The sequence below is a fragment of the Rhizophagus irregularis genome, chromosome 9 (assembly GCF_026210795.1).
Source record: "Rhizophagus irregularis chromosome 9, complete sequence".
NCBI lineage: Eukaryota > Fungi > Glomeromycota > Glomeromycetes > Glomerales > Glomeraceae > Rhizophagus > Rhizophagus irregularis.
Window position 1 is genome coordinate 1,400,566 of NC_089437.1, and position 138,847 is coordinate 1,539,412.

At 26.9% G+C, this 138,847-nt stretch overlaps 26 protein-coding genes across 26 annotated transcripts; 13 read left to right on the forward strand and 13 right to left on the reverse strand.

The window, feature by feature from the left end:
• Positions 1 to 11,248: 11,248 nt before the first annotated feature.
• OCT59_029350 (uncharacterized protein) lies at positions 11,249 to 11,530 on the forward strand (the record flags this gene model as incomplete). The annotated part of the gene is made up of 1 exon (XM_066143364.1): positions 11,249 to 11,530. One exon carries the CDS (start codon positions 11,249 to 11,251, stop codon positions 11,528 to 11,530), a length of 282 nt encoding a protein of 93 aa, XP_065994647.1.
• Positions 11,531 to 17,892: 6,362 nt separating this feature from the next.
• Positions 17,893 to 18,625, forward strand: OCT59_029351 (uncharacterized protein; the record flags this gene model as incomplete). The annotated part of the gene is made up of 4 exons (XM_066143372.1): positions 17,893 to 17,982; positions 18,053 to 18,251; positions 18,315 to 18,477; positions 18,559 to 18,625. The coding sequence occupies 4 exons, from the start codon at positions 17,893 to 17,895 to the stop codon at positions 18,623 to 18,625; spliced, it is 519 nt and encodes a 172-aa protein (XP_065994648.1).
• Positions 18,626 to 19,934: 1,309 nt separating this feature from the next.
• Positions 19,935 to 20,295, forward strand: OCT59_029352 (uncharacterized protein; the record flags this gene model as incomplete). Its single annotated transcript, XM_025328569.1, has 3 exons — positions 19,935 to 20,079; positions 20,143 to 20,190; positions 20,264 to 20,295. 3 exons carry the CDS (start codon positions 19,935 to 19,937, stop codon positions 20,293 to 20,295), a joined length of 225 nt encoding a protein of 74 aa, XP_025166065.1.
• Positions 20,296 to 21,030: 735 nt separating this feature from the next.
• Positions 21,031 to 23,616, reverse strand: OCT59_029353 (uncharacterized protein; the record flags this gene model as incomplete). The annotated part of the gene is made up of 2 exons (XM_025332871.2): positions 21,031 to 22,354; positions 22,427 to 23,616. 2 exons carry the CDS (start codon positions 23,614 to 23,616, stop codon positions 21,031 to 21,033), a joined length of 2,514 nt encoding a protein of 837 aa, XP_025166066.1.
• Positions 23,617 to 24,582: 966 nt separating this feature from the next.
• Positions 24,583 to 25,533, reverse strand: OCT59_029354 (uncharacterized protein; the record flags this gene model as incomplete). Its single annotated transcript, XM_025330922.2, has 4 exons — positions 24,583 to 24,748; positions 24,963 to 25,027; positions 25,159 to 25,190; positions 25,287 to 25,533. The coding sequence occupies 4 exons, from the start codon at positions 25,531 to 25,533 to the stop codon at positions 24,583 to 24,585; spliced, it is 510 nt and encodes a 169-aa protein (XP_025166067.2).
• A 3,911-nt stretch (positions 25,534 to 29,444) lies between these two features.
• On the reverse strand, positions 29,445 to 29,741 carry OCT59_029355 (uncharacterized protein; the record flags this gene model as incomplete). Its single annotated transcript, XM_066143409.1, has 1 exon — positions 29,445 to 29,741. One exon carries the CDS (start codon positions 29,739 to 29,741, stop codon positions 29,445 to 29,447), a length of 297 nt encoding a protein of 98 aa, XP_065994649.1.
• A 3,939-nt stretch (positions 29,742 to 33,680) lies between these two features.
• OCT59_029356 (uncharacterized protein) lies at positions 33,681 to 34,571 on the reverse strand (the record flags this gene model as incomplete). The annotated part of the gene is made up of 3 exons (XM_025330923.2): positions 33,681 to 34,105; positions 34,179 to 34,433; positions 34,505 to 34,571. The coding sequence occupies 3 exons, from the start codon at positions 34,569 to 34,571 to the stop codon at positions 33,681 to 33,683; spliced, it is 747 nt and encodes a 248-aa protein (XP_025166068.1).
• A 36-nt stretch (positions 34,572 to 34,607) lies between these two features.
• Positions 34,608 to 34,835, reverse strand: OCT59_029357 (uncharacterized protein; the record flags this gene model as incomplete). The annotated part of the gene is made up of 1 exon (XM_066143424.1): positions 34,608 to 34,835. One exon carries the CDS (start codon positions 34,833 to 34,835, stop codon positions 34,608 to 34,610), a length of 228 nt encoding a protein of 75 aa, XP_065994650.1.
• A 7,037-nt stretch (positions 34,836 to 41,872) lies between these two features.
• OCT59_029358 (uncharacterized protein) lies at positions 41,873 to 42,679 on the forward strand (the record flags this gene model as incomplete). Its single annotated transcript, XM_066143432.1, has 3 exons — positions 41,873 to 42,131; positions 42,240 to 42,314; positions 42,438 to 42,679. 3 exons carry the CDS (start codon positions 41,873 to 41,875, stop codon positions 42,677 to 42,679), a joined length of 576 nt encoding a protein of 191 aa, XP_065994651.1.
• An 888-nt stretch (positions 42,680 to 43,567) lies between these two features.
• Positions 43,568 to 44,746, forward strand: OCT59_029359 (uncharacterized protein; the record flags this gene model as incomplete). Its single annotated transcript, XM_066143443.1, has 4 exons — positions 43,568 to 43,593; positions 43,680 to 44,037; positions 44,114 to 44,291; positions 44,460 to 44,746. The coding sequence occupies 4 exons, from the start codon at positions 43,568 to 43,570 to the stop codon at positions 44,744 to 44,746; spliced, it is 849 nt and encodes a 282-aa protein (XP_065994652.1).
• Positions 44,747 to 48,234: 3,488 nt separating this feature from the next.
• OCT59_029360 (uncharacterized protein) lies at positions 48,235 to 49,180 on the forward strand (the record flags this gene model as incomplete). The annotated part of the gene is made up of 3 exons (XM_066143454.1): positions 48,235 to 48,319; positions 48,664 to 48,851; positions 48,920 to 49,180. The coding sequence occupies 3 exons, from the start codon at positions 48,235 to 48,237 to the stop codon at positions 49,178 to 49,180; spliced, it is 534 nt and encodes a 177-aa protein (XP_065994653.1).
• A 2,365-nt stretch (positions 49,181 to 51,545) lies between these two features.
• On the reverse strand, positions 51,546 to 51,898 carry OCT59_029361 (uncharacterized protein; the record flags this gene model as incomplete). The annotated part of the gene is made up of 2 exons (XM_066143460.1): positions 51,546 to 51,601; positions 51,679 to 51,898. The coding sequence occupies 2 exons, from the start codon at positions 51,896 to 51,898 to the stop codon at positions 51,546 to 51,548; spliced, it is 276 nt and encodes a 91-aa protein (XP_065994654.1).
• A 160-nt stretch (positions 51,899 to 52,058) lies between these two features.
• Positions 52,059 to 52,515, reverse strand: OCT59_029362 (uncharacterized protein; the record flags this gene model as incomplete). The annotated part of the gene is made up of 2 exons (XM_066143463.1): positions 52,059 to 52,412; positions 52,477 to 52,515. The coding sequence occupies 2 exons, from the start codon at positions 52,513 to 52,515 to the stop codon at positions 52,059 to 52,061; spliced, it is 393 nt and encodes a 130-aa protein (XP_065994655.1).
• Positions 52,516 to 59,827: 7,312 nt separating this feature from the next.
• On the reverse strand, positions 59,828 to 60,220 carry OCT59_029363 (uncharacterized protein; the record flags this gene model as incomplete). The annotated part of the gene is made up of 1 exon (XM_066143472.1): positions 59,828 to 60,220. The coding sequence occupies one exon, from the start codon at positions 60,218 to 60,220 to the stop codon at positions 59,828 to 59,830; it is 393 nt and encodes a 130-aa protein (XP_065994656.1).
• Positions 60,221 to 70,508: 10,288 nt separating this feature from the next.
• On the reverse strand, positions 70,509 to 73,035 carry OCT59_029364 (uncharacterized protein; the record flags this gene model as incomplete). Its single annotated transcript, XM_025323673.2, has 5 exons — positions 72,747 to 73,035; positions 72,596 to 72,668; positions 72,337 to 72,509; positions 71,910 to 72,249; positions 70,509 to 71,830 (listed from the first exon to the last, which is right to left on the reverse strand). Exons 1-5 carry the CDS (start codon positions 72,993 to 72,995, stop codon positions 70,509 to 70,511), a joined length of 2,157 nt encoding a protein of 718 aa, XP_025166073.1. The 5' UTR covers positions 72,996 to 73,035.
• Positions 73,036 to 74,117: 1,082 nt separating this feature from the next.
• On the reverse strand, positions 74,118 to 76,670 carry OCT59_029365 (uncharacterized protein; the record flags this gene model as incomplete). The annotated part of the gene is made up of 5 exons (XM_066143488.1): positions 74,118 to 74,159; positions 74,237 to 75,804; positions 75,876 to 75,925; positions 76,006 to 76,442; positions 76,536 to 76,670. The coding sequence occupies 5 exons, from the start codon at positions 76,668 to 76,670 to the stop codon at positions 74,118 to 74,120; spliced, it is 2,232 nt and encodes a 743-aa protein (XP_065994657.1).
• A 2,006-nt stretch (positions 76,671 to 78,676) lies between these two features.
• On the reverse strand, positions 78,677 to 82,389 carry OCT59_029366 (uncharacterized protein; the record flags this gene model as incomplete). The annotated part of the gene is made up of 5 exons (XM_025327774.2): positions 78,677 to 80,182; positions 80,271 to 81,694; positions 81,781 to 82,051; positions 82,134 to 82,170; positions 82,257 to 82,389. 5 exons carry the CDS (start codon positions 82,387 to 82,389, stop codon positions 78,958 to 78,960), a joined length of 3,090 nt encoding a protein of 1,029 aa, XP_025169585.1. The 3' UTR covers positions 78,677 to 78,957.
• A 1,869-nt stretch (positions 82,390 to 84,258) lies between these two features.
• Positions 84,259 to 85,757, forward strand: OCT59_029367 (uncharacterized protein; the record flags this gene model as incomplete). Its single annotated transcript, XM_066143503.1, has 3 exons — positions 84,259 to 84,512; positions 84,575 to 84,688; positions 85,181 to 85,757. The coding sequence occupies 3 exons, from the start codon at positions 84,259 to 84,261 to the stop codon at positions 85,755 to 85,757; spliced, it is 945 nt and encodes a 314-aa protein (XP_065994658.1).
• Positions 85,758 to 92,435: 6,678 nt separating this feature from the next.
• On the forward strand, positions 92,436 to 93,822 carry OCT59_029368 (uncharacterized protein; the record flags this gene model as incomplete). Its single annotated transcript, XM_025327773.2, has 3 exons — positions 92,436 to 92,766; positions 92,838 to 93,098; positions 93,173 to 93,822. The coding sequence occupies 3 exons, from the start codon at positions 92,436 to 92,438 to the stop codon at positions 93,820 to 93,822; spliced, it is 1,242 nt and encodes a 413-aa protein (XP_025169584.2).
• Positions 93,823 to 97,962: 4,140 nt separating this feature from the next.
• On the forward strand, positions 97,963 to 98,253 carry OCT59_029369 (uncharacterized protein; the record flags this gene model as incomplete). Its single annotated transcript, XM_066143519.1, has 1 exon — positions 97,963 to 98,253. The coding sequence occupies one exon, from the start codon at positions 97,963 to 97,965 to the stop codon at positions 98,251 to 98,253; it is 291 nt and encodes a 96-aa protein (XP_065994659.1).
• A 2,253-nt stretch (positions 98,254 to 100,506) lies between these two features.
• On the reverse strand, positions 100,507 to 101,230 carry OCT59_029370 (uncharacterized protein; the record flags this gene model as incomplete). The annotated part of the gene is made up of 2 exons (XM_025332628.2): positions 100,507 to 100,749; positions 101,165 to 101,230. 2 exons carry the CDS (start codon positions 101,228 to 101,230, stop codon positions 100,507 to 100,509), a joined length of 309 nt encoding a protein of 102 aa, XP_025169582.1.
• An 11,771-nt stretch (positions 101,231 to 113,001) lies between these two features.
• On the forward strand, positions 113,002 to 114,439 carry OCT59_029371 (uncharacterized protein; the record flags this gene model as incomplete). The annotated part of the gene is made up of 3 exons (XM_025308688.2): positions 113,002 to 113,332; positions 113,404 to 113,661; positions 113,736 to 114,439. The coding sequence occupies 3 exons, from the start codon at positions 113,002 to 113,004 to the stop codon at positions 114,437 to 114,439; spliced, it is 1,293 nt and encodes a 430-aa protein (XP_025169580.2).
• A 2,531-nt stretch (positions 114,440 to 116,970) lies between these two features.
• OCT59_029372 (uncharacterized protein) lies at positions 116,971 to 117,458 on the forward strand (the record flags this gene model as incomplete). Its single annotated transcript, XM_025333761.2, has 2 exons — positions 116,971 to 116,998; positions 117,070 to 117,458. The coding sequence occupies 2 exons, from the start codon at positions 116,971 to 116,973 to the stop codon at positions 117,456 to 117,458; spliced, it is 417 nt and encodes a 138-aa protein (XP_025169579.2).
• A 3,186-nt stretch (positions 117,459 to 120,644) lies between these two features.
• Positions 120,645 to 120,899, reverse strand: OCT59_029373 (uncharacterized protein; the record flags this gene model as incomplete). Its single annotated transcript, XM_025327772.2, has 1 exon — positions 120,645 to 120,899. The coding sequence occupies one exon, from the start codon at positions 120,897 to 120,899 to the stop codon at positions 120,645 to 120,647; it is 255 nt and encodes an 84-aa protein (XP_025169578.2).
• Positions 120,900 to 121,506: 607 nt separating this feature from the next.
• Positions 121,507 to 121,911, forward strand: OCT59_029374 (uncharacterized protein; the record flags this gene model as incomplete). Its single annotated transcript, XM_025332626.2, has 1 exon — positions 121,507 to 121,911. One exon carries the CDS (start codon positions 121,507 to 121,509, stop codon positions 121,909 to 121,911), a length of 405 nt encoding a protein of 134 aa, XP_025169577.2.
• Positions 121,912 to 122,743: 832 nt separating this feature from the next.
• OCT59_029375 (uncharacterized protein) lies at positions 122,744 to 124,253 on the forward strand (the record flags this gene model as incomplete). The annotated part of the gene is made up of 2 exons (XM_066143551.1): positions 122,744 to 122,994; positions 123,074 to 124,253. The coding sequence occupies 2 exons, from the start codon at positions 122,744 to 122,746 to the stop codon at positions 124,251 to 124,253; spliced, it is 1,431 nt and encodes a 476-aa protein (XP_065994660.1).
• Between the last annotated feature and the right edge of the window lie 14,594 nt (positions 124,254 to 138,847).

Below are 138,847 nucleotides of genomic sequence, written 5' to 3' on the forward strand. Positions count from 1 at the left end.
AAAACGGCAACATGTATATTGTCGTTGCAACCGAATACCTGACCAAATGGCCGGAAGCCCGCGCAATTCCCAACGCTAAGGCATCGTCGGTTGTCTCGTTTTTCTACGAAGACATTATATGCCGCCACGGATGCCCAAAAGAGCTATTAACCGACCGTGGGACACATTTCGTAAATGAAATGCTAAACTCCTTATGTGAAAATCTTGGAGTTAAGCATAAATTGTCCACGGCATATCACCCACAGACTAATGGATTGGTAGAGCGCTTCAACCGAACGTTGTGTGAAGCCCTTGCCAAATACGCCAATACAAATAAAGACGATTGGGATTTGTACCTATCGTCTGTTTTATTTGCATACAGGACGAAAAGCCATAGCACCACACGGCATGAACCTTTTTACTTGATGTATGGCCGTGATGCTGTGCTTCCAATAGAATTCGCTGTTTCCACTGCGCAAAGTAAATGCGCTGGGGAAGATTTCCAGGATGATCTTTTTAATCGTATTCACATACTTACTGGAAAGGTGATAGTTGATCGCCTTGAAACACAAGATAATATATGCAAGGCGCAACGAAAGCAAAAAGAGCAACATGATGCAGGTCTTTCCGAAGTGCATTTTAAAATCGGAGACCTTGTGTTGCTATACCAAAGTCAACTAAGAGGCAAACAGAAACTCCAAGAAAGATGGAAAGGCCCCTATTATGTGCATGAAATGTTAGGAAATGGCGCATATAAATTGCGCACAATTGAAGGAAAGATTTTAAAAGTTCCGGTAAATTCGGAACGGTTGAAATTGTATCACCAACGCATATAGACTATCATGCATGAATGCATGACTGATGACATAATGAATGCATGCATTTAATGTATGCTAAAAAAAAAAAAAAAAAAAAAAAAAAAAAATTTATTTTTTTTTATTTATATATATATATATAGTTTATTTATTATTTTTTTTATTTATTTGTTTATTTATTATTATTATTTTTATTTATTGTTTATTATTTATTATTACATTTATTGTTTATTATTATATTTATTGTTTATTTTATGATGACCGAAATAAATGCTTATCCAAGAATCCTGGAGGATTTGCGACAATTACAGCCTACCGAAATTGTGGCATATCCGCCACCCTACACGACTGCTGCAAGCTTGGAAGAAAAATTCGACTTAATCAATGCTGCTATAGAAAGGGCAAAGCGCATTGATGACCGAATATTAATGTTAGCAAATGTCTATTATTTAGGACATTTCCTAGAAGTAGAAATTCGGGATAATACAAGACGCGGTCAATTCATACAACAATTATCCATACATTTCCGGACGATTGCCATCCGAACCTATTACATATTTGAAGTCTCTGGAGTGGAACAGATTATGAGAACCACCCAAACGACCCCCACTATGATCCGGAAGCTCAATACGGCAGAATACAAGGATCTGGTTCAAAAATCCGTCGAAATTTTCAACGGGGTTGAAAATTCGGGAGGGAGTGATGTCAATCGAATAATCATGTGACCGACGATCATGTTACGAATGTTGCAAATGTTACGAATGTTTAATATGTTAAACATGTTTAACATATGCAACATATTTAACATATATAACATATGCAACATATAACACATATTTAACATATTACATTTGTTAAATATATAGCATTTATTTAATATGTTTAACATGATTAGCATAGTTATTTTTGTTATAAATACATGCGTTCTAAAATCAATGTAAAGATAGATAATTCTGTTATATTTTAATAAAGCATTTATTAAATAAATTATCTCATTGTTTATTTTTCATAGTTGTTATATTTTGTGAGTCAATATTGCGTCTGAGTGTATATGCCCGTGTGTGCAATACCGTATTCGCATTTGACTGAAATTTACATTTATTTTATTGTGTAACCTTCGTAAATCGATCGACAGTGATATATTTCTTAATAATTTCATATAATTTATTTCATTTCGCGTTCATTAACACTATTTAATATTTATTTTTATTATTAATCCTTCTGCTTACCATATACCCATACGCTTATTTTTATAAGCATACAAGAACTGGCATAACAGTAGTCATTTTTTTTTTTTTTTTATGCCATAAATAACTATTTGAATGAAATTTATATGTTAATGTGGTGTAACCGTTAATTGCTAACTAAAAATAAATAAAATTTCAGCCAAGATTTTCATTATTTTATTTACATATGCATCACGCAGACTCGCACAAAATAAATTCCTCTTTTGGATGTGAAAATATTTTTTTTTTTTTTAAAAAGTTGAAAGAAATATATTTATATATAAAGTATATTGAATTTATGCGAACCTTTTAAAAATCTACACCAACGGATATTAATTATCAGAAAAAAAAGGACACAAAAATTTAATTGTTTCGAATAGTACCCATAAACAACATTTTTCTTTTTAAGAAAACAAAAATTAGTGACTTGTACCAAAATATACAACGATAATAAAGTAAATATAACGTTATAATTTATTATATACATCTATTAAAGTTTTTTTTTTGTTACGCATAGAAAAATTTTTTCATAAAATAAATTTTTATTACAAATTTTATTTTTCCACAGCTAATTTTAATTTCACACACGTGATTAAGAATTCATGTGATCGACTGTTCTTGCCCTTTACGGAAATTTTGTGAAACTCATTCCGGAATTTAATAGACCTTTTTTCCGTTCATCCTTTCATGTTTTAAATTTTATCACAGTATTATGGCTACTATTCGAAAAGAAATAATTACAGCTACAATTAATAGAGTATATGCATTAACAGATATCCATAATAGTGTAGAAAAACAACATGAATATAGAATGCAAACAGTACTTGCTGACAAATCTCTTACAAAGGATGAAAAATCATATGCAGTAAAAGAATTAAATGTAGGGTTTGATTATATTAAAATTCTTTTAAATGAAGGCAAAAAAAGAATTTGTGAAAATTGTCAAGATGAATGCTTAGCTACATTATATTGTGAACATTGTATTCGAAATTATTTAAAAGAAAATTTTTCAAACTGGACATCTGGAAACAATGATGTTGATAATTTAATAAAAAAATGTCAAATAAAAGCACTTTGTCCATATAAGATAATAGAATGGATTCCATATAATAATTTACAAAATATTAAATATTTAACCAAAGGTGGATATTCTGAAATATATACAGCAGATTGGATTGATGGACGTTACGAAGAGTGAAATCCAAAAGAAAAACAATTTAAAAGATATAGATCGATGAGTGTAGTGCTCAAAAAATTAGAAAATGTTGAACGTGCTAATAAAAGTTGGCTTGAGGAGGTATATACAGTAATTAAAATTATTTTTTAAAAAAATTTAATTGCAATTTCTAATTTCTTTTAATTTTTGTAGGGTATATCTCATTTACACATAAGTAGCAAAGGTACCCTTATAGTGGAATGTTTTGGTTTAACTCAAAATCCATTTAATGGAAATTACATGCTTGTAATGTCTCGTATGAATATAAATCTAAGAGAATATTTGCAACAAAATCATAATAAACTTACATGGAAAGAAGGAATTCAAATTATTTCTAATATTATTAGTGCAGTTTCTTATATTCATGACGAGAATGCAATTCACAGAGATTTACATTCTGGAAATATATTATTTAGCCAAATTAATCAAAGATTTTATGTCAGTGATTTTGGATTTTGTGGACCAGCTAATATACCATTAGATAGTATATATGGTAATCTTCCATATATAGCACCTGAAGTCATTGTTAAAATGAAATATTCTTTTGCATCTGATATTTATAGTATTGGCATGCTTATGTGGGAAATCTCATCTGGACAACCACCTTTTATTAATAAACATGATTATGATCTTGCAATAAAAATAATAAATGGAATGAGACCAAAAATAATACCAGGCACTCCCTTAGAATATAAAGAATTAATGGAACAATGTTGGGATGCTGATGCAACAAAAAGGCCTGATATTTATACTTTTACTGATAAAATCATAACAGAAATCTATAAATCATATTGTCAAAATGAAAATTATGAACAGATAATTAACATTACAAATACTTATAATTCTTTATTAAATACAAAATTTAATGTAAATTCTAGCTCTACTATTAATTCTTTTTTTGAAAATTCTAGTAAAGGTTCTAGTAACTGGAATAATAGTAGAGTTTATAGTTTTGAAAATTTCCCTGAACCAAGGAATGCAACAAAAGGTAAGAATTTTTTTTTGCAGTTTTAATTTTTAAAACAATAAAAAGATATTATTGGGCGTTTTTTATAAAACTAGTAACAATTTTGTTGATCATTTGTTGATCATTTATTTTTAAATTTATTATAAATTTTGTCACGAGATTTTCTATGGAAATCATTTCTCAATTTGTTATTAAAACACCTGCTGAATTGCCTCGAAATTGAAAATCATTTCTCTTTTTATAAAAAAATTTCCTTTTTGGTAAAAAACTCTCAAATTAATCTTATATAACTTTATGTAAATGACAATGACAATGTCAATGTCAGTGACAATGTCAATGTTAATGTCAATGACAATGACAATGAAAAAAACTTCTAATGCCAACTTTTCGCAAAAACTCTTCCTGTGCCACTGAAAATACCTGTTAAATTGAGACATCATTCAATATTTGCATGTTTTCATTTGTTTGCTGATCAATTTCGCTATTATAATATTATTTACTGTTGTAGCATTTTCGCTATAATTTAAAAAATTTTTAAATAATTTTAACAAAAAACATTTTATTGTTAATTAATAAATTATAGTTTTTCAATTTAATTTTTAAAATGTTAATTTTAAAATAATACATGTATTATGACAATTTCTCTCTATAAAAAAAATAAAATAAATAAAATAAATAATAAGTAGAGGTTAGAACCATCCAAAAAAACCTTACTGGGTAGTAAATTTTATATGTATTTATTTATCCATTCCTAGGAGATTTTGCAGTGAAAATTAACTACTTTACTAAAAATGGCCAATTTTTTGAAATGATTTTGTAATAATTTTAAAATACTACAAAAATACATTTAATACATCAAAATGTTTTTATTATATTTTTGCTATTATTTTGTAATTGTATTGTATCTAGGTCTATAAAAATAACTCAAAATAATGTCACAATAATTTTTTAATGTTTTTGTTATTATTTTATTATTATAATATAATTAACTTTGATATTATTTTAATATTTTAATCTCAAAAATACCTTAAATATATCTTGATATATTTTAAAAATTTTACAAAATAATTGCACAATTGTTTTGAAAGCCATTGTATCTAGGTCTATAAAAATATTTCAAAAAATTGGCCATTTTTAGTAAAGTATTGATTATACTATAATAAACAGATTTGAAAATTTGAGTAATTCAGAAAGATTTGCATTTTTCAAATTAGAAAAACTTTTAATTTATTCATAATTTTAATATTATTTTACAATTGTAATAGCAGGAGATATAATTTGGCCTATCGGTCATATATGTAATACGTATTACCAATTTAAATATAGGATTTCCGATTTTAATATTGCAACATGTGATCATGTATTACGGTTATTAACAAAGAATTTTTTTATTTTTTCAGCTGATTATTTTTTTGTCTTTTCATTTACAAAAACCTAATAAAATAGAAGTAAAATTTTATTTTTTTTCCTTAAATATAAACACAAACATATTTAAATTAAATAACTCAGAATTTAAATATAAACAAATATTATAGTTTGTTTACACATATTTCAAATTATGGTTTGAGCATTTTGGCCAAAGTAAATCTTGCTCTTTAATTAAAAGTAGTTCAGCAAGTTTGAAGCTGTTAAGATAATAATCTACATGAAAGCACAGTTAATATTTTTGGAGTTATTTACATTTTTACATGATAGTACTAAGTTACAAATTTTTTTTACCTTCAGAGCGTATTTTGGGCAGTTTAGTCAAAGTAAATCGACTTCTTATATTAATTGAAAGTTTTTTGGCGGGTCAAAATCTGCTTGGATATTAATTTTCATGAAGGTACAGTTAATACTTGAAGGGTTATTCACGTTTTTCACAATGGAATTTTATTTTTTTTGTTTTATCACTTCAGAGCGTATTTTCGGCACTTTAGTCAAAGTAAATCGACTTCTTATATTAATTGAAAGTTGTTCAGCGAGTAATAATCTGTTCGAATATTGGTTTTCATGAAGGTACAGTTAATACTTGAAGAGTTATTCACGTTTTTCACAACGGTACTCATTCACGAATTTTATTTTTTCCGTTTTGTCACTTCAGAGCGTATTTTGAGCACTTTAGTCAAAGTAAATCGACTTCTTATATTAATTGAATGTTGTTCAGCAGGTGATAATCTACTTGGATATTAATTTTCACGAAGGTACAGTTAATACTTGAAGGGTTATTCACGTTTTTCACAACGGTACTCATTCACGAATTTTATTTTTTCCGTTTTGTCACTTCAGAGCGTATTTTGAGCACTTTAGTCAAAGTAAATCGACTTCTTATATTAATTGGAAGTTGTTCAGCGGGTCATAATCTGCCTGGATATTAATTTCCATGAAGGTACAGTTAATACTTGAAGGGTTATTCACGTTTTTCACAACGGTACTCATTCACGAATTTTATTTTTTCTGTTTTGTCACTTCAGAGCGTATTTTAGGCACTTTAGTCAAAGTAAATCGACTTCTTATATTAATTGAAAGTTGTTCAGCGAGTTATAATCTGTTCGAATATTAGTTTTCATGAAGGTACAGTTAATACTTGAAGGGTTATTCACGTTTTTCACAACGATACTCATTCCCGAATTTTATTTTTTCCGTTTTGTCACTTCAGAGCGTATTTTGAGCATTTTAGTCAAAGTAAATTGACTTCTTATATTAATTGAAAGTTTTTCAGTGGGTCATAATCTGCTTGGATATTAATTTTCATGAAGGTACAGTTAATACTTGAAGGGTTATTCACGTTTTTCACAACGGTACTCATTCATGAATTTTATTTTTTCTGTTTTGTCACTTCAGAACGTATTTTGAACATTTTGGTCAAAGGAAATCGACTTCTTTTATTAATTAAAAGTTGTTTAGCAGTCAAAATCCAATTTTCATGAAAATGCAGTGGAGTGATTTATATTTTTTATGATCATACTATACTGAATTGCAAATAAATTTACATTCTTTAATGTATTTTTAAAATTAAAATTTTTATTTAATATTACTTAATAAAGCATTATTATTTAAAATTAAATTTAATATTACAATATAAATTTTTCTTTATTTTTTACCATACAAAAAAATTGTATATGGATTATGGAATCTACATTTTTAGATTGGTAATACACTAACGATCTATGAAATCGGCTGTAAAAGTCACAAATTGGACAGATGCAGCCAAAAATTGGCTATCCGATTTTTTGCCAATTTTTACTTATTCTGATTCTTTTTTTAACGCGTTTATTTATTAAGTTCATAAATGATTACATAATTAACATACTTATTCTGATAATAGGCAGTATATATAAAGTAAATTGCATGTATACAAAAGGTTAACAATAAATGTGAATAAATGAAACTTAATAAATAAATGCAATGTATGAAACATTATAAATTAATGAAATATATTAGTATTAAAAAACAGATGCTATTCTATTATTTGAATTTAATAATAAATATATGAATTTAATTAAGTACTTTAAAATGTGGAATATTAAAAAATATGGAGATTTTATTTTTTTATAAGCATACAGTATGAATATACAGTATAAAAAAAAGATATATCATTTTATTGTTTCAAAATATAAATGGATTAATGGAGTTTTTTTCTTTATATAAATCATGTTAAAATCACATCGCAAAATATCTTTAACAAAATAAATATAATTTCGTCCATATTATGTTTCTATATTTTCATATCAATTTTTATTATTTTTTTTTTTGCCACTATTTTATTAATAGAAAATTTAAAAACAAATTTTTATAGTGATAAAAAAATTATTAAAAACACTAAATAAATAAAAGAATTACAATGATGGAAAAAAAATTGGCTTTGACTGAAAAAGGAATAATATTCATTTAAAAAAAATTTGTAATTACAAAAACTGAAAATAACTGGATAGCTGCATCATTCATTCCAAGAGGATGGGAATAGAAAAATTATTATTAATACAAACTAAGTTTTTTTGTAAAAAAAGTGATTAAAATTTCATTAACCGGAAAATTATATTAGCAATAAAGAATTGTGTATAATATGACCCGACCGCCAATCAAATAACATGGACAGATCATGTTACATACAGATGGTGGCCTAAATGATCCGGCCACTTTTCAAAATTAAAAAATTTTTATATGTTTTATAAAATGAAAATAAAAATTTAACATGTTCATTACGCCTTCCTTTATTGAATTTTACAAAAATTTAATAATTAATTCTATATCCATTCGCGAAAATAACAGCATTGACCCTCTGAGGCATACTATCAATTAATTTTCGATAATATTCAGGAGGGAGATCATCCCATGCAACCTTGACGTATACTTAACATTATCATCATATCTAATATTTTATTAAAATCAATACAAACTATTATATTTATATTTATCTTTATATTATTACCATTTAACATGTTACAGGATTAATTCATTTTGATCATTAAATATAATATTTCTTTAATAAAACTAATAAACTCAAAATAAACCATAAAATTTATTATTTGATAAATATACAAAATACAAATCAACTTTTTAATATAAACCCTATTATATTACTTAAAATATATATAAATAATTACTGAATAATGCAATAATTATATTATAACTCACTAACAATACCAAATTACCCTAGTTATACAATATAATATTAATTATTCATTTTAATTACTTAATAGAAGAACAAGATGGTAATTATTAAAATATGTTTAACTTATTAATATTGTAATTTTTTTACTATATTAACTTTATTTTTATAGCTTATCATAGTATACAATTTGATTTTGATTTACAAGATGGCATGATTATTGGTAAGATTATCAATTAATATATTATATTTTGATCTATAATTCTAATTTATATTCATTTAATTTAAAAAAGCAGAAGAAAAATCTAATAAAAGAAGTTATTTTAATGGTAATAGATCATTTTTTTTAATAATTAATTATAATACTATAAATCAAATAACCAATTTTCTTTTTTATTACTATAAAATAGATGAAAAAGATTTAACTTTTAACCCTAATAAAAAGGTCAATTCAAATATTAATGAAGGTAGTTATTACTGAAATTTTTATATTTTATTTATCATTATTTATTAATAATGTAATAAATTATAATTTTAGAAATACAATATCATGAAATTGGATACCAATATATGCAAAGAAATCATGCTACGAGTAAGATGGATCTTAACTATTTACTAAATTAAAGCAATATCATTATTTTTTTTTATAAATTAATTATTTATTTCAAATTATTTAAACACTAAGATTAGAGTAGCAATGTTTGCAATATCCTTAGTTTGTAATTTAAATAATTCATTTTATTTATTTAACTAGAAATTTAGGAAAGTATGATCAGCAGAACAAACTACAAATCCAATACTTCTAAAATAAATCTAGAAATTTAATTGGCTTTCACAGTATCTTTCGAAAGTTCAATTTTAAAGTGGGACCAGGAACGGGTCTGCATTTGTGCGACTAAATATGGTTAGTACGACAGTACAATCTGAAATCCTTCCCATTTTAGTACAATATGAATAAAGGTCGGTATACGGTAACCCGTTAAATTTAATAATTGAACTTTATCATCGTGAATGTATCAAGTGCGTTGTACGATAGTTGCACGATCGTTTATTATGGGTTTTTATAACAATCCTTAAAAAAAAAGGAAAAAAAACAATTCTAAGTATCTTATTATTTACCAAATTCGATTTCACATTAAAAATTTTAATAAATATTAAAATCATAAATAACTTTATTTAGATTTACAATATACTTTACCTTAAACTTATTCAAGAATTCATCGACATGATTTTAATATTGAACAGTAATTATAGATAACGATGATATAATGATTGACGACACAGTCGATACATATACAAACTTTTAGCGTACGTTTAACGTTCATTTTTTCTTTTTAAAAAAAAATAAATAAACAAATTCGAAACTCCTATTTACATTTTTAAAAACTTTCAAAAATGTCTAAACTTTCCGCTGATTGCCTCTTCGAAATTTTTGAATTTTTGGCAAATGACAAAGAAAGGTTTATATTCTTGCTTATTAGCAAATAAACTTTGGAGCACTATTTCCGTAAGAATTTTATGGAGATAGTACGAATTATAATTTTCAAACGCTTAAAACTTTAATAAAATGTCTCCCAAACGAATCAAAAGAAATTATTTCCAAGACTGAAATTGATTTTTCAATTTCAATTTCAAAACCTATGTTTAATTACCCATCATTTTGTAAAATTTTATTAATTTGTGAAATTCATCGTAAATTGAAAATTATACTTTAATTGAAATATATAAATTATTTATGAATATTACAGAATTAAAAATTTTTTCAAGTATTAATCCTGAAATTTTTCATCATTTAATTCAATATTGTCATAATATAAAATCACTTACTATAGAATTTTGTGATAATACTATTTCTAATGGTTTAAAAGAATTTTATTTTCTATTCAAAATAATTTAAAATATTTTAATATTATACAAGATAATCAATTCAATAATAGTCCTGATATCACAGATTTGATTTTCTCATTTACAACAAACCTCTTTATAATACTGTAAATGAATATCATTATTATGCAGATAATATCTCATTCTCATTTATCAAGAATTTCATTAATTTACAAGTACTTGAATTAGAAAATTATGATATAACAATAGATGTTTTTGAAAAATTATCAACTTTTATTTTTCCACATTTAAGAATTTTTAAAATTGATGTCAATAATGTGAATTATAATTTTGCAATAAAATTTTTAATGAACAACGGAAAGAATCTAAAAGAACTTTCTTTTTGTGAAATAATGGGAGAAAACGATAATTTTTAAATTTAGCGATAGCAAAGTTTTGTGTTAATCTTAAAGTACTTTCTATTGGGTTCTTTATGATGAATTGGAAACATTTAAAATTATTTTAAACTCTTGTAAACATTTAGAGACTATTAAAATTTGGTTGGATGAAGCTGATTTATTATATGAAAAGGTAGCTATGTAAACAATTGCAAATTATTCTCCTAAAAATATGAATAGAATAGAATTATTATACTTTCCTCGTCCTTATACGAAAAAATTACTTTCAGAAGAGTTAGATTCATTTTTTATAAATTGGTCCAAACGTGTACCATACTTTCCAATCACTATAATTATTAATAGATTTCATCATACTAAAAGTTTAGATACTGAAGAAGAAAATTTAAATATAATTGATAAATATATTAGATCAAAAGTTATTAAGAAATTTATAGTTTCAATAGAAAAGGATGAAGGTATTGTTGAGTGTTTCATTAGATCAGATGAATATTAGCTAGTGATTATAATGAATTAGATGGTAAATTATTTGTGATGGTAAATTATTTGTACTGTAAAAATAAATAACTATTATATAATAAATATTATTAATTTATATTTTTTTTTAAAACCAGAAAATGTAATAACGTGTATAAATTAAATATAAAGGTCAAAACACAAATACCTTATTCTTCTGAAAACTTTTTTGCACATAATGCTGGTCAAGGTCATCATAACGTTGATCAAAATCGATGTATTTTCAGAGGAATTAGACACCAATTATTTCACGTGACGCATAAATATCAATGATTTTCACGGCGCGTCGACTGGTAAACATGAGATAACCCAATCTCAAGTACATTTTTATTGTTGATTAATATTAAAATATATCAATGTACTTGTCACAACAAAATAATTTAAATTCAAATTCCTTCTATCATTTAACATCCAAATATTTAATTTTACTGCTTAAATTTCATATTTTCATTTGGAAAAACTAAAAAAGGTAAATGAGAGTCGGTTCAAATTGATTGAATAATCATAAGACAAGTCGTTCATTCAACTATTATTTCATAATATTTATACTTCCTTTTTATTCTTTTACCATTGGTTAGTGTGAGTCATTCTCAAATCAACTTATTGTTCAATAACATGGCGAACGAAACTTTGTAGTTGATGCTCTTAACCTACTTTGTGAGACCGAAAATAAACATTTTAGTACTATTTTTAGACTAAAATTTCACCCATGTCTAATATATTTGTTTTAAAAAATGTGTGACAAACTTATGGATTGATAGTTTGAATTTTGAAATCTCCCATGATGATCGTGTAATTATGTTTGTTTTGTTTGGATAGGATTATTTTGAGTTCGGCTGTACAAGCCATTTTCATTTCTTTATCTTTGCTGAAACTTGCGAAATCGGGACTGTGATCTATACATTTCACATCTACAGGTTCTAAAAGGAAATTAGATTTATAATTTTTGTAAAGTATAACTGAATCTCTTGAGACAGCTGTTACACTTCTTAAAATCTCGAATCAGAACAAAAATATCAGGTGAGGCATCTTAAGAAACTTAATTACAACATGATTATAATTAACACACAAGTAATTGTTATATATAGATGAAATGTTCTTATCTGAGTAAGAAATATGAAATTAGGTGAACTAATTAATAAAAAATCACCTCCAAGAATTGAACTTGGACACAGCAATTGTGGAACCAACGGTGATGGATTTTGTTGAGTTAATAAGTTATTAAGGAAAGAACTCAACAAAGGAATGAAATAAAGGGTATCACATGTGAAGAAGGAAATCACATGAGATAGATCAAATGATCACAAGAAAGGTAAATTTTACAAGACAAAGGATCTCTCTGACACCAATTAGCACAGTGCAATGCTTCATGGGCGATGCAAACGATCCCCTTATAAAATTTATCTATCTAAGAATGGTCAAATGATCAAGAAAGGGTAAATTTTTACAAGACAAAGGATCTCTCTGACACCAATCAGCGCAGTGCTATGCTTCATGGGCGATGCAAACGATCCCCTTGTAAAAATTATCTATCTAAGAATGGTCAAGTAATCCAAATTGACCAAAAGGGAAAGATTACGTCTCCATGCTATATTTGGTAAGCAATGGGCCAAGCTACGTAATATAAGATTGTTTATAAACTATTGGGAGATTAAAGGAGAATAATATTGAATAAATGGATTATCTTATAAAGTAAAGCATAAAAAAAGAGAAGAATATGAATTATAAAATTAAGAAAATAAAGAAAAGTAAGAAGAATTGATAATAATGTGGATAATATATAAAAGAGAATTGATAAAGAGATAGATAATAATAAATTTTTAAAATAGTGAAATATATTAGAGATAGAAGGAAGAGAAGGGAGAAGTTTAAGAATCAAAGTAGTTAAGAATTTCAATGAAATAAGAATTAGAACAATGATGTTGTTGAGGAAATTGGTATTTATGAGAATAATAATAAAAAGAATGTAAAAAAGTAATGGTAGATATTGAAGTAATGATAGATGGTGGCCTAAGGTTTCAGGATTATTATAACATTTGTTGACTGGAATTTCATTGAAAATAGTGGTGATAATATTTGGACAAAGTTGATAAGACATTTTGTAAATTTTGATATTTGAAAGAAATCTTGGTATTTGAAAAATAATATTTGAAATAAATTTTGGATTTGGTGCAGTTGATATTGATATTTGAAAATTTGATTTTTTCCTTGAGGAAATTTAAGGGTATATATACTTGTAAAAAATTTTTTGTATTACATAAGACACTAATTATAAAATAGATTATCAGTAACTTGTTATGATTCAAAAATAAAGATCATGTATGAGTCATATTTTGCTACAATAATAATAATATATAATTGTGGCTTATAATATAGTCAATAAGAAGCACTGATATATTCACTTATACATACTGTATATCATTTGTCTAAAAAAATTTTTCAGAAAAATTATCATTTATCAGAGTTTTTTCCAGAATTTTTTTATAGGGATCTATTTCAACAGAAATTATAGACAATTTATTGATTTTATAAAAACTATTATCTTCAGTTTTAAAATTACCTTTATCAGCAGGAACTTTAATATATGAAGTACTTTGTAAACTTTATATGATGTAAATTTACAGTAAAATTAAAATTAGGGAGTACTTACTTAGTATTATGTATAATAATATTTAGTTATTGTATTGTAGATAGAAAAATACTTATGAGTAATATTTATAAAGATGAGTCACATTTGTCATATCAATTGATTCATAAGCTAATTGATCTAAAACTAGTACTGATAAATGACTGTACATTATTTATATCAGAAAAATACATTTATTAAAGTAATATTAAAATTATTTTATCTAGAATATAAATTATTATTGCTTGTATAAATTCGATTATAAAATTATAGATTCAATATTTTGCAAATACCCATAAAAATAAAACACTGAATATAAAAAAAAGAGTATAATTTTGTGAGGGAAATTGAACATTTTTCGTTAATTAAAAAATTTTACAAAAAAAAAAGATGAGATTTGTAATCACGATTATCTTTGGAAATTGTATAACAGATACCGATTTTTTTGTAAAACTAGATTAGGTTGATGAGCGGTGACTTCATCGCCATCAGACTGGCTGAGATTTATGTTATTAGGTTTTATTATTTTAATATGAGTATTTTGTTTATTATATAAATAAATTTAAATTTTCCGATGAAATTTGAGGAGATAATATTTGTGGTAATTGTTATTTGTGAATAAGAGTTGTTTAGTTAGTTGGATTGGTTATAGAAAATGCCATTTACCTCGATGGACGTAATAATTAATTGAAATTTTAATGGTGCATTAAGGAGAATAATACTGTTTCTATTCAAAATATGAAAACATTTACGTGATACCAATTTATTTATCCATTTGGCCAAGTGCAAAGTTGGTTAATTCCGTATTAAACTGTACATTTCCAATGAAAGTAGAAAAAGTATGTTTGATCACGCAATCACTGGGCAATTGGAATCACAGCCTTCAGAAAATTTGTAAATGTTAATGCTTTAACCTTTTCTAGATAATTAAACTTGTTCCGGAACACCGGAAGATCTTTTCATGTATTCCACCTTCATTTCATTTAAAAGTACAAGCACTTGTCAACACTAACTAAAAAATATGAAATTAATAAAATTAATTGCAATTAAATTAAAAAGAGATAAATTATAACTAACCACAATTGTTTCAATAATATCTATTTTAATAAAAGAAAATTTCCAAGCATACGTGCAATATCATTTTCATTAAAGGATGTCACTATTTGAATGTAATCCTTTACATGTATTATTAAATACTTTCTACTTAAACTTCTCATAATGATGTGGTCCATTTTTTTATTAAAGTGCACAAATCACGTGATGTGAAGTGGCGTAACAAAAAGTTCCTTCACAAAGTTTTTCTTTTACTTACAAAAAACATATACAGAAATTTTTATTAAAAGTACCAATCAGATCAAAATTTTATTATTTATCTTGAAATTTTCTTTTATTGTTTTTTTTTTTCAAAATGAGAATTATCTATTACAATTATTTTTATTAGTAACTGTGTTTAATTATTAAATAAAAAAAAAACTTTGAATTTTTTGATGAAAAGCCAACAACTTTGATTTTATGAAATTCAGATCAAAAAATGGAAGGTGATTTCCATTTTCAATTTTTTTAAATTTTTTTTTATTCTCACGAAAAAAGAAAAAAAATTCAAATCAAAAAAGGAGGGTGATTTTCTTTTCATTTTGAAATTTTTTTTTTTTTTGAATTTTTCAATTTTCAACAAAAAGAGAAAAAATTTAGACCAAAAATCCAAAAATGGAAGTTTATTTCCATTGTCTTTTTGGAAATTTTTTTTTTGAATTTTTCATCATTACGAAAAGAGAAAAAATCTAGATCAAAAATGGAAGGTGATTTTCATTTTCATTTAAAGAAATTTTTTGATTAACTTCATCATTACGAAAAGGAGAAAAATTTAGATCAAAAATGGAAAGTGACTATGAAAAAAAAATTTAAAAAACATTAGCTTCACCCATATTAACAATATACTGTATAAAATTATCCCTGATTTTTTTCAGATTGACTAGCAGTAACCCGTTGCTTCGCACCGGGATTAGTAGGTTGCTTTAAATTAATGTATAGTAGTAATGAATAATGAAAAGGAAATTCTGATTTATGTTTAGAAATTTTAAGTATTATTCTTGTTCATAATTAGAAATTTAAAGGAGTGTAAATAAATAAAAATGTAAAATATTAAAAACATTACTAACAATTGAATTTTAAAACATCATACAATACAAAATATATAGTAAATTATACTTACAATATTAAATACTTTGAAAGATTTCATTATATACAATCTTTTAATTTAGTCTGAAAGTGATGCACATGCTAAAAAGTTGTTATAACCTCTTATATTTTTGTGAAATGAATTTGCATCAGAACTTGATGAAATATACAAATTTAGTAAATATGATGGTGGTTTAAGTAAAGGTGGTAAACCGATGTTGCCACCAGTACAGCATACAGCAAAAGATGGAGAGGTTTTGCAACTATCATGATCTTTTTCTTCTATTCAAAACTTGGCATCACAATGGATACAGATCTGATCCATTCTACCAAGTTCATGACGCTTTATGCAAATGATATTTTGTCTGGTTTTTTGTCTTTTTCTGTAATTGGCGGCTTGACGTTCATTATTTAATCTTCTTTTTCCGTTGTTTAGGTGTTTCACTTTAAAAAGTTCTCTGAAAAGAAGCTATATTAATTTCAGTATATATAAGTAGATGTATTATATTGATGGAAATTTGATGCAAATCTTATTATTACACGAAGGTTGTGTTGCAGTATTGTAGAATTTATGATTTATTTATGTGTTTACAAATGCATTACAAAGGCAATTTTAAATATTTTATTGATATAAAAATAAAAATATCATCATAGCGTTTTATTGTTAAAAAATTCGCAAAAAAAAACACCCGTTATAGAGATCTATCATTATTGCTAAAGATAGATAGTTAATTGCCTATCGCTTAGGCCGGGCAAAAAAAAAATTTAGATTCTCGTGACCCGGCCGGGTCAGTTTTTCGAAAAATGGGAAATTTTTTTTTTATAGTAAAAAATTTTATAACGTGATTATAAGTTATTGGCCAATGTGGCGTAAAAAAATTTTACATATAAAAAAATTTTACAAATATAAAAAAAAAATGCCGGCCGGCCGGGTCATTTTTAAAATTTTATGTCCCGAGAATCTAAAAATTTTTTTTGCCCGGCCTTATCAGTATTAGAGAAACGCCAGTTACCGATCTATTACAAAAATTTATTTATTATATAGATTATTCCTAAAATGATTTATCTATTATATAGATTATATTGATCTATTGTTATTCCTATAAAAAGTTAATTACCTATCACTTATAAATATTAGTCTCTTGCACATTAGTAATTAGAATGAATTTGCCGATCAAGTGGTCTTAACCATTAAGCATAGATCAGGCGCGAACACATTAATAGATCATATTAAATGTTATACAACATTAGTAATTAACATTGCATGTATCGGACTATAAGAAAACATAATAGTTCAGGTGCAGAGGAACAGATGAATAACATACAATTCACACAAACACCATTTTCTTTAATTATATACTAGATTTCAAAAACTAATCTATAAAAATACTAAAAATACGCCCAATTTTACAATTCAAAGTATGATTGTCAAAAAATTTAATGCATTTCAGGATACCATCAATTTGTTAAAAAATACGCATAACTGCATTTAAAGGCAGTGGAATTTATTGATTTATTTTCCAAAATCCAAAACGACTATGATTGTGACAGTTAGAGATTTACAAGAAGACTCCAAGGAAAATGTTATTAGACTACAGACGGATGCTAAAAGCGAGTTTGAAAAACAGGTTTTATAGCATCGATTGAACTTTGGCATAATTTTACATCCTTTCTTTATCAATGTATGATATATTTCAGGTAGATGAAACCAAGCAAAAGATAGCGAATTTGGATGAGGATGCTATTGACGAGTTTGTACGAAATAAATTCAAAACACTCAACAATATGTTCCTTGAAAGATCCAATCAATTGGAGAAATATGTTCTCAGCAAGAAACCCAAGAAGCCAGAGAAAAACCCTAATGAAACGAACGAGGAATACGAAAATAAATATAAAGGTAAAGTTCCTCGTTGTTGAAAACGAAATATTTGTGTGACTATTAACAATCATTTTCATTAAGAATATATGGCGGCTTATGGACTGTACCGAGAATTTATTACCTTGAGCATGTCCGTAATTAATAAGCTTATGAACTGGCTTGACGAACTATTTAATGAGATCATCCAATTCTTTAAGAACTTGTGGATATTGATTAAAGCTAAAGCTCAGGATATTGCCACGAAGTAACTAATTGTTTCTATACATAGCTTTATCCTTTTCTATCTATCAACTTAATGTAATATGTTATCTTCATTTCTTATTAGTGTACAGAACTTTGTTGCGAAAATTGCGGAAAAGTTTAATCAATTATGCAACTATCTTTTTGGATAAAAATGGAGTGTTAGACTTTTGCGTTATGTATGCTGTTCATTAATAATATAACAATATTTAGAGTAAATAATCATGTTAAAATAAAGATTTTGAGACAACGAAAAAAATCTTTGTTAAATTGATTAGTAATATTTGATTTTATGCAAACATAATTAGTAGTATTATTTCGTAAAAACAAATTGGTGAAACATGTTATTAATCGATATAACATTTCCAAGGCTGTTATTTTTAAAGCGTGTAATAGTAGTCGTGATGAAAACGAGCCTATTCTACGTTCCGAAATTCAATAGCTTGTTATTAGTCCGAAGGACTATATTATTCGTATCGGTTTCACAAATGTCCTGTTGTCGTCCGGCACGTGATGATGTACAATGATAACTGCGCTTCGGACTTTATAACGGTTTCCGTTTCCTAGTCTTAGGAATGACAGTCTTCTATAATTCAAAAAGATAGTAACTATTTGAGTGTAGAATCTTGACCGCGTATTCGAAATAAACAGATAATCTCGTACCCTGAAGACACAAAAAATTACAAATGTATGTTTGATGGTATTCTTCCGCAGATTTAGTATAATTTACTTATGTGTCAAAACAATATAACGTTCCATCGCAACAACTTAATATTGTACACATCAGGTACTGTACGTAATATAATTTTAATTTACATAATAGCTTAAAACACATTTGGAATTTGTACAACTTAGATGGTGAATTTTTAGCATTTTATGGTATAACAAGAGATCCAGAATTTATAATGATTATGGAATTTGCAGAAAAAGGAAATTTGAAATCTGTACTTTCAAATAATTTTAATGACACTTTATGGAAAGATAAAATTTTTTATCCCATCGGTATTATGTATACACTGATGGATTTTTTTGTAAATTATTCCACCGGTATGAAAAAAGTATAAAAAAGTATAAAATCCATCGGTGTATACGCCATACACAATGAGATAACAAGTATTTATTGCACCAGAAGTTTTAAATAAAGACCCATATACATTAGCATCTGACATTTATAGTTTCGGTGTAATGATGACTGAATTGTCATCCGGAAAACCTCCTTTTATATGAGAAAACATTAGCATTGGAAATATGTAATGGACTTAGACCAGAATTCGGAAAAGGAACTCCAGAAATTTATAAGGAATTGGCTTATAGATGTATGAATACTAATTCAAGTCAAAGACCAACAGCTAGTGAATTATTTGTTATTATAGATTTATAGAATATTGGAATAATTGTATTAAAAGGGAAAGTTATCAAAAAGAAGAAAATTTTGGTAATAGAGAAAAATAAGTTAGAACCATGTTTGAAGAAGCTGATAAAGAAATACCAAATATTTCAACTTTATATGAGAAAGATCCTGATGCTATATATACTAGTAGAGTTTTTGCATTTAACGATTTACAAAAACTCATTAATTCGCTAATGAAGAAGGTATTGAAGTATTGTATTTGAAATTTATAATTAAATAATAATCCTATAAGCACTAATTTTGTTACTTTATCAATAGACTGTCAAGATTCTCAATTACATGGCTTAGAAGTCACCAGGTCGTTAGGTAAATATAATTTCCCATGTTATATTTGCAACATTTATTCTTAAAATATAATAATTTATATCTTATTTAATAGATATCGACGATGAAAATGTTGCTGACTGCTAAGTAAATTAAATATTTCAATATTTCATAATTTTTTATATATACTGTAGGTTTATCTTTTTATTTTACGTTAATGTTAACTGGTTAATTAAAATATTTATAAGAAAGAAATATGCATTTTTAATTGTTTACAAAAAAATGATTATAATGCCATTTCGATTTAGTCAAAAATTACGTTAAAATAAAATAGTGTAGAAGAATTAAAAATTCTTTAAACACAAATATTTTATTAAAAATTTTATTGGAATTTTGTATTAATAAAAGTAAATTAATTTCTCCTTTAAAGAAGTTTATCAAAAAAAAAGCTATATAATGTATTTTGATGAAATCAACTGCCTGAAAATCCTTTTTGATATTATATTTCACTTGGTAAATAAAGCTATGAGCAGTTCTTTCTATATTGATATTAAATTTGTTAAATTAAATGATCGTTAAAAAACTCTTTATAGGTATAATTCACGTTGTTATTATTGTTGGTACTTTATATGATCATTGAAATACCGACGTTACTTATAGTAGAGATATAATTTATTTTTTATTTACTACAAAAAAAATGAGATATAATTTATTTTTTATTTACTACAAAAAAAATGAGATACAATTTATTTTTGTATATAAATATTAAACACACTGCTACACGAACACAGAAAAATTATCCAAGTTGATACGAATTTTATAAAAAAAATATCATTTAAATAATACATTTATATAAGATGATAGAAAAGTTACAATTTCTCCCTAATCAAGATTTATTTCAATTTTCAATTTAATACTTTCTTTTCCATTTACTACACTATTTTCCTTCAACTTAACAACCAACATTCCATTCTTCTCCTCATATTTTATATTCTCTTTCGCTATCTCGTCATCATATAATAAAGCTTTAATATCACAAATATTCTTTTTATCACAACGTAAATAAAATCCACATTCTCCATATCCAATCAATTCGACATTATATATAACTTTATTATTACTAATTTTATTTAATTCATTTGATAATATGGCTTTACTTCCATTATATTTATCGATTAATCCAATACAAGTTACTTTGAGACAATAATCGTCGATATTTAACGTATCCACAGGTACAAATAAGATGATTTCAAAAGATTGCTTTTTAATCATAACACTAATATTATCTTGTTTAAAAGGCACCAATTCCTTGTTCTTCATAAAATACATCACTAATTCCTTATTTATATCCCAACTTTCTTTATAAAACCTAAAACTATCATTAATGTTGACGTGATCAATTAAATTTTTGTCCCTACAATTCCATAATCCAAGTATATTAATTCTTCCATTCTGATTCGTAAATTTTAATAATTTATCGACTTTTGTTAAGTCTACAAATAAATCATCGACATTTCCAGCTGGAATTGCTGATTTTTCGCATCTCAATAATTGCATCGTATTTTTTGGCGTTTTAATTAAACATCTCTCTAATATATCCTTATCATGATGATTTGGAATATCAGTAAAATACATCGGACTACCACTGATTGCTCTAGCAGCTGCATGATATTCCCCGTACTTGTGATACGATTGACACATATCCCAATCAGGAATACTATATAAATGACTTGTAAATAAATTGTTCATGGCATTTGTATAAATATGCCATGTATGCGATTCTTCTATATCAGGAAAATAATCATCACTATTTCTATAAAGTGGTATATGTTCCCCATTTAAAACTTGTTTATCTAAAAGAGTATTTTGTAAAATTGAAGGACTATTAGCCATACAATAGATAAGTTTTTGATTAAAATATTTATTAATGCTGTCTCGCAACGCTTTTTGATAATCAATCCACCACCATTTATATTCACCACTTACTACATCATCAAAACACGCCTGAAAATCAACTTTAACCATATCAATTCCTTGTTCTTTCAAATACGAATAAAAATCATCGTAAAATCTGTAAATATCTTGTGGTGAAATTATATGCGCAACCAAGATTCCGTTGGGTGTGTTGTATGTCGTATTGCAGACATTATATTTATCAGAAAATTTTGATGGATCTACTCCACTCCAATATCCCCATAATGTATGCCTATATAATGAATTCAAATTAGATTAAATGTTTAAGAGCAAAATCTTAGAATCAATACGAATACATGCTTACCATACACCAAAGTGTTTAATGTATGGAAACTCTTTCTTTACTTGATCAATCAATCCTTTTAATCCACTAGGAAACTTTTCTAAATTAGCTTCAAATCCTTGCATTCGTTTATTATCATCAATTTTTTGCCACCCGTCATCTAATATAACGTATCCAACTTGAATACCAATATTATGCAAAGAATTTAATGCTTGTAATAAATCTTCTGCTCTAACTTTATCATAGAAAGCATTCCATGTGCAATATCCCAATTTATCATAATAGACGACCTCATGATTACTAACACAAACCGTATTAAATACATCTTTAGATTCATCTTGATAAACTACCTTCCTAATTGCATCCAAACAATTCTTTACTACGTCATTTAATTCTTTTCCTTTACTTACAAATAATTTAATGTCCACATCCTTATCACATTTATTGGTATTAAATGCACATTTTAATACCAAATTCCCATCATCATCTGATTTTAACGCACTAGTATATTTTTCATTAGTGAAAGGAATTAACGAGACAAAATCTCCTGATGCTTGTTGTATAACTAAATATTGAACATCTCTTGAATTAATTTTCAATTTCTCGCTTCCTGATGTTGGAATCAACCACCAATTTGTCAATCTTTCTAATCCAAAGTATCTAACTAAATTCTTAGGTACTCCTAAATTTTTATAAACGGGGTATTCTCCGATTGAAGTTACGTTCATTATCGTACACCAATTATCAACATTTTTACTTATCTGAACGGGTTCTATGCGGTTAAAAATATCTTTATTGAAAATACTCTCAACTCCTTTTTCAGATTCGGGTATTTTAGGTGGTCCAATGAAAATTTTCCCGTTTTTATTTATACCCTCACTCAACCATTTCCACTCTCCGCCATCACTCCATGCTGAACTATGTACTCTAACAGTAAATTCATACCATCCCTCTTTAGCGTTGCTACTATCAACTTCTACTTCAAAAACACGATACTTTACTTCTTTACATCCAAATAAAATAACGTCATTTTTTTCTGTAAAATTTATACCCGACCATTTATTGTCGCTTAAATTATTCCAAAGTTGTACATTTAATATATGTGATTTTGAATATTCCTCCGTGGATAATATGTAAAATTTAAATGTTAATACTTCATTACGAAAAATATATGTTGTTGATAATAATGATGGCTGCACATACGCCTCCATTATTGAAAATTAAATCTGAAAGAAATTAAGAGAAAAGTTTTTTTTTGTGATCATCAATGTTGTAATCCAAACTTATCTCTTTTTGCATAAATTAAATTTAAAATAAATCATCTATTTTTAGAAACAATCAGCAATTATATATAATCTAATGAAATCTATACTGTATAACCAAATTTTGTAACAATTTTTTTTTTAGCTCTTTTTCTCCTTATACAAGGTACTAGCTAACTCACTTATGCAACGTTAAGAATTGGAGTGTGTATTCAATTTTGAAGATATGAATCACTTAAATTTTGAGCATTTTGAGTACTAATATCACATTCAAGATGCCATAATTTGAATTTATGTGATTATAATCTCTGGAAGTTTACCGGGATCGAATAACAAATCTAAATTTTAAATTTAAGAAAAGAATCCTATCGCAAGTGTTTGGTGAAATGGCTATAGTATTTTATCTAATTATAGCAATACATATTTTTTCAAGCGAGAGACAAGTCTAACTATCCTGTATATTCCCGTATCATTAAACTCAATCCTACTCTATGTGAATATCAGCCAATTTGCTATTAACAGTAATAGATTTAGTACGACAATTTTTTACGATGATGACTCTAATCGCTCTGATTATTATGACCCTAATGGCCCTAATGGCCCTGATTTTTCTGATTCCTCTGATGATGGCTCTGATGACGATTATGATGATGATTATTCTTCAAGGAAGAGGAAGAGAAAGTAGAGTTCAGTAAAGACTGGCAGCATCAAAATAATTGCAAGAGAATTGCTATCATAGGTGATTGAATCTTTGAGAAAGTTTTTTATGACCATTATCATAGTCAAGATGTGGCTTGGAATACTTGTGATGCAAATAAGAAAAGAAAAATCAATAAAAAGAATCAGCGATTTTTTAGCTCCAGGATATTCCTTTGAGCAATATCATTGTGTAAAGTGTCATGACTATGTATCGTTTCAAGTTGCTGCACAATTGTTGCTCGGCTTGAAGAAATGGAAAGTCAAAGATATTTTGGATTTGGAATATGTCGATAATATTTCTTCTTTTTCGAAAGAGCCCACTCCCAATAATTCACCTATTGCTCTTAAAGCTAATTTTATGACATATTGTGCAGATTGTGATCTAAAATTAATGGCAAAGTCGTTGAAGCATCACATGAGTTATCTTCCTTCTTTATAAGGCTTGCTGAGTATCCCGCGCTCTATAAACATGCTCGAATACATACTAGAATCCGTTAGATTCATTTTCTTCTTTTTTGAAGAAGCATCAGTAATTAATCAATATGATGAGCATCTCAATTAAATGAATTAATTGTAACGTCAACGCTTAAGCATACCTGTCATAAATATTATTTTGCAATGTAACAATACCAAATATTACAAAGGTGAACTTGTCAAGTTTCTAAATTTGAATGAGATATTATTAGAATTAATAATTTTACAGTTAATGGATATAATCTTAAATCCTTTACATTTACCTTGTTTATTGAATTGACCGAATTATTGACCGTTAGAGGTAATCTGTAAACATACCTCAAACAGTATACAACAGTCCATCCCAATTCCTGTATAAACAATAATATCTCACATGATTTCCAGAAAGATAAGTAATTCTATTACAGAGTATCTTTTCAAGCGTAATTAAGAAGGGCATTTTTTACCAAAAATCAGAATTGCCAGAAAATTCAGAGGATTCGTAAAATATATTGCAAACCCTTTCTCAAACGTATCATACTCTTGTAGTTTAAGTTTTTCCTTTGTTTGCTTTATGTCCCGAACAATAATGTTTTCCAGAAATGATTTTAGATTATCTTCAATACTGTTTTTAGTTTCCTCATCCTTGATATCCTCATACATCTGTGCAATAACATTTTCTTCTAGTGTCCCAAAAATGTTTGTCAAAATCATTAAAATTGGATTATGTGATGATGAATGAACTAGGACATTTGGTACCTGTCCTAGCTATGAATGCATAACATTGGGATCCCCGATATATCCTTATTCTTTTGAGCCTCGAGAGAAATAAAACATTAATATATATAAAATTGAGTTTTTGCGTCGCCATTTGCACTGAGAGTATTTGCACTAGTTGCAAATATAGGAAATCTTGTCTTCTGACTTGGAAAATAAATGGCATTCTCGCACGATCTGTAGATATTTGTTGAACTTTTATTAGTTGCGACGTGACTTAATAATTTATTTATTCTTATTATTAACAAATTGCAAAACAGAAGCAGTGAAATTCGCGTCCAGCAAGTTTAACGACCAAAAGGAAGAAAATAATCATTTGATCAGTACCATTTATAAAGTAACGTGACTTGATCATCAATGATCTTTTCTTATTAATATAAAAATCCGGTTTTGTAGTTTGTCCGATTAAACTCCAAGAAGCCAGCATCTCTATAATGAAAGAAAAAAAAACGTTAGAAAATGTTTCTTAAGGATAAATAAAAGAAACACCTCCCCCCCTTTTACCATGTCAGTTCCGCAGTTTATTCAATTTCAACTCTAACTGGTTTTTCTATAATAAAAGAACAAGAAACGTTAAAACATCTTTTAAAAATAATTAAAAATAACACCCCCCTTTACCTTGTCGTATAAGTCCAATTCTTCCAAGAGTATTTATTGTGTGAAGTTCATAATAATTACATCGATTCAAATGAAATGAACAAATTAAAATAAATATGATTATAAATATTTATATCTGGTGTCTCTACAAAAAGAATAAAGAACATTAGAAACGTTTCTTAATTAACACATACCAACCACCCATTTACCAGTCCGGTTCATGCATCCTTAAAAAAAATAATAATAAAAAATAAATTTCGGTTAAAAGACTGAAAGAAAATAATAAAAATAATGGGTTGAAATCTCAAAAAGAAAAATAAAACAAATTTTGATTTAAAAAAAATTGAAAGTAGATTAAATAAATTTCAGTTAAAAAACCAAAAAAAAAAAATAGCAAAAATAAAAAAAAATCGGGTTGAAAAATTGAAAAAGAAAAAAGAAAAAATTTCAGTTAAAAAACTGAAAAAAAAAAATTAAAAAAAAAATCAGGTTGAAACCCGAGAAAAAAAAATTAAAAAAATTTGATTTGAAAAACTGAAAAATTTATTTTATTTTATTTTTATTTTTAATATATATCGACAAAGAATGCTAACCCTTAGCAAAGGGCAGACTACATCAATATATAAGTCACTAGCTAACCCCTATTCCTAGAGGAATCGTTCCGCCAATTATTGTCAAAGACTCTAAGGCGTAACAAATCTAAATCGGGACCTACCAAAACTAAAAATAAACCTATCTAAATTAAAAAAAAAAGAAGAAAAAAAATTATAATATAAAAATAAATATTCATATTCTATAAAAAATGTTATATGAGAAAATGAGAAATATAAAATGGCCATCCATCGGCATGTAAATAATAAGTTAATAACACAAGACATAAATCATCCATCTCAAAATCAGAGGTTATATTCAAAATTTGGAGGTATAGGTGCATCCGTAATAGGACGCACAGGTGGTGAATCTTGTTTTTTCTTCGCTGTTTCTTGCGAGGTTTCTGGTATTTTTTATAATATAGTTTTTTCGATCGAGTGGTAATAACAAGAGCGCGCTCCGCTCCTATTCTTTCAAGATATCATTGTGAAAATATTTACGACGAAAAAATTCTATGATCACGTGTCGCACAACTGAATCATTTGATCTCGAAGTCGCTGAGCTTTATAGGAACCAACTGATGAAGAATTAAATAAATAGAATGTGAAAGGTCATTAGATGAAATTGGCTGAAAACAATGAAGGAAACGGAAGAAATACGTCATGGACATGGGTAAGAATTAAATCTTTAAGAAAAGAAATATGGTTTTTCATGATCGAATTAGTCTATGTCAAAGTGTTGTCACAAAAGTTTGGCCAGAGACCCCTGAAATATGTCAAATCACGTAACATGCACTTGCGAGTTATGCAACACGAAGGACTTAACCGGTTTCCGTTTTAAAACAAGTTCAAAATAAATCATATTTCATATATTTTACATTTTGTAGTCACAAATTAGCACTGAAATCATATATGGATTTTTTGCAGTTGACTCACGGATCACGAATTAAAACTATACCAGGACCCGAGCAATACATAAGAAAGAGTTTGCATAGAATGGACCAAAATATGGGCAGGTACTTCCTTTTTTTTGATAATTCCAGGCGGAATTACGTAATATACTAATATTGAAAAACGCGGCAAAATTTTCATTTTAACGTGTCGAAATACCGAAAACCGTAACAAAAATCTTTTATAAACGCACATAATTCACTCACAACCTCATTTTCACCTATTATTTAAAGTGGTTTTGCTCTTCAACGCTAAATTTAATAAGGTGAAATACAGAAAACGTGGCAAAAATAATTTTATACACATCCTTTACTTCACCGGTTCACCTCATTTCACTTATTATTTAAAGTGGCTTTGCTCTTCAACAGTAAATTTTAACATGGCGCAATACAGAAAAACGTGGCAAAAATACTCTTGTACAATAAAAATATGAAAAATATAATTTAAAGTACTTTGAAATACGTACGGTTCTACCGTAAGTTTTATTATAGAAGTTTGTTTTTGATACTTTGGTTTTATTATGAAGAGAAGATTTATCTTTTTATTATTTAAACTTTTTGGGTAAACAAGAGGTCATACTTTTAAAAGATCTTTTAAGTGAAAGTTATTGTAAAAAAAAAAAAATGCTTCAATTTATAAATATACAAATTGTTGATCTCTCCTTTAACAAAAGGAGAAATATGGCATGATGGTAGATGAAGAGGAGTGATGGGATACGAAAAGGAGTGATGAGAAGATAAAGAGGCGTGATGAGAGACGAAAATAAGTGATGGGAAGATCTTACAACATTCAACAAGGTGAGAATGTACATATTTCACTTCGACTATTGGGAGGGAACTTTAACATGGATTATAATAAGTATTGATACTTACTTCCATCTTAGACGGGTGAATAACATATAGCTATATCTATTATATTCTTTTTATTTTTTTATATGTTATTATAAATTTCATTAAAATAATAAAAGAAATGCGCATTACTAATATATATATATATATAAACTTTTTAGTTTTTGATCATCACAACAAAACATTAATACATTTATTAAAAAAAAAAATAAACCATTGTGAAAAGTATGTGCTATTCCCCTAAGGAAATCTATATTAGTAGTTTTTTTGTATTTATTAAATCTAACGAAGAAATACGTAATTCCCTATTTCATATATTAAAAGATACATGTAAAAATATTTATAAAATATTTATATTTAATTTTATATATGTGTCCGTGAAACGTTTGTCGGTGAAATGATTGTCGGTGAAGTAATTGTTGGTGAGTTAAACGCGACCCGTGTCTGTCAGGATATATGTTGGATAATGTCATATCGGGAAAACTAACATGTCGGTATAATGTCCATTAGGGAAGGTGTCATGTCGGTAAAATGTTCATTCGGGAATATGTCTTGTCGGGCAATCATCGTCGGGCAAAGGGTATTTTGGGAAAAAAGGTTGTCGGGAAGTTGTCCGACATCGTTCACGTGAACGGTGACGGTTAAACATCAGTGATTCTTTTTGTAGTTTGTAGTAGTACAAGTGATTCTTTATTTTATTAAGGCAATAATCGACAAATGTAATTCGAAAACGGCGATAAAACAAATTAATTAAAAAAAAATCAATTAAATTACATTATTATCTATTTTTAAGTCAACAAATTAATTAAATTAATTAAATTACATTATTATCTACTTTAAGTCTAAAAATTAAAAATTTAATCTATCTATAATTTTTAGCTCTGTCAACTCCGTTAACTCCCTTAGTACCTTTAACTTCCTTAGTACCGTTAACTCCCTTAGTACCGTTAACTTCCTTAGTACCGTTAACTTCCTTTGTACCGTTAACTCCTTTAGTACCGTCAACTCCCTTAACACCATCAACACCGTTAACTCTCATAGCTCCCTCATAATCGTAATTTGGGTCATAATTGAAATAAGGTGAGTAATCGTAATTTTCGTCACCTTCATTGGAATCTTCAATGGAATTTACATTGGGCTCTCTAGTAGCATCTTTCATATTAACACCTTTGCAGAAACCCTATCAATATAAAAAATATGTTAGAGATATTTTTAAAATATACCAAACATATGATATTCATATTTATGTTAACTCTGTTTTAACTATATGTTGACAATATGCTGAACATATAATATAGAAATCTAATTTTTATATAATAACTATATGTTATATATATGGTAAAAATATTTTTTAAATGTGGCTATTATATGTCGAATATGTATCAAAGATATGATAAAAACATTATTTCGAAATGCCAATTTTATATGGTCATCATATGTCAAATATGTATCAATAATATAATAGATATTTAATTTTATAACGATTATACATATGAAAATATATTAAAAACAGAGTAATAATAACAAAATAGTAAAATAATCATGTGTCAATAATATAAAATAATGCAACAATTGTACTATAAAGATATTTTGATTTTTCTTGTCTTTTTCGTTAAATTAAATTTGTGCATATGATTGATTCAGGAAATTCGCGAATTCTGATAATGAATCAGAGGAGACCTACAAAGTGAAAGATGAAGTTACTGTAATTGACGACTTTTCACAAGAGTTCCGAAATAAAAAGTCCTACAAAAGAAAATAGAAAAATATTAATAAAAAGCTGTATTATAATAAAGTTTAGAAACTTTTTTTTTCGGAACTCACTTGAGAATCCAATGCCCACAACGAAGTTAGTTTCCATACAAAAAGGGGAAACCCGTTAAAAAAACCTTTTACTTTATAACATCTTTTTTCGAAACTCAAGTATCTGGGATTCTGTTTTTCCAAGTTGGATCCAATTTCCTTACAAAAAGGAAAAAAAAGCTATAAAAACTTTTTTTTATAGTTACAAATTCCTTTTCAAAAAACTCACTTGGGAAGTCACATCAGAGCTAATTCCCCTAAAAAAAAAAAGAAAATGGTAAAAAAGTCTTTTGTATGAAATTTTAAGTTCCTTTTTTTCGAAACTTACTACTAATTAGGATTCCAGTTTCCAAGCCGGAGCTGATTTCCCTTCAAAAATGGAAAAAAAAGAAAACTTTTTTAAAGTTTCAAATTTCTGTTAGTGTGATGTCCGAAGTGAAAATATAAAACTTTCAAGTCGCAGAAGGATCTGGTAACGAAAATAATCATTCCCGCTCTATTCAAAGTGTTAGATACCAACACATATCTGGTTAGTGAAGGCGTGCTTCTTTGGAACTTACCTGTTCTGTGCTGCTGCATATCCAGACTTCTCTAAAATTAGAAAACCCGAGGCTGATTTCTCACTGAAATCATATGTGTCCAAGCCATTTAAAATAAAAGAAAAAAAGAAAAAAGAAATTAGTAATCATTTTTTAAAAGACGAAATATAAAATTTTTAAAAAAAATAATACACTCACCAAACTTCCACGTTCAGAGAACCAAAAAGCTGCCTAGAGAAGAAATGAAATGAAATATCAATAATTGTTTCAAGAGGTAGGCTAAAAATATTCCTCTTTACCAAATCCTTGTCCAAGAACTTTCAAAAAATACGGAAATTTACATTTGTCTAAAAAAAAAGTGAAGGAAAGAGAAAGTACGAGAGAGAGAGATAAGGGAAAAATGAAGGAGGGGAATTACGAAAGAAAAGGAAAGGTGAAAATGAGAGTTTAAACTTTTTTTTAAACTTTTTTTATACTTTAGACTTTTTTGTTTAAAAAAGTATTAAATCACGTGATACACGTGATAATTTAATATAAATATAGTCTCATTTTTCCGATAAAAAAGTTTCTTATAAAAATTTTTTTTCATTTCTTTTTTATAATGTAGAAACCATTGTGTAGTTTATATAATTATTACAGCAATTAAATAACATTTAGTCCTTATATAAACTAATTTTATCTATCTAAAAGAAACTGGGCTATCTATGACTATGCATACGTTACTATTTAATGCATCTTCTTGTTCTTCCCCTTTCCCTGTAATTGCTTTTCTTTTTCTCCTTCTCTTCAACAATAAAATGCTTTTTACCCTCTTTTATACTTACCTTTTCCACCTCTGATATCTTTTCCTAAGTATTATTTTTTAATAAAGTTCAAGTTCTTCTTGTGAAACTTCCTTTGCTGCTAAGTATACTGGAACCTTATTATACAAAACTAAAGCCTGCATCTGATAATACCCTAAATTCTTCACTTAATTTCTTGGTATTTTGCATGTAAATAGGGAAAATTAACGTGCAAATTCATCATCTCTTTTTTTAAAAAAAAAAATTGTTTCCATATAGCTCTGTGTGAATAATTGTAATCCCCTCTTCTCCTTTAAGTCTGTACTTCTCTCTTCACTATTTCTACTTTTAAGGGTTTCTTTTTATATAGGTTCTTACTCTTTGAATTTTAAATTGCTTTTTATTCTTATACCTAATTTTTTTAACATCCTTAACAGTTATCATAATATATTAAATCACCAATTCTTCATCTTCTGGATTATTTACTTTTTTAGTTAGTACAATTACTTGAATTCTTAGACGTTGTGTTATTTTCATGTAAAAATTTTTGTTGCACCTCTCGCAGCCAACGTCAAAGGTCAGAGGTATCCTTTCCAAATTTCTTCTATATTATCTGTAGGCTATTCTCAATATTCCTCTTGCTAATACTTCTACTATTTAATCTTTTATGCTTGTTGAAACACAAATATTTTTATATTTCTGTGTTTTTCACATACCACTAGAGTAAGAAGCTTAAAATTTTGGATTTCCGATGAATATTTGCTCTTTAAATGGATCTAGATATGTAAAATTTTGGTGGTAATTGGTATATAGATCATATTCCTTATACTTGGCTGTAACTTTTCCGGGATTGTCTGTACAAGTTGGAGTCATGCAAATTAATCTCAATTGATATTATGTGATTATAAACAATAATGAAAGTATTTTTTTTTATTTTAAATTTGATGAATGTTTACTAATTGTTCATTTATTTTATTTTTTCTTTTTAGGGATTTTTTGAAGCATCTTAACTATACTTTTTATTAGTGATGCAAGAATTCTGGGTTTATTAGTATAAACAGACTTGAGGTTAAAGGTCATAAGCTATCCCACCAGCTGGCAAAGTGTATGAAATTTCTTTTAATTCACAAAGAAAGCCTTGCTAAAGTTATCTTTGGTGTAGGTCTAGTAATACATTGCCTTAATTGAGCGTGGCTACGAAGTTTATGATTCTTAAGTAAACTCCAATATATCCTATGTTTAATTACACAATTTATTTACGTTATTATACATTATTGCTATATCAATAAATTAACAGCTAAATAATGACTGAATGACTTGTTATATTATAATAATGCATTAATGTTATTATAAATGGCAAAGCCAATCAAAATTTTTACGTATTTTCAGATAGTATTTTCATTAATGGATTAATATTGTATTAACATTATTATTGCTTCTATATTGTCAAGTTGAAGTGAAAGGATAAAAAAGGATAAAATCTATAATTTAAATTTTTTTTAAAAAAAATAGTTGTATTATTTAAAATTTAAAAAAATTGTTCATATAGACAATATAAAGTAGTGATGCACTGAACTGGACAATCGAGACGAAAAAAATACCTTGATTGACCTGTTAGTCACATGATAGTCACATGCTAGAAGCGTTAAAGTCACAGTTTCAGTATATATCAACAACATATTCAAAATATATTATTCATATATTAACAACAATATTCAAAATATGTTATTAATATATCAACAGCATATTTGAAATATATTAACAATGTATTCAAATTATTCACTATATCATTAATTTAAGTACATATTCGAAAATATTGTAAATTTATTTTATTCATATTACAAAAATATTTACTACATTATATTAGTTTAAGTTTAAATTTCAACATATATTAAAAATATTATAACATTATTTTATTAATATTACAAACATATTACGTATATTAAAATATGTAGAACATATATATACCATCTGTTAGTAACATGTAGTGATTATGTATAACATATTTTGCGAAAACCAGAGGTTTCTGCAAAGACCATAATAGGGACCCGAATGATACTTTAGGTCTATATCATCAAAAGATAACGATGCAGAACAATTTGGATCTTCAGCCACACATTCCTGAAAGGCATCTGGATCTTGATCAGGATTACTTATATATAATTCTTCACCAAAATGTTTATAGGACCCAATAAGTGGAATTGCCCATGATGTAGGTAATTGAGGAACTGGATCACCATGAATTACAGTTCTTATTGCTCTTAGGTTATCATCAACATATTTAGCAAATTTTTCATCACCAACTCTTGGTTGACCAAATGTAGCAAGAAACAATTTTTCATTTTTAGCTAATTCTGGCGCTTTATGTATAAGATCTAATGCCGACAATGAAGCAAGTGCTATGATAAAAAAAAAAGACTGTTAAAAAGTTATAATTAAATATGTAATTTTTTTTTGATTTATTGAACTTACCACCACCTAAACTGTGACCCATAAATCCGATCCTGAAATCGGGCTTTTCTTGGATTAATTTTAAAAGATCATCGGTAACTTGGGGTTGAATTTGTTCCCAAGCATTAAGAAATCCATGGTGTACCGTACCAGGTGCAGGATCCCAAGTGTCGTGATAAATGACAAAGTCAGAAATGTAATTTCTAATACTTGTTGGTTCCGTTCCTCTATATGCTACGATGATTAATTGTTTTTCTGGATCCGTGGCTATGTAACCTACATATTTATTATTTTGTTAGTAAACGCAAAAAGTTAACGATGTGTGGCACAGTAATAATATAAAATACCCCTTGTGTTAAGCCGAGGGTTGCTAAAATCTTTAACCAATTGGGTACCCTTAGTTCTCTGACACATTTCTCCACAGTCCCAATTTTGAAGAGGAGCCTTAACTTAAGCAGTAGCAGCGTAATTAGCAAAGCTCTGTAAATTAGGAATTGATGTAATGGGACCAAGAGTATTAGGTACTGGAGCAGCTTCGATTAATGCTGATAAAAAGATTAAAGAAATTAAAGAAATTAACTTGAAGGATAATGTGTGTTGTAAAAGATGTGAAAAGGAGTTATGCGTGTATTTGGTAGGAGTTGCTTTGCAACTTGAAGAAATAATTTGCTGCTGCATTGCTTATTGCTTTACAGAGGAAATATTTTAGTATAATGTTTTAGTGTAAAAGAATGAAATGCTGTCAGATAAAAAAACACGTTCTTTTATACATTTTTTGGAGTTATGATCGCATCTTTATTGAAATTAAATTAATAGTAAATCATCACACTTTTTCTTTATATCGACAGATTTGATCAAATACCCTGTAAATAATTCTTAGTAATTGGACACTTTCAGTGATTGGACTCTTCATAGCGAGCTTATTGACTAAATCATTCTTTTTGAATTGTAATTAAAAATTTCCAAGACTTTTGATGATCAACTATTTGACCGTCGTTAATATTTGTCCCACATTTGACATGTTAGGATCATTTTGTTTATTATAAAGGGTTAAAATATTGAAGATCTTTTAATGTGGGACCCGATGACCGTTTCGGTATTTACGAATAAAAATACATTTCCGAAATTGCAATTAATGTGGAACAAAATAAAATATTGAATCCCGATCCCGATGGATAATTCCCGATAATCCCGACATATTAGCAGATGTAATTTTCGTCAATACTGATCCAAATCTAAAGGGGAAAAGAATGAAAAAAAAATTAGCAAAAAAAATACTAGATATGAAAAAAAAATTATTATTGAAAATGAGGATTGAAAAAAAGGTGCTTACTATAACACCGCAACATCAACCCGATTTCTGATTTAGATTTAAGTCTAAAAAAAAAAAGAATAATTTTAATAATGTACTTATTAATAGAAAAATATATAAAATTAAATGAAAAAATTATATAACAAAAATAGTATAGGTCTATTATAAAGGAAAAAAAATATAAAAAAATTGGTTTAAAAATAGAAAAGAAAATTAAAAGAAAAATTTTCAGTTTTAGAAAAATCAAACTGAAAAAGAAATTAAAAAAGAAAATCAGTTTAAAAAAAACCAAAATAAAAATTGAAAAAAAAAATTCGGTCTAAAAATAAACCGAAAAAAATAAAAAAACAAAAGAGTTACTTTGCAGGATTGTTACTACGCAGTTAAGTGATAGCCAACGATTTAGTATCCAACACGTAACGTCGTAACGACATGTATCGAGATTGTACCCCAAACAAATCTAAAAAACGTGGATTTGGATTTATTGAAACATTACACCACCTTACACCTTATTTGCGATACGGCTATTAGATGGTGGAAAGATTTAAGGCTATATATATACCAAAGATTTATGAACCTATCAAACCACTTGCGACGCTTGATGCAGATCTTGATTATAATTCCTACAATAAAATCTTGTCATGGTCACGATATGGTTTCGATTTTAAAGTTTCTGCAAAGTATTGCGTATTATATTTTTCAAGAATATGATAATGTTTTGTTGGATCTTAATAAAGTTATACAATTGGAACCATCAGGTGTCTAACATATTATCAGTTACACAATGAAAGATATTGATAATTGATTATCTGATGATATATTAGTAAAAACTCAACTATTTCATTTAGAATATTTACTGAATAAAATATTTCAGTTCTAATATTAAAGATAGCAAATTACTACCTTTAATTAGATGTGAAATAAATATATAAAATTGTACTATGAAGCAAAGCAATTGTTATACATATATACTATATCATAATAGGATTTATATTACTTCATATATCAGTCTCATATATTTATCTATGATTAAAAGAATACGTGGATTTTTGAATGTTAATGATAGTAATGATTTTTCTAAATGAATTTAGTAAACATACATGTATGTATGAAAGTAGTAATTCATGAATTTCTTAAAGTGAATAATAATTAATATATATTAATTAATAACGGATTATTTTAGAACCACAAGTTTACTTTCAATTTCAAGAAAATGATACAGATAGGTAAGTAGGTAAGTTTATATTTTGAAAAATTTAATACGTAATAAAATCATTAAATTAATCAATCCAATCTTATCAGGAAAGATGATATATTTTAAAATGAAGAACTTATTTAGACTTTCCCATACTAGTAAATGGTAATAACTAATAAGTATGATTATGTTATTTGGAAAATACTAAGTATTATCTCTTTTTTTTTACTATTAAAAAATGTTATGATTCTAATATAAATATGTGGTAAAACTTGAAGATTTAGGTTGGATTAAGTATCAAGCTTTCAATAATTACACGTGCACATAATCCTCAACTAGTAAATGTTTACTTAGGTGATTTATTACCTGATCATCACAAAATTTGTCTAAATGTTCCAAAACTTTTAAAGATAAATACTTTTCAAGAAAAGAAATGGAAAATTTGCTTGAGCTGACGATATAATTAATCACTTATAACGATATTTTTTTTCAAAATTTATTATTACTATTTATTTTTATACATATAATACTTAAATTTATCATAACTATAACTTAATAAATGTACAGTCACCACTGGTTATAACGAACCTGTTTGTACCGAAAACTTGTTGTATTGAACCAAGTTTCACAGAACCGATTTTTTTATAATTAATTGCACTGGATAAAACGAAATCACATAATAAATTACTATATACCGCATCCGAACTTATTTTAGCCAGCCCAAGTATATCAGTTACATATTTAGTATACCGAACTATCACGTGACTTTAATTAGTAATATAAAAGAATGGACTACCGGAAAAATTATTTCTGCTAGTATCAGATAAAATTTTCATTTGAATAGCTGGTAAATACTTAAAAAATTGATGAACACATAAATTTTAAATAAACATAGTGTAATCTGTTATAGTAAGTCATGTAATCATCCGAACTATAAATATTACAGTATATGCTGCTATAATTTAATTGGATAAAATTCATATACCGAACAGTTCGGTATATAATATGAATATCATATATCGAATTCACCATATACCGAACCAAAACGCTTGGAACGGCAGGTTTGTTATATCTAGTGGCGACTGTAAATTTATATTTATTCTAATTAAAGATTATAATTTATTTAAACAAAAAATATATATATATTTATTTCAATTATTTTGCAGCAATGATCCTTCCTGATCAAAAACTTAAGAGAAAAAAATAAAGAAACCACGCTTACCCATGGCCCTGCATCTCCAATCCAAACCTAAATGTTAAAGGCGCGTCATTCTTTGACATTTTTTAGGGAAAAGAGCTTAATCGATATCACATGTTTTCATAAATCAATTTTAATTCCTGAGGGCGCAGCAAGGGTATTTGATTGAAATACGGTACCCGACTACTCCAGCGTAACATGAAAAAAATGTCACAAAATGGACGGTATTACGCAACTTGACTGAAATTAAGTGTGGCGCACATGTGACGGATAGTGCGTGACGAGTAGAATTTGTTACTAAAAAAATTTCTAAGTCCCTCAGATACTTATGAAAAATGGAAACAAAGAAGGGTGTGACGCCGGTAATGAAAAATATCATGTGATTTTTTCGTGACATTTTCAGGTTACTCGGGTATTTGCCAAATTTCATAAATCCTCCGCAATAATATAAAACCAATTAAAAAAAGTTTTTAGGTTTGATAAGAATCAAAAAGTATTTGAAAAAAAAAATTCCGGAATGGCTAAAAATAAAATATGATTAATAAGATAAATAAACCTTTATTTGGTTAATAGGCACAAATATCAATATCATTTCCATATTTACACAAATTATTGTACTCGAAATTCTTTTTCTTTCATTCTGTTATAAAATTCAATATTTTGTTACTATTTTTTCTCATAATAGAACTTAATTAAACAATTTTACCATAATCCTACAGAAAAATATAAAGTGATGTTACGTAAAATGATGTTTTGATACTTAAAGGGGCAAAAATATGAATCTTGACCCGTCACATGGATTAATCTTGACCCACTGCATGCACGTTGTCGATCACATATATTTTACAATACACCATGAATATCGATAACGTGATGCAGGTGGGTCAAGTTTCACGTACGTGACGGGTCAAGATTCATATATTTGCCTTAAAGGGAGGAAAATTTAAGTAATTACAGTCAACGCTCGTTATAGTGAAGCTTGTTATAGTAAATTTGGCTTATAACTTTTTTTATTCCCCAATTCACTTACTAATAAATCTTATTCGCTATAGTAAGCTTACTAATAAAATCTCAATATTAGATATAGTAAACTTTTTAAAAATTTTATATAGAACGTATATTATAAACAAGCCGACTACTCAAAGAACGAATAATTCATTATAGCTGATATTATCGATCATATAATCAGGTTTTCAGAGGTAAACTTTTGAATAAGTTTATAAATATTTACATGAAGTTTGTAAAAAATTAGGCATTACTTTTATATAATAATTAAAATTTCTAAGAATTTAACTTTTATTACCCCATAACAAAAGTTTAATTAATTTGTATATATATCATTTTAGAAAGTACTGTCGGTCAGTAACTTAACAATGAAAATGTAACATAATTATTGATTTTAAAAGTGAATCACAAGTTTATTATAAAGTTTAAAGGTAGTATCAGATTTAAGGTCAGACCTCGATATGCCAATATTTGATATACCGATATATTGAAAATTTGATATAACGATAAAATTTTACTTCAATTATATGATATTTTTCAAAGATTTTCATATAGGTCGCAAATAGCACTTTGCGCAGCTTTAAACATGCTTTCAGCGAGCTACTCTGCCATGGTTAATATTTGAATAAAGTACTAATAAAGTTATTAAGGAAATTCCTGATGGTAAGCTCTTCATTGATTAGTTTGCTTTAAAAACCCAGTAAATAGTATTTGTATAAAATTATACTGACCAAATGGGTTCATTGGCTCAAAATTAGCTCAAATTTATGCAAAAAATAATCCAAATTTAAGCCAATCTAGAGCCAATTATACATGGATGAGCCCATTTGGTACAAATTCATACAAAAACTATTTACTGGGAAAGAAAATCTTATTTATTTTACCAATTTGTTTTTAGATGGATTTTGAATAATCATTTAACAATGTTTTTTTTCATATTTTAAATTATTATCATTTATTTATTTATTTATTATTTTATCTTGGATTATATACTAAACACTAAGACTAGATACCCAATAAATAGTTTTTGTATAAATTTATACCAAACGGGCTCATTGGCTCGAAATTAGCTCAAATTTATGCAAAAAATAATCCAAATTTAAGCTAATCTAGAGCCAATTATATATGGATGAGCCCATTTGGTACAAATTTATACAAAAACTATTTACTGGGATAGAGTAGTAAGTGTTTTACAAAATTCTTAGTTTGTAATTTAAATAATTTTAATAAATGTATTCAAATTATTAAATGACCTCATGAAAGCTGTCAAACAATAATAAAATAATTAAATAACATTTCTTTTATGTAGGGATTGGAATCGAAAATCGAATCTTTTCAAGATTTTTCTTATAGACGACAAACCTGACATTGAATCAGTTTCTAATTTCAGCAAAAATAATCAGCACTTGGCCGGCATGAAAATTACTTTGAAGTCAGGTTAACTTATATGTAAAAAATTGCTGAGAATCGATTCTCGAGAATCGATTTTAATATGTTTTGTCGATTTTCGATTAATCGATTCCAATCCCTACTTTTATGTGTATATTAATAAAATTCTATTACAATAAATAATTCACTAATAATTGTGACTATGTTATTTCACAATAAAAACTATTAAATATTAAATTAATAAAATTATGGCTAATGTTATCGATTATCAAATTACAGTAAAAAATTAAAATTCGGTGAAATGATTTTCGGTGAAACAGCAGTGAAATGAATAAATGAAATGATTTTCAGTGAAATAACCCTGTCGGTGAACCAGCCCCGTCAGTGAAATGAAATGATTTTTGGTAAGATGATTTTCGGTGAGATGACTGTCGGTAAGTTGATTGTTGGTGAAATGATGATTTTCAGTGAAATAGTATATTTAACTTATTTAAGTGTGTACTTGTAAATCCCAATTCATTCGTAGTACCAAATTTATAAAATTTTACCATTTTTTCTAAAAAAAATAGATAAATAAATAAAATTCTATGGAAAAATTCATTCATCAGAATGGTAACTCATTTGATCTGCAAAAATCAATTTCCGATTAAATAAGAAAAATTCTCATGGATATCTGTAACCTTATTGTCTTTACTAATATGTAATTAATTTTAAAGTGTTTCACAAGCAGGGATTGGAATCAATTATTGAATCTTTTTAAGATTTTTCATAGTCGGTCAACCTGACTTTAAATAAAGTTTCTATTTTTAGCGAAATGATCAGTGCTTGTAAATTGCAACTCCTATTCACAAATAATAATGTCCTCATTGTATAATCAATATTTTTCTTATTAATACGTCGCAAAAATGTTTAAGTTGATCTACGTGTCATACAGTATATTTATTTGGCATATTTCAGGGGTCATATAGGTAATGTTACATAAATCGTAATACATATTGTCTATTGTAACAAAAACAAATTTTGTTAGTTCAGTACGGTAAATACTAGTCCTTTCGCTAACTCTTCGGACAATTAAATATTTTTCTTAAAATGTAAATATTTCGCAAAAAATTAATGTTTATTAATATACTTAATAATACTTTGCAATATTTAATGAATTATTATTAATATTATTTAGTAATTAGAAGTTTTTTTGCTTTATATTAAATAAAGATTATAACTAGTTTTAACCGGGGGTGATATAACTCGGGTGATATCACCTATTAATTTTATTATAATTTAATAAATTTGATATGGGTGATTTAACTTAGGTGAAATCACCTATAATTTTATTAATAATTTCGATACGAATAAATTTAATTCAGGCGATATCACCTGATTACATTAATTTTACATGATGATATAATTGTTTACATTTGATCGTTTCCATTATTATTTATGAATGATGTAATCAAAGCCACCCGTTTTAAAAATTCTCTCCCAAACGCTACTTTTTCTGTTTTCGTTAAAAAACTTCGCTTGTTTCGCGTTTCTAAAAAATTGTTTGCGAGATAAAATTAATATCACTCGTTGCTTCTAGTGTATTACTTACATAAACTTTAATGCAAAACTTTACAATGGAAGATATTACAACCTTTCCTTATGATTCTTTATATAACGATAATTCCGACTTGTTATTCAACGCTTATTATAATTCTTCATATAATGATTCTGACCAATCATTCAATTCTTATCATAACTCTTTATACGATTCTTTTAATCTGATGCTTGATTTTTCATATGATTTTTCCGACCTATTCCTTGAAAATCATGAAAAAGATAATAGAATCCAAATAGAAAATGAATGTATGGTGAAAAATCATCAGAAAGAAAATAGTGAGTATTGTGATCAAATGAATCTGACCTTTTATTCGGATAATTCCTCTAATCTGATAGTTAATTCTCACGTGTTCTTCTAATTTATTTCTTAAAAATTATAAATAGATAGCAACGTTCAAATAGTAAATAAAAGTATGATAGATATTATAGATTATCAAAGTGATCATCAGGAAGAAAATAGTAAGTAACTGAATGTTATGATCATTTGATTCTAACCTGTTATTTGTCTCTTATTGTATAATTCCCCGATCTGATATGATTCTAACATAACCTTTTGATCTATTCTTTAAAAATCATAAACAGATAATGAAATTCAAATGGAAGTGGAAGATCATTCGGAAGATTATTGCAGCAAAGAATATGATGATGATAGCGAGTATGAAAAAGAAGAAGATGGATTATTAAAGTTAAATAAAGGAATGAAATTTGAAACATGGGAACTTGCTGAATCATACCTTGATGAATATGCGAAGCAAAATGGATTTTGCTTTCGTAAAATAAGACGTGTATTAGATCCAAATGATAATACAATTGTTAGACGCTGAACATATGAATGCACACATGGCCAAACTCATGAAGCTCAAAAGGTTATTTTAGCAGAAAATAGAAGGGATAGAGATTCTGAAATGATCGGATGTCCTTGGCACATTAATCTCGCATTTCCCAAATTTTCAAATGGAGTTCGGATTAATAGTATAATTGGTAAACATAACCATGAGATGAACCCCCATATTTCTGAAATAGCACCAAGATTTCGAAAGCTAACTGACAAAATGCTTGAAAAAGTAAAATTTTGGACAATTCAAGAAAAAATGGGCATATCAACGCAATATAACCTTTTAGTAGCCTTGTTTCCAGATAAAGTAATTAATAAAAAAGACTTAAGTAATGCTATTCAACAATTTAAAAAACAAGTAAAACCTAGTAAAAATGATGCATGTCAAATGCTTACCGAATTATATCTTAAAAAAGATGATGATCCAAGATGGATTATAAAACCGCGCTTTGATGTTGGAGAAAGAAGATTAAATTCGCTGTTTTGGATGTCTCCAGACCAAGTTAATGCTTACGGAAAATATCATGATATTGTAATTATTGATACAACATCAAGGACTAATCAATTTGATATGATATTGATGTTAGTTATAGTTGTTGACAATAATTTTAGAAATTTAATAGTAGCAGTGGCTATTTTGGAAGATGAAACAGAAGCAACTTTTTCGTGGACTCTACAAGAATTAAAAAATTCTTGTGATGTTACACCAATTACCTTGTATTCTGGTGCTGATCTGGCCTTAATATCAGCTGTGAAAAAGAACTATCCGGAAACACATCATTTTCATTGTATCTTTCATATAGAACTGAATTTAAGAAAGAAACTTAAGGGAAAATTGCAAGACCAATTTGAACCCTTTCATGCTAAATTTTTAGCAATGCGTAATTCTTTATGTCCTAAAAAGTTTGAAACAGGATGGGAAGAATTTATTAATGAATTTCCAGCTTCGAACAATATCTTACAAGAGTTTTATATCCTTGTAAAAAAAGTTGGGCGCGTTTCGCTATTAACCAAAATTTTACTGCTGGAATTCAGAGCACACAACGAGTAGAAGTAACTAATAGAATTATTAAAGAAAAATTAAATAGGTCTTCATGTTTAACAGATGTTATTGGAGAAATTCAAAGGATATTTGACCAACAATCAAAAAGAGCAATATTAAGTGAATGTAAAAATGAAATTCCAACAAGAGGAATACCTTCTATAATGGATGAATACTTTCCAAATCTTGATAAAATTTTACGTGAATACTTAACACCTCAAATTCTTCAAAAGCAACGCGATCAAATGGTTCAGTCATTATGCTATGACACTGTATTAATTAAAGATTGGCAACCGCTTTTAGAAGTAAGTTTAATAGTTAATAAGAAATGAAAGTTAAAGATAGTTATTAACAATTAAAATATTTTCTTTTTTTCTTTAGATGATGGATGATTCTTATCAACAAGAAATAGCTAGAGAGGATGACTATGACCAACCTCAATCTTTATTTTCTTTATTAGTAGAGAATATACCTTATAATAATATTCTACAAGTGTGGAAAGTAACAAGACATTGTGGACAAAATTCAGAACCACAATATATTATTCTTCTTAATGATGGTTCACATTTATGTACTTGTCTTTGGCTTATTAACAGAGGGATTATATGTAGACACTTTTTCCGTGTTATGTCTTATTCAACTAATGCGCAATTTCATATATCACTTATTCCACACCGTTGGTATAACAATAATAAGTATAATATTGAACAGCGTGAGAAAAATATAGTATTATTTCATAATGAAGAAAATATTCTAGCTGACGAGTCAGAACAACCCTCATTTCAACATCTTATGAATTTTAGGCAAACACCTAATGTTGTACAATTGCAGGATCCTAAACAAAAATATGGATTTGGCATGGGATATGCTAAAAAAGCTCTTGATTTGGCTGTTCAAACTGATAAGGTTGATGAATTTGTTGATCAAGTGAAATATTTTATTGAGAATACAAAAGCAGAATTATCCGAACAACAGGAAAATTTGACTTCTATGCATATTGGTGATCCATTATGAGTACAACATAAAGATAGACAACCTAATAGATACAAGTCATGTGGTGAACCCCAAAGAAAAAAATCAAAGTATATTCGAGACATAACTAACATTACCAATAAAAATTGTGAAAAAGTTGTAGAAAGTCAAGTTGGTAAAAGAAGAGAAAGGCATTGTAAAAAATGCAATCAACCAGGTCATTATACTCCACGATATCCAAATGCTTAATAAATTGGTAACTAAATTATGTTAGTTTTTTTTATAGCATGTACAAGCTATTTTATTAGGAAATAAACGAAATAAACTATATAATAATTGTCATATAATATAAAAAATTATGTAATAAAATTTGCCATTAAATTTATTAAAATTTTTTATACGTGTGAAATCACCTGATTTTAGCAAATTATTTATAGGTGAAATCACCTGGGTGATATTCACCTGGAGAGAAATTAGCAAGATTCTTAAATAAAAATCTAATTTTTTTCGTACAAAAGGTATACTTTTTCCTTTTATTTTGAATATCGGTAAGTTGAACTGTTGATGAAATAATTATCGGTTAAATAGACTGAACCATATAACAATCAATTGAATAAAATGAAAATAAACATGATGCTATATTGTTATCTAGTCAATTAACGTAATTTTATGGAAAAAAAAAGATAGTTTGGGCTTCCATATTTTTTTCATCGCTGCAAAATCAATTTTCTGAATAATTAATTTTTCGAATGAAAATCAATTTCCGACTCTTAGCCTTTTGTAGTTATTATAATACAAGAGTTCATGTTTAGAGAGGAGCTGGTTAGTGTAAATGCTAATGCAAGATTTAGTAAATACTACTTTTTTAATAAAAAAAACGTTGAACCCGGTGTTTTTCATTAAAAAAAATAAATAACATCAAATTTGACGTTTTTTCATTAAAAAAAAAATAAAAAAACGTCAAATCTGACATTTTTTTATTTAAAAAATAAATAAATAAATAACGTCAAAACTGATGTTTTTTCATTTAAAAAAAATAAATAACGTCAAATCTGACGTTTTTTGACTTTTTTCATTAAAAAAAAAATAATAAATGTTAAACACGACATTTTTTCATTAAAAGAAATAAAAAAAATATTTTTTAGTCAACCCCGATTTTTTTCCATTAGAAGAAATAAAAAACATTTTAAAAGATGTCAAACCAGACGTTTTTTCATTAAAAGAAATAAAAAACGTTTTTTTTAATTAAAAAGTGTCAAACTAGATGTTTTTTCATTAAAAGATATGGAAAAATAAATATTTTTTTCATTAAAAAAAAAAAATAAAAAATGTTTTTTTTTGAACTTTTTTCTTAATAATTTGAATATAAAGTTTCGGCATTTTTATATATAAAATTTCAAAAAAAAAATGCCAAAACATTTTCTTAATAACTTATGTTGGGTTATCAAATTCATGACCTACCTCTGGTCGAGGTCTTCTTGTAATATTTTTCATAATAATATATTAAAAAAATGTTTTGCACCATTTTTTTTTGATATTTTATTATGAAAGAACTTTTTCACTACATTTTTTCAAAGCAATACCATGAACACTCAGTACAAAATTAATAAGAAACAGTAAAATAATGATGTTTATTAAATTTAAAATATATATTTTTTTTTATTAAAGTGGTAAAAAAGAAAATTAGCATTTCTGTAATATGCTATTGAAATCATTATTTAATTTAAAGTTGGTAAAATTTTTAAAATCTCATAAACTTAAATATGAATTTTACAAAATTAATTAAATTTAAAAAAAATCAAACTTTAGTTAATAAATTAAAAGGTTTTTTTATGCCAAAAAAAAAAGAAAAAAAATTTTTTGTGTTATGCAGTTGAAAAAAAATATTTTTTTGTAAAATGATCAACTAGAACTGTACCGCTATGGCCACCTGGCGGCGGCCTTCAAAATAAAATTAGGTGTGCCATGAGCATAAATGCATAGTCAAATAAACACTTTTTTTAAAGAACTCCTAATTGCTTTATTATACTCAAATTAAATATTTTTATGGACGAAATGTATTATTTTTAATGGACGAAATGTAATTAAGGGTTCTCTTAAATAAAATAACAACATTATGTTAATTTTGTATTTTTCAATATCCTACACACTGAAAATAATATATCAATTTGTCCAAAATTTTAAAATTTGGATTTTGAAGAATATTTGAATAAGTCAAGATTAGACTTCTTTATCCAATTTACAGTAAGAACGAGTGATTTGCAAATGCTTTTAACGCTAGTACCAAAATAGATAAGTTAAAAGCGTTAGAAGTGTTAGAAACATCTTTGATAATATAAAAGCTCCAAATACAAAATTATAGATTTATCGCACAGCCCTATAGGATCATGCTGATTTTGCTTGACCAATATTTTCATATATTGCCGATCACTATACAATATTAAGAATCAACTAGGGTGGCGTCAGGAATTAAGTTGGCACGGTCTTTAATATTTTTCAGTTAATGTTATTTATTGTGAGTTTGTATTTATGTTTTTGTTTGTAATAATGTAGAATATATTAAGAAAAAGAATCTGTTTATGGATTTTTTTCGCTTTATTATCAATTTTCTAATCCGCTTTTAAGTATCTAAATTATCGTAGTATAGAAAACAGCTACTGATTTCTTCCTATTTGGTATTGGTTTTGTACTTTATAAAAATGTATTACAGTATATGAATAAAGTTAATTACTATGGAGTAGTGTCTAAATAATCATCGAAACACTTACCCAGTATATTCTTTTTTGGTTAGATTTTACTAGACAAATTAAGAAAATAAAACTTCAAAAAATTTATATTCTTCTATATTCATTATTTATTATAGATTTAGATTATATATAAAATTATGATTTTTTTTAGATTTATAAATTTATTCTTAATCTAAATCCTACTTGATTCGATTATAGATTATAGAGTAGAACCTTATTCTCTTTTTTATCGAATTCGCACCTTATAAATAAATTTTCCCAAAAAAAAAAAATAATAGATATTGATAAACATTACATCATGAGAAACAATTACCTCATTTTTACTCTTAAAATGTATTAATAAAAGATTATTTATTCATGAACATGAAAATTTTATTATTAATAATAATAATAATCAATAATATTTTTCTTCTTATTATCCATTTTATTTACATTCATGTTAATTATTAATAATAAATTAAATAATATCATATCGTAATTTATACGAAATTATTAATAGATATCATAAAAATATTTTGTAATTTTTTTGTTTATTTTGTTAAATAAAAATTATAAAAGGAGAAAAAGGAGGAACTAAACATATCAATCGTAATTTGTAATAACGAAAAAAAATTGAAAAAAATTAATATGAAAAAAAACCCCCAAATTATTTTAGATTGAGAAAAAAAAATTTATCATGAATGAAATGAATAAAAATTATTTCACATCAAGAAAAATAAAATCAATTTAAATAAACCTTAAAAAAAATGCGGTTTTGTAAAATTTGCAAAAAAAAGAAGAAAAATGCCTGCAAAACTCAATATGATTTGTTATGTACATAATATTGCTAAACGTTTAACACAAGACTTTACTGTGAAAGAAATTACTGGTATTACAAGAACTAAAAATGATGATCCAACTAAAGTTATTTATCTAAAGATTAAAGCCTTTATTCCGTCCAATTAAAATATTGAATCCAAAATCGAAGATTTTGAAAATGGACAAATCGTTATAATCAAAGGAAAATTTATAGGATGCGATGGATGGTATACCGTATGTATTTCATATTTTGTTATGTAAAAAAAAAAATTGTAATAAGCTAAAAAATATATTTTTTTTTATATATAAATATATATATGTTTTTTTTTCTCAAATGATAAGGTAAACGCTACTTCGATCAAGCTATTGCCAATTCTAGATTTTAATGATATCTGGTTAATGTAACACTAATAGGATTAACTACTAAGACAGTCATGAATATTAATGGTTATTTGACCCTCAATTTCTACGTAGAAGAAAGCTTAGGAAATTGTGAACTGACTGAATTCTGGGTTGAAGCTAGACATGATTCTAACAATAGATATTTGGCCAATAAAACAAATTCAATTAACCAAAATATGCGTTCAACAACTGTGATCTTAGTAGGTGTGATATACTGACTATGTTTCGCCGGTTATTAATGAGATTACACAAGAAGAAACCACTGAAGGAAAACATGTACTACCAAAAAAATAACAACACCTCTCAACAATCCCTGAATCTTCCTTGGATGAATCAACAAGGATCTAATAATAATAGATCTTACCATCCTCCTCAGGGTGCGACGTCAAGGCGAAGAGGACGAACCACTCTCGCTCAAATGGAATCAACTAATACCCAGAATCTATCTGCTGCTTTAGAAGCGAACCCTATTCCCACTAATATGAACCAGATTCCTAATAATGAAATTTCGGAAGAAAATGATAATTGAATATTATCAATATTTTCTTTTTTTTTTCTCTTAACCCTTTTTTTCTTCCTTTTTTCAAATTTCAAATTTCAAACAATACGTCCTTAGTCAATTATTACTAAAATAAAAATAAATCAATCTATTCTGATATTTTCTGATATATCAATTTATTCTAAATAAACCATAAACTTTTTTTTCTAGTACAAATTAAAAACAATTCAATAAAATTTCATTTTCAAAAGAAAGAAAAAATACTTTTCCCATGAATACTAAATTACTCTGTGTAACTAAAACTCGTATATATGGATTATCTCATTGTGTAGTACGAAACACTAAAAATGTCCAAAAGCTAATCACAAACAAAAAAATGGTGGCTAATCTAAAAAATATACTGGCTAGTTTTATATTAAATTTGTCAACATCATATTCCTTTCCAATAAATTCATTAACATTAAATTTGATACTTTTAAATAAATCATCATCATCTTGTACTTGTTTTATAACGTAACTATGAGAAAAACAAAGATTGAACTAATCGTCAAATGATCACCTGCATTTGCTGTCATCTAAATTTATTTTTTATTTTTTAATTTTAAAAAAAGAATTAATAATTATTTTCTTTGGGTGTTATTATTTTTTTTACATAAATAATAAATTAAAATTACCTCCAAAATATCATCATGAAGAGGTTCCTCATTGAGAAAAATTTTCCTGTAAACCTAACTACATCACCAGATGTAACATTTTGAAACTGATGGATTTTTTGGAAAAAAGGAAGTATTATCTTCTAATAGTTTCTTTTATAATAAAATTATTACTTTCTCATTCAATAATTGAACGAATTACACAAATTAAAGTGAGTTTTGCTGGCATAGTATTTATTTATTTTTATGTAAGGAATAGATATTTTTTTTACTAATATTTTTCTTAAACGATTTTTTTTTCTTTTTTTCTTTTTTTTCAAAAAAAAAGAGATATTTATTAAATATTTTTTTTTATGAGTGTTATTAAATTAAAAAATGAAGTCAATATTTCTTCATAAATAAATAAGAATCATTTTTTTTTTATGATCAAATATTTTGATGTAATTATTATATATTTGTAAAAAAAAAATCATTTATTTATTTATAGATACTATAACATTTGTCCGAATTTTTTTAACTTTGAATGGGAAAACTTGATTACATAATGATTGACATTTACCGAAATCTTCCATTTATTTAACCGGTAATGGTAAAAGAATAGATAACATTTTTTTTTAATTAGGAAAAAAAGAAAAAAATAAATTATTTTATTTATTTGTGATATTTATTTATGATCCTGTTATCATTTTTACCATTTTGTTACGTACATGATTACGTACATGATCGTCATTTTTTTTTAATTTTTTTTTTTAAAAAAAAATATATATATTAACCTGCCATCCGTAGAGAAGCTAACTGCAGATCAATACTTGAAGCTTGAAGCTTGAAGCATATACTTAAGTGTAGGCTTAAGCATAAGCTTCAAGCTTTAAGTATAATATAAAAATGCTGGAAAAGTTTAAGCTATATTTGGGCATCAAACTAACCATATATTGAATTTCATGGTTAGTACAATCAACAAATTTATTAAAATAATTCTACGATTAAAGCTAGATACATTACACAGGCTTTTCGGCATTCTTATCTTCAAGCTAAATAGTTTATTTCTGTACAATATTGATAACAGTAATACAATAATTAAATGATGAACATTTACATCATTTATGTGTCCGAAATATTAATTTTTAAATTTACCCATTGTAAAACTCCACTATTTATCAAGTTTACCAAATTATTAGTATTCATAGTAATTTCTAGATTAGTATTGTTAGGATTAATTTCTTGTAATGGTTTATGTAAATCTTTCAAATTATTCGTATTTGATATTTCACAATTAAAGGTAAATAAAAGCTAATTTAAAAAATATTAATTAAAATATACTAAATAAAGAAAATGAAACCAAAAAACTTCAATAATGTTTTAACCTTCTTTAGCTGTAACAAATCCTTTATTCTTTTCATCTTATAATTGTTATCAATATCAAATGTATTAACATCAAATTCCTCTAAATAATAAATTTAAATAAATTTATATTTTTCATTAATATAATAATAAAATATTTGGTTTATTACATACCTTGTTTTCTTTTAGTATATTTACCAAATTATTAATCATTCCAATTTGTTCTTGTTCTCTTAATAATTCATATGAATCTAAACTTTCTACATTTTTATGTCGAGTTGCTAATTTCATTGAATCTCTTGAAAAACCCAATTTTTGAAGCCCTTGTACAAGTGTTTTACGTCTAGTATTTGTAATTTTTCGGTTAGTGCAATCAATACCACACATTTTGCATATTTCATTCATAAAGCTTTTTTTTCAACATGAATTCTCTTATACCAGCATCCTGTAAATAAAGCTAATAATATAAATTAATGGATTAATAAATAAACTAAATAAACAGATTAATGAAATAAATAATAACATTAAATTTACCATCTGGTTTGTCACATTCTTGAAGATAAAAATTTGGCTCAGCCACTTGAGGACGGTAGGACAAATATTTTTCATAAACTCCAATTATATCTGGATTATTTAGTAAGATAAGTTTATCAGCCTTTCCATGATTTCCAATTTCCACTCGCTGATTTGTTTTGGATCGATATATAAGTATATTAAAACCTCCATCTTCACGTTTTTTAAAATCTTCAGCCATTAAATAAAAATGTTCTCCTCAATGTAAGCCTAATAATATTGCGTTGTAAAAAAACTTTTTTAAGTAGTGATTGTGATCCATTAAAGAATGGTTTAAAATATTTTGAACTTCTTCGTTAGACAATCCATTAGAACCATTTTTTCTCCATATCCTAAATCTGTCAAATATTTAATTTTCCCTGAATAAACTTTCCAGAATTGCTTATATATTTTGTTATCATATAAATTGCAATTTGATATGACTGAAAATAACAATAAATTGCTGAAACAGCCGCTTTAATTGAAGAAATGGAATATTCATTGCCATTTTGCTGTTTCATGGCTGCTAAAAATTGTGCTAATTGAGAATCCAACACTTTTGTTTCGGATATCTCCTCTAATTTTTTTTCATAATTATTTTTAGCACGAAATAATTCTACAGCACGTATCCAATTATTGGTAGAATATTCTGTATTCTTAACTTTTCCAATTTCACAGAAGAAGTTCACATTTTTTTCTAAATTGTCACTTGAAGCCTTATTCAAAAATCAAAATTATTATGAATATTATTAAACATTTTCTATCTAATATACAACTTACTGAAGTTTTTTCATAAATTCTGTTATTTTCACGAGGCATAATGACAAAAAAGAAATTTATTTATAAAGAAAAAAAAAGAACTGGGAAGAAAAAAAAGCTTATAATTAAATAAACTTTATATAGAGCATGATCTGCATTAGCACGATATTGTACGGTGGTATTTACATTGGCTAACGTCACTTCGTGACGTTAACCAATATAAATACAACACCGTTCAATATCCATTAATTATCTCGCATGATTTCCAGAAAGATAAGTAATTCTATTACAAAGTATCTTTTCAAGTGTAATTAAGAAGGACATTTTTTACCAAAAATCAGAATTTCCCAAAAATTCAGAGGATTCGTAAGATATATTGCAAACCCTTTCTCAAACGTATCATACTCTTGTAGTTTAAGATTTTCCTTGGTTTGCTTTATGTCCCGAACAATAATGTTTTCCAGAAATGATTCAATACTGTTTTTAGTTTCCTATCCTCATACATCTGTGCAATAACATTTTCTTCTAGTGTCCCCAAAATGTTTGTCAAAATCATTAAAATTGGATTGTGTGATGATGATGGTGTTTCTTATGAACTAGGACATTTGGTACCTGTCCTAGCTAGATGTTATATGAATGCATAATATTGGATTCTTTGATATTAATCCTTATTCTTTTGAGCCTCAAGAGAAATAAAACATTAATATATAAAATTGAGTTTTTGCGTCGCCATTTGCTTTGAGAGTATTTGTACTAGTTGCAAACATAGGAAATTGTCTTCCAGAATGGTTTGTCTTCTGACTTCTGGAAAAATCAATGCCATTCTCGCACGATCTGTGGAAATTAGGTAAGTTGATATTGTTGAACTTTTATTAGTTGAAGGAAACCATGCGACGTGACTTAATAATTTATTTGCTGTCTTAGTTATTCTTATTATTAACAAATTGCAAAACAGAAGACTATCAAGCAGTGAAATTCGCGTCCAGAAAGTTTAACGACCAAAAAGGAAGAAAATAATGTTTTGATCATTTGATCGGTACCATTTATAAAGTAACGTGACTTTGATAAATCAATGATTTTTTCTTTTTAGTGGTGGTAAAAGTCCGGTTTTGCAGTTTGTCCAATTCAACTCCAAGAAGCCAGCATCTCTAAAAAAAACATTAGAAAATGTTTCTTGAGGATAAATAAAAAAACACCTCCCCTTTTACCATGTCAATATAAAGTCCAGTCCCGCAGTTTATCCAATTTCAACTCCAAGAAACTGGTTTATCTATAATAAAAGAACAAGAAACGTTAAAAACATCTTTTAAAATAATTAAAAATAACACTTCCTTTTACCTTGATGTATAAGTCCAATTATTCCAAGTTCCAAGAGTATTTATTGTGTGAAGTTCATAATAATTATATCGATTCAAATGAATTTCCAGGTAATGAACAAATTAATAAGAATATGATTATAAATATTTATATCTGGTGTCCCTACAAAAAGAATAAAGAACATTAGAAACGTTTCATACCAACTACCCATTTACCAGTCCGGTTCATTCCAAGTCTAGCATCCTTAAAAAAAAAATAATAATAAAAATAAATTTCGGTTAAAAGGCTGAAAGAAAATAATAAAAATAATGGGTTGAAATCTCAAAAAGAAAAACAAAACAAATTTTGATTTAAAAAAAATTGAAAGTAAATTAAATAAATTTCAGTTAAAAAAAAATAGCAAAAATAAAAAAAAATCGGGTTGAAAAATTGAAAAAGAAAAAAGAAAAAAAATTTCAGTTAAAAAACTGAAAAAAAAAATTAAAAAAAAAAATCAGGTTGAAACCCGAGAAAAAAAAATTAAAAAAAATTTGATTTGAAAAACTGAAAAATTTATTTTATTTTATTTTTATTTTTAATAGATATCGACAAAGAATGCTAACCTTTAGCAAAGGGCAGAACTACATCAATATATAAGTCACTAGCTAACCCCTATTCCTAGAGGAATCGTTCCGCCAATTATTGTCAAAGACTCTAAGGCGTAACAAATCTAAATCGGGACCTACCAAAACTAAAAATAAACCTATCTAAATTAAAAAAAAAAAGAAGGAAAAAAATTATAATATAAAAATAAAATATTCATATTCTATAAAAAATGTGTTTACATGAGAAAAATGAGAAATATAAAATGGCCATTCATTGGCATGTAAATAATAAGTTAATAATACAAGACATAAATCATCCATCTCAGAATCAGAGGTTATATTCAAAATTTGAAGGTATAGGTGCATCCGTAATAGGACGCACAGGTGGTGAATCTTGTTTTTTCTTCGCTGTTTCTTGCGAGGTTTCTGGTATTTTTTATAATATAGTTTTTTCGATCGAGTGGTAATAACAAGAGCGCGCTCCGCTCCTATTCTTTCAAAATATCATTGTGAAAATATTTACGACGAAAAAATTCTATGATCACGTGTCGCGCAACTGAATCATTTGATCTCGAAGTCGCCGAGCTTTATAGGAACCAACTGATGAAGAATTAAATAAATAGAATGTGAAAGGTTATCAGATGAAATCGGCTGAAAACAATGAAGGAAACGGAAGAAATACGTCATGATATCATCCGGGACATGGGTAAGAATTAAATTTTTAAGAAAGAAATATGGTTGTTCATGATCGAATTAGTCTATGTCAAAGTGTTGTCACAAAAGTTTGGCCAGAGATCCAGAAATTGACTGTATATAGGGGTCAGGTGATGAAAAAATCTTTTACTATGAGCTGTACGCATTTTTTCAGGGCTATGATAATGTCAGTCGGCTACTATAATGGGAAATAAAATTATGAGTGGAATTATCAAAAATTATCTAAAAAAGGAAAGATTTTCATGATCTTTTTTAGTTCAAAATACGCAAACTCAAACCTGACCTTTTATATATATTTCTGGGTCCTATACTCCTATTTGACCCCTGAAATATGCCAAATCACGTAACATGCACTTGCGAGTTATACAACGCGAAGGACTTAACCGGTTTCCGTTTTCCTAGCATAGTTACGGTACGATTTCATTTACATAAAACAAGTTCAAAATAAATCATATTTCATATATTTTACATTTTATAGTCACAAATTAGCACCGAAATCATATATGACTCACGGATCACGAATTAAAACTATACCAGGACCCGAGCAATACATAAGAAAGAGTTTGCATATAATGGACCAAAATACGGGCAGGTACTTCCTTTTTTTTGGATAATTCCAGGCGGAATTACGTAATATAATATTGCTCGACAGAAAAACGTGGCAAAAATTTTCATTTTAACGTGTCGAAATACTGAAAACCGTGGCAAAAATAATTTTATGCACATCCTTTACTTCGCCGGTTCACCTCATTTTCACTTATTATTTAAAGTGGCTTTGCTCTTCAACGCTAAATTTAATAAGGCGCAATACAGAAACGTGGCATAAATCATTTTAAACACATCCTCATTTATTATTTAAAGTGGCTTTGCTTTTCAACAGTAAATTTTAACATGGCGCAATACAGAAAAACGTGGCAAAAATACTCTTGTACACTTCATCATTTATAATAATATGAAAAATATTATTTTAAAGTACTTTGAAATACGTACTATTATAGAAAAATTTTCTTATATAAACACTGAGAAAGAGAAAAAAATATATCTTTCAAACAAATTAACAAACAAAAAATTATAAATAACAACACTAATAAATAATGCAATTAAAACACTTATTGTTGATTTTTTCCCTTACTGTTGCTTTAGCAAGTAAATAATCACCTCTTTAAAAAAAATTTTTTCTCTTTTTATTAATATTAATTACTAAATAAATTTTTTAATAATTCGTTACTGAAATAGATGCATTACCACAAGATCATGAACGTAGTGAGCTTAAACGTGACCCGGACTTACCCATGATGTAACAAGTACTTTGCAATAACAAATAAGTTTTGACCGGTGCAAAAACTAATTTATGCGTTTGAAATATGTAAATTTAATGAGAAATAAAAGTAATCATACTTAATTTAGGGGTTTTTTTTTAAAAAAAAAATTATTCATTTCAAAATTGTCACTAGTATTAGCAAACACTACTGATCTACTACATTTTGATAAAGCATTTTAATAAAAAGGCTTACCGACAATAGGAAATTAATTTGTAAAACTAATAAGTTACTTTATACCGATTCGTGCTAATCATGACAGTCTTTTGGTTGTAAAATATATAATGAAATTAAATGAGCCAGAAGCATCAAGTCGCTAGATGAAAAAGTGTTGACTGGATCAATTGTACACAAAATATCCCATTGTCCATGATGTACAGTATATCGATTAAGTTCTGTCATTGCACAATGATCACGATAAAAGATTGACCATATTGTCTGTTTTCTTCACGTACGAATTAGATCCAATCTTTAACTATTAATATTCTTTTTATCGATAACTGTGTTTATTTCGAACTCGTACTTCGGATACGTTTCCATCAAGATGTAGATTAAATGGGCTTTGTTTTTAATGGATTAATTTTATTTTGTTTTTGTTACTTTTGTTTTTTTTATAGTGTTTGTTTTTCTCTTTTATTTTACACAAGTTTAGGACGAAGTTTATTATATCAAATTTAATCAATTTATAAGGTCTGGTCGTGGTATAAGTAGTAAGGAAAAAGCAGAAAATATAGAAAACAGGCGAAAATATTAAAAAAATCAAAAAAAATTATAAAATAATTATAAAATAATTTTTATTTAGTAGCTAGGCAAACAAATTATTCGTTGAGACTCAGCAATTAGAGTGTATCATTAGTTAGTTAGATCGTTTAGATATATCGATTAGTTATAGGGTTGTTGATGATTTTTTTTTGTCAATAATTCTAGGTATTTTTTACATAATGTTTCTTTTTAAGATCTCATTAATTAATAAAATGCGTTACTAATTACAAGTTTATTTCGAACCTGATGCAATGTTAAAGCAATAAAAAAATAATAATAAATAAAAGCGATTATACATATCACAATTATCACATGCATGGTATATAAAACAGTAAATAAACTAGGAAACGGGAACCGTTGTAAGTCCGGAGCAGAAAACTAAAATTTGCGATTTCATTGGGCGATGATCATATGGAGGATATAGAAATTCACGTGTTCGATTTTTTTTCACAGTGCTATATTGTCCTTCGCTTCGCTCCGGACAATAATAAACAAATATAAATATATAATTTATGCATAGTAAATCATTCTTATTAATTTATTCTATTCAGCTTGTTATAGTTTTGATGATTTTGGAAAAGTTACGATCATCAAAAAGTTTCAGTTGTCAAGATGGGTCTATTGAGGATATTATATTGTTTCATTATATATAGATGTTCTTTAAGCAAATTAATAATTTTGAAAATGCGTACGTAGGTAAACGCGAACCTGCAATATTAAACTGGTTACAAGTGAAATTAGAACAGGCGTTATCAAAACATTTAATAAATTATTAAAAATTATGAAGTTTTCGTATTGACAATAAGAGTTTTACAGTAACTTTTTTGATTATTTCTCAACAATGTTCCAACCAAATTAAAGCTTTTTTATGAGAAAAGAATCGAGCAATAATAGGTAACTGTATTTTTAAATTGTACAGTACATGTATATTATTATAAAAAAATCGCATATTTTTGTTAAAAAAAATTATTTTTATATAATTTGTAAAAAAAAATCAAAATTTGTCATATAATTTATTATTAAAAAAAAATTTTAAATTGTACATTTTTAAAAAAAGGGAGATGTTTGGGAACGGTAAAATATTGGAACAAAATTTGGTAGGTTTTGTTCCGAATTTTGTTCCGAACCAGTTACTATTTGAACCGATTCTATCGGTTCGGCACGCTCTGACCCGCTCCGGTTCTGCGAACCGGAGCTGAATCGACAGAGTTGTTTCCATCCCTAATCGATCTATATAAAACGGGTGATAATAACACGTCTAAAAAGTATTCTTATTTCATTCGACCATTGAATATCAAAGATAATAGCCATTTGAACAAAAAACTTTATATGGCGTCATCGGTTAAGAAATTTACTGGATCCATTACTCTCTTTCAAATAAAACTCGTTAAAGTGTATCTATTTTTCTTGTCTAAAAAATTATTTTAGTGATGGCAAAAGTTTTATCTAATAAATTTTGGACCGAATACGTTTGGGACTGCCCACAAAGTGGTAAAAAGTCCTTTTTTGTATTTCGAGTTATCAACAGTTAAAAACTTCGTCACACTAGTAGAAACGTGTCTTTTAATCTTTAGATTATCAATTATTACGCCAAGATTTCTAAAAAATAATGCTCTATTCCCTAAATTAGAATTTTGCCATGACCTTTTCTTTTAATAAAAAAAAACGAAATTTTTATTTTTCAAATATTTTTTTTGGTTTTTTTTTAAAATGACTCAAAAAAAATAAACTACAAGTAACGTATCAAAAAAAAACTACAAATTTGACACAAAAAATCGTAACGACATGCTAAAGAAGTTTTCCTTATGGCTATTAACTCGATAAAAATAATCAACAGTAAGTAAAATAATTAATATAAAAAAAAAATTCTTTTATGATTTTTTTAATATATTATTTTTTTTGACATGAGGCCGTGAATAAGTTATCAGGTTTTGGTAATAGATTTTATATAAAATACTGTATATTTAACAATTCAAGAATGAGACAATTAAGCCCTTTTAAAAAAGACATACGCCAAATATGGCATATTTATGGAAAAACAAGCAGAAATTATTGGTTGGAATGATATGCTAGGCTCATAGATGTATCTACTGATTGAAATAAGCAAAGATAGTATGTCAAATACTATTAGTGAATAATTAATTTACTTCATATTGAAAAATATAGGTGAAGATAAAATATTTAAATGGCCAAATGTATGTATCAATTTACTAAAAATAAAAATTTCTATTAATTCTACTAATATTAGAAAACCAGGTCTTCGTGCAAGGCTAATAAAAAGACACGAAAGCCCACTTCTAACATAATTTCTGTAACGGATTCAGATCATGAAGAAGTTGAAGAAAATGAAGATTTTTAACAATGAAAATCAAAGAAGCTGCAAAGGAAGTAGCGGATACAACCACATCAAATATCCCGTCACGCTCGAATGTCTGGTCGCATGTCTCATCACGCTTATCCTCACCACGTCTCATTAGGGTGTGCGGTCAATTAATCAAATCAAAACTATATATGGTACCATATAAAAATTTATTATTGAAGATTTTTTGCATATAAAATTTTTTTTTATTAATAAACAAATAAACAATAATAGTATTGTATAGTTAATTATTATACTTTTTATACCTTTCAGTCATATACACTTATATTAACAATTTAACAATTATTTTATTATAATTATTCAATAAACTGTTTAAAAAGTGTTGACACAATATTAGACCCAAATTGAACTTCTTGAAGTGGAGTCCTTTGTTTAGTTCTTTGTTTTCGCATTTCTTTTAACCCATCAGTCAAGTTTTCTTTTGTGATTTTGTCTGATGATAGACGAAGCTTTGATTGTTTTACCGATGGTGACATATTTGGGTGCGTCTTTAAGTCCAATTTGTTAAAAAGACCTTCCACTTGCTGTTGATGAATAACAATGAAATAAATATAGCTTTTAACGAAATCATAAAGATTAGGAAATCTATATAACTTTGGATCTTTGTAACTACAGAATTGTTCAAACTCCTCAAGAAAATCATTGTTATGCAATAGTAATTCACGTTTATATGACTTGTATATACCCATTGCTATTTTCCAAACTTTAATTAGATGCACAGCTCTAACGGCTCAATATTTTAAGGCGAAATTTTGTAAAAATCAATATTAAAGCCATACAAACAAGGTTACGAGACTATTTCTTACATTTGATATGAAAAACTTACATCTGATATAATTGTTTGGAAATTTTTTTCAGTTTTAAGATTTAAATTGGTATCTTCTTTTAACTGGCTGGTTGATGTAAATAAAAATGTCGTAACTTTGTAGCTTTGGTATGGAAAAACTGATTTATATTTAAAAAATTTGGAGAAAGAAAGAAATTCGAACTGGGCATCTAAAAAAAATAGCTTATTTTTTTATAGTTAATTTATATATAGTATTATAAAGCTATAATATCGATCAAATTTTTGCCAAAAATGTTGAAAATCAGTGTGACCACATATAGTTTTGATTTAATCAGTTGACCGCACACCCCAACGTCTCATCATCACAATCTGGTATTTATCAATTTAATATAAAATTTAAGTTTATAAATTATCTAATAATAATTTATTTTTAATTTAAACATAAAAATACTGTAGGAAACTTAACTTGCATCTATTGTAACGGTTTCCACTGGGTAGCTTACCGCGATAAAATCCCTAAAGGTCACTGTGTTAAATGCTGGTCCAGCAAATCTTACCAAGTGAAAACTTGTAAATTTAACGCTAGAAAGGAGCCATGGTTTTAAAAATAATTTTTTTTTATTTTTATTTTTGTCCAATTGGGGTTGGACGTGTCTGATTGGGGACAGACTATATTTTTTATATTTTTTATAATTTTTTATTCTTTTTGTCCAATTGTGTCTGATTGGGAGGGTCAGACTTTTTTTTTATAATTATTTTATAATTTTTAATATAATTTTTAAAAAAATAAATTTTTTTATAAAATTACGTATGCAATGGTAATTTGCATAGGCGTATAAATTATTAATAAATATACCAAAAAATGTAGAGTAACGAATCTTATGTCAATCAACGCTACTTTGGCGTCGTTTAAAAACACGTATAACAATGTATAAAAATGCGTATATTGATTGTTAAAAATGTGTATACTGACGTGTCAGTAAACACATTTAATAATAATGATTATACATACAGTACATTAATACAGTAAGTACATTAGTAATAATATCTAATTAACTACATATAATCAAACTCATTTGCATGCTCATCATACGAATTCCACAACTCGTACATAAAATGATATTTAAGTTTGTGAAACGCATTCTGGTATTCTGAACCTGAATCTATAAGAAAAGTTAAGAAATGTCAAATATTTTAAAAAAGAAATAATGAATAATTTAAAGAAAAAATCCCTCACCGAATTTCAATATGACGGACATTCTTTGTATCACCTTGTGTAGAATTACACTTCGGACTAATAAAAATATGAAAAACGTACCATTTCCATATATAGATTTCTTATAGTAAATTTTTTAAAAACTTATTAAATACACGGAATTTTTATTCGGAATCTCTAAAAAAACGTATATCAAAAGTACAAAACGTATCATTTCCTACAGATTTCTTATAGGGTTTAAGCTATATTTGCAATTTGCAATAACAAATTAAATAAATAATTCCAGCTATTCTTACAGAATAATATAAATACGTACTTCATTTAAATATTTTTCTATTTTTCTGTTATATTCTGTGATCCATTTAACCTTTTCAAAGCAACGGTTATGTGCTCAGGCTCTTTTTTTCCAATTTCCATCATTTTTTGATTTCACGTTGCAGAATACATTTTTGCGAACAATTTCTTTTATACCTATTCAAGAAATTTATAAACATGAATTTATCTACTATCTCTTACATTATACATTGTATCTTTTATAAACTTATCAGGATTTCCACTGGTTCATCCTCCATTATTCTATAGGGTCACGTTCTTTACATCATAATTTTTCACTTAATTCGTAATCCATGTACCAATCGGACCACCCCTTAAATCTGCATTTCCAATATAGGAATATCCACCAATTTTTAATCGAATAAATTGAAATTTTTAATGAAAAAACTTTGACATTTGCTTTATTTTATCAAAGTATCAAAAATAACTCTTAAAAAAGTCAAACTTTCACCAATAAACTTTAAATTTCTTCAAATCGTAATTTGTGTAACCATCGACACAAAACCGAAAATTTTTTTCACTTAATAATTTGAAAATAAATGCTTTAAATATGTTTAGAACTAATATTTTAAGATAAAATTACCATTTTTAAATTCCTAAAGATTGATTTATAAAAGTTTCATATAGGCATTAAAAATGGGAAAATGGATTATTGTTAGTTAACCTTAAAATAGGAAATATTTTTACATTTATTATATCATTTTTTTTTTAATATTCTATTAATATATGTCCAAAGTATATATGTGTGAATTTTGAGACTTCTTGCTAGTACTTTTATTAGAAAAAAAATGATAAATAATTTTTACTAAAATTTCGCTAATTGATGATATTTAAAAGCAATTTGCAAAATTTTGAGTTTTGAAATACTTAAATTTATATTTTTACAAAATAGATTTAATCTCTAAGTTTTTTTTAAAAAAAAATTTAATTGGTTTGGCTAAAAATTGACCGACTTTACTTTTTTTGGAAGTGGAGATTTGATTTTGCCGATCACTAGGTCCGATTCATTCGTGGATCGGCAATTAAAGGTTTATTTCAATACGAACAATTTTTGATCCTCTGAAATTTATTCAGAATTTTTGGACGAACTTTTTTTTTTTTTGAATGAAATTTTTTTATACTTTGTAAGTTACTAAAAAGGATACGACTATTTTTTTTTTTTTTGAGCCATACTTTTTCCGACGCATTTTGATTGTTTACTACTCGTGACACTTGCGGAAGCTTTATTTAACTACAGTATGAAACAGAAATGAAAACTGTCAATGTGTTGACATTTAATATAATAAATCATAGACTTTTCCATTCTCTCAGTCCTCACCATCTTCTTCTCCTCCTGTCTCTTTTTCTCGCACGTCATCTTTGCCGCAGCATCTCCATCCGCTGAAAAGGAATGGATGCATAGAGCTTCGATTCAAGGTCCCGTTAGGACCTCTTATTTCTCGAATTTTTCTGTTGCGTCGAACGGTTCGGATTTGTAGCTTTAAATATAGATTTATGTAGGGGCATTTTCCGGGTAGTTGAGCTTAGGTTTTCTCTATAGGGGTTTAGGGATATGCGGGAAATTTCATATGATTTATTAAAAATTAAGTTTGTTTTTTTGCTTAGCTTTTTTGTTATATATTAGGGATTTTCGTGCGACTAATTTATTTTATTAATTCTTTATAATAAAAATATAGTAAAAATAGGATATAGTATGTCAAAATATAAATATTTATTTATATATAAAATCAATAAATACTAATAGGTAAAATAGTATAAAAAAGTAAAAAAATTAGTTTATCAGTAAAAATTTATGCGAAAGAAATGATTAATAAGGTCTGCATGAGAGTATTTATATTAAAAGTTGAATCACTGTTACGCAATTTTGGAATCCATGATACAACTGAAACATGCACCGCAATGCTGATTTTGAATTTTGATGAACTGAAATTTATGTTAACAATCGGTGTAAATACTAATATCGTTTTCATCTAATTAGTATTATTTATTTCGGAAATAATAGGGTTTCCCTTCTCAGGAAATAAATGGGTAATCAATCCCCTGGAGCGTGTCATTAAATTAACGTGATTAAACTCAAAAATTAGTATGAAGGCAATCATGAGTGACACTTAGTGCGACAGAGGATTACTGAAAAAATTTGCGCCGCTTTTTTATTTTTATTTTATTATAAAAATAGTATAATTTTTGTGTAAACCATTAATGAAAAAAAAGGGAAGCTGGGACAATTGGTACATCTCCGGCACATGACAATGTACAATAATACTTCGGACTTTAATTACTCATATCGGTCATATGAATAAAAAATACTTACACGAAAAAAATTGCAAATAATAATTCCTTATGACATGTAACACATAATCTTGATGTCATGATATGGGTTTCGCCATGAGTAATTTCAAATAATATAAATAGCTTACCTTTTAACGTTTTCATTTTTTCACCATCTTTTTATCTTTTTTTCGACTTCTTTTTTCTTCTTTTTTTTATTTTCCGTCTTCTCTTTTTACTACTTGTCTTCCTTTTATCATCGTCCTCTTTTAGGTCTGTCTTCTCTCTATCTAGGTCTTCGCCCCTTTTCTTTACGTCTTCCTTTAGGTATGTGGGATGGAAGTGTGGGTTTGAGTGTGGGTTTGTGTGTAGGTGGTGTTTTATCTTCTTTTTTTTCATCATCTTTTTTTAGGACTATTTTCTTTTTTTTCGTCTTCTTTTTTTTAGGTTTAATTGTGATGCACGCTTTCGTTGTTGCTGAGAACTCCCGTACCATTCAAAAGCGTTAGGAAGTCTTCTCTTAGGCCTCTTTTCTTTACATCTTTCTTTAGGTATGTGGGTTGGGAGTGTGGGTTTGCGTGGGTTTGGGTATTGGTTGGGAGTGTGAGGTACGTGGGTTTGTGTGTGGGTTTGGGTGTGGGTTAGGAGTGTGGGTTTGCGTGATGTGGGTGTTTGGGTTGGGAGTGTGGGTTTGGGTGTGGGTTGGGTGTGTTGTTTTAAAATCTTTGTTTTTTTTCGTCTTCTTTTTTTTAGATCTAATTGTGGTGCACTCTTTCGTTGTTGCTGAGAACTCCCGTACCATTCAAAAATGTCAGGAATTCTTCTCTTAGGCCTCTTTTCTTCGTCATCTTTTTAGGTATGGTGTGGGTTTGGGTGTGGGTTGGTTTGGGTGTGGGTTTGGGTGTGAGTTGGGAGTGTGGGTTGGGAGTGTGGGTTGGGAGTGTGGGTTGGGAGTGTGAGTTTGCGTGGGTTGGGTTTGGGTATGGGTTGGGTTTGTTGTTTTAAAATCTTTGTTTTTTTTTGTCTTCTTTTTTTTTAGGTCTTGATGCACTTTTTTGACCATTCAAAAACGTCAGGAAGTCTTCTCTTAGGCCTCTTTTCTTTACGTCTTTTTTTAGGTATGATGTGGGTTTGGGTGTGGTTGTGAGTGTGAGTTTGGGTGGGTGGGTTTGGGTGTGAGTTGAGTGTTGTTTATCTTGTTTTTTTTTCGTCATCTTTTTTTAGGTCTATCTGGAATAAAAAATTACTGGCTAGTTAATTCATAAAAACTACATGTCATTAGCTTTTAAATAAATCAGTCAGATATCCAAGCAGCAGCGAAAGCTTGGACTTTTTCTGTGGTGTCTCCATTAAAACAGAAATTGATATTTTCCCCATTATAACCATTAATAACTATTATTGGTCAGTCTAATAGGATCATGCAGATTTTGACGGACTGATATTTTTTGTTGATGGCTAAATAATTGATATTTTTCTTTTATTGGCTAAATATCAAATATATTTGCAGTTTAATTATACTTTTTATATACTCTTACTATAATAATAGCATGATCTTGCGTGACTGACGCAATAATCTAGTTATTGGTTATGGTGGATAAAATATCGTGTCATCCCTTCGGGGTGACCGATATTTTACCCCCCAACCAATAACTATTATCTAGTGGAATTGTTCACCTTATTAACAGAAATGGGATCACATAATCTACTTGTATTGGCTTCATACTTGTTGAATATGTCAATCCTTAAAATTGATAAATTAATCATGAATGATTGACAAAATTAGAGGTCGTCTAAAGCGGAGCAGAGTCACGTGACTTAACCAATTATTACAAGCCACAAGCCACGATGTCAAAAAAATTTTTCCATGAAAAAAATTTTTTTTTTTTAATCGTTCATATTAAAAAAATAAAATAAAACTAAAAAAAACCATAAAAATTTCGCAAAAAAATCATGAAAAATAATGAAAAAGCGAATTTTTCTTTAGAAAAACCATTGAAATTTCAAAAAATACCATGAAAAAAAACAAAAAATACCATGAAAAAAACAAAAAAAATCAAATTTCAAAAAAATAAACCACCAAATTTTCACGAATATTTTATTATAATTATTTAAATTGTATGATAATAGGATTTAAAGAGGCTTCTAATGTAGAAATAAAAGCCTCTGTTCTCTCAGCATTACCCCCCTCTTCAACACTCCAGTATCTATCGCGGACTCTTTCAGTCAATTCGAACACAGTAAGTTTCCAACTTTTGGCTTTTTTTTGTTGTTCTGTTTGTACAAACTCTATCACTAATTCACGATGTTCATATACTTCAAACCCGCTCTCCTCAAATATTTTCTGAAACATTCTCCATACATCAGTAGTTAATAATTTCACGTCTCCATACATATGTTCGTGAAAAATATGTTTGCACGGTAACAAGTATCAATTGCGAAACAAACAGTGACAATCAAGTGAAGTCAAACCCGGTGTACCTTTACCTTTCTCCAATCTATCCATTACGGCACAGGCCTCTTTAATAAGTAGATGTTGAAATGGTAAGGGGAATTTGTGAATCTTGATAATATCCTTTTCTACACCATAAGCTGATACTTTTTTGACACGAAAGTCAAAGGTGGCACTTTTGGAATCAGATTGTTTTTTACAATCAATGGCAACGATATTATGGACGGCACCTAAGATGAATGAATAAACAAAAAGTGAGTGTCTGAGTGAGTTAATAAGCAAACGTTACATAGAAAATTCGTGTTATTATGTAATTACCTTTAATATGGAAAAGAAGAAAAAAAATTGCAAATTTTATAGATTCAAGCATCAAAATAAGAGGCAGAAGGGTGGAAAAAACAACAAAAAAGTAGAATTTTACCAATTAAACCATGTAAGGACGATGTTTTCCTTTTCAATTCACTGTGGTAAGATTCTAACGGATTTGTGGAGGTGACTTGCAAAAGCAAAGGGGAATGTTGGCGCGCCCACAATGCCCATTGTTGTGTATTTCTCATGTAATTCCTTCTAATATAATTCTGAATAGTAGGAACAGGACAGTTGTTAATAGCTTCTTGAATCAGTTTTTCGCAACCGATCTTTGTCCTTTTATGCATTGCTGCGATCATAACATCACGGGTTTTTTTTTCATGAATTTTTGACATTCACGTCCGCATAATATGTACAACACAAAGTAATACTTCGCACTCTTGCTCACCGGCGTTTACACCAGGAAAAACAATTTTAACACTTTTAAACTCAACACTACTTTGATCAGATAGGATGTAGCGGGGAGTCCAACGGCAATAGCTGCGAATTTTTTTTAAAGCTTCTGCAACAGTGTCACTATCCTCACTGCTCACAAAAAAGTGCGCACCTATATTCCAGCATCCGTAAGTGTCGCAAACGTACAGTGTAAATAGACGCCAATCATATCTATTTGTTTTATGGGTGGAATCAATTAGAGTCAACCATCCATGATTCTCAAGTTTCTCAAGTTGCTCGGGATGTGCAAAAACAATGCCCTTAGTAGATCGTTGGTGGACACGATAAATTTCAACTTGATATCCTTGCTCTTTTAAATACGATACTGATTGTGAAATATCAAACTTTAAATCAGAATTGCCAATGAGATGAACTTCCATAGGTCCACGAACTTTATACTTAATGTTTGTTACTTTCTTGCGCTTCAATTCTTGTGCACTTGCACCAAGACCTAATTCAATCGTTGCATATTCTTTAACGGCAGCAGTAATTGCCGGAGGCAAATAATTTTTGACAGCTTCTTTTTCCACTAAAGTTCGAATAACTTGAGGACGTTTAAGCCTATCAACATCTAACAATGAGTGTGTATAGTTGGAAGAGTCTTTATAACGTCCAACTTTAACTATTTTCAACGAGACTAACCATTCAACTTTAATTTTAGCATGACATAATCCAGATGGTCTTGTCTTCGTTATTTAGCATTTTTCATTAGAAATATTTTCTTTTTGTCGTGTACTAGAGTCTCGATGCTTTGTAAAATGGCAAGTAAAGATCTTCCAAAAGTTTCCATTTACTTGTTTATATGAAGTCCATTGTGTCCATATATTTGAAACTAATGGCCACCAATTTTCATTGAAATCCTCTATTTGAACTTCCAAAGAGCAATTTACATCAAAAAGGAGATTCCGCTTTTCTTCTGAAGTGATATTTGTCATTTGCGCGGCAACCAAAGTGGTAGCAGAAGTATTAATCGAAGAAACAGACATGATAACAAAAAAGATGGAAAAAATGTTTAACTTAACTATTAATTTATAAGTTTAATATTAGTAAAAAGAAAAAGGACTAAATAAAAAAAACTTACAAAAAAAACAAAAAAAAAAATATTTACAATATTTTTTTTGAAATACGTGAACTTAATATGAAAATAGTACGATGCTATTCATAAAACGAACAAAAGGACGAAGGAAAAGGTTTACATGATTTGTAAATCCTAAGGCTTAAAAGAAAGAAAGAGCCTGATAAAAAAATTTTTTTTAAAAAAAAATAAATAAATAAACAGCCGTGTGGCGGTGCAAATACATGGCGTATCACGTGACTCTGCTCCACTTTAGACGTCCCCCAAAATTAGAAATCAATGGCGATCAACAAATCAAAATTAGTTTTTATGTTAAACAAACTGATCAGAATGATCAGCGTAAATATACGACTCGATGCCCCAGAAAATTTACGATCATTGCAACTATTAAATTCACTGGTGCAGGAACACTGTAACTATATGATCCACAGCCTTAGATATCAGGATGGTTAAAATTATCGAATGGCACATTACATTTTTTTTAATATAAAAAGTATGTGGAGTCTCTGGAAATTCAGTACGATCTACACAAATTTCATCATCTTCACAAGTATAGTCATAGTCGAAAATGACATCTGGGTCATCCTCTCTTGCAATCTAGCCTAGCATTACCCAAAAAAATCACTGGTCACGTGACCGTATAAAAAATCATCACATCCGTCACACCCTCAGTGTTTTCATTGTTTATATTTACAACCCTAGCCATGGCGAAAAAAAAGTGACTGACACGTGACTGCATTTTATTCATCACAACCGTCACATCTACCGCGTTTCCACTTTTTATATTTATCTGAGGGACTTGTTTTTTTCAAGTAGGTAAAAACTTATTCGTCACCCCTTATTCTTCACCGGTTATTTTCACGTGTTAGTGCATACCACCGTAATGCGGGCTAAAAGTCACGTGTCAGTCACTTTTTTTCGCCATGGCTAGGGTATTTATCTGAGGGACTTAGTTTTTATTCTTTTTATTTGTCACACATTATATGTCACCGCACTGTTCTCGTGACTGTGCATAATTCTGCATAATGACGGCCACCAGTGCTTTTTTTTTGGGGTAACGCTAGGGTAGTTTCTCTTGCACAATTTATCAACATTAGGTTTGGTTCATCTATGGAACAAATGGAAGATATGTAAGAATATTCTTCAGGAAATATGAGCCTTTTACATGAAATATAAACAACTGAAATTAATTTCTTTTTTCGTTAGTTGGCTACAATTGAAACAACTAATTAATATAATAAAAATATTTTACTTACAAGCCTATCTATTAATTAACGAAATTGAAATAAATGAATATGGTAAATTAAATCAATTTTAAATCATAACCAATTTAGTTTTAAAGTAATTTCCAATGTCACTTAAATGCTTAATCATTTTGACGCTGATTCAGAGTCAAGTTTGATGTCTATTGATTGAATCAATTTTAATTCATAGACAAATATAATAAATAATATCATCTTTTATATGATAATTGGGTAATTTGTATACTGTTCATATTATTAAAAATACAGATATAATCAATTGTCTAACATTATATTTTCAGCATTTACATTTTAACGTTAAATTGACGCGTTCTTTTAGTATAAATGATAAAATTATCTCGGTTTTATATTTCTAATTAAGACGATTTTAATAAGCTATAATCAACTTTGTAGATAGTTAGTAAATAATTTTTCAATTCACTATTAATTAACAGAACATAGAATAGGTCAAAATCCAAATCAAATCAAATCATTTGAGATTTTAAATTTAAGTTTATTACTTAATGCTTTGTAAAACGAGTGATTTTATTAAAACATTGTGGCTTAAAATAACCTATTAATTACAGCTCTATTTAAATTATATATTCCTTTCAATATCTAAAAAGTATTAGAAATAATAATCATAAATATTAAAAATTATGTAATAGCTAATATTAAATGGATAACATGATGTGTATTACAAAATTAAATACAAATTACTTTTAAAAAAAAATTTAAAAATGTTTTTCAATTTTATTTACAAAGTATAAGATTAAATTTATCTAATAAAAAAATTTACCCAAATTATGCGATTCTATTTACATTTTCTGCTGCCTTCTGATACCAATAAATCGCTTTTTCTAAATCAATATTTGTGCCTATACCATTTTTGTAACAAAATCCAAGTTCATTTTGTGCTCCATTATGGCCTTGTTCAGCTGATTTTTTATATAATTCAAACGCTTTAACTTCATTTTTTTCAATACCTTTTCCATATTTATAACATTTACCTAATTTGTATAATGCAAATTTATTTCCTTTTTCCGCTGCCTTGTTATACCAATAAACTGCATTTACTAAATTTATCTCTGTACCAATACCATCTTCATAACATGATCCTAAAGAACTTTGTGCATCAGTATATCCTTGTTCAGCTGATTTTTCATATAGTTCAAACGCTTTAACTTCATCTTTACTAACTCCATCTCCATGTTTATATAATCTACTTAAATTATATTGTGCAAATTTATTTCCAATTTCTACCGCTAGTTGATACCAATATATTGCTTTTCCTAAATCCTTTTCTACCCCTATACCACTTTCATAACAAAATCCTAAATCATTTTGTGCATCACCATACCCTTGTTCGGCTGATTTCTTATACCATTCAAACGCTTTAATTTTATCTTTATTAACGCCTATTCCACATTTATACCATCTACCCAAATTATATTGTGCAGATTTATTCCCATTTTCCGCTGCTTTTTGATACCAATAAAAAGCCTTTTCTAAATCTTTTTCTATACTTTCGTAATAAAACCCTAAATCATTTTGTGCATTACTATGATCTTGTTTAGCTGATTTATTATACCATTCAAGCGCTTTAGTCTCATCTTTTTCAACGCCTATTCCATATTTGTAACATCTACCTAAATTATGTTGCGCAACTTCATTCCCATTTTCTGCCGCTTTTTGATACCAATAAACTGCTTTTACTAAATTTTTTTTCGTGCCTATACTATCTTCATAACAACATCCTAAATCATTTTGCGCGTCACTATACCCTTGTTCAGCTGATTTCTTATACCATTCAAATGCTTTAACTTCGTCCTTTTTAACACCATCCCCAATTTCATAACATACACCCATTCTATATTGAGAAGTTTTATTCCCATCTCCAGCTTCTATTTGATGCCAATTAAATATTTGCATATTAGACCCACTTTTATATTGTGAAGAATAATTCAAATCTGTTGTTCTTTTGCTTAACACTTCTAAATTATAATTATTTTTTATTGAAGAATTATCTTCTTTTCTTTCGTTAAAATAATTATTTTTTAATGATTTAAGAGTCGAAACAAGTTCTTCCATATGAGGACGTTCATTTGGTTCATATTTCCAACATCCTGATAAAAAATAAATAAATAAATAAATATGTTTATATTATTTATAATTTTTGTTAAGCGTTATGTTAATATAACTTACTTGTATATAAATTGCTATACTCAATAGGGGTACCATTAATAATTTCACCTCGTCTACCACTTATTACGGATAAGAGAAAACTTACATCATCACAGGTAAAATCATCTTTAGAAAAAAATGGTCGATATCCACTTGAAATTTGCCACATGATAACACCGACGCTATATACATCGGACTTTTTATCTAATTTGTAATCTTTATTATTAAGTTTTTTTGGATCTATATAAGCCATTACACCCACTATTTTCGATGCATTATTTGACGCTTCAACAATTTTTCTTGATAAACCAAAGTCTGCCACTTTAATATTTTTTTGATGTATGAGTATATTATTTGCATGCTATAATATCGCGTTAAAAAATTATAATAAATAGTTTAGGATTTTTATTGTTAAATAAATCAGATGTAATAAATGATAAAATATTACCAGATCACGGTGAATAATATCATTTTCATGCAAGCAATATACAGCACTTGCTAATTGTAATGCCAAACAAATTTTATCCCCCCATGTAAGTTCATTAAAATGTTTATCTAGATAGGCATTTAACGTACCACTATCGGCATATTCCAAAACCAAAGCGTAATTGTTCGTTTCGCCTGAAGAAAATAAAAGAAATAATTAAATAAAGAAACATATTTTAATAAAAAAAAAATCAATACGCTATTCTCTCTCTGATTCTTACAAGTTGCTTCTTTTGTGACTCCATAGAATTTTAATATATTTTCATGAAAATGAGCTTTCCGATGTAATATCAGCTAAAAAAAAAAAATATTCAATCTTTTTATTGATTTTTATTATTACTATATGAAATGATAATAATATAATTTTCTTACCTCATTAACAACTCCTTTAATAGCAGTTCTTTGATTATTATTATCAAAAGATTTTAAAACTAAAATTGTATCAGTATTTTTCCAATTGGCACTATAAATACTTCCAAATGCACCATTTCCTATTTTTTTTATATTTTTAAATTCAGAATATTTATAATAATCTAAATAACTATTATCTATTGAATTCTCTAACCATTTAATGTAATCAATTTGATCATTCGAATATTCAATATCTTCCATACTTGACATTTTTTTTTAATGTTCTTAAAAAAAACAATACGATCGTAAACAGAAAAACAGTAAAAAGAGAAAATGTCGATCATTGAGCGCGTATCAATCTACCTCATTGTAATTTCACGTGATAATGTTTATTTTTTGATCGAGCGAATATTAAGGTTAATCAGTAATCTGATGTTTGTTTATTTATATAACATTATCTAATTATATTTGTTGAATTCATCAATCTAACCAATTTAATTATTTATTTGTTTGTGAATATATCATATAAGCTAAAAAGAGTAGGTAATCGTAAAAAAAAAAAATTTAAGTGGGTTAATGGTGACACAAATTATCTAAGCAGAAACTTAAATAAAGCAAATGTCATATCTATACCTTACTGCGCCTGTAGAAGAATGGCTTATCGTAATAATTTGTGGAATTGGCACTATAGGCGGAAAAGTCTCGATATTAAAGAAAATAATTCATTTGTTGTAAGATTTTATGTTATACCAAGTTTAGATAACTTTTTATTAAACTGTAGAAACCAATTCTAATCTTAAGCCACATATTGTCCTCAAACAACATTTCCTCCGACACTAACAACACATTTTATAATACACCATACCCTTTCAACTCATCTATGAAAAATAATTTGTAATCCTGATAAAAATGGAGAAAATTTCCCCCTAAAAATGGTTATCAATTGTAGAAATTACATGTGCAGTACAAACTAAATGTATATTTATTTATATATATGTTTTTTTTGGCTTTATTTAATTTTTTAATTAATAAATATATAACAAATTACAGTTTTCATTAATAATGTCCAGTCGTCACTGACAACTGTCAATTAATACTTGCTGATGCAATTCATGGATATCAAATCCACAAGTCAGAATAGAATCGAAATCAAATCTCTGAAAGTCAAAAATCGACCCATTTGATTGATTTTAATATGACTAATATGATTTAATTCGTCAAAAAATAAAACTTTGTAAAAGATTGAACAAACCATCCAACCAATTATAGTGAGATCCCATCAAATAAAGTCTTTAAATCTGCTACTAATAGCGAAGGATGGACTTACAAGCGTTCGTTATATGTTTTCCTTGCATTTAATAACATAGACCAATAATGAAACTAGCTAATAAATTATCTCAACATAATCTCATAATACAGTGGATCATTACTTTTCTAAAAGAAAAAAAATTAACGTATCAATATATATGTATATGAAAGTATCGCATTAAAATTAATTTTATTTTACTTACGATAATATCTTGATCACACCATTGTCTTAATTTTGTATAAGCCCAATCTAATCCTAATAGCAAGGCCTGTTCATACCACCTTTTCGCTTCGCCTAAATCTTTATCAATATGATACCCATTTTCATATCCTTCAGCAACAATTTTCATTGCTTTTTCATACCTATTCGAAGCAGCTCTTAAATACCATTTAAATGCTTCATCTTCATCAGTCTTTTCATTTTTTTCACCAATTCCACCATCATAACCTCCATTTTGATAACATTTTGCTACCTTATATTGTGCGATCATTAACCCATTTATAGCGGCTTTTAAATACCATTGAAAAGCGGCAAGATTACTTTTAATAGCTCCAAAACCTTTTTTATAACAATCACCAATTTTATATTCAGCATTAATATAACCACCTTGAGCAGATTTCATATACCACATAAACGCTTCTTTACTAGTATCTCTTAACATCAAGTTCTTCTTACCGAAACAATTAATCGAGATAGTATTATTATAATAATATTCTGCTAACATAAATTGACACCAAATATTCCCTTCGTTGGAATATTTTTTCAACAGCATATAAGCTTGTTTGACACTCTTTTTTGTACCACAACCAATGAGATGAGCATTAGCCAGTAAAGCTTTTGATATTGGATCATTATTATCTTTACCCATTGTATAACAATGAAAAGCCAATATTTTATCTTGTAACGTTCCTATACCGTTCTCATATAGTATACCAAGTAATGATTCATAAAATTTTTGAGATGGAACATTTTTAACTGAATCGAATAATGACGTGGGATCTAATTGTTTTGATTTTAGCCAATATTGTAGTTGTTTTGGAAAACTATTTAAATCTATTCTAACCTGTGATTGATAGAATTCAAATAATTCCTCAATGAAATTAATTTGAGAAGTTACACTTATCGTACTTTGTTGTGTAGTTGTAAGTACACTAGGTGCTGCCGATATTTTAGAAGACGGTGATGGTGATGGTGTTGATCGAAAGAAACTAGTATTTATTAATCTTGAATTTACATTAATGGGATGTTCATAAAAGCTAACTCCACTTCTCCTAAACGATTTTGAATTGTTATCTCCAATTAATTCTGCTGAACTATACCTCCTTTCCTTCCTTTCTTGTTCAGTTAACGCTTCAATAGCAGAATTTTTAAGATCTGGAAATGAAACAGAATTACGTGGTTGATTTATTATTTCTTCGTTCTTTTTTTTGAAATCTAAATTTTTTTGTTGAATATTTTCTTGTTCTGTTTTTTCCTGTGGTTGTTGATTAATTTTTAATTGTGATTCAACCATAATTTGCTCAGAATTCAAAGATTCCTTTATTTCATCTACTTCATCACATGTTGATTGTAAATCTGTAACAGCTGTTGAAAGTGTACATCGTTCTTCAGGATTATATTTGGTTAAATTATTAAAAACCTTAATATAATTTTTAGGACAATCTTTTGGAAGTTTTTCATTTAAATCTTGAATAGTATTAACATTAGATTTTTCTTTCTCTATATTCTCACTTTCCAAATTCTCATATGGAATCATTCCGTCACATACGACTACAAGTTAAAATTTTTGAGATTTTAGATTTCCTTGAAAAAAAAAAAAATTGAAACGAAATAAAACTCACCACTCCAAAGAATAAGTCCACAAGAATAAATATCAGACAAATATGGATTTCTAAAAAAAAAATCAATTGTTATTTTATTTGTACACGCTTGAATAGAAAACGCAAAAAAAAAAAATAATTAAATACTTACTTTACAAGCCATGAATTAATATTTTCATCTTTACAAATTCTTTCTGGAGCCAGCCAACATAAAGAATCTTTTTTAAAACTTTTTTTTTCACCATCATCTTTTTTATTTACTCCTCCTTTGACTGCAAAATCGGTTAATTTAATTATACCATCATCCGTCACTAATATATTTGATAATTTTAAATTTAAGTGTAAAATATGTTTTTCATGACAATAATCTAATCCTAATAATATTTCATTTAATAATTTAAATTTTTCTTCCCAAGTTAATGAAGAAGATTTTAGATGATCATGTAAATTGCCTTTAGATGCATATTCAAATATTAATGATAAGTTTTGATTTGGTAATGACATTATACCAAAACATTTTATTATATTTTGACTTGAACGTAATCTATAATATGTATAAAATTCTTGTCGTGTCGTTTCTTGGTCATTCTAATTATTTTTATAAAATAAAATAATTTATTAATAAAAAAAAAAATTTTTATAATTTAATAAGGAAAAAAAATTGTTTTTTCTTTATCGTACCTTACTCAATTTAATCGCTACATCTTGACCTTTATAATTTCCTATATATACATTTGTTTTATTTCCATTATATTCTATAGGATTTTCATTTTTAGTAATTTCATCTTTCTTAATATACATTTTACGTAATGCCATTTTAACTTTTTTTGGTATATTAAATTTTTTCGTTAAATATAATAATATTTTTTTTTTTTAAAAAAAAAAAGAATTTATAATAAAAAAAGAGAAATTTTTTGAAAAAAATATAAAAAAAATATAGAAAAATATAGAAAATATTTTTTTTCTCATTTTTTTTTAACGAAAATGGGTATACTTTATAATGGATTTTTTTTCAAACAATGAAAAGTTTATCAAAAAGGCAGTCATTAAAGTTCTTTCTTTGCATTTTGCATGTAATAGACCCAATTTAAGTAAATGACACATTCTTTTTTTAAAAAATTTCCCGCCAAAATTCATTTAATGAACGTCTATCCTCTTAAAATCAACAAGTCTGAAATATGTTAATTATGTTCGACAATTGTTACCCGCAGCCTTTTACATAATACATAAAAGTCAAATGTTTATACATAAGCATCCCTTTTCAATGAAATAATATTTACGTATTTGATTTTACCCGTGAAATCCATTCGATTTACCGTATTGTATTATACGGAAAATTTCTGAAATTTGACGCAGAAATTTTCCGGGAGATTTTAAATAACTAGACAATATTTCTATCCGCAGTTTTTCTTTGTAATATATTATTAATCTGCATGGATCAATGGATGCAAAGAGTTTCTTGAGTTTTTTACAATGGTAATAATTTGACAATTTAAGAAGTTCACCTACAGGTTGGTGATATTATTTATTTTCAACATTTTCCTTTATTAGTTTGAAACTAATTAACAGAATGAACTTTGGAAGGCCTTATTAAAATGTAAGTACAAGGGGAAAAGATTTCTGATTGGCCAAAATATAAATAACATAATGTCAATCAAATTTACCAAATTGATGTTATTCAAAAACCAGGAAAAGGTTGTATTCAAAATTTTAAAATTGATAAAATCTTTCATATAATATATTTTTTTTTCTGGATATTTTTAGTATATCTTCCATATATATTACTTGGAAATTTTCAGAACAAAAAATTGTATTTTGTATTTTTGTATTTTTTTTTTATTTTCTATTTGAAAAAAATATTCACTATATGAAAAAATTTTAATAATTTCAATAATTTTATAATTTTAATAATTTTAATAATTTTAATAATTTTAATTTTAATAATTCTAATAATTTTAAAAATGGTAATAAATATATAATATATGTATAGTATTTATCTAGCTTAAATAGTAGGCAAAAAATATATAAAAAAATAAAAATGGAAATTATAATAATAATATTCTTTCACTTTTAATAAAATAAATTAAAAAAAAAAAAGTAATAAAAAATAAAATAAATAAATAAAATAAAATAAAATAATACTAAAAAAGTTTATCAATTTTCAATTTAATATTAAATTAACTTAATATAAATATTTATATATTATTAAAGATTTATTACATAAAATATTACTATTATAAAATAATTAATTTATTTTAATAATTTAAGTATAATTTGATTAATTTTTATTTTTTACTTAATAAGTTCTGAAAAGTGATAATCAAATAATTTCTTACATACAGATAACTGATATGTATATGTACTGTATATATATATCTTGTTAGATTATTAATAAAAAAAATTTTATTTTTAACTATAGACGAAACTGAGGTAATACAGGGAAGGGAATAGGCAGTAATATTTAATCTGCATATCCTATATCACGTGATGATAACGACCTAGTAACGTAATGTGTAAAACAAGTATGCATCCCCTTTTGAAGTAAGAGCTAATAATTATTTATAACATATAAGTTTAAACTGGATTCCAATAACAGGCAATGCAAAATTTGACCATGTTGTCCAATGTTGCAATTGTTGCATGCGTTAAAATCTTGTTACAGATCATGTTTCAACTTCACACCTGTTGGAAATATCTGTATCACTTTATGAAGAGTTTGATTTGGTAATTTTTTTACTTATAGAGCGTTATAACATTGGTTTCATTGGCTGAAATGGCCGAAGTGATAACATAAAGATTAATTCAACAACGATAACACCATCATCGGTGACGGGAATAGCTAACGATTTCTGTAATCTGTAACAATCATTAATATGAAGTCCTTGAGATTATACGCCAATTTCTTTAATTTACCAAGTTCTTGAAAAATATAATCAGTTTAAAGTTTACAGGAAAAAAAATTTTATTTACTTAAAATAAAAAATACAAAAACAAAAGTACAAATAAATAATTAAAAAATTACAACAAACAAAATGAAATATATCCCAGATGAATCATTTTCTATTTTAATTTACTAATGATTCATTCATTCCGTGATATATTATCAATAACCTTGATGATTATTATATCCTCGATCATTTTGATTATTATAATTTTGATGATTATAATTATAATTATTTTGATTATAATTATTCTGATTATAGTTGGTTTGATTATAATTATTTTGATTATAATTATTTTGATTATAATTATTTTGATGATTATTTTGATTGTAATTGTTTTGGTTATAACCTCGTTGGTTATATTGTTGTGGTGGAGTAATTGGAGGTGGGAGTGGAGGCGTGTAGCCGCCTCTCGGTGCGGAATTATTGTAATTATTAATTTCTCTAGGTTGTTGTCTATAAAGAGAAGAGGCATCATCACTATAATTACTATAATTATCAACAGAAGGTGCAGGACTTTCTTGTCGAAGTAAATGTAACGAGGATGAGCTATTATTATCATATTGATATCTAGGTCTTGGTTGTTTAGGATAAACGTTATTATTAGGATAAACGTTATTATTAGTATTAGGATTATTGGGATTATTGGGATTATTGGGATTATTGGGATTATTGGGATTATGATAATTAGGATTATTAGGACTATTAGGAGAATTTGGAGGTAATCTTGGATTATTATTTGGATGCATATTTCTTTGTTGATGATGATTCTGATTCTTCTGAGGGAAATTATTTGCTGACGCGTATGTAGTACCAGAATAATTGCTAGCGGTATCACTGTAATCTATGTAATAACCAGGTTTTTGTTCTTCATAATAAGCTTGCTCATCCCATTCCAATTCTTTATTATCAACCGTTTGAATATTAAAACTTTGATTATTTTTGCCTACTATCATTGACATGCTTCTAATTGTGCCCCTTCTATTAACTTTTGTTTCATCAATTCTACCATTATAAACTTTACTCAATAAATGTTTAACATTTGAATGCACCATTGGAGTAATCAATTCTGCTGTTAATACAGGGTGTCCAAATCTATTACTAACTTTATCGTTAGTATTGGAAACTATATTATTATTATATTCTGGATCGGAATTTTTTCGTTTATAATAACGAATTGGTGCATCAAATCTTTTTGCACAAATAAATTTAACTATTAATGTCATTGCAGGTAATGGAAGTAATGCTACCGATTGGATATGAGCTCCTTTCAAGTTCATCACAGCGACCATTATCACTTGCCAGAATAATAAAGAAGCGATGAGTCTATTAAAAACTACCCTCCAAAATGTTCCTCCCGTCTCTATTTTCGTTGTAAACACGTACCTAAAAATGTAAAAAAAAATAGAGGTTTCATTAGTTATTCATGAATTCAGTTAACTGTTGCTCACGCGTGCTTATCTCGTGTACTTACATTAATTGATATCTGTAAACCACAAGGGCCAAACTAAAGTAAGCGAAACAAAAGAATAAAATCAAAGGTGCAATCACGCTATATAACATTCCAACGGTGAAGAAAAATAAATGAATATTATAATAAACAGGATAATCAAAATCTGGAGGTCTACTAAATTCTTTAATGTTTCTTGGAGTAGGTTGAACGAAAAATTTTTTTATGCTGATTAAAATTAATGAAACTATTTGTGCTAGATCAAATATGGCACCAACTCCTCTTAGACTAATATAATTAATCCAAAATGATGAGACTTTAATTAAAGAATCCGCTAATTCGTCCAAGAAATCCGCTTCCTTAACAACTTTATAAAGATCTTTAAAGTCTGTATTACCAGCATTTATTGTGGCCCTAATTTTACCGTATAAATCAACCAAAGTGGAAGATAATGTATACATTACAATATTATTAATTAAAAAGAACAGATATAATTTTCCTAAAACTGCTCTATCCAATGATGATTTTGTTGCTTTTCCTTGATATCTTGATATTATTCTTAATATTTGAGGAAGTACGATAAAAAATGCACCCATTATCATTGGACCCATCCAAGATTCTATAAAACCCGCTAAAAAGTCATTCGCGTAAAAAATATCTCCTGTAAATGGCGCTATCTTAACTATATTTTGAATTTGAGCTGCCGTTGTTAAAAAACCAATAGGAAATAACCAAAAAAAGCATAATAAAAGAAAGAATGCATATCCGATCAATCTTTTTGTTCCCTTGACAGCATTTGTCACCGTTAAATTATTCCAAATAATATCTTTTGGCCATGGCGCTAACAATATTTGAGGTTCATTCAAGGTAACTTTGCCTTCAAATTTTTTCGCTACTGAATGCGCATCAGCGATATTTGTGAATGAAACAAATCCGTAATTAATGGCTTTCCTTTCCTTTATTCTTTCCCTTTCACTATAAATTTCTTCTTCTAAAGATTGTATTCGTGATGTATAATAATCAATACTATCAACTTTTTCTCCTCCACATCTTCCGCCTAAACTATGTTTTGGTCTTTTACTCGAAATATGATTAGGATCTTTTAAATATTTTACTAATACTGATTCAAGCTCTCTAACAGCCTTTTCATGTTCTTCAATCAATTCCGGTAATCTACCAACTTTTCTTGATATATGCACTTGTGATACTTGTTGTTGGTTAACTTTTAAATTTCCTATAACATATTTTTGTAATCCTTCATCTGATTGCATATTTGATGGTACTCCAGTGATCAATATTGTTCTTGAATGTAATGAACTTTGATATTCTTCTGATCGAAAATATTGTTTTTTCAATGCTGAATATTCTTTATATTGTTTGTATAAAAATCGAAATATGATCAATGAAAATATCCATGTAAACGCTACATGAATCCAAAACCAACGCGACTGAAATATAAAGGAAATTCAGTTAGAAAAAAAATACCATCGCTTTTTAAAAGAGTTAAACAATCACAATAAAAAAAATAACTCACATTTCTTAAAAATGATATGCTCAAGTATTGCAATGGATTATCAGTTTTAGGAAACTGTTTACGATCTTGCCTAGTACCGTATAAATTTGCACCAGCAATTGCTAATCCAAGTAAAAATAACCATAAAAACATATTTCTGCACATTCTAATAAATCTCAAAAACATCACCGCATCTAATCCTATTTTTTCTATTAATAATTCTTCTGGTGCTGATATTACCGGTTTAATCCATGAAAATATTCCTTGATTTTCAATCTTTGGAGGTTGTTTTCTAAAGTAAAAAAAAAATCAAAGTTAACAAATCAATAATTTAGAAATCATAATAAAATAATCATGAAAATTATCACACTTACTTTTCTGATGAATATTTTTGTTTGGGTGCATAAACAACTAAAAAGATTAAGTTCAATTATTAGGATATAAGTAAAACTTTTTCGCTGCTTTCATTTTAATTCCACATTAATATCATTACTTACTTCCGTTCCTAGGTCTCAAAAAACCAAAAACTATGAGAGTACCAACACCAATGGCCGTATTAACAGCCAATTGGGAGTACATACCCGTAATAGTTATTTTGGTTTCTCGTTCTTCTGGCGGTACATAACTCATCTTTAATAACTTTTAAGGAGAGAAAGAATATATAATATAGATTGATGATATACTACAAATTACAAAAATTCTAATGTACAAGAAAAGGAATTGAAATTTTTAATTCGTAATGAAAAAAAAAAATTCACAGTGAATTTGTTAAAATGATAAAACGATCAATTAAATTTAAATTCTATTTATTTAGGGAAAGAATTACTTATTTAGAACACAAATATGTAAAAAATCAACAATATATTAATATAATAATACTATAGTATAATATATTAATATATCATAAATTTTACATAATACATGTTTGTTCCGAAAGTCTTTGGAAGGTCCAGCCTTTTCAAAATAAAAAAAAATATAAAAAAATATAGAGGTAAAGTAACAGTTGGGTAAAGTAAAGAGTGAAGAAAAGAGAGGGTTAAATAAGAGAAAATGAAAGAAAGAATACTTTGTATGTTAGAATAGTAAAAGAAAGAAAGAAAGTAAGAAAGAATTAATCGAAATAAAAAAGAAAAGGCGTTTTTTAATGGATGGCGACGAAAGTTATAGAAAAGGACAACAAAAATTTATAATACAAACATTAATAAATTATATTACCAATTAAAATCGGGTTTAAAGGCCAAAAGATCTTCATTATACATAATTTTTATAAATATGAAACGTCCTAACTGTTGAGCATGTGTTCGTTACCATTTGTGTTATTGTCTAAATATAGTTTAAAGTTAAATGACATTTTTGGTGGCAACTTAAAAAGTGGCTGATGTGCATTTTCTCAAACCTCAATTTGGGTAGCACTTCTATCATACTGTATATAATTAATAAAAATTTGACCGAAATTATCTGTCATCAAATCCGATGATCCCGACAACTAATTCCGCGATACATGGTTGACGAATCAATTGATAGAATGATTGAACAGAAACATGGTGCGGATCTGCATAAAATTATTAAAATTATTTGTATTTTCAACATGTACTGTATGTACTGTACGATTGTATATCTGTATAACTGTATTATTTGTGTAAATAATTCATAACAAAATTAATATTTATTCCGAATTTTATAATAAAATAGAAATCTCAGGGGCAAAAAAAAACCGACAATCACGTGTATGGACGGTGCACAATGTATATCAGATTTAGAGACTACAATACCCGGCCCGGACCGGCAATAGACCCGGATTCTCTTTAATTTTGAGCAACCCATCTATTTAATTCCGGCCGAAATTTTTAAATTTTTCATCCGGACATCATATTAAAAGTGCTTAGCATAAAACTTTACAATTACCGAAAATCACAGCCACAATATTTAGTTGCAATCACTAATCAAAAAATTATAATAATTTGCGATAATTTAATTTTTAATTAAGAATCTGTGTTAATCAATCATGAACTGATTTATTTACTCCTAAGAAGTTTCAGAGTTGTCTCACTTAAGTAGATACAACATTTCAAATTGAAATATTATGCAGCCTATTAGGATCATGCCGATCTTGGTAGAGCCAGTAAAAAGGATGGGATAAAATATTGGTTATGAATAAAAATGACGTTATTATAAAAAAAATGTTAAAATTATGCATGATTTTGAGTGCTATGCATAACAATACATGTGAGAGTATTACTGAAATTAAGTGTGGCGCATATTTGGCAGATAGTGCGTGAATAAGCGTGATGAATAGGATTTTTCCATCTTTTCAACAAAAAATGGAGGTGACCCGTTGATGAAAAATGTCACAGGATACGGCGATACTCATTACTCATGCATCAAATTTGCCGATTCCATTTTAGCATTAGTCTCTATAATGATCAACACAATATTTAAACAATTAATGTTCTCAATCGACGTTAAATTCTCTTTCTCCCATTTAAATCTAAAAAAGGAATGTCAACGCACTTTTTTCAAAAATTAAGCCAAAATTATATTGAGATCTTAAAAGATGATGAATATTATGATATTACAATTGAAGTTGGTGAAGATCCGGATGTAAAAATATTTCGTGCTCATATGATTATCCTGTGTTACCGCTCTCCTTTTTTACGACGTACTTTAGCCTCCAATAAAATTCGTAATGATGGTAATTTAAATCATATTAAGTTACCAAATATTTCACCAGAAATCTTTCAGGTTATTTTAAAGTAAGTACTTTTTATAACCTTAAATTTAATAATGAACTTTATTAATAAATATTTATTTATAGGTACATTTACGGGGGAATCTTTTCTTTAGACGAACAAGATACTATAAATATTTCAAAAATATTGACTGCCGCTGATCAACTTCATCTTCAAGAATTAGTTGATTATTTACAAAAGTATTTAATTAAAAATAAATCAGAATGGATTGAACAATATTTTGGACTTATTCATCAAATAAGTTTTCAATCAAATTTATTATTAGAACTTCAACAATTTTGTACTGATTATATCGCTGAATTTCCTGAAAAAATATTTAAATCGCTTGATTTTACTTCAATTTCCGAAAAATCTTTAATCTCACTTATTAAACGTGATGATTTAAAAATTGATGAAGTTAAAATTTGGGATTATGTACTAAAATGGGGTCTTGCACAGAATTCATCAATTATTTCTGATCCTGCAACTTGGTCTGATAATGAATTTAATATGATGAACATTACCTTACAAAATTGTTTACCTTTTATTAGATTTTTTGGTTTATCTTCTAAAGATTTTTTTCGAAATGTTCGACCTTATAGAAAATTTTTAAAAGATCAACTTTATGAAGAATTATTGGAATTTCATTTGGATACTGAAAGTCAAATACCAAATAATATTTTATTTCCTAGATCTAATGAACTTTGTTCAAAAATCATTAATATAAATATTGTATCCTTAACTTCAGCGTGGATTGATAATACAAGTATTAATAATAAATTCTCTCATATAAGAGATTTTTATTTACCTTATAAATTTAAATTATTATTAAGAGGAAGTAGAGATGGTTTCACTCCTAAAAGTTTTCACTCATTATGTAATAATAAACCTCATACTATTACATTTATTAAAGTAAAAGGATCAGAAGAAATTATTGGTGGTTATAATCCTTTAATATGGAAGAATTCATGTGAAGGTGAATGGGGTAAAACGAAAGATAGTTTTATATTTTCTTTTAAAAATAAGAATAATGTTAAAGATACAATTTTAAGTCGTATAAAGGATTTGGATCGAGCTTTATTTTATTGTGATGAATTTGGTCCTGCATTTGATACTGATCTTTTAGTATATGTGAATGATGATGATTGTTTAAATGAATATAATTCTAGTGGGTGTAAACAACGTAGTTATGAAAAAAAGGTAAGGGATTTAGTAAAATTTTCAATAGATGATTATGAAGTATTTCAAATCATGAAGAAAGAATCATGATAATATGTATTGATGGAGTTGGATGAAATAAATCGTGTGTGTATATTACTATAAATTGGAATTGGTCTTTCTTTTACGTTGTTTTAATAAAATAAAAATTCATAAGTTGGAACTAGGTCTTAAAGTAAAATCTGTCAAATTCGGCCGCATTGCCGGAATTAAAATTTTGGCGATCCCAAGATTGTACGACAACCAAACCCAAATTTTTTTTTTTTTTTTCGAGCCGAGCGAAAAATCTCTACTGTACTTCTACTTTTGCGACTGAAAAGAAAAACCTTTGTTTCTATTTTTTACAAGAACTTAAAATTAACGTCGCAAGCGAGAAGATAATAATCAGGATTTTCTTGGCATAGGTTCTCTCAACATAAAATTGAAAAAAGGTTTGATAAATGGGGAATACCAGGTGGGATTTGTAATATTACTAGAAAAAAGGCAGTGTTTGCTCTCCTCTTACCGCAAATGTTGATAAAAAATACGGCCTCAAAAGTGAAGCTACGAAAGTTATTCGAACCGCAAATCCATGAATTTTAAAGACGAGGACAAGCATATGTAGCGGATATTTTGTTCAAGCTGAAAAATTCTGATTTTTAGTTTTAAATAATTTAGGAACTATGCATAATGAATAATACAATTCAACAATATTTTTACTTCTTTTAGTATTATTAATTAGAATAATGTCATCATCAAAAATGAGATTGATATTGATATCATTTTGTTGAAATACATATTGTTGAAAGGCGTTACGCGAACAAAGTTTAGTTTGAACACGAGTATATGAAATAAATTAGACGGAATTAATTACGCAGTTAAGGTATGGAGATTATTTTAGCGAATTTCATTTCGTTTCAATTATATGGTTTTTTGAGACTTAGTATTAATGAATTTACAGGTATTATTAGGAAAGAGGATAATGTAAAGAGTAAATTGGTTAAAGGCTTCACTCAGAATAGTTCGTACAAAACGAACGAGTGTGGATTTGCCATTATGGTATCGGTTACATATGCTATAAAAAAATCTTTTATTTTTATACCATTAAATAAGAAGAAATAAGAAGATCTTGAAAAGAAGACCTTGGAAAAAGGCTCTTAGGAACATCAAGTTTTATTAAAGGTGTGAAAAGAATTTGGAAATAATGATTGGTCAAAGGTAGAGCGCGTCGAGATGGATCCCTGAGAGTAAGAGGGTTGGTTCTTCTTTTTATTAAATTATTATTCAATGATTCTTCTTTTTATTAAATGGCTCTTCTTGTCGAGCCTGGAAAGGTCTCAGTTCTGGACAGAACATTTCAATAACAATGAAAGGGATGTTCCTTTATCCCCTTTCAGGTCTTTATAGACCTGACAAAAGTTATAATCTACAGTCATTACTCATTAGCGTCATTATCACAGAATATGGACAACATTTGACAATATATTTTATATATATATACTGTATATTATAGATAAGTTATGAACCCATGTAATCTATTTATCTAATATCAATTTTAAAGCAATTTATTTTGAGGTTAGTATATAGTATTAATTTTGAAATAAATAGTGTAAAACTGATTCTATTATTTAGTTTTAGTTAAATTTTTGAAAATAGGATCTATAAGTTCATTAAATATTAAATAAAACGAATTCAATACTTCTTTACAGTTGTATAATTCTAAATTAATACTCTACTTTAATATATTAGCTTTATTCAAATTTAGTTTAACTTAATCATCACTTTCACAATTAAATCCATCACTCGAGCAAGGGATGTTAGTCGGAACGGAAAATAAAAAAGAATTCGCAGCATGGTAGTTGTCCTTTAACTTTTCTCTTATGTAGAATATGGGTAGTATTTTCTATAAATATAGATAAATTAAAATTAATTAATTTGCAAGTTACAATATATTATAGATTTTCAAGCTTACCATGTTCAGAATTCTCAGATGAAGAAGTTGGTAGTGTTAAAACATTTGTTGCCAGCAACAAAAGTACGCATAATAAAGTAATAACAAACAAATTATTCTTCATGATAGAATCACAGATTTATAACAAGTAATTGGCGTTGTTTTGAAATTTATATATATATATTTTTATAAGGATAGGAAATGAATTTTTTTTGGAACTTTGGAAAGAAGTGGACCATATTTATAAGACTAACCACAGTAGAATTCGTAATAAGACAATAATTCTGGTTACTAAGTGTAAATAACAATATTAAACTTATGATAATAGGAAGTTAACGTCTATAATAGAAACGTGTAATATAAACGCATTTTTTAGAAATTCAATTATTTTGCTGATCCTGGCCGAGTTACTCTACAATAGCAGATCGTAATGAAACGTTTCTTATATGGGACAAAAAAAAATTGATTCTTTGATCCAATTTTCAGGTCTCAATGAGAAAATTTAAAATAGTTATTAAGAAATCTTGAATAATAATAAATGATCATAGATCATTAGTACATTTCTATTACAAGTTATTGACTAATCACTGTTTATTGATTTGATATATTATTGTTTAAAGAAAAATTTGAATGAATTTTAATTGTATCAAATATTTGTAAAGTATATACCTTTGTTTATAAGATTCATTATTATCATTTATTATTTTTGCTTTCTAATCTTGAAAAAAAGAACGTCTTTTAAAAATTCCCAAATACAAATACATTATACTCAAAATTAATTATTGACTTATTGACACAAAATTGTAGTAAAAAGAGAATCACAAATTGTAATAAAAATCAAACTGGGAGATTTCTCACAATTACAGTATTATGAAAAATCTGGTAATGAGATTTAAGATCAACAAAATGTATAATTCTTTAAAGTAAATACATTCTTTGAAATTAAACTTACGTCAAAAAAAAAATCAAATTGTCTAATTATGAAGAATATTTAAAAAGAGTTTATAGTAAATTATTAAAATTTGTGGAAAATTGGAAATACAATTTGGTAATTGTTTGTATTTTTGGTATTTTTGAGGATTCAATGAAAAAATTATTGTCCGGAGCGAAGCGAAGGACTATATATGTCTACGCACTATGATGATTGTCCGGAGCGAAGCGAAGGACAATATATGTCTACGCACTATGAAAAAAAAATCGATCACGTGAGTTTCTCTGTCCGCCACGTGATCGTCACCCAATGAAATCGGCAAATTTTAGTTTTTCGTTCCGGACTTATAACGGTTCCCGTTTCCTAGTCTATGGAAATAACGTGTAAATTTTCAATCACGTGAGTTTCTCTGTCCAGGCGTTATGCTGCTAATCAGCAGAAAATTACCAGAATTCCAAGGCGTTATGCTACTAATTAGTAGAATATCTCTAAATCTTTATTTATTATACCTCGCTCCGGACTTACAACGGTTCCCGTTTTCTGGTTTAAATTTGGCAATTGGAATACCTAAATTGTCTTTTCATATAGACGAGTTTCTTACATTGGAATAATTGAGCACAAATTTAATATTATCAAATAGGTTATTGTGCTATTTATTAGGAAGTGTTCGTGCAACTTCTGTAAATTCTTTACCTAAATCTGGACTAATAATATGATTCCATTTTTGGAAAGTTATTAAGGTAACATTTTAATAAATATGATTGGTCAAAAATCACGTGATTGTTCAAATTTTTTTATTTGTCGACGGCCATATGATACACACACAACAATGTTACACGACTATTAAAACACGTTTTATATTACAAAAGGTATTGTGATGTTTAATTATTGTCGCATTTATTTTTATGACACGTATTGCGGATAAAACTACATTCTGGCCATAAAAGTGTAGTTATTAAATAAGGAGTATCCGGACTTTTCGCCGAAGTCCATTTCACCGAAACCCATTTCGTCGAAGCCATTTCACCGAAGGGATATTTCACCGAAGGGACATTTTGCCGAAAGGACGTCTCGCCGAAATACCATTTCACTGAAACCCCATTTCGCCGAAGCCGTTTTATCGAATGGACCTTTCGCCGAAAAATTATTTATTCCATTTGGTTTTTTATACTAAATACATAAAAGAAATGTTTTCTAGAAAAATTTTTGAATTAGCTGATTTTTATTAAATCTATCTCGTTGTTTTTTTTTACTTACTTTTTCGTGAGTAAAATGTTTTCAGGAAAATAAAGTTATTTATTTATTTCTTAACAATTAATATCAGTTACTTGAATGTTAAAGTGACAATATCCTGGAAAAAAAAATTCTCTAAAAATAATTTAATTTTTATTTTCATTACGCGATGAATATTTTATTAAAATTTTATCGTTACCATTTTCGGCGAAATGTCCATTTGGCGAAATGGAATTCGGTGAAATGGACGATTCGGTGAAATGGATTCGATAAAATACACTTTAGGTGAAACGTCCTTTCAGCGAAACGTCCCTTCGGTGAAACATCCCTTCGGCGAAATGGCTTCGGTGAAATGGATTTCGGCAAAATGTACCGTGGAATGGATAGGTCATAGAGGTATAGTTAGATTATAGAATTTCGGTTACTGTATATAAGTATAATTAGATTATAGAGTGATTATAGAAGCCTCTAAAATCTAACTGGATTGGTTTAACTTACTTATATTGAAATAATCTAATCACATTGGCTATTCTGGGTCGCGTTTAACTCACCTTCACCGACAATCATTTCACCGACAAAAGTTTCACCGACATACAGTATATATAAATTTTTTTGTTACATAATAACGCGACATATATAAAATTAAATATAAATATTTTATAAATATTTTTACATATATCTTTATATCTTTTGTATGAAGTAGGGGGAATTTTTTTTGTTAGTAACATGTGTTTCTTTGTTAGATTTAATATAAAATACAAAAAAAATTACTATTAAATAATATTGTCTTTATTTAGTAATTATTAATAATTACCGTATAATACAATTAAATAATGTATACATAAAAGGAAAGATAAAATTAAATCTTTTTTTTATTCTCATTAAATTCTCTTTTTTCATCAATAAAGAAATGGATATTTGTGAGGTTATTCCTTCTATTCGTAATAAACATAAAATTAATGTTCATGCTTCATTATGAATGGTCAAAGACAAAAATAGAAATCATATGTACTATTGGTGTTGTTGTGAAAAGCGAGATACAGTTCACCCTCGCTATAGTGAAGCTCATGGGCTGAAGGTTAAGATTCACTATAGTAAGGGATTCACTATAGCGAAGGTGAACTGTATTAAGAATTATTATTTATATAGAAAATCCGTACCTGAGCTTTTCTTTACTATAGCAAATTATTCACTATATAAAAATTCACTATAGCGAGGGTGAACTGTATGTTAAACTGCAAAGGATGAGCAACAACAATTTTAAAGATCAACATCATCTTGTAAAAGCTATTAGTCATAATCATGCTGCAGAAGCCAACCGAGTTAAAGTTATAAAAACTATTCAAATTATTAAAAGAGTTTTGGTACGAAATCTCGAAAATCATTTGAACGACTGACACAAGACCGACAATAAAATCTTGACAATCCAAAATCTTGACAAGTCAAAATCCCGAGAAATCATTGTAACGACAAGTTGATTATCCTGACAATTTTAGAACAAAATTATAACACATTTAAACTAAATATTACATATTGCAACAAATTATTTTATTAGAACACATCATTAGATTTACAAAATTGTCGATATAATGACTTATCAGGATTTTGGATTGTCAAGATTTTGGATTGTCGTGATTTTATCATCGATCTTGTGTTAGTCGTGCAAGAGCTTTTGATCGGATACCTGTTTTGGTAACTAAATTAAATGCAATTTCGGGAATTTATTTTTTAATTAGACGGCCATCGGGATTCAAAATTTTATTTTGTCTCACATTAAAATTTGTTTTTAAAATCAGAATCAGAATCGGAATCGGAATCGGAATCGGATATTTGGAATTTTATTTTGCAAATCAAATATATATGGTCATTCATAGTTGAATTCACGTAATTAGGATTATAATTTGTAAGTGTATAGATATACTATTAGGAATTTTATTTTTAGTTTTTCTTATGTTTAGTTGATTTGAACATACATGTATTATGTAGGTAATGGTACTACATCTTCATCGTATGGGATGAATGAGGGAGGTATTAGGTATTACTTACCGAACTCCGGAGGTATTTTATATAATTTATATGTTCTTCATATAAATAAATAAAGTACTTCATTTTATCAATATATATATATATATATATGTTCATTGATCTTTAATATTTTAATTTGTATTATCTAACATGTCAAACATTTGTAAATGTGGGATAAATAAAATTTCGGATTGCGTGCTTTATACGGCTAAATAGTTGATAATCAAAGTCTCGGAAATTTTTAATTACAATTCACACAATTTTATTTAAATTATTCTTTTTTACAAAATGATAATTAACAATTTAATAGAAGACTTTACGACAAAAAGGTCATTTAAATAAAGAAAATAAAGAAAAGGAATGGTTTAATTAATAAACTATGAAGTGTCCGATCACTGAAAGTGTCCAATCACTAAGAATTATTTACGGGGTATTTTATCAAATCTGTCGATATAAAGAAAAAGTATGATGGTATATTAATTGAATTTCAATAAAGATGCGATCATAACCCAAAAAATGTATAAAAGAACGTGTTTTTTTCTCTGGCAGCATTTCATTCTTTTACACTAAAACATTATACTAAAACATTTCCTCTGTAAAGCAATAAGCAATGCAGCAGCAAATTATTTCCTCAAGTTGCAAAGCAACTCCTACCAAATACACGCATAACTCCTTTTCACATCTTTTACAACACACATTATCCTTTAAGTTAATTTCTTTAATTTCTTTAATCTTTTTATCAGTATTAATCGAAGCTGCTCCAGTACCTAATACTCTTGGTTCCATTACATCAATCCCTAATCTACAGAGCTTTGCTAATTACGCTGCTATTGCTTATACTAAGGGTCCTCTTGAAAATTGGAACTGTGGAGAAGTCTGTTTGGCAACTAAGGGTACCCAATTGGTTAAAGATTTTAACAACCCTCGGCTTAACACAAGGGGTATTTTATATTATTACTGTGCCACACATCGTTAACTTTTTGCGTTTACTAACAAAATAATAAATATGTAGGTTACATAGCCACGGATCCAGAAAAACAATTAATCATCGTAGCATATAGAGGAACGGAACCAGGAAGTATTAGAAATTACATTTCTGACTTTGTCATTTATCACGACCTTTGGAGAACTGCACCTGTTAGGGCCTTGGTACACCATGGATTGCTTAATGCTTGGAACCAAATTCAACCCCAAGTTACCGATGATCTTATAAAATTAGTCAAAGAAAAGCCTGATTTTAGGATCGGATTTATGGGTCACAGTTTAGGTGGTGGTAAGTTCAATAAATTAAAAAAAATTACAAATTTAATTACAACTTTTTAACAGTCTTTTTTTTTTTTATCATAGCACTTGCTACATTTTCGGCATTAGATCTGATAGAGAAAGTGCCAGAATTAGCTAAAAATGAAAAAGTGTTTCTTTCTACATTTGGTCAACCAAGAGTTGGTGATGACAAATTTGCTGAATATGTTGATGATAACCTAAAAGTAATAAGAACTATAGTTCGTGGTGATCCAATTCCTCGTTTGCCTCCATCATGGCCAATTCCATTTGTTGGGTTCTATAAACATTTTGGTGAAGAATTATATATAAATAATCCTGATCAAGATCCAAATGCCTTTCAGGAATGTAATGCTGAAGATCCACATTGTTCTGAATCGGTATCTCTTGGTCAGTTAAGCCTAAAGTATCATTCGGGTCCCTATTATGGTGTTAACATGAGAGATGCTACTAGAGAGCCCAATGTAAATTCCATTGAAGATTCCAATGAAGGTGACGAAAATTACGATTACTCAGCTGATCCTTATTTCAATTATGACCCAAATTACAATTATGAAGGAGCTATGGGAGTTAACGGTGTTGATGGTGTTAAGGGAGTTGACGGTACTAAGGGAGTTGACGGTACAAAGGAAGTTAACGGTACCAAGGGAGTTAACGGTACTAAGGAAGTTAACGGTACTAATGAAGTTAAAGGTACTAACGGTACTAAGCACTAAGGGAGTTAACGGAGTTGACATAGATGATAATAACTAAAGGTTATAAATAGATTAAATTATTTATTTTTAGACTTAAAGTAGATAATAATGTAATTTAATTGATTTTTTTTTTAATTGATTTCTATATCAGTTATAGTATTTTTTTTAATTTATATCTGCTGATAGAAGAAGATGATTCAGAAGAACAAGATGAGATAGTAAGAATTATTTTTAAAATGTTTGAAATTTACCATAAATTACTAAATTTAACGTAGTATTTTTTAGATATTTAGTTAAATTAGATAACATTATTATACCTGAATTTTTTTTTCTTATCATAAATTATTTAAACATTTGATTTTCTTCAAGACTCTTAGTTTGTAATTTGAATAATTTATTTTTTATTTTATTTATTTTTCTCATTATATTATTATATTGGATTTATTTATTTTATTTTATTACTATATTATATTGGATGATTTCATACAAGGAAATATATAATTATAACTAAAAAATACACGTGTAACAGAAACAGCATGTATAAATAGTTTGAATTGTGTAACTTTAAATCCCATGCCATATTGCCATATAATTAAAACCCGTGACATGCCTCCGCCTAATCTAATTATGGACAAAAACTATTCGATCCGTGTGCATTCCTACCTTTTTTTTCAGACCGAAAATGTTTTTTTTTCATTCTTTTTTAAAAAAATTTTTTTTCACCGAATTATTGTCCTTTTTTATTTTTTTTTTCAGAAATTTCCCTTTTTTAAACCGATTGCTTTATTCTTTTTCTTTTCCCCAATTTTTTTTTTAATTTTTTATTATTATTAAATAAAGAAATAAAATATTATATTAAATATATTTACAAAATTATTATTTATTTTTTTTTTAAAAAAAAATCAAGTAACATATAGGAAAATTGATCTACGTTGGTAAAAGATGATTAAGGGTTTTTTCAATTAAATTGAACGTTGAATAAATAATTTGATTTTCAAATTCATAAAAATCAAATATTTTTATAATATTTTATAATTAATTAATTGAAGAAATTGTTGATTTAAAAATAGATTATTATAACCAAATCCATATCCGAAATTCTCTAAATAATCACCAGATTTTTAAATAAAGATTTTGATTCAAATGGTTTAGTTAAATTAATAATTTATCGAGTAAAATGAGTATCAAAAGAATAATAATAAATGAAATGAACAGATTCTAATATATTTAATTGTTCAAATATTTTTCCTAAGTTGGTTATAAGTTCAAGATTGACGTAATATAAAATAATAAGAAATGAATTAATGTATACATCGCGGGGTGTGATCTCCATATTTATCACTTCATATACAAATTCTATATCTTACTCTTAAATATATCATGCGATGATTATCATGCATCGCTCTTAAATAAAATTTTTATTGGGCGATGATTAATAATATCGCCTTATTATTTTACTGATTGATCATTGATAGTTTATATACAAATTTTCCCATAGTATAATACACGTAATCTCTTTTTCCTTTTTATTCCCACGATAAATAAAAATATTTTTTTTCACCTTTATCATATTTTTTTATCCTTTCATCACATTATGGATAATGTATCTATTATTAATGAAGATAAAGAAGAAAATATTAATGTTTCTGATACTATTCAAGAAAATATCAATAACAATATTTCCGATACTATTCAAGAAGGTTTGGATAATGAACCCTCTCTTAAAATTGCCACTGAAAATATTAGTCTTGATACTACTTTTGCTTCTTGGGAAGAAGCTGAAATATTTCTTGAGGAATATGGGCGTCGTAATGGTTTCTCTATAAATAAGTATCGAATATCAAGAAATAAATCCAGTCAATTAATCACAAAAAGAACATTTACATGTGAGTTTGGTGGAAAGTTCAAGTCAAATAAAAAGGAAACTGGAAATCAACAAAATACCAGAACTAAAAAGCGTCAGTGCCCCTGGCACATAAATTTGACATTTCCAGAACATGCAACAAACATTACCATTAGTTTATTTGAAAATGAACACAATCATGAATTAAGATCAGATACTTGTGAATTTAATAGTAGATATAGAGAAATTTCAAAAGAAATAATGGATGAAATTGAAATAATGACTAAACATGCAAACCTTTCAATTACCGTACAACGCAATCTTTTAAAGGCACGATTTCCAAAAATTAATTACACAGACTCAGATTTGTCAAACGCCATACAAAGAATCAAGATTATCAGCCGTAGTAATATGCACAATGATGCATCTGATCTTCTTATAGGTCTTGTACAAAAAAAGCAAGAAAATCCTCATTTTTTTCTTAAATTTGAACTTGATGCTGATAATCGTCTTGTGCGGGTCTTCTGGATGACTCCTGAACAAATTATTCTTTGGATTAAATATCATGATGTAATTATTAATGACAACACAGCTAAAACAAATATGTACAATATGCCATTAAGTTTATTTGTTGGTATAGATAATAATGGACGCACAAGATTACTTGCACAAGCTATTGTAAGTGACGAAACATTTGAAACATACCAGTGGATTTTGCAGTGTGCACTTCAAGCAACTGAAAAACAACCAATAGTATTCTTTACAGATGCAGATCCAGCAATGGATGCTGCAATTCCTCTTCAATTTCCAAACAGTTATCATGCACATTGTATATATCATATTGCCCAAAATTTGCCAAAAAATTTGAAAGCAAAACTAGGAAGTTTGTATAATAGTTTCATTGAAAAGTTTTATAAATGTCGCAATAGTCTCTGTGAACCTTTATTTTTTTCACGATGGACTAGTTTGTTAGAAAATTTTCCATTAGCTAAAGATTATCTTCTTAGAGTATTATGGCCATCAAATAAATCATGGGCACGCTGTTATTTGAAACAAATATTTACAGCTGGCATTGAAAGTACTTCCCGAGTTGAAGGAATGAATGCAATCATTAAAAAAACTGTTAGAAGTAATTCCACTTTGTGTCAACTTGTTGATCAATTATCTGAACGACTTATTTCAGAAATTCAATGGGGAAGATTTCATGAATATCGATCTTCAACTACTAGTTCAATTTCAGTATCAATAGGAGAAGATCTTTTTCCATCTGTAATTAAGATAATGGAAAAGTATTTATGTATAAATACTATAACTGCTATTAAAGTAGAAATGGCACAATGTCTATATCTCCAAGCAACTATCGTTTTATTTTCAGAACTGGATTTTACTCAAGAACAGGTAATTATTTATCGTGAGTTAGAGGGTTAGGGTCAGGGTTAGGTTAGGGTACGGGATTAGGGTATGGCATTAGGGTTAGGTTAGGGTACGGGATTAGGGTATGGCATTAGGGTTAGGTTAGGGTACGGGATTAGGGTATGGCATTAGGGTTAGGTTAGGGTACGGGATTAGGGTATGGCATTGGGGTTAGTGGCATTAGGGTTAGGTTAGGGTACGGGATTAGGGTGTGTTATTAGTGTTAGGTTAGGGTATGGATTATGGGTTAGAGGTTTGATAGATAAATAAGAATTCATGATTAAGTATCATACTAACTGTAACATTTATTTTATTGTTAGGAAATAGAAGGTTTTATTGAAGATTCTTATGACGCACAGCAAATTACTTTACAGTCAATTATTGATGAAATTGGTAAAGAAGATGTAAAAGAAATCTGGAAAATTTGCGATATTCGTCCTGGTAAAAAAGATCATATGCATTATATTGTAATTTCCAATGAAATTTCGTTTCTATGTACATGTTTAACCACAATATCAAGGGGTATAATTTGCCGTCATTATTTTCGCGTAATGATGTTTTCAAAAGTTGCTGGTTTTCATATTTCAATGATTCCAGAAAGATGGTATCAAGATGTTTATCAAGGAAAACCATTGACGCAGGAAACTGGATTAATTTTTCTTCATGAAAATGAAAACCTGGAAAATAATACTAATAATGATTTAGAAATAAGGATTCCAACTCGTAAAGCTATTACCATTCCAAAAACTGTACCTATAATGAAGAAAGCTATTGAAAAAAGAAAAAAGTATGGTAAATTGTGGGGTATGGCCCGTGAAGCTACTTTACTTGCACTTGAATCTAATGATAATGAAATGGAACTTATATTACAAGATTATATCAATAAAAAGAAGCGAAACTATGAAATGATTTCAGAAAGCAATACAGAAATTGAAATGGAACAAAATCATATTAATGAATCAACCAATATAAGTAATGAATTTCAAGAACTTGGAAATATTCAAAATCCACTAAAAGCTAAAACTAAAGGCCGTCCTCCAACAAAGAGATATAGAAGTAGTATTGAGCATGAAAAGGGAGAAAGTAGTAAAAGTGGTTGTTCAAGCCGAAATACATATAAATGTCGTATATGTGGACAGTGCGGTCACAATGCAGCATATCATAAGAATGACAAACTTAAAGAACGCCAACAATAAATATTGTATGTAATTTGTAATTACTTTTTATTGTAGAATGTAAAATATAATATAAATTTAATAAAGTGACATATTTATGTATCGCATGTAATGAAAATTATTTTTAAGCTGTAATATGTTGGTATCGCACCCCTGAAGTGTAATTTTAGAAAATCGCAGGGCGCGATGCAAAATTTTTCCCATAAGAAATAATTATAAAATTTATAATTAATTTAATAAAAATATTTGTAGTATTTTCATAATGTATAATATTAAAGTTTTTTCGAAAATACTTCTAAAAAATCAATCAATTTTAATCCGAATTTCATTCTACACTCAAACGTCAAATCATTAATATAAATAGCTACATTATTGTAAATATAATTGGGAATTGCTAAACGTCGCCTGGGTTTTTTTTTCAAATATGTCACATGATGTACAATATATAAAGACTAAAGAGTAAATTTATTAATCGGCTCATATGGGCCGATTTGACGCATCATACCAATAGTAACCAATTCCCATTTACTATGAAATTATCACATGCAATGCGTCAAATCAGCCCATACGTGACGGCTGATTTCAACTTAGCTAATTTTTGATCGGCTAAACTTAAAATTTTATCGCAAAAGATATTTTGAAAAAAATTTTTTTTGCAAACATAATACTCAAAATAATCTTATCTAATGAAATTTTATTTGCAAATATTAAAATTTAAATCACACATTTACGATCTTAAAGAAAAAATCATTGTATTTATTTTTAATGAAGTGATACAGAAAAAAGGAAAGATAAGAAAATTAATGATTGAGAAGAAGATGCTAATAAAAAAATGAAATAACAATGGAGTAATGGAAAGTAATAGAATTATAGAAGATGAAAGGAAGTAAAAAAGAGTAATAAGAAGTGATGAGGAGATGAAGAGGAGTGATGAGAAACGAAAAGGAGTAATGGGAGACGAAAGCGATGGGAGACGAGAAGTGATGGGAAGATGAAGAGGAGTAGGACAAAAAGAAATGATAGGAGTAAACAGGATAGAAAAAGAAATAATGGAAAATGAAAAGGAGTAATAGAAAATAATGGGATGTAATAATGAGAAGTAATAGGAGGTGAAAAATGATGAGAGACAAAAAATAAAAAAAATGATCATGATAGGACAAAAGATAATGATAGGAAACCAAGTAAAAAATAAAACTATAAAGTAAAAAAAAAATGAAAGTTAGTAAGAAATGAAATATAAGATAGAACAAAATAAAAAACATACCTTTATTAATTGTAGAACCGAAAGAACCAAAAGATCTAAAAAATATGAAATAAAATTAGTGAAAACCGAAATATGAAACAGAAACAAAATAAAAAAATAAAAAAATAAGAAACAAAATGTAAAGTGAACCTTAATTGCAGCACCGGAAGGACTAAAGGACCTAAAAATAATGAAATAGAGTTAGTAAGGAATAAAGTGTAAGAATGTAAGTTAGAAATAAAATAAAAGAAAAAAAGAATACCTTGAGACAGAAAGAACCGAGGAAACGAACCTCGAACCTATACTGAAAACTGAAAATGAACGATCATGTGGCCAATCTGGCCAATCAAAAATATTAAATCTGCCACGTAATCGAAGACCCCAATATCAATATAATTTATATCATTCTAATATTATAAATATAATTTAATACATATTATTTTATTAATTTTTGTTAACTAATTATTACCTATATTAAATTCCTTTATAATAAAATATTCGCCACTCCGTCTCTTGTTAAATTTATAAATAATCTTTTCTTTTTTTCTTATTTTTTTAAGGGTTTAATGAATAAAAATAAGTACAATGCGTGATAAATGTTTATCGTAATATATAATGTTTATATGAACTTTTTTTTTTTAATACGAAAAATGAATGGAAAGAAATTAAAAAAATATCTACAATTAGAAAATCAAAATAAATAAATAAAAACGAATGAAAAATAATAAATTAGTTTGGTTGGTTTTGGTACGAAATCTCGAAAATCATTTGAACGACTGACACAAGACCGACAACAAAATCTTGACAAGTCAAAATCCTGACAACTCCCGACAAATCATTATACCGACAAGTGACAATTTTAGAACAAAATTATAAAATTTATCACATTTAAACTAAATATTCTCCTAAATCTTCATTTTTAATATCTTTCTAATTTCTTTATTAGCTTGATCAAAATCCAACTAAATTCTAAATCTTGTAAATCTTGTACCAACTCCATCTTCACTTTCAACATCTCATTTACCTCACATTTATTCTACTAATAATTTTACTATAGATAATCCTAATCCTGTAACAATTTGTAAAGAATTTTCTTGAGAAAATGGTTGAAATATATTTGTTGATAAAAATGATGGTGATATACCACATCCTGTATCAGTTATTGTTATTAACGCGTGAATTTTATTTGATGATGATGATGTATCCGTTGTTGTTGTATCTTGTACTCTTGCATGTTTCTTATATTGATCACTTAATGATGAACGATAATGATGCTAATGAAATCAAGACATATCCTTTCTTCGTAAATTGAATTCCTATTTAAAAATATATATATACTGTATATACAGTATATTAATAAACTCGAATAACGTTTAATTAAGACTTTCCAATTTAACTATTTGCTTAACGTCTCATTTTTTTAAAAAAAAAAAATTGAGAGAAGATGATGTTACGCTCGCGAAAACAAGTGAAAAGGAATAACATTAAACAAACAACCAAGTTGGAACTGGATTGTCAATCCGTTATATCTGTTATTGTTACACTTACTTCGATATGTGCGCTCTAATTTTCGTGTAATTGGGTAAAATCCAGAATGAAAATCAATAAATTTACCCGATAATCTAAATAATCAAATTATAAATTATTTTTTTTCTTTTTTAAAAGTAATGTTATATTTTTATAACTTACATTCATTAATAATTGTTTTAATACACCATCTTCAGAGCCATTATCTCTTGGTTCAACATCAATCATAGTAAAACATCTTGTTGATGATGAGATTGATTATTAGGATGTAATAAATCATATACACGTTTTTTTCTCGCTTGTATTATAGCAGTATTATTATTATTCTCTATTAATAAATTTTCTTCATCATTGTTTTTATTCATAGAATTAGCTATTTTATTATTGTCGTTATATATAGTATTAGTAGCGGACTAGCGGTAACTAATTGTTGACCCTCGAAACAAGCTTCAGCCTTCAGATACTTCCTTTAACCCTATAAAAAATTTTCTGGAAAAATTCCGATAAATGATCATTTTTTTAGTTTTCATTCCAAAAAAACTCTATATGTGATCAATTTTCTAAAAAAATTCTATAGAGTAATAATTTAACTAAATCAATTCGTTCCTTCTGTTCTTTCTTCTTTTTATTATTTTTATTCACTATTTTATTATCATTTTCTTTTTCATTTAATTTCTTTTGGTTAATTGGATCTTCAACGTAATCTTGTTTTTCACTTTCTAATTTCGCAAAATCTAAAATAATACCTATTAAAGAAGTTCCACAACCCTGTATTGTTTTAACCAATACAGCTTAAGCTTCATTTTATTTGCTTTCTTCCATTAATTCACAACTTGCTAAAATACCATATAGAACAGTTCTTAATTCATGAGATATAGAAGAAATGAACGCACCTTTTACTCTATCAGCAACGATAACTCTTCTTTTTAATACTTCACTAACAACATTTACACCAAAATTACTTAAATAAACACGTTATTCATCTTCAAATTGTCTTTGTGGTTCTTTTGTCATAGCGATTAAGAAACCAAAAGCATTCTGTGTATCATCATAAATGGGTACAACAATATCAGAATGTACATCATCAGGAAAGATGATCAGTAATAGAGGTAAAGAAACGTCAAACTTTTATTAAAAAAACGTTTTTTTTGTTTCTTTTAATGAAAAGTCAAAAAACGTCAGATTTGACGTTATTTATTTTTTCTTAATGAAAACGCCGGGTTCAACGTTTTTTTATTAAAAAAGTAGTATTTACTAAATCTTGCATTAGCATTTACACTAACTCAACTCCCCTCTAAACATGAACTCTTGTATTATAATAACTACAAAAGGCTAAGAGTCGGAAATTGATTTTCATTCGAAAAATTAATTATTCGGAAAATTGATTTTGCAGCGATGAAAAAATATGGAAGCCCAAACTATCTTTTTTTTTCCATAAAATTACGTTAATTGACTAGATAACAATATAGCATCATGTTTATTTTCATTTTATTCAATTGATTGTTATATGGTTCAGTCTATTTCACCGATAATTATTTCATCGACAGTTCAACTTACCGATAGTGAGTTAATTTCACTGATAGGAATGTTTAATAAGTATATTCAAAATAAAAGGAAAAAGTATACCTTTTGTACGAAAAAAATTAGATTTTTATTTAATATAAAGCAAAAAAACTTCTAATTACTAAATAATATTAATAATAATTCATTAAATATTGCAAAGTATTATTAAGTATATTAATAAACATTAATTTTTTGCGAAATATTTTAAAAATCTTTACGTTTTAAGAAAATTATTTAATTGTCCGAAGAGTTAGCGAAAGGACTAGTATTTACCGTACTGAACTAACAAAATTTGTTTTTGTCACAATAGACAATTATGTATTACGATTTATGTAACATTACCTATATGACCCCCTGAAATATGCCAAATAAATATACTGTATGACACGTAGATCAACTTAAACATTTTTGCGACGTATTAATAAGAAAAATATTGATTATACAATGAGGACATTATTATTTGTGAATAGGAGTTGCAATTTACAAGCGCTGATCATTTCGCTAAAAATAGAAACTTTATTTAAGGTCAGGTTGACCGACTATGAAAAATCTTAAAAAGATTCGATAATCGATTCCAATCCCTGCTTGTGAAACACTTTAAAATTAATTACATATTAGTAAAAACAATAAGGTTACGGATATCTATGAGAATTAATCGGAAATTGATTTTTGCAGATCAAATGAGTTACCATTCCGATGAATGAATTTTTCCATAGAATTTTATTTATTTATCTATTTTTTTTAGAAAAAATGGTAAAAATTTATAAATTTAGTACTACGAATGAATTGGGATTTACAAGTACACACTTAAATAAGTTAAATATACTATTTCACTGAAAATCATCATTTCACCAACAATCAACTTACCGACAGTCATCTCACCGAAAATCATCTTACCGAAAATCATTTCATTTCACTGGTTCACCGACAGGGCTATTTCACTGAAAATCATTTCATTTCACTGGTTCACCGACAGGGCTATTTCACTGAAAATCATTTCATTTCTTCATTTCACTGCTGTTTCACCGAAAATCAATCTCACCGAAAATCATTTCACCGAATTTTAATTTTTTACTGTAATTTGATAATCGATAACATTAGCCACAATTTTATTCAATAAAATCGCACTTGTTTATGGCAAGCCGTACTAAGTCAAAAGGTTGATAACTTTTCATCATGTTTTATGATGATTTTTCATCATGTTTTATGATGATTTTTCATCATGTTTCATGATAACTTTTCATCATGTTTCATGATGACTTTTCATCATGTTTTATGATAACTTTTCATCATGTTGACATGACGACTTTTCATCATGTTGATCATATTTTTCATCATATTTTATGATGTTTTTCACCATGTGACATGAAATTTTTTCATCATGTGTTGAATAATCTTCATCATGTTTCCTAATATGAAATTAAAAATGTCTTGCCAAACTACTGGTTTTTTGATGTTCAGATTTAGAAAATAAGAAATTTTTTTTTTACAAACTTAGAAATTTACCGATTTTCTGGTATTTTGCCATTACACAAATATATATCACATAAAAAATTTTATCACATCACGTTAACAGTATATGAACAAAAGAAAAATAATTCAATAAAAACAATACATATACATAAATATAGGTTGTAAAATTTTTCGTATGGGAAGAGTTCGTATGGATATCTTTGATAGAAAATATTTTTTTTGAGATTTTTTGAGTTCGTATGGGAAGAGTTCGTATGGGACTTTTTAATAAAGATTTTCTTTTTGTAGGGTTTGTATGGGATATTTTTAATAAAAATTTTTTTTTTTTTTTGAGATTTTCTTAGAGTTCATATGAGAGGATGTCTTTGATAGAAGAATTTTTTTTTTGAGTTCGTATGGGATATTTTAAATAAAAAATTTTTTTTTTGAGATTTTCTAAGATTCATATAGGATATTTTTGATAAAGATTTTTTTTTTTGAGATTTCATATGGGAGGATGTCTTTGACAGAAAAGCATTTTTTTGAGAGATTCTAGGGTCGTATGGGATATTTTAAATAAAAATTTTTTTTTTTTTGAGATTTTCTAAGATTCATATAGGATATTTTTGATAAAGATTTTTTTTTTGAGATTTTCTTAGAGTTCATATGGGAGGATGTCTTTGACAGAAAAGCATTTTTTTGAGAGATTCTAGGGTTCGTATGGGATATTTTAAATAAAAATTTTTTTTTTTTGAGATTTTCTAAGATTCATATAGGATATTTTTGATAAAGAATTTTTTTTGAGATTGTTTTTAATTTGATAATTCATCAAATAATGTTGCGAGAACGTTTTTTAATATATAATTCAATAAAAAAAAAGTTCACAATGTTTTTTTCAATAATTCATTAAAAGCATAGCAAAAACGTTTTTTAATATATAATTCAATAAAAAAATGGCTCGCAACGTTTTTTTTATTGAATTATACATTAAAAACATTCTCATGGTGTTATTTGATGAATTATCAAAAAAACATTGCGAAACTTTTTTTTTATTGAATTAGTATACATTAACGTTCTCGCAGCTATTGATGTCATCAGGAAATTTTTTATGCGCAGTAAATGCACAAAAAGGTTGCATAAAAAAAATTGATTTGCGCACCCTGAAAATGCACAATGATTGTATATTTAGTAATGTGTAATTAATTGTTCAAAATTTTGCCCATTTTTATATAATATATTGTAACTTTATTGAAATGTGCAATATTTGCAACTTTAATAACATAACTTTATAAATTGCGCAAATTTGATATTACTTAGGCCGCACCAATTTAATATTTCGTTTAACATAACCCCCCCCCTGTTTTTGGATTTTTTATGTAAAAAAAATACATGTAATTTAGGCCAGAATTAGACAAATCTTTAAGTTTTAGCCGGAATTATCATCCAAAATTTTTGCTCACTCTTTTGGTCAAAATTTTGGCTAAAATTAATGGTAATTCTGGCCATGTATTTTATTTTATGTATTATTTTTTGTTCCCCCCCCCCCCCCCTAGATTGGGACCCCTATGTTATGTTAAACAAAGAATTGGCTTGGAGCGGCCTTAATTGCATAATTTGTATTCTAACCTAAAAATACAAGCTAACGCTAAAATCTAAGGCTAAAATCTAACACTAACGCTAAGCAAATTGACAAAATCTAAACCCAACCATAAATATAAAAATTCCAAGAATAGTAAAATCGAAACGCGCGAAAATATAAAAAATAACCAAGTAAAATTGTTAATAAAATTGAAATTAACCGAAATCAATAAACGAAATCAAATAAAATAGTACCAACCGCAAATATAAAAAATCCAAAGAGTAAAATCAAAATAATACCAACCATAAATATAAAAAATTCAAGGAAAATTAGCAAAATCAAAATGCGCATGTAATAACAATTAAAGGAATAAAAAGTTGAAATTTACCGAATTGTCACATCCAAGGAGACCAAATAATGTAAAAAAGAATCGTTAGAAGCTGTTTGTGAAGATAAAAAGTATTAAAAGAATAAAAAAAAAATAAAAAACCATACCGAAATATCGCATCTAGGATAATATTTTAATAGGTAGTAAGCATTAGTATACTTCGGAAGGTTCACTTCCTACAAAATAATGAAATGTTAGTACATTTCTTCAAAGTAAACATTAAACAAACTGACCTCCACACACTTACCCCATATTTCAGGAAGCTGAAACCCTGTAAATTAAAGAAAAAAATTAAAAAATAATTTATTTTTTTTTATTTTTTTTAAAAAACAATAAGTTTTGAAATGAAACTTACCTATCAAACGTTCAAGAACAGAAGCTGAAACCTACAAAATAGAAAAAAAATAAATTTTTTTTTTAAAAAAAATAAAGTTTTGAAGTGTGTTCAAAATGAACTTACCTATCCAAAGTCCAAGAACTGAAGCCGAAACCTACCAAATAAAAGAAAATAAATTAATTAAATAAAAAAAAAATTTAAAAAAAGACTCGAAGCTTTTGCTTCAAAACCATCTATCAAAGCCCAAAACCGAAGTTGATATCTACAAAACAAAAAAAAATCAACATATAATTTTTTTAAAAAAATTATTTAAAAAAAAAAGAAAAAAAAAAAAAAAAAAAAAAAAAAAAAAAAAAAAAAAAAAAAAAGAATTTCGAAGTGTTTACTTCAAAATTCACCTATAAGAGTCCAAGAACGCCAATACCTACAAATAAACAAAAAAAATATTATTAAAAAAGTATATTTATATCGAATAATAAAAGTTTTGAAGCTTACACTTCAAAACTTATTCATCCAAAGTCTATGATCCGAAACCTGAAACCTAAAAACAGAAGAAAGAAATTAAAAAAAAAATATTTTAAAAGTTTCAAAGCGAAAGCAAAGCTTCGAAACTTACCTAACAAAGACCAAGTATCAGAAGACGTAACTTACAAAATAAAAAAAAAGAAAATTATTAAAAGTTTAAAAAAACTTTTTTAAAAAAAAGTTTTGAAGCGTTTAACCACCTAACAAGGCCCAAGTATCAGAAGGTGAAACCTATAAAATAAGAAAAAAAAATTTTTTAAGTTTTAAAGCCAATATCTATACAATAGAAGAAAAATATTTAATAAAAAATAAATAATAGTTTTGAAACGAAACTTTGAAAAACATTAAATTAAAAGAAAAAATAAATAAAAAATAATTTTTTTATAGTTTCGCAACAAAACTTTGAAAAGAAAAAAAAAATAATTTATTTAGTTTTGTTGTGAAACTTCGAAAGAGTTTTAAATAAAAATAAATTAAAGAAAAAAAATAAAATAAAAAATAATTTTTTTTATAGTTTCATAACGAAACTTTGAAAAGAAAAATAAAAAATAATTTTTTTAAAGTTTCGTTGTGAAACTTCGAAAGAGTTTTAAATAAAAAAAAATTTAAAAATTAATTTGTTAAAGATTATCACTTATCTATTATATACGTGATAATCATTCTTCGGAAAGATATCATGTGTCAAAATTTTGGTTGAAATTTCGCACAGTCTGAACTTTGGCCAAAACTTAGCCAAAAGTCATATGACCGAAATTGACTAGTGGAACGCCGTGGTTATAAATAGTTTTAATTGGCTATATTTCTCTTATATGTATATGTGCAATATTTTGTGCAAATTTTATGCAAAAATGACATACAATATTTTACAATAAATTGCAAAAAATTTTGCTCATTATTGCATAAAATTTGTGCAATTTAAAATTTTGTGCAATATAATGAACAATATTGAACTTATTGCACATTAATGTACAATATTGACCCCTCCGAAATTTACTGATGGAATTATCAAAAAAACTCTCAAAAAAAAAATTATCAAAAATATTTCATATAAATCTTAGAAAATCTCAAAAAATTTTTTTATTAGAAATATCCTAGAATCTTTCAAAAAAAAAACTTATCTATCATCCCATAGAATTCTTAAAAAAAAAATCTTTATTTATCAAAAATATCCTATACGAATCTTAGAACATCTCAAAAAAAAAAATTTTTATTAAAAATATCCCATACGAACCCTACAAAAAGAAAATCTTTATTAAAAAGTCCCATACGAACTCTTCCCATACGAACTCAAAAAATCTCAAAAAAATATTTTCTATCAAAGATATCCCATACGAACTCTTCCCATACGAAAAATTTTACAACCTACATTTATGTATATGTATTGTTTTTATTGAATTATTTTTCTTTTGTTCATATACTGTTAATGTGAAGTGATAAAATTTTTTATGTGATATATATTTGTGTAATGGCAAAATACCAGAAAATCGGTAAATTTCTAAGTTTGTAAAAAAAAATTTTCTTATTTTCTAAATCTGAACATCAAAAAACCAGTAGTTTGGTAAGACATTTTTGGTTAGTTAAAATTTCATATTAGGAAACATGATGAAGATTATTCAACACATGATGAAAAAATTTCATGTCACATGGTGAAAAACATCATAAAATATGATGAAAAATATGATCAACATGATGAAAAGTCATCATGTCAACATGATGAAAAGTTATCATAAAACCTGATGAAAAGTCATCATGAAACATGATGAAAAGTTATCATGAAACATGATGAAAAGTTATCAACCTTTTGACCAGTACGGCTTGCCATACTTGTTTGCGTATTGGCTTCGGAAAAAAAAAAAAAAAAAAAAAAAAAATTAGCCACAATTTTATTAATTTAATATTTAATAGTTTTTATTGTGAAATAACATAGTCACAATTATTAGTGAATTATTTATTGTAATAGAATTTTATTAATATACACATAAAAGAAATGTTATTTAATTATTTTATTATTGTTTTACAGCTTTCATGAGGTCATTTAATAATTTGAATACATTTATTAAAATTATTTAAATTACAAACTAAGAATTTTGTAAAACACTTACTACTCTACTATCTAGTCTTAGTGTTTATATAATCCAAGATAAAATAATAAATAAATAAATAAATTAAAAGATAAAAAAAAACATTGTTAAATGATTATTCAAAATCCATCTAAAAACAAAATATTAACCGTGGCAGAGTAGCTCGCTGAAAGCATGTTTAAAGCTGCGCAAGGTGCTATGATGTTACTACAGTTTGTATTTGCCAAACTGTTGCACAAACAATACCTTTTGGACCTGCGACCTATATGAAAATCTTTGAAAAATATCATATAATTGAAGTAAAATTTTATCGTTATATCGAATTTTCAATATATCGGTATATCAAATATCGGCATATCGAGGTCTGACCTTAAATCTGATACTACCTTTAAACTTTATAATAAACTTGTGATTCACTTTTAAAATCAATAATTATGTTACATTTTCATTGTTAAGATTACTGACCGACAGTACTTTCTAAAATGATATACAGTATATACAAATTAATTAAACTTTTGTTATGGGGTAATAAAAGTTAAATTCTTAGAAATTTTAATTATTATATAAAAGTAATGCCTAATTTTTTACAAACTTCATGTAAATATTTATAAACTTATTCAAAAGTTTACCTCTGAAAACCTGATTATATGATCGATAGTATCGGCTATGAATTATTCGTTCTTTGAGTAGTCGACTTGTTTATAATATACGTTCTATATGAAATTTTTAAAAAGTTTACTATATCTAATATTGAGATTTTATTAGTAAGTTTACTATAGCGAATAAGATTTATTAGTAAGTGAACTGGGAGAATAAAAAAGTTATAAGCCAAATTTACTATAACGAGCTTTACGTTGACTGTAATTACTTAAATTTTCCTCCCTTTAAGTATCAAAACATCATTTTACGTAACATCACTTTATATTTTTCTGTAGGATTATGGTAAAATTGTTTAATTAAGTTCTATTACGAGAAAAAATAGTAACAAAATATTGAATTTTATAATTTTATAATAGAATGAAAGAATTTTGAGTACAATAATTTGTGTAATATGGAAACGATATTGATATCTGTGCCTATTAACCAAAATAAAGGTTTATTTATCTTATTAATCATATTTTATTTTTAGCCATTCCGGAGATTTTTTTTTTCAAATACTTTTCGATTTTTATCAAACCGAAAAAACTTTTTTTAATTGGTTTTATATTATTGCGGAGGATTTATGAAATTCCCGATTTTCTGTGTAACCTGAAAATGTCATGAAAAATCACGTGGTATTTCATCATCGGTGTCACACCCTTCCTTGTTTCCATTTTTCATAAGTATCTGAGGGACTTAGAAATTTTTTTAGTAACAAATCCTACTCGTCACGCACTATCCGTCACATGTGCGCCACACTTAATTTCAGTCAAGTTGCGTAATACCGTCCATTTCATGACATTTTTTTCATGATACGCTGGGGTAGTCGGGTACCGTATTTCAATCAAATACCCTTGCTGCGCCCTCGGGAATTAAAATTAATTTACGAAAACATGTGATATCGATTAAGCTTTTTTCCCTAAAAAATGTCAAAGAATGACGCGCCTTTAACATTTAGGTTTGGATTGGAGATGCAGGATCACGGGTAAGCGCGGTTTCTTTATTTTTTTTCTCTTAAGTTTTTGATCAGGAAGGATCATTGCTGCAAAATAATTGAAATAAATATATATATATTTTTTGTTTAAATAAATTATAATCTTTAATTAGAATAAATATAAATTTACATTTATTAAGTTATAGTTATGATAAATTTAAGTATTATTTGTATAAAAATAAATAGTAATAATAAATTTTGAAAAAAAAATATCGTTATAAGTGATTAATTATATCTTCAGCTCAAGCAAATTTTCCATTTCTTTTCTTGAAAAGTATTTATCTTTAAAAGTTTTGGAACATTTAGACAAATTTTGTGATGATCATGTAATAAATCACCTATGTAAACATTTACTTCAATTGAAAGTTGAGGTTCAAGTTTTACCACATATTTATATTAGAATCATAACATTTTTTAATAGTAAAAAAAAGAGATAATACTTAGTATTTTCCAAATAACATAATCATACTTATTAGTTATTACCATTTACTATATGGGAAAGTCTAAATAAGTTCTTCATTTTAAAATATATCATCTTTCCTGATAAGATTGGATTGATTAATTTAATGATTTTATTACGTATTAAATTTTTCGAAATATAAACTTACCTACTTACCTATCTGTATCATTTTCTTGAAATTGAAAGTGGTTCTAAAATAATCCGTTATTAATTAATATATATTAATTATTATTCACTTTAAGAAATTCATGAATTACTACTTTCATACATACATGTATGTTTACTAAATTCATTTAGAAAAATCATTACTATCATTAACATTCAAAAATCCACGTATTCTTTTAATCATAGATAAATATATGAGATATATGAAGTAATATAAATCCTATTATGATATATATATGTATAACAATTGCTTTGCTCCATAGTACATTTTATATATATATTTACATCTAATTAAAGGTAGTAATTTGCTATCTTTAATATTAGAACTGAAATATTTTATTCAGTAAATATTCTAAATGAAATAGTTGAGTTTGTACTAATATATCATCAGATAATCAATTATCAATATCTTTCATTGTATAACTGATAATATGTTAGACACCTGATGGTTCCAATTGTATAACTTTATTAAGATCCAACAAAACATTATCATATTCTTGAAAAATATAATACGCAATACTTTGCAGAAACTTTAAAATCGAAACCATATCGTGACCATGTCAAAATTTTATCGTAGGAATTATAATCAAGATCTGCATCGAGCGTTGCAAGTGTTTTGGTAGGTTCATAAATCCACTGTTTGGTATATATAGCCTCAAATCTTTCCACCATCTAATAGCCGTATCGCAAATAAGGTGGTGTAATGTTTTAATAAATCCAAATCCACGTTTTTAGATTTGTTCGGGGTACAATGCTCTCGATACATGTCGTCACGTGTTGGATACTAAATCGTTGGCGATCACTTAACTGCGTAGTAACAATCCTGCAAAGTAACTCTTTTGTTTTTTTGTTTTTTTCGGTTTATTTTTAGACCGAATTTTTTTTTTCAATTTTTATTTTGGTTTATTTTTAAACTGATTTTCTTTTTTAATTTCTTTTTCAGTTTGATTTTTCTAAAACTGAAAATTTTTCTTTTAATTTTCTTTTTATTTTTAAACCAATTTTTTTTGATTTTTTTTCCTTTATAATAGACCTATACTATTTTTGTTATATAATTTTTTCATTTAATTTTATATATTTTTCTATTAATAAGTACATTATTAAAATTATTCTTTTTTTTTTTAGACTTAAATCTAAATCAGAAATCGGGTTGATGTTGCGGTGTTATAGTAAGCACCTTTTTTTCAATTCTCATTTTCAATAATAATTTTTTTTTCATATCTAGTATTTTTTTTGCTAATTTTTTTTTCATTCTTTTCCCCTTTAGATTTGGATCAGTATTGACGAAAATTACATCTGCTAATATGTCGGGATTATCGGGAATTATCCATCGGGATTCAATATTTTATTTTGTTCCACATTAATTGCAATTTCGGAAATGTATTTTTATTCGTAAATACCGAAACGGTCATCGGGTCCCACATTAAAAGATCTTCAATATTTTAACCCTTTATAATAAACAAAATGATCCTAACATGTCAAATGTGGGACAAATATTAACGATGGTCAAATAGTTGATCATCAAAAGTCTTGGAAATTTTTAATTACCATTCAAAAAGAATGATTTAGTCAATAAGCTCGCTATGAAGAGTCCAATCACTGAAAGTGTCCAATTACTAAAAATTATTTACAGGGTATTTGATCAAATCTGTCGATAAAGAAAAAGTGTGATGATTTACTATTAATTTAATTTCAATAAAGATGCGATCATAACTCCAAAAAATGTATAAAAGAACGTGTTTTTTTATCTGACAGCATTTCATTCTTTTACACTAAAACATTATACTAAAATATTTCCTCTGTAAAGCAATAAGCAATGCAGCAGCAAATTATTTCTTCAAGTTGCAAAGCAACTCCTACCAAATATACGCATAACTCCTTTTCACATCTTTTACAACACACATTATCCTTCAAGTTAATTTTTTTAATCTCTTTAATCTTTTTATCAGTATTAATCGAAGCCGCTCCAGTACCTAATACTCTTGGTCCCATTACATCAATTCCTAATTTACAGAGCTTTGCTAATTACGCTGCTACTGCTTATGTTAAGGCTCCTCTTCAAAATTGGGACTGTGGAGAAATGTGTCAGAGAACTAAGGGTACCCAATTGGTTAAAGATTTTAGCAACCCTCAGCTTAACACAAGGGGTATTTTATATTATTACTGTGCCACACATCGTTAACTTTTTGCGTTTACTAACAAAATAATAAATATGTAGGTTACATAGCCATGGAGCCAGAAAAACAATTAATTATCGTAGCATATAGAGGAACGGAACCAACAAGTATTAGAAATTACATTTCTGACTTCATCATTTATCACGATACTTGGGAACCTGCACCTGGTACCTTGGTACACCATGGATTTCTTAATGCTTGGAACCAAATTCAACCCCAAGTTACCGATGATCTTTTAAAATTAATCCAAGAAAAGCCCGATTTCAGGATCGGATTTATGGGTCACAGTTTAGGTGGTGGTAAGTTCAATAAATCAAAAAAAAATTACATATTTAATTACAACTTTTTAACAGTCTTTTTTTTTTTATCATAGCACTTGCTACATTTTCGGCATTAGATCTTATACATAAAGCGCCAGAATTAGCTAAAAATGAAAAATTGTTTCTTGCTACATTTGGTCAACCAAGAATTGGTGATGAAAAATTTGCTAAATTTGTTGATGATAACCTAAAAGTAATAAGAACTGTAATTCATGGTGATCCAGTTCCTCAATTGCCTCCACCATGGCCAATTCCACTTATTGGGTCCTATAAACATTTTGGTGAAGAATTATATATAAGTAATCCTGATCAAGATCCAAATGCCTTTCAGGAATGTGTGGCTGAAGATCCAAATTGTTCTGCATCGTTATCTTTTAGTGATATAGACCTAAAGTATCATTCGGGTCCCTATTATGGTGTTAATATGAAAGATGCTACTAGAGAGCCCAATGTAAATTCCATTGAAGATTCCAATGAAGGTGACGAAAATTACGATTACTCACCTTATTTCAAGTATGACCCAAATTACGATTATGAGGGAGCTATGAGAGTTAACGGTGTTGATGGTGTTAAGGGAGTTGACGGTACTAAAGGAGTTAACGGTACTAATGAAGTTAACGGTACCAAGGGAGTTAACGGTACCAAGGGAGTTAACGGTACTAAGGAAGTTAACGGTACCAAGGGAGTTAACGGTACTAAGGAAGTTAAAGGTACTAAGGGAGTTAACGGAGTTGACAGAGCTAAAGGTTATAGATAGATTAAATTTTTAATTTTTAGACTTAAAAGTAGATAATAATGTAATTTAATTAATTTAATTAATTTGTTGACTTAAAAATAGATAATAATGTAATTTAATTGATTTTTTTTTAATTAATTTGTTTTATCGCCGTTTTCGAATTACATTTGTCGATTATTGCCTTAATAAAATAAAGAATCACTTGTACTACTACAAACTACAAAAAGAATCACTGATGTCTAACCGTCACCGTTCACGTAAACGATGTCGGACAATTTCCCGACAACCTTTTTCCCTAACATACCCTTTGCCCGACGATGATTGCCCGACAAGACATATTCCCGAATGAACATTTTACCGACATGACACCTTCCCTAATGGACATTATACCGACATGCTAGTTTTCCCGATATGACATTATCCAACATATATCCTGACAGACACGGGTCGCGTTTAACTCACCAACAATTACTTCACCGACAATCATTTCACCGACAAACGTTTCACGGACACATATATAAAATTAAATATAAAAATTTTATAAATATTTTTACATATATCTTTTAATATATGAAATAGGGAATTACGTATTTCTTCGTTAGATTTAATAAATACAAAAAAACTACTAATATAGATTTCCTTAGGGGAATAGCACATACTTTTCACAATAGTTTATTTTTTTTTTAATAAATGTATTAATGTTTTGTTGTGATGATCAAAACTAAAAAGTTTATATATATATATATATATATTAGTAACTGGTAATGCGCATTTCTTTTATTATTTTAATGAAATTTATAATAACATATAAAAAAATAAAAAGAATATAATAGATATAGCTATATGTTATTCACCCGTCTAAGATGGAAGTAAGTATCAATACTTATTATAATCCATGTTAAAGTTCCCTCCCAATAGTCGAAGTGAAATATGTACATTCTCACCTTGTTGAATGTTGTAAGATCTTCCCATTACTTATTTTCGTCTCCCATCACGCCTCTTTATCTTCTCATCACTCCTTTTCGTATCCCATCACTCCTCTTCATCTACCATCATGCCATATTTCTCCTTTTGTTAAAGGAGAGATCAACAATTTGTATATTTATAAATTGAAGCATTTTTTTTTACAAAAACGTTCACTTAAAAGATCTTTTAAAAGTATGTCAAACTCCCCCATGAAAATGACCCCTTGTTTACCCAAAAAGTTTAAATAATAAAAAGATAAATCTTCTCTTCATAATAAAACCAAAGTATCAAAAACAAATTTCTATAATAAAACTTACGGTAAATCGGTTGAAATCGAAATAGGAACCTAAAGAAATCTTTCATATGAAATACTCACTAAAAAAATAGACTTCAAATAATGACGTTGTGAAAACTTTTATGTCATACTGATCGACAAATCACCCGATCTCACTAATTTGATAATTTTCTTTAATCAAGAACAAGAGTATTTATAACTCTGCTTAGCAGTACTTCATATAATCAAATTTGACAAGTTTCTTCAGACAAAATTCAAACAATTCCTGTTTGATATTGCCGAGCCAATAATTGGGTTAACCTGCTTTTTTTACTCCAACTTATTATTACATAAATAACATAAAATATTCAGTTTGGCTTATAAAACCTATAATACATAAATAATTAATTAATGACTTATAAGTTCTATGTAGTTTATTTAAACAATGAAAATTTATATTTTGAGGGTTAACTTTTCTGTTTTAAGGTAATAAACTTACCATAAAAAATATTTCCATTATCTTGTTAAAAAAGTCTCTTATTAAGCCTCTTCATTTATTTTTCGTAATTAGCTGTATCAACTGGATGAGACAACTGAATCTGACGCTCGAGACACTAAAATTTCAGAAAAACTCGTGAATTAGTGAGGTATGCTGTCGTATATATGACATAACGGATTTAAATAGAAGATATGTAAAATGGTTAGCAAATTGTAACATTTGAGATTAGTCTGTGATAATGAGATGCTTAAAACTGATGCATACTAAGAAGTGATAATATAGTTATTGAGTATGATATATACCTCCGATGTTGTATAGTATAGTGTAAAAAAACTATACTGTATAGATAAAAGCTATACTATATAAATAAAAAAATATACTGTATAAATAAAAAATTATACTGTATAGATAAAAAATTATACTGTATAGATAAAAACTATACTGTATAGATTTTCGTCAACTATACTATACAACATCGGAGGTATATCATACTCAATATCATTTAACCGCTAAGAAGTTAAGGAATTTATATGTTATTTAATATATATATGATCTGCAAAATGGTAAGATTCCTAAAATCTTAAGGGATATTTAATTACGTCATTATTGCTTCATCAACTCTATAGGAAAAAACACATGCATAATCAGGTTTCACAACGTCGTTTATCAGGATCTATAAAAGATCGAAATGATTTGATACTCCTGATATTTTTTTTCGCTTGATTTGTTTTTATATATTGAATTTATCTCTTATCACCGTCGAAAATTGTTCATCAATAAACAATAACAAAAAAAAAAAAAGAAAGAAAGAAAATGTCAACAGGGAACTCGCAAGTTAAAGGTATTAGAAGTGTTTTTTGTATTTTATATTTTATTTGATAATTTATCTTATCATTTCTTAACTACTTCCAGCTAAGACTCCAGCTAAGACTTCAGCTAAAACTCCAGCTAAAATTCCAGCCAAAACTCCAGCTGAAGTCTGGGTCTTATCGATGTTTTTTTCTCCATATAAAGCTGTTGAATATTCAATTGAATGTCGCTGCTTTGTCTCCAAGAAACTAGCTCAAGAAGCAATGAGAAGAGAAGCACGACGTCTATACAAAAATTCAGATTGTATTCAAGGAGCTAGAAACAAATACTATAGGGAGCACGAAACGGAAATACACTTTAGCGAGAGCGAAGATGGACCTGATTATCGTAGAGAGTTTGGTTATTGTGAAATTAAATCTGCAAAATTGGAAGACAAAGAAAGTGGAGATGAAGTACCTTCAAGTACAGATGAAGATAGCGATGAATATTGAATAAGGTATTAATGAACATTTTCCAGTTCACTCTCTTATGCCTTGATTAATAATTAATTGTACCGTAAATTTGCTTTCTTTTTAGTTTACATAGTAGTTACTAAAGTTGCTTATCAGTAACGCAATACTCACATTTATAAAGTAATATAATAACAAAGCACTAAAGAAAAATATTGTAATGATAAATTTCTTACTAAAATAAAGCTCACTAAATTGTAAACCCCGGTTAATATAATCACATATTCAATTACAAATTTCAAAGCAATGAGACAATAATAATTTTCCTTTGACTTTAATTCTAAAATTTATTTTCCCAAATTCATATCATTAGACTTCATGATAGTCTTTTAATAATTCTATTCATAGTATGATTCTTAAGTATCAACGACAATAATAGATAATGTTTCAGAATTCTGTCCCGGTAATCTTTTTTTTATACAAAAATTATATATACCAGTAACATATTTTTTTGTTAATGCGTAATTAGGGATTCCATCAATTAAATCTTTCATTATATTGTATTCCTTTTCTACAAGATTTATGTCAGCTTAAACGATCGTAAAAACTATTTGAAGCAAGCAATGATAGAAGATCATTACAAATATTGCACGTCATTTTTGAAACAATTTTGAGAAATTTTTGTATTTACTCATTTAGATCTTGATAAATTAGTAAATTAATAAAACTAACGGTCTTAAGACTGCTGTGGCATAGCAAACATACTTCAGAAAATTAATAAAATAAATAAAATAGAATAATAAATTTTAGCAATTACGAAGTTATAAGTTATATAAAAAAAAATGGTGTATTTCACTTCGAAAAATCAAATATATATTTAATTGAGTATATCGAAATTTTAACGCAATCATTTAAACGATAAATTAATGAATGTAAGGCATAACGATTATGATATCGTCCACTAAATCAATCCTAAGTCAAATCGTTTGCGGTATAACGACCGACCTAATAAAAAAAAATTTTAATTTTGAAAATTGATTTAACGATCAAGCAGAAACCAAATAAACAAAAGAATCAATTTTATTTATTTAAATAAAAAAATTTTTATAACAAACTTTATAAAAATTAAACTAAACTAAAAAAAAAAATATCAATTTTCCTTTTTTAAATAATTTAAAAAAAAATAAGAATTTTAGTGGTTCTAGCCCTAATGTCCCTTTTTTTTACAAATTTACCCAAAAAAGAAAAAATCTATTATCAAACAATAAATATCCGAATTACTTTTTTTATTTTTACTATAAGACAATTAAAAAATTGTTATTTTTTTTTTATTATTATTTATTATTTATTATTATTCACTATTTATTATTAAAAAAAAATATTTCAAACTAAAAAAAGAAAACATTATTGAATAATAAGAAATTAGATTCCCTTTTATATTCGTATCATTATAAAAAATTCAAAGAATTCATCTTATTTTAAAATTTTTTTTACTAAAAAAAATAGAAAAGAAAAAACTATATATTACCATAACTATGAATATAAAATTCCCTTTTAGGCCAGGCAAAAAAAAAAAAATTTAGATTCTCATAATCCGGCTGGGTTAGTTTTTCGAAAAATGGAAATTTTTTTTTATACATATAGTAGAAAAAAATTTTTATCACATGATTTTAAGTTTTTGGCCAATGTGCATAAAAAAATTTTACATATGAAAAAATTTTACATATATAAAAAACGTCGGCCGGCCAGGTCATTTTTAAAATTTTATGTCATGAGAATCTAAAAATTTTTTTGCCTAGCCTTATATATTTACATTATATAAAATCAAAAAAATCGCCTTTTTTTTAAAAAAACTAGCGATTTATTTGGTTACAGCACGATTTTCTGACGGATGATTTCTTGACAAGATATTTGCCTTACAAAAGTTTGGCCAGAGGCATGCAGAGTTATGTACGAATATGTGATCAAATGGCCAGCGTTATTTTGTAAGCGATTTATTGTCTGAAGCGTTAGCGAAGGTTTAACTCCCATTTTTGTCACAATTGACAATTTTATTTCCTTTTTTTTGAATATGTATCATGATTTGTGTAACACTACCTATTTGACCCCTGAAATATGCTAAATACGTTACATTATTTGTGTTTAATATATTTAAATTTTGATAAATAAATTACAATAATTTATATTTAAATATTTTCTTATTCACGTAACAGTTGTAACATGCACTAGCGAGTTATGCACTTATGCAGCGTGAAGAACTTTCCATTTTCCTAGTATAGTTCTTCATTATTATAATAAACTAATAATTATAAAAACAATTATAAAGGAAAGAATCAAATTTCCTTTTATAAATTTTACATTATGTTTTATCATTAAACAAGTTCAAAATAAATCATATTTCATATATTTTACATTTTATAGTCCTAACTCCCCTTTAAACATGAACTCTTGTTTAATAATAAAGATCTATTTTAAACTCATACAGATAAAAATACTTTTTTTTTTGTGAAAATGCACATTTAACGCCTTAATATTTTTCACCCTCTTTTTTTTCAAAAGACCTTCCATCTGGTGTTACATTTATTCACGTAATTTATAATTTTTATAATAAGCTATTCTTTGTTTTAATCAATTTGATCTTAAGAAATTTATATCGGTCATATTAATATGTAATAAATTAACTCATGCGAAAAAATTATACATATATAAATATGTTTCTCTTTTCCTTTATGTTGCACCTCAACGTGGTGATCAGGTGACAATAAGTTTTCCAAAGGCAACAAATAGATTTGTTTACTTTATTAATTTATTAAATTGATTTTTATATAATCCATACTATAAATTAAAAATATTATTCAGATTATTCAATTTTTAAATTTCGTGTTAATAACATGGTCCATATTTTGATGTAAATTAAATTATAATCTCCAGGCACGGCTCTAATTTTATCTGTTTTTCCTCTAATCACTTCTATTCCCTAATCCATTCTGAAAATTAATACCAATATGATACAATTGTCATATCTTAAACTAAAAATTCATTGTACCATTATTACCGAAAAGTAGTTTAAGATTTTATTCTTTCTTGGTAAAATTATGGATGTTTACTCAATTTTTGCAACAAAATATTAATTTTTATTGATGAAATAATATCCTCATAAATGAATCATATGATACAAGATGGAAATAATTACATTTTTTTAACTATTTTTAAACAATTCATTCGAATTTAAAGATTCGTTTCTTTTTGACGTTTTTCACTTCCATCAACAATCCATTCAATAATACCATTATCATCTTCCCTCCTTCTTTTTCCTTTACTATTGCTGACAACGGAAGATGTTTCTTGTACCCATTTCTTCACCATGTGAAGGAATCCTAATCCTTCACTTATTTTTTTATCGGCAAATATTTCTATGTCATCAGGATTAAGCATCTCATTGGTAGTAATTATTATACTTAATGCTACATTCCATCTATTCATATCAAATAAAAATTTTGATTCCTTAGATGTTTTATTTATATTAAAAAATCCAAAACAAGTTATCACGATATCTGCTTCTTGACCTTGTATTTCTTGTGGCTTTGTGACTCTTAAATAAAAGTGTGGCTTTTATCAGATCGAATCTTCCCCAGTATTACCACCAAATTTTTTACCCCCACGTGTTTTATGATGACGTTGTTATTTGTTTTGTGGCTTATGCATATGCCGATACAATTATTTTGTAACACGTATATTTTTATTTTATTCTATATTTCGTTTAAAGAAAAATTTTTTCTCAAGCTTTTTTTCTTTGCAATTAAGAGAAAGCAAACACTATATTAGTAAGTAGAAATATGAAAGTTTACCACATAATATGAATATAATTTTGTTTAATTACTAAAAGTTAAGAAAATGTGTACACAGAAAATCTTTTTTTTTTCGTATTTTAAATAAAGTTTATTGTAGTAGTACATTGTGTTTTAAATAGAAATCGTATTATAGAATTTTATCCAAATTTTATTTGGCTTGAAAGCCATATTTCCAAGTTTGTTTTTTGGTAATTTTTTTTAGTAATTTTATTTTTCTTTCATTTATAGGTAACGGTAATATGGAACCTCTTAGAACCAATAATAATATTGGTAATGAATATCAATACTGCAAAGGGTGCGAGAGAAATCTTCCTTTAAGCGTGTTTATTACTAGTAAAAAATCATACAAATATTGTATTACATGTCGCGAACAAGGCAAAAAAGCTTATCAACAACATAAACAACAGACAAATGCCGAAACTGGTAACCAAATATCAATTGAATTAAACGAATTATATGAATTTTTACCGAAGATTCTTGATGCATTTGAAAAAGAAGAATCTGAAAATCAAGAAAATATAGGAAATCAAGAGCTTGCGTTTTCTTGTACTATAAATATTGTTACGTTAGAAGGAAATTCAAAGGATAGGGCTAACCACATTATAAAAATGATATCAGATATAGATGATTATGTATGGATGTAAGGCAATTTTATTTTAAATGCAATAGATTTTTAATTTAATTTATTTATTTTACAATAAACCAATTTTCAAACATATTTATTTTTGGTTTAAACAATCTAAGATATCATCACATGTATGAAAACAAGTCAAAGTCAATAACTTATTTTTATCGTTGTTCTCAATGGGAAGGTTTGGCCAAAAAAATAAAAAAAACATCCAGATTCTCAAAAACATCGTGATAGGCAATCAATGCATCGTTATACTTGTAACGGCTGCATTAAGATTACTATTTTTGAAGATCTTGCATCATCTAATATAGAAATAAAACATCATTTACATCCAAAAAAAGCAGATACTTCAATTTCACCAGAAATCAAACAATTTATATTGGATAATATAGATTTATTACCGCGTGAAATTTATAAACGACTTGTTGAACAAGGTTTAAATATTAATATTCGACAAAAGCAAGTTCATTTTTCATTAGAACAAATGAAATTTCGTTACTTGCACTTTCTCTCTTTTTTTCGCCAACTAATGATGCAAGTGCCCTAAGAAAATTTACAAAAGTTTTAGTCACTATCACCTCATCTTAGTGACTACCGTGATTTATATATTTAAGTTAGTATTTTCACAAGTTATTAAGTTAATTTCAATAAAATTTATTCATATTATACGTTCACATTCATTATACAAAAAACTTTTTTTGATATATTTAATTTTCCCGATTGACATTACATAATGACATGATCAGTCTTCTAAGTTCTAACCTTATATAGAGGGGAAAAAAAGATATTACGACATAAATGAGGCGCTAACGATGATGATCACTTTAAATTTTCACATTGAAATCATGTCTAAATTTTTTTCGAAATTAAGTCAAAACCTTACTGAATTATTGGATGATAATGAATATTATGATATTTTAATTGAAGTCGGAGAAGAACCTAATATAAAAAACTTTCGTGCACATATGAATATTTTATGTTACCGTTCTCCATATATAAAAGAGATTTTATCATCCAATAAAAAGAAAAGTAACAATTCCTTATCTCATATTAAATTATCAAATATATCACCAGAAAACTTTCATAAAATTTTGATGTAAGTAAATTTATTAAATTTATTTTACCACAATTTATAATTTATCATAACTTAAAATTTATCATAATTTGTATAATAGATATATCTATGGTGGCATTTTTTCTTTGAATGAGCAAAGTACTTCAGATAATCTTAAAATATTAGCCGCTGCTGATCAACTTTACCTTCAAGAATTAGTTGATTATTTACAAAATTATTTTATAGAAAATAAAATTGAGTGGATGGAACAACATTTTGAACTTACACATCGAATAAGTTTTCAATCTAATAAACTATTTAAACTTCAACAATTTTGTACAGATTTTATGGTTAAATCTCCTGAAAAAGTATTTAAATCTCTTGATTTCACCTCACTTCCAGAAAATTCTTTAGTTTCACTTATTAAAAGGGATGATTTACAAATGAAAGAAATTGAAGTTTGGGATCATGTATTAAAATGGGGTCTTGAACGAAATCAAACTCTAATCTCAGATCCTGATACTTGGACTGACAATGATTTCAAAGCGATGAAAAGTACTTTACAACATTGTATTCCAATAATCAGGTTTCATAGTTTATCATCTAACGAATTCTCACAAAAAATTCGTCCATATAAAAACCTTTTCAAAGAACGACATTATGAAGAGTTATTAAATTCTTATTTGGATTCCGATAGTAACCCTAATGATAATATTCCATTTCCTAGAAATTTAAAAATTGATAGAATTATTGATTCGAAGATTATTAATTTAAATATAATTTCAACTATTTCAAGATGGATCGATAAAATTGATTTTAATAGTAATTTTTCATATTTGAGAGAATTATATTTACCATACAAATTCAAATTATTATTAAGAGGGAGTCGAAATGGATTCACATCAAAGAAATTTCATGAATTGTGTGATAATAAACCTAATACTGTTACCTTTATTAAAGTAAAAGGGGTAGAAGAAATTCTTGGTGGATATAATCCTTTAATATGGCAATCTTCTAATATTTGGGGTCAAACTAAATATAGTTTCATATTTTCTTTTAAGAGTAAGAATAACCTTTTAAAGAATGCAATTTTAAGTAATGTAAAGGAAATGAATTATGCAATAAATTATCATCCAAATGCTGGTCCATATTTTGGTTCTGATCTTATAATACATTCATCAGATTCACCGTATGGAGATTTTAATGTAAGTTTGTGTAGACAAAAGTATTACGAAAAAAAGATAAGAGATACTGAAGCAAAATTTACAGTAGAAGATTATGAAGTATTCCAAATTCTTTAAAATATGTAAATTTATTTTTTTGTTTATGATTTATACGTGATTATTTGTAAATTTTTATTGAACATTCTTATTTTAGTTTGTACTGTATATTTTAAATAAACTTACTTTTTTTTGGAGGATAATTCCAATTTCATTTTTATAACATTCTTAATTATAACTTTTCTCGCTTCTGACCCATTTCTCTCTCATCTAGTTAACAAATGTAAATTAATTTTCTTACTTATAGTTCGTAACTAATGATGAATATTTTTGCTATGTCACAAGAAACTAGCTAATTAATTAAGCTGCTAAAGAAATTTTGGTTGTTAAAAAATTCCACACATTATAATTGGGAGAAACTTATAATGTTTGATTTAAAAAATAATAATAATAATAATTCATTAACCGCTTTAACTCGGTTTTAGTCGTTCAATTAATAATTTATTTGATTATTTGATTATTTTCTTTACGAGGATTAGTTATTAATAATGTGGAAGAGGCATAATGTGGAAGAGGCACGATAAAATTTTCAATTTTATTGTCGACAAATATTTTTTTTTGTATAAAATTGGAATTGGAAAAGATTTTGATCGCATGGGCATTAATTAGATTAGTAACGAGATTTAAATGAATGAATAGATTGAACAGTCCGGTTATATTGATAAAAGTATTTATAAAAAATAAATCCTACTTTAAATTACATTTCTCTAAAGATTTAATTACAAATGGAACTTAAATTTATATATAACATATAATAACAAGAAATGTGTTTACACGTCAATAGTAATTGACTCTTTATAGGAATGCCGCAGAATATCCATAATATTTTTTTATCTTTTTTTATATCATGTTTGTTTGACTTTTTTTCTATTTTTATTATTTTCATTATTATTTTTTTTTTATTTATCCCATAATTTATTTTTTTACTTGTAGAGGACTAATAATGGAGGAACTAAGGGAGAATATTAAGGAGAAACCAACTTTTCTGTAAGAGGGTTAGCCTATGTACTATTGGATTGCAGTGACATTACTTGTTTGATGTTCTTCGATTAAATTGATATATTATAGATAAAATTTCTCAGTTTGTTATATCTGTTGGTGTGGCTTGTCTTGCCCTTATCTTTCTTCCCTCTCTCGCTCTTCTCTCCTCACACTTTTCTTGTCTCGTTCTTTCCTTACATACCTTTTCTTTCAGCCCTTCTCTTCCAACGTGTTTGATTTACTGAATGAATAACTAACTTATCATCCTCGTCTGGAGCTAAAAGGTCCACCTTTTTTCCGCCGTCTTCTTCGTCTGGGATTAATTTTATCTTCTTCTTTCTCATCCTCTTTGTTTTATTCTATATTCATTTTCTCGCCATCTTCGTCTGTATTAGAGATAATTTGATAATTTTGAAGACATAATCATGATAATTTATATAATATTAAAAAAAAATAACAAAAAAAAATAGGAATTTTTTTTTCAAAAAGCTATTAGGAACATTGTTTTTTTATTACTAATAAAAAAAATGTTGCATTTGTATTATTTATGTTTAACTATTTGCGCAAAATCTTTTTTTTTATAATTATTAGAAAAATAATATCTTATTATAAAATAATAAAATCTACACTGAATCAAGTAATAAATATTAATCGCGCAAAAATAGGATTTTTTTTTATTACATCCTTGAATTTTTTAAAACTTTCATACATAAAAAGCTAAAAATAGAGAATAAGGAATATGAATATGCACATGCTATTTTAGACCCGGCTGGACATCAAAAAACATTACACAAGCTTTCTGACATTTTCTTCTATATAAATAAATAAATAAATAAAATTTTGTAATTTTTGTTCATTCCATTTTGTAAAATATCCTATAAATAATAGCTTAAAATAGAGCTTATTACCATTAATTTCCAATTGAAGTATAAATATTAAACAATACGTAAATGGAAATGTATGATAATAAAATTTATTAAGGGTTTAAATACAAGAATTGAGACCGAATTTTGTTATTCACATTTATTTACTTTAATGGAAATAAATCCTATATACAGTGTATAATTAGAGAATAATATCAAATAAATATTTTATATAATGGGGTGTTTTGTGGAATCAAACTAATGTTATTTTTTTTAAAAAAAAAAGAAAAAAAAATTAAATACACAATTAGTAAATGATAAAATACATAAGTACTTAGTGAATGTCATTATTATATTTTCTATAAATTTTATTAATACAAACTTAGATTACTTAAAAAGAAACTAATACAAATAGTGCAAATACTGTATTATTTTCAAATTATTAATCTACTATCAAAATTAACTTAATTTATTTAATTTAATGATATCATAATCAATGTTCAAAAAGTGTAACAATGGACAAAGCAAGATATTGGAACAAAGCTGTCTATGCAAATATTAACATACTGTATTTTATTAATGTGATCATAAGCTTATAAATCTGATATTTAATAACTTCTAATACTTGAAAAAAGGTGAAGCTTCATCTTTATTACTCAAATATTCTTTTATTATATAACCTTCTATTTTAATTACGTAGTATGTTTTTTTTAATTTAAATATGCTGTTTTTAAATTTGCAAAACATATTCTTTATAAATCATTTTATAGATAATGTGTTATCACTGGATTATCATCAAATATGAATATATAAACTTTGCTAAAAATAGATTTTATTTTATAAATATAATGTATTCAATTAAAGTAAATAATCTTAAATATTAACTGTTAATAAAAATAACAGTACCTTTAAACCCAAAAAAAAATGATGAATCCTCATCAATTAACAACTTAGATAGTGAATAATATTACTATAATATTTTATCTATTATTATAAACAAGAAGAATAACAATTTATAAAAAAGTGCATTATTACTAGTTTTATTTAATAATCAGAACAATTATACAAAAATATATGGTTGAAACATAGTTTATGTAAGCAATTATCATATAATAAACATTAAAATGTAAATTGATAGGACATATTTATATCATACTGAATAAATGGATGGAATCATTTCTTAGGATTACAATCAAAGCACTTTCACCAGAAGGCAAATCGGAATTTATCCCAGTCTGAAAGTCCTTTGAGTATCCAAAGACTTGGCGAAAATTGCCAAACACGTTTTGACAGTTTCATGATGTCAGACTGTTTACAATTGACAATGATGTTTCCGTTTATTCTTAATAGATTCTTGAAGAATACACACTTTAGAAGTGCCTATTTTAAAATCTTTCAACACTTAACTCTGGTGACAAAAAAAAAAGAAATTAATAATAGATTTGATTTAAAGATATTACAAGCAAATTTCAAATTATAAAATTTACAAAATTTTAAAGGATTATTATTCTTTAATTAATAATTTAACCAAAATAATGAAATAATTTAAAATATTAAAAAGTAAATAAAAAATTATATAGTCACTAATATATTAAATCTTATATTGAATAAATGCAATACCTTTTTAATGTATAGTTAGTTATACCAATTTATATAATATTATAAATTTTATAAATTAAAATTATTAGATTTTAATTTAATAGTACATAAATTGCTTTATATAGCAAAGTATATAAGCATAAAATTATAATAATATAATATTTATTTATAATAAACATGATTATAGAGTTCACCTAAGATTAGGCCAATTGATTTTCTGTTTCAGAAAATCTTTCGCCATTCTCAAAATTTTGATTTATATAAAAATAAAAATTTTATTATAAAAATATCCCATGAAAATTTATAGTCTTTTCTTAATTATCTTTACTCACCCCTCATATTTTATTTTCAAAACAGTTAATAATAATTTTAAAAAATTTGTAAATTATTTTAGCCTCCTTCCCTTCTCTTTTTTTCAATGAAGACTCATTAAACAGATAATCCAACTAGCTTAGCCTGTTGGCCTAATTATTAAATATAAAAGCCATTTTAAATTATTGTGTAACTATTATTAAATTTAAAAAAATGAGTATAAGACCGGGCAAAAAAATTTTTTAGATCCACACTGTAATGCCGTAATATACCTAGAAAATTTAGAATTAGTGTATAAAAATTTAGTATTTTAAAAATTGTATGACGTCACAAATGTAACGTCCGAGATGACGTTAAAGTCGTTAAACGAGTAGATTGAGTCAAGTGATAAAAGATATTAGGTAATTATAATGTAGATCATGAAATAAATTTAATTGGTGAGGATGCGATTAAAGGTACCTTAAAGGTTACTATATATAAAATTCTTTTAAATAGCAGATGATTTTGACTTAGCCAGAAAAAACCAAGTTAAGAATTCGAAAATAAGTAATAATTACCATTTACCTTTAGAATAGTAATAATTCAATTCCTTTTGCCTTTCTCTTATGATAAAAAAGTGCCACATTAATTAATTTAATGATATTAAAGGTTTCTAATATGGGGAAACTATTGCATTTTGAATTTTTAGGATAAATATTTAATTATTATTTAATATTATTAAACCAAGCATATTATTGTATTTATTTATATTATTAATAAAGTATTATTTTGTCAATATCTATGGTGGCAACGTGACTTATCACGGGAATAGGTATCACAACACGTATCAATTTTTGGATTCCTTTTTATATTAATTTTTTTCACGTGATTTTTACATATGATTCACATAAGCAATTCATTGTTTATTTGATAATAAATTTTAATGTGCTATTATAACTACTAGTATATTTATTACATTATTACATATTTTCCATATTCATTGCAGTCTCCCATGTTTTACATCTTATCCTTCCTATCTTTTTTTTCACAATCTCGTATGACTAAAAAATGCCTATTTCATGTATCACCACATCTTGATAAATTCATCAATATTCATGTTTTCCTCAACTGGAAGTCCTCCCAGGTAAAAACTGATTCGGAATGATATTCTACATATACAATAATTGTTGCAATATTTAGAAATGTAAAAAAAGATTATCGCTATGCATTTTAAACGATCTGATGATTTATATCAATTTATTTCGTGGTACTAATTATATACAATAAAAAAAATACATATAAAAAAATTCAATATAATAAAAAACTGTCCCTGTATCATTTTTAAAATTTTATGAATCTAAAATTTTTTTTTTGTCCGGCCTAAATTACAATATTTTATGTTTAAATATTTTACTAACAATTATCCTACTAACTGCAAAATATTTATACTAATATATTTTGTCAAAATTTCCTGTTGGTAAATGATCAAAGCTACTTTCTAATGTAAAGAGAAATTGTTGAGAGTTTTGATAAGGTACAGAAGTTATGTTAGTAGATAAATGTTGTACAAATCTTCTTATTTGAATTTGAATTATTCTATTATCACAAAAAAAAATATTATATTTATACAATTATTTTAAAAGTAATAACTTATTGTCAAGATGAAATTTATTTCTCAATAATGATAAATAATAATTATCTTTTTAATTATGAAATATTAAATTATAAAATGTTGCTAACCAAATATGTCAAACAGATTACCAGAAAATAGAATAATAGATGATATGATTTACAAAGAAGTTGATTAAAAAGCAAAATGAAAATTGAATTTTTACAATATCTTGATATCTTTAAATCAGAGAAAAGTTATTCATTAAGTCGTCCAAATTTTGATGCAATAATACTTTAAGATCACATGCGTAAAAATAATGTAAATCTTGTACAAAAACCTGCTAAATATAAATATATTCATGAAGAAAAATAAGAAAAATATGTATTTGATGCTAGTTTTTCTATTCATTAAATTTAATGCTGTTTCCACAAATATTTGATAGTGAAAATCCTAAACATATTAAAATTTTAGTCACGAGAAAAATTCTGTCAATATAAAGGGTCTAGCTTATTTCACCGACAATCATTTCACTGACAGGATCACCTACATCACCGACGGGATCATTTCACTGACAGGATCACCAACAATGACAGGATCACCGACATCATTTCACCGACAGGATCATTTCACTGAAAGGATCACCAACAATCAGACATGATCACCGACAATCATTTTCACCGACAGGATCACCTACATCACTGACAGGATCATTTCACTGATAGGATCATTTCACCGACAGGATCACTGACAGTTTAGAAATTTTAATCCACTTACCCTAACCTAATCCTAACCTTAATTTTCTTACTAACCCTAACTTTAAATGTAAGCAAGTGTTTCGCCGACAATCATCTCACCGACAAGGGAATTTAGGAATGCCCCCAATATAAATATTGATTCAAGTATAATATTCAACTTATATAAGAGAAGAGTTATATAGTATATTATGATAATGAAATTAATTTTTCATAGCATTTAGAATAGAATAAATAGAAATCTGTACAAGTACCGTATTTTTATTATTTAATTGAAATTCGTATATAAACTAAATTATTAAATTTTTTACTTTATTTTTTGTCTTTACTTGTTTGATCTTTTCTGTATATCGGCCGATTGAGAAATTGGGCCTTAATTCTTCAATCATTACCTGAAATTATATGGTGTAGTCTATAGTAGATTATGTCAAACCTATTGTCCCACCTTAGGGTTTACATAAGCTTTTACGACATTATTATGAACTTAAATCACTAGTCTATTGAAGTCAGTTTATGTATCACATGACGGTCCATTTTAATCGATCAATAAAAATACTAACAAAAGTTTCAAGCTTTCAATTTATAGTCAAAAAAATTCTGGCAATTTTATAACTTTGCAGAAACCCGTGATTTGTTACCATGCAGTTAAGAAATCGCCATCAAATCACAACGATCTATTATCCAACATGTGACGATGTGGTACCAAATGATCTCGTGAAATTGACTATAACATATCTTTACGAAGTTGTAAAATGCTATTAAATAGGTGGTAAATAGGTGGTAAATAGGTGGTAAATAGATGGTAATTGGCATCAAAATTTAGCCGAAAAAATCAATTCAAGATATTTTATTGATGCATTAAATATTACTTGACGATGAATCACAATTTTAATTAATTAATTATTTTTTTTTTAAATCAATTTAACTTTAATAAATTATAAAAAATATCATTTTGTAAAAATTAATAAGATATAAATAGACTAAACTTTTATAGATCTCAATACCCCATAAAAAATCTGTTATGTCTTGTATACGTTTGGCATACGTTTTTATAGATTTCGTATAATTAACTGATCTTTTTTAGCTAATAATTTTATCGTCATTCCGTATCATAACATGCGATCACGTGATTGTTTTTTTTTGTGATACGTTTTTTTTTATACAGTATATGATTTTGATCTTCCTTTCTTTCCTTTATTTTTCTTATTTTGTCACTCTCTTTTTCTTTATTTGTCATCCTCTTTTTTTTATTCCCCCTTTCTTTTTTTATTTTCTAGCTTCGTCGCCCCTTTAAAAAATATTTATTTCCCACTCGCACCTTTTTTTTTTAAAGAAAAAATTTCTTCTTTTTTCCTTTCATTTGTCTCACCATTTATAAAAAAATTTTTTTTCTAACTTTACTCATCGTCCTTTTCCTAACTTTGTTACCCTCCTTTTTTAAAAAAAATTTTTTTTTATTCCCCTTTTTTAGGCTTTTTAATATTCTTTTATTTTATATTTTATTCTTTTTTTTGTCGGTTGATTCTTCTTTGTGAGTCAATTCTTCTTCATAGGTCAGTTCTTTTAACGTGAGTCAATTATTTTTATGTAGATTAATTCTTTTTCATGGGTCAATTCTTTTTCGTGGGTCAATTCTTTTTCGTGGGTTGTTTCTTTTTCGTGGGTCAATTCTTTTACTCTTACTCCAAACTTTAAAAATGCCAACTCTTGGAGATTTGAATGATTACAGGGGAAGTTTGGCTCCTAATTGACATTCTTATGTTTCTTTTTTTTTGTTTTTTAGGTTGTTAGATTCTAGAAGACTTGGATTAATCTAGACTTATAAGTAGTTAGGAGAAGTGGGTTTAACTACTAGAAAATTAAAGTTTCTTTTTGTTTAGTTTGCAATAGTTAGGAAAGAACTTTTCATAATATATTTGTATATTACTTTATTTTTATATTTAAATTAATTTTATAATATAACTAGCAATAAACTGTAGTTTAAGTGGTAAATTTTGTGACCAAATTAGTAATCATCATAAATTCAGTGTCCTAATCATGTGAATTCTATATGTAACAAACCAATTTCTAATAATAATTAGAATAATCAGAATAAACAATTGTTCGAATTGTTCAATAATATTACGTTGTATTATTTTAATTGATATTTTTTCTTAACTCATAATGATTAGCACAATAGTTTACCATAAATAGTGACAATAGTTTCTAATGAATTGTTTTGTATTGCGTTATTATTAAAGAATTAAAAATGGATCCCTTAAAAGAAATAGATGAAAAATTCTAAAAATATTTTTGGTAAATTGATAATGTTACCTTTGAAACAGAAAGGTTTTAATTTTTTTTAATCGAAAAAATATATTAATCAAAATATATTTATATGAAAATATATATTTTTTTATTCAAATTTTTTTAATTGAAAGTTAAATTTTATATTATAGTGTAAATTTTAACCCCAAAAGTTAAGTTTTGTAGTGTAAATTTAGTAATTTAACTACTTTTTTTTTATTTTTTACAGAAAGTAATTTAACTACACGGTTCACTAGTCAAAATAACCTCCAAAAATTCGGCCAATTTAGGAAAAATTTGACCTAAATTAGTAATGATATGCAATTCAATCTGCATACGTCGATTTTATACTTTTTATTCTATTGTTTAACAAAGTTTAAATAAGCTTCGCATCTTCACGTTTTTTAGAAATAACTTTGACTTAAAAGTTTATCTTTATTCTTTAAAAGCAAAGTAGTTTTCTTTTATTAGGAACTACTTCATATTTCTATTGACTTCGAACAATATTACAACTTTATTCCTAATAAAATAACCGAAAGATACTGTCTTATCCTTAACGTTAATAAAAATCTTCTGATCCAATAATCTTCACATATTGTTCCGAATAAAATAAATTTTTACATTTTTTTTAAAAATTTTTTTTTTTTTTGGAAACCTGGATGAACAGACAAAGCTGGACGACCAGGGTTTAAAAGAATAAAAGAACGAACTAGGTAGGTTCGTTTCTTTATTTTAGTTTTTACTTTCAGGGAGCGTAATTATTAACGTTTCCCTTCTTTTTCTTTAGGAAACCTGGACGGACGAACGACCAGGGTTTAAAAGAATAAAAGAACGACTAGGTAAGTTCGTTTCTTTATTTTTTTTTTGATTTTTTTACTTTCAGGGAACGTAATTAACGTTTCCCTTCTTTACTTAGGAAATCTGGATGAACAAACGACTAAAGATGTCGTAATATTTAAGAATGATCGATATTGACATATGTGATTTGATTGAACAAGAAGATTCTTTTCGATTTAAAAAACCAAATTTTATTTATTTTATTTTTTGTTTCAGTTTTTTAAACTGAAATTTTATATTCTTTTTTGGTTCTTTTAAACCGAAATTTTTTTTATTTTCTTTTTTTCAGTTTTTTTAAACCGACACCATTTTTTAATTTTCTTTTTTTTTATTCTTTTTCAGTTTTTTAACCGAAATTTCTTTTTATTTCTTTTTTTTTATATAAATACACTTTCTTTGTAGGACCCCAAACCCGGACGAATGAGACAACCAGCAGGTAAATGGGATGGGTGGTATATGTTAATTAAGGAATGTTTTTAACGTTCTTTCTTCTTTTGTAGACACCGGACTCTTGGAATGGACTTAGCTTGACGGCTAAATTGGGAGTGGTGTTTTTTTAAATTTATTTTTAAGAAACGTTTACTAATGTTTCTTTTTCTTTTATAATAGAGACGCCAGCTTTTTGGGGTTGAAATGGACGAATTAGACTTTGTGCTGATGAGGTAAAGAGAATTAGAGGAGGACGGGAAGCGTTTATTTTTAATTTTCTAAATTTTTCTATTTTTAGAACATTTTATGGCATTAAGATTGCGACATTAAGGATATTACGGCAGAATTTGATTTGTATATGCGAAATTTATATTTTTTCAAAGCCGTTTAATGTTTATTATTTATTTATTAATGACTGTTCATAAAAAAATTTCATTTTACTCATGATTTAGAACAACAAACTTACATACAATTGGATTTAGAATAGAATACTTTTTTTCTTAATTAGAGTTGAGTTTTTATGATTTATTTGCGACATTGAAAATAAAAATTAATTTGATCTTTAAATACAATTTTACGACATGTTAAATATAACTTTATATAAATCAAATGCAATATTACGATATGTTAAATATAACTTGTATATAAATTAAATGCAACTTCACGATATGTTAACTATAAAGTAAACGCAAATTTACGATACATTAAATATGACTTTTATATGCATTAAATATAACTTTTATATATATTAAATACAACTTTAATATATTTCTAATATATATGTGACTAATCTCGTACGACCCAGTTAAATCAGGTGACGATCTCCTTAATATGCATCAACTTTATACATACGATTGACTTGAACGATGTGAGACCATATCGTGACCAAACCTTGGTTATAAGGTTTATGATAAAATTTCGACTTGGTCACGATATGGTTTCGATTTTAAAAATTTCTGCAATGAACGTATTATATACATATGCATATTATGCATATTCATATTCTCGTTCTTTATTTTTATTTTTAGCTTTTTACGACATATAAATTTGGGTTAATATCTTTTGTCATACAAAATGTTTAATATTCATTACTTAGTTTAATATAGATTTTTTATAAAATTATTATTTTTAGGTAACAGATAATAAGATATTATTTTCTAATAATAATAAAAAAAAAAATGAAAATTTTGCGTATGGTTGTACTTAAATTTTTTTGATTAAACTACTAGGTGCAGATTTTTTACAATAAAGTTACCGCTCCCCGTGAGGTAAATTTAAAAAAAAATAAAGTTCTTTTTTTCATAATCATCTCTGCTTCAAAGATATTTTAAATAGCTTGATTTTTAAATAAAAACTTTTAAAGTGTTTTTTTTTGTTAAATTCTTTATTAATTTCTTTTTATAATGAGTGTATCAGGTAGTCTTTTTGTGGTGTAGCACTTTTCGAAAAATTAAAATTTTCTTTTAAAATGAAGTTTTAAAATCATATACTAGACATATTATTAACGGCTCTAAAAATTTGTTTGATACTACAATATCGTACAGTACATGTATATAAAACTAATTTATCGTCTTTCCGATTATTTAAGGTGGTTTTAATGAAAAAAAATAAAAAGTCAAAAATGAAATTCAAAACTAATTTCCGAAAGTAGCCAAAGATACGTCTACCTAGTGACTTTTAGAAGTTATATATTCAAATTTCTATGCTTTATGATTCTTGCTGCGTCACAATGAGGCTCTACACGCGTAAATTTTGTAAATGTATTTTCGCATAATGCATATTACTATTACCTAAACAACTATATATATCAGCATTAATAAAGACATTTTTTTCAAAAAAAAATTTACATTATATATCTTTTTAGTTAGGGAGAATTTTGATATAATTATATAGTAATGGCTCACGGTAACGTTAAAGGTAAAAAAGCACATGTGATATTTAATACAAATTAGAATTTTAATCAAATTGCAATAAGTTTCATGTAGCACCAATCTGAAGGTAAAAACAAGTTAAGATATTTAAAATTTTTATTTAATTATAAATAAATTTTATTTGTAAATGTAAGAATATAATACTTAAAGTACAAATAATTTGCAAATTTCTCAATAAATGTTGTAAAAGAATTTTCAAAAAAATTTGTCCCTAATAAAATTTAAAAATCCCATGTATCAATTCAGTCTGAATTATTTTAAAAAAGTATGCTTGCTAACAACCGAAACCTTTGAATTTCTGTAGTTCTTGTCATTTTAAAATAATCTTATCAGTTATAATTTTATAAACCGATCATCCATCTCATTTAACTTGGTTCGTCATAAATATAGAGAACAGCGCATGATGTAATTATATGTGCACGTTCGAGTTCTCGTCAACCTCAATATTAACATCACGATATTTTTCATTGAGTAGAAATTGCTTTAGTTTTGAAGTAATAAGAAATTAATGTTGGTTTACATTTTACAAGGAGTAATTAACCCTAAAAAAAGAAATACAGGTACTTTGGTAAATAATAATTTGTCTTGTCTTCTTTATTTTCTAATTATTAAACAGTGATTTTATTACCATGCATTTGCGTAATTGCATCGAAAATTGCAACGCAAAAAAAAAATGACGAATCATTCACTTTATTGTATAATCGAGTTACTTGTAAAAAATTCCGTAGCCGAGGTCGATACTTTAATTATTCACATTAATTTGTTCAATATATATGAGAGATCGAATGACAAATTAAATAAAACTATAAAAAAAAAAGAGATTATTGATTGAAGAATTTTATACTTTAATGTTTAACGTTTGTTTACTTAAACAATATTCAAAGATATAAGTTGATTAGATTAAGGAGACTATCACTAAAATTAAAATTTTGATTACTAGAAAAATTTTTTGTATAATAAAATACTTTTTATTTCTATTTTTTGACCTAATTTTGCATATAATGCTGGCCAAGATCATCATGATAGTGCCAGTCAAGAACTATAATTCTTCATACGTGCTGTATACTATAATGTATATTATTACATTAGGTAATCATATGGATTCAACTATTTCATGCATTTAATTAAATTATTATTTTGCTTATTTTTATCAGAAATCCCGTTAATTATATAATTTTTGTAATAAAGATCAATTTCAAAAACGTAAAAATAAAAAAGAAAGTTATGAACGTATTCAAACCATTATGAATATAAATCATATCATGAATTAAATTTATTATATTCATATAAAAAAAATTAATATAAAAGATTGAGAGGTTTATTTCATTTATAAACATACAGTATATAAGTATACTATTAGGAAATATTTAGACGAATAAAGATATAAAATTTATATTATAATCTTGACTTTTTTTTCAAGTGATAAAATGTAAACGTTCATTAGTGTGAATGCGCAAGTATTAATTAAGATTAATTAAGCAATTATTTATACCAGTTGAACACAGTACCAGACTATCAGTTACTGCAGTACTGTACAATGATAATGAAAAAAAGTGGATTATTTATGGCAAGCGGTAGTGGTCAAAAGTGCGTAGCAAAACATAGCGTGTACACGCTACAAAACATAGCGTATACACGTTATCTTTTACGGCGGGTTACCCCTGTTCTGTTGGATTAACCTGTCAATTTCAGGGGTAACCCGCCATAAAAAACAGCGTGTATACAGTGTGTATACGCTACATAATTTAACGTGTATACGCTTTATATTATAACAGTTTATTAATTTATTTTGGACCAAATTTTAAAATTTTCAAGGGATTGAATACCCGCCGCTTCACATATCAGGTACCCACCGCTTCACAAATCGGGTACCCGCCGCTTCACATATCGGGTACCCGCCATTTAATTTTTTTTTTAAAAAAATTTTTTTTTTCTTGGCTTTTTTTTATAAACAAATTTTGTAGAGGAATTTTTATTTTTAATATAGGCAAAGGCTTTGTTTGATAGAATTTCATTGGGAATTTTTTTAATAAGAAGATTTTTTTTGATAAAAAATTTCGTTAGAAAATTTTTTTCATTGATAGGGACATTTCTGAGTTTTTTTTTTTGATGGATAATTTCATTAAAAACTTTTATTTGATAGAAATTTCATTGGAGAATTTTTTTTAATAAGATTTTTTTTTTTTTGACGTATACTTAATTTGTTGGAGCAATTTTTTTTAACAGGGGAGATTTTTTTGATAGAGAATTATTTGAGATTTTTTTTTTGTAGAAACTTATTTGAAGAATTTTTTTAATAGAGAAGATTTTTTTTTTGATAGATAATTTCGTTAGAAAATTTTTTAACAAGTGAAATTTTTTTTGATAGAGAATTTTGTTACGAATTTTTTTTTAATTGAAGGAGTTTTCCTTAATAAAGAATTTCTTTTGGGAATTTTTTTAATAGGTGAAAGTATTTTTTGACGGAGAATTTTATTAGAGAATTTTTTTTTAATAGGGGGATTGTTTTTGATAGAGAATTTCATTAAAGAATTTTCTTAAATAGATTTCGCTGAGAATATTTTTTTTTTGATAGAAATTTCATCATAGAATTTTTTTTTGATAGATAATTTCGTTAGTGTAAATTTTTTTAACAGGGAGATTTTTTTTGATAGAGAATTTCGGTAAAGATTTTTTTTTTTAATAGGAGAGGAGTTTTTTTTTTGGTATAGAAATTCTTTTGAGAATTTTTTTTAATAGGTGGTAAGAATCTTTGAATTTTTCTTTAATCGGGATATTTTTTTTGATTGAGAATTCATTAGAGAATTGTTTGTTGAAAAATTTTTTTATTTTTTTGATGGAGAATTTTGTTTAGAAATCTTAATAGAAAATTTTATTGAAAATAGTTTTTTTTAATAAGTGTATCGAGAATTTTGGCTTGAAAATTTTTTTTAATAAAGAATTTCATTAGAGATCTTTTTTTTTATAAAAAATTGATTGAAAATTTATTGGAAAATTTTTTATTAAAAATTTACAATTTTAATAAATTTTTACT